Raw genomic sequence first — 120,012 nt, 5'->3', positions numbered from 1 at the left:
TAGGAAGAGTCATGGAAAGCAGTTCCTTCGGAATCCTGTGTTACCTTCTCCCTGCGGATATAGTTCGATATTTCACATAGTTGCATTTCACCGACACGACGACGGTTGAACATCATAATCGACACTAACGTCACCTCCACCAGCTTGATCCACGTTCTTGAAAATTCTCTTTCATCAGCAAAAGATCCGGCATTCAATAACTGGCAATATTCATCGCATTTTCGATTTAAAAATTCTTGGAATTTATTAATTTCATCAGTTGTAGGCATTGTTTCGACTCTCTCTAACGACATTTTCGCTCGCGATTTTGCTGCCAGCTTGTTGATTTTTATTGTAGATCTAGAGGTGAACAAAGCTATGAAGTCTTCTGTCTGCTCTTTCAGTTGTTTGTTTTTATTCGCTATGCATTCATCACGCAGCAGGAGCCCGACCTTTTTTACCAAAGTAACTAAGTTTGTTGCTGGTGATGGTGATTTGAAGTAATTCGTTGTTGAATTGAACCGGCCAATGACACGAATCGCTGCGATGACGGAATCAACGAAGTTTGTTTGAAAAATAGATGCGAAGTCGGTGACTGTTGCTTCATTATTTTTCACTTCAATCAGCAGCCGACTCAGGATTCTTAACTGCTGCCGAACCAATTTCTGCTGGCGAAGAGTGTCAAGCTGCTCACAAAACGAGTTTCCGAACGTAATCATTAGCCAATCGTATTTTGCTAATGTCGCGATATCGTCCTCGTTGAAACCAGACATTGCCGTTTGTAGAGCCTTCGACGCATCTTTGTGCCAACGTCCTTCAACCATTCGACTGAGATTAATTAATGAACGGTCGCCTTTCGCAGCTTTTCTTGTGCAAATATGTTGTCGTGTACTAGTCATTGAGTAAGTACCCAGACAAAATGCGCATATTCTGAAGTCCTTTCCAGTTCGCTTGAATTTACTGTTCGGTCTTCGACTCACTATCATCTTTTTCCCTTTGTTGATTTTAGGATCGGTGTTAAACCGTGTGTTGCCTCGTTTCTTGAGCGCGTCAAGCATCTTTTTCCGTTCCTTTGACCCTACAAAGACAAACGGAAGTATGTAATAAGACCTTACCAAAATACTAACAGAAATGACAATAAAATTAGAGAAGATTGATAGTAGTAAAGCTTCGAATAGGATATAGAAATGAGCTACATCTTCAATTAAAAAGAATTAAATTCTTTTTGTGAGTAATAAGATTGACAGACTTTGCGACTACGAATTTCAATGATAAAAAAGAAACGACTATTCGCTGTGATTCACTTCAGCGTGAACGAGCATTATAGTAATAAAAGCGACGAATGGAGTTAAGAGTTAGAAATATAGAAACTGTGCAAATATGACACATTTCAAGTGACTGGGCTTAAAGTACAAATTTAAAATCGAAGATGTTAAGTTTAAACACAAACTTGATGATTTGTTAAGCAGGGTTGCTTTTTTTCGCTAATGAATTTTTAATTAGTACGTAAATAGCGACTGCTCTTTGCGATCGCTAGTCCTTCGCTAAAGGCTAAAAACCTTACATGGAAAAATATAAAAAAAAAACACACACAAATTCTCATAAGTTTTCAGTCTTAAAACATTAAGCATTAGCATTAGTTGTGATACTTTCCGACAAAATATTTAGCGCCTGAGCTGATTAAGTCAACGTCAACATCGAACTAATAAAATCTTCAGTGAACTATAAGACCGCTATACTATCGTTATACTAGCAAAGTATTTTGCTAATTAAATTTTACCGCGCGCTACTTCTTTTGAATATTAGCTATGCTACCGATTTAGCGGCGCCCATGTAACCCTGGTGTTAAGGATGATATTCGTTACTGATATAATTACCTATATCGAATTTCAGCAGATTCTGAACATCTGCTTCTTCGGTATGTAAATCAACGATATGCCGTGCCAATTTACTCTGAAGTTTAAAGCAATACGGACAGCAATTCTTTTTTATTTTCGGAACCATCAGATGTGTCGACGTGCATCTCAGTTTTGTCGCACGAACCACATTTGAAATTTTGTTGCGGAGGCTCACAAATAGATCCTGTTTCCGATGTTAAAAGTTTGTCTTAAATGCGTTTTCGTCTTTGACCTTTTTTAAAAGCAGCAAAACTTACCACCAGTAACTTCTTCCACTTGTAACGTACCGTCGAATAAAACATTTGCCTCAATTCTTGAACTGTTCAAACCAGTGCTTTTGAAAATACGATCCAGCGCATCATATGTCTGCAAAAATTAACAGTTTTAAGTATAAAAGATGTGTGAGGTAGATCATTGTTACAATCTTCCTAGCATTTCTGGAAATTTTATTATGAAGCTAGGTATTTGATTAATGAATAAAATTACCTCTTCATTTTCATCAATCTGTATTTCATGACCTCCCTGAAAACAGGATACAATAGGAAGGTTTAACAAAGGTGATGAATTTATATAACTATGACCAAACAGATAGGTAATTTTACCTCATCAATTGCCTCATCATCGTCAGAAACCGGGTCATAATCAATTATGTCATCGAATTCGTATGCTTCGGTACTAACCTAAAAGTAAATGCGATTTTATGATTAAAATCATTCAAAAACAGTTGATTGATTTTGTGGCATGCATACAAAAGTAATAGAAAAGTAATTGCTTTGCAATTACCGTCTACTTCGATATCTATCAATTACAAAAGCCATATTAAAGCGAGAAGCCCCTAGTACTTCGCGCGTGTGGCAAATTACGTGTATCCTTGATATCCAGTATACCGGGTATACCTTTGTAAAAATTTGGTTACCGGGAAATCGAGCCACTGCCGAACAGACCCATCGGGAAATGTATGTACCCGGAAGTCACTTTTACGTGTATGGATATATAGAAACATTTTGAGGAACTTAAATCGTAAATACTTAGAAACATTTCTTTTAAATTCACGAGAACGTTACGCGTTGGCACAACATAATAACAGAACATAGATTTTGAAAGTAGAGTTTTTGTAACACTCAAAATTAATCGATTTCCATTCAAAGAATAACCCTTAAACATGAAGGGTCACGAACAAAACTTAAATAAAATAAAAACATTTTATTGTTGATTTGACAAGAGACAAGCCCCGTATTGACAAAAAAAAGTGAAGATGACAGTCTCCTCAAAATCTTTTGTGTAAAAAACCTTTTCGAAATTATAGGCGATGAGTCGTTTGTCTTACTACAATTATAAAACCGTGTCATAATAGTTATTTATACCAAGGTTGAGTATCGCCTCGCCCCGACCATCAATATCTAGTGCGAGGAAATACCATCATATGAACCGATAAGATACAACGTTTTTTCTATTCATGAAATATACCATTTAGTTTATGATATAGTTCCAATTAAAATGCACAACTTTTTAGTAAACGACATCAATAGAAATCACAATCGTAAAACTAATCACACTGAAACTGATGGTTGATTTCCGTCACAGAATTGCAAAAAACTTAAAACAAAAGACTTATTGCAGTTGTAGTAAGTACCGGAACGCAATTCTCTATTTTATCTCTCCCCTGAATTGAGGGCTTGCATTGGTTGAAACGATTGAGGGACCAATTTGAACCGCACGCGGAGAGCTAAACAGAATATGAATGCGTTTCATCAATACTCTCTATAGAGAGTATTGGTTTCATGCTAAAAATGAGAGTACTTTACAATTGATGACAACAGCATTTTAAATGACGAGCAATTAAACCATGAACTTTTGAAACATTGTTTCTAGGTCGCTAGAGAAAAATAAGTGTTCTGTGACAAATCAGATTTCTTAAAATACCGAGAAAGTGAAAATTTAATAAAAATTTGGAATAGAGATAGGCAATCGTATTAACAATTTTAGAAAGTAGTAGGCTTTTGGTAGTTAGAGATTTTTCATAAATTATATTACCTCTTCATCCGCGACTTGTGAGTTATCAATTTTCGACTCGATTGAATCAGTTTTCTGCTTGTCCATGCTCACAAGCTGTAAAAATAATTGAGTAATTGAGTTGACGACTTTATAATTTGAAAGAAGGAATAATCTTACTACTTCACCGGCGACATGTTGATCGGCTAAAACATTAGCATCACTCAAATGTACATCAATATCGGCACTCAAAATTAATCGATTTCCGCTCAAGAAATCACCTTCCTGTAAAGAGATAATGAACAATTTATACTGATCACACTCAGGATTCCAGTTAGAAGTAGTAAGCTGGCAATTAAGGGTATCCCATATTTACGTGCAGTGAAAGAGAAAAGGGAATGACACGGTTGAAAGCGTGGGAGAAATGACCACCCTTTGTACTTTTATTTGAGCGATAACGCTATGTTGAGGCATCAACTTACGCTAAATCTGTCAGCGCACTTAAAAATGCGGTTTTAGCACACAGAACGTATGATGCATTTTTTACAAAAATAAACCAAGTGAAGATGGAATCTTAGTCTCTTTTGCTAGACATCTAAAAACTTAATTAATTTGAGTAACTGAATGTACCTGCTGAACGATTCGATTCCTATCATTAAATTACAAATCAATCCCATAGGGAATAATAATATCAGATATGAATGTTGCAGACATCGGTTAACAAAAGATAGCGTAGATTTGAACTACGTTGAACATTTTATAATGTCAAATGTTATGATAATAAAATTACGATATAAGAGTTTCCGATGTCCTTAATTCTTATTTTATATTGGACTCTCCATTAAATGGCATTGCCAATAACACTCCAAATTACTCGATTTCCGTTCAAGGAATAACCTTGTGCACTGCAGAATATGTAAGGCAAAAAAATAGTTTTTATTTATTGAACACACAATAATAATTAACATTGTCCATAAACGTGACCTATGACACGTTGAGTCCTTGTGTAAGACTCTTAGGGAAATGTGGTTTATTATGATTAGTAATTTTAGAAATAGAATCGTCACATTTCGTGTGCTAAAAACGGATGTATGCAATTTATAGCAACTTTGCCATAAAGAACGTCCGCGCTTTTCTTGGCCAGTGACGTCCGTTTTCAGTAGAAAGTTTCGACTCGAAACGGACGCTAATTCAAAAAGATTGTCTTTGCGCTGAGCCACTTGTTGATCTGAATACATGTTTCAGTGGGATCAAGCAGATGCAGATACACTAGCGAGAATCTACGTTTCACACTAAAAGTCGCAGCTAAGGCTCGGAACAAGTCAGGTTCAGCTCACGTGAAATTGACTCAAACATCTCGTAGAATTTCAAGTGATAATTCGAATGTGATCTGATTTTTAGTAAAGAATGGTGGCTTTCCATTTCACAGATAACTGGCACGATTAGACACTGTATTAAAGACAGACCATATGCTGCAGCCGAAACTGCAATTATCATTCGTTTCCTGTCAGGTCGAAAGTTAAAGTTTCGTGGTTCCATTTGAAATACATTATCTACTGTCGTAAATATAATATGCAATTGAATAGAAGTCCACAATCGTTTACTACTTCTACGAGGTGTCTGAATTTGCCTAAAATTTTATTTAAGCTGGTTTAATTTCAATGTATTTAATCGAAACAAGAAATACAAACGGTTGGGTTTACATTTAATTTACACCGTTGTACTATTTCAATTTTCCAGTTAATGAAAACAAAAAAGATTTTATAAATAAAAGTTAAAAATGAATGTTGACGTCTACTATTAATGTATAGATGCAAGTTGATCCATCCATGGTTTAAAAAAATGGGAATTAAATATATTTTGTTCGAACTAAAGAATAGATTCATGCATAAAATTTTTGGGCATGATACGCACTTAGTCTAAAGAATTATTTAAAACATCCGCACGTGATACGAGACACATATCATGCACCTATATAGATTATATGTGAAATTTGCGGTTTACTTAAAACTAGCCCGCATATTTAACTTGATTTCAAGTTCAGTTGGAAAAACAATCAAAAGGTAGTGACTTTCAAATAATTATAGTAGAAGCTCTCCCTTGCTATATGTACGAAGTTTCTTTATTTTTTGAGACGAAAATATCTCAATTTAAGCAACAATTTAAATAACTAAATCTGAGGTTATCTATAACTGAAAAAATCAGTCTATAGGTGACGATGGATACATGCGGATACATAATATGAGAAAGAAGTATTCGAATCTAAGAGTACACCAAAATATGAGCGTGTTGCATGGATGGAGTTGAGGATTTTAAAGTAATGAATCTTGATCAACATTAGGAATGTAAATCAATATACCGATAAATTTAACATACCTCTTCGTCAAAGACCTCCTGACCACCAGGAAAATGTGCAGTTTCCAATTCGATCAAAGCAGCGTCCTGCTCAAAATTTTTCACAGCTTCGTCATTGATATTATGTTTGTAAGTAAACTGTGAACGACAAGCATCCACAGTGGTGGCCACATTTCGATTTCCATTCAAAAAATAACCCGAAGAATGTGCATCATCGACCAATGATTCAAAATCGGTAGACGAAGATTGATTTCCTTTTTTCTAAGACAATTGTTCTTTAAGAAACGTGATCAAAACTTCAACATTAAAAACAATACCATTTCGTCACCAATCACGGAGTTAATATTAGAAAGCAGTGCCACTAACTTCTCCTTTGTGCCACTACTCCCGTTTTTCAAACACCAATTCATTTTATTCACGTCCATTTCACTATTTTTAAAGAATCGACTACGTTTCTTCGACAACTAATCCGAAAGATAGAACGATTTAATTTGGCGTATAGAAAGTAATATAAAGCAATGACTGCTTTGATTAGTTGAACATCATTTGTAAACAAATGACAAGTGATTTCGGCTGACGATTTTTGAGTTGTATTCAATTTGTAGGTGTTCTCGCGAGTTGGTTATAGTTGACCGCTCGTCGATTATAAGCTATAACCAGGGACTATTTTTGAGAAATTTTAGAGAATTTTTTTTAAAATTTGAGAATTTGAGAAATCTTTGAGAAATTTGAGAAATTAGAATTAATTATATGATGGAGTAAAATATGAAAACAATGTGCATCAAAGTGTAGGCTCTGTAGTACACGTAGGGTAAAGCGAAATCAAAATTTTTTTCTGATTAGAATGTGAATGAAAATATTGTTGAAAAGCGTAGCTGTTGATATGAGAGTTCATTTGGTATATTTGTACTTATTGTTAATGTCTGTGAAACAGGGTTTTAAGGATAAGGGATACTCTAATCATCGTACCAATGAACATCAAGTGTTCAAAAAATACCACTCAGCAGCATGGCACAAAGTCCGGAGTTCCATGCGCAGTATACTTTCAGGTGTAAATGAAAAAATGATAGAACTGTAATATGCAAATTAATACAAAAAACATAACACAGAAAAAACTTACAACGGATACCTGTAAAAAATTCACAATGTTTAGGCTAAGAAAATCAGAGTAAAATTGATGGTTGGCCAGAATTGACCAGTTTTAATAAAAGAGTAAGCCCGATCCCTCCTTAAAAAAAAAACTTAGGACTGACCACAAAGTTCTGAGACTTACAGCCGAATTATTTAAGCTGACAGCCGAACCATTTAAACTGACATCCGAGTCATTAGGACGGACCGCAAAGTTTTTAGACCTACCTAAAAACATTCAAACTAACCGCCAAGTTATTTAAACTGACCGCCAAATTAATTCAACTGACTGTTAAGTTATTTAAACAAGCAATTTTATCATACGGTCATATAAGCTAGCAGCCAAGTCAACCGTCGAGACATTTAAACTGACCGCCAAATTCTTAGGCGTACCGTCAAGCTATTTAAACTGACCGCCAAGTTATTCGATCTGACCGCCAAGTTATTCAAACTGACTGCCAAGTTATTCAGACTGACTGCAAAGTCGCTTAAACTGACCGCCAAGCAATTTTATCTTACCGCTAAGTCTTTAAAACCGGCCGCCAAGCTTTTAGACTAAGCTAAGTTATTTCATTTAATTTGTTTATTTTACAATGTTTAATAGGGATTGAAGTTGTATTTATTGGGGACAACAAGAATTGGGGCGCGGAAACCACTCCACAAGAAGCCCTGGCAGTTTCTTCATTTTTTTTCATATTTTCGGAGTATAATTTGTTGTTTTTTTGTACTAAATTGAGACGCCGGTCAGCGCCGGCTAATGAAAATGGACCAGCCAACCACCGCTAGCTACCGCCAGTAGCCGGCGGTTGGTTTAGAGTAACTGGCGGTTGGTTTGGAGTAACTGGCGGTTGGTTTGGAGTAACTGGCGGTTGGTTTAGAGTGACTGGCGGTTGCTTTAGAGTGCCTGGCGGTTGGTTTTGAGTGACTGGCGGTTGCTTTAGAGTGATTGGCGGTTGGCTTATAGTTACTGGCGGTTCGTAAAAGGATGAATTTCGTTGATTTTTGCCTATATTCTCTTTATAGCATTTTGTAAGAGGGTGAATAATCAGTGCCGGTTGGTTTAGAGTGACTGGCGGTAGCTGGCGGTTCGCTTACCGTGGCTGGCGGTTCGCCAGCTACCGCCAGTCAATCTTGACCTACAGCCAGTCACTCTAAAGCAATCGTCAGTCACTCTAAAGCAACCGCCAGTCACTCTAAACCAACTGCCAGTCACTCTAAAGCAACCGCCACTGATTATTGACCCTCTTACTAAATGCCATAAAGAGAAGCAAAAATCAACGAAATTCATCCCTTTTTGAACCGCCAGTAACTATAAGCCAACCGCCAGCTACCGCCAATCAATCTTAACCTACCGCCAGTCACTCTAAAGCAACCGCCAGTCACTCTAAACCAACCGCCACTGATTATTTACTCTCTTACAAAATGGCATGAAGAGAATATAGGCAAAAATCAACGAAATTCATCCTTTTACGAACCGCCAGTAACTATAAGCCAACCGCCAGCTACCGCCAGTCAATTTTAACCTACCGCCAGTCACTCTAAAGCAACCTCCAGTCACTCTAAAGCAACCGCCAGTCACTCTAAAGCAACCGTCAGTCACTCTAAAGCAACCGTCAGTCACTCTAAAGCAACCGTCAGTCACTCTAAAGCAACCGCCAGTCACTCTAAAGCAACCGCCACTGATTATTCACCCTCTTACTAAATGCCATAAAGAGAATGTAGGCAAAAATCAACGAAATTCATCCTTTTATGAACCGCCAGTAACTATAAGCCAACCGCCAGCTACCGCCAGTCAATCTTAACCTACCGCCAGTCACTCTAAAGCAACCGCCAGTCACTCTAAAGCAACCGCCAGTCACTCTAAAGCAACCGCCAGTCACTCTAAAGCAACCGCCAGTCACTCTAAAGCAACAGCCAGTCACTCTAAAGCAACCGCCAGTCACTCTAAAGCAACCGCCAGTCACTCTAAAGCAACCGCCAGTCCCTCTAAAGCAACCGCCAGCCACTCTAAAGCAACCGCCAGTCACTCTAAAGCAACCGCCAGTCAATCTAAAGCAACAGCCAGTCACTCTAAAGGAACCGCCAGTCACTCTAAAGCAACCGCCAGTCACTCTAAAGCAACCGCCAGTCACTCTAAAGCAACCGCCAGTCACTCTAAAGCAACCGCCAGTCACTCTAAAGCAACCGCCAGTCACTCTAAAGCAACCGCCAGTCACTCTAAAGCAACCGCCAGTCAATCTAAAGCAACCGCCAGTCACTCTAAAGCAACCGCCAGTCACTCTAAAGCAACCGCCAGTCACTCTAAAGCAACCGCCACTGATTATTCACCCTCTTACTAAATGCCATAAAGAGAATGTAGGCAAAAATCAACGAAATTCATCCTTTTATGAACCGCCAGTAACTATAAGCCAACCGCCAGCTACCGCCAGTCACTCTAAAGCAACCGCCAGTCACTCTAAAGCAACCGCCAGTCACTCTAAAGCAACCGCCAGTCACTCTAAAGCAACCGCCAGTCACTCTAAAGCAACCGCCAGTCACTCTAAAGCAACCGACAGTCACTCTAAAGCAACCGCCAGTCACTCTAAAGCAACCGCCAGTCACTCTAAAGCAACCGCCAGTCACTCTAAAGCAACCGCCAGTACCTCTAAAGCAACCGCCAGTCACTCTAAAGCAACCGCCAGTCCCTCTAAAGCAACCGCCAGTCACTCTAAAGCAACTGCCAGTCACTCTAAAGCAACCGCCAGTCACTCAAAAGTAACCGCCAGTCACTCTAAAGCAACCGCTAGTCACTCTAAAGCAACCGTCAGTCACTCTAAAGCAACCGTCAGTCACTCTAAAGCAACCGCCAGTCACTCTAAAGCAACCCCCACTGATTATTCACCCTCTTACTAAATGCCATAAAGAGAATGTAGGCAAAAATCAACGAAATTCATCCTTTTATGAACCGTCAGTAACTATAAGCCAACCGCCAGCTACCGCCAGTCAATCTTAACCTACCGCCAGTCACTCTAAAGCAACCGCCAGTCACTCTAAAGCAACCGCCAGTCACTCCAAAGCAACCGCCAGTCACTCTAAAGCAACCGCCAGTCACTCTAAAGCAACCGCCAGTCACTCTAAAGCAACCGCCAGTCACTCTAAAGCAACCGCCAGTCAATCTAAAGCAACCGCCAGTCACTCTAAAGGAACCGCCAGTCACTCTAAAGCAACCGCCAGTCACTCTAAAGCAACCGCCAGTCACTCTAAAGCAACCGCCAGTCACTCTAAAGCAACCGCCAGTCAATCTAAACCACCAGCCAGTCACTCTAAACCACTCTAGCTGTCGCCTTATTCGTAATAGCTTGTAAAAGGGGAAATTTAACTGACGGTTCAACATAATCAATTATAAAATTCGTTTTGGCAATGAAAATATCGAAAAAATCGTGCATCATTGGTATCCCTAAAATGCTTGTGATCATCGGCCGCTTATTTAATGTAGTGGTCGTCCGTTCTAATGTCCTCAAAAAACTCAATAAATAGCTCTTCTTTCGGGGACGTCCCTGAAAAATTTAGTGTCCCCAAACATCATGTTAAATAAAAAATTTGTCTCCATAATTTCACTTTGATACACACAACGATCCTGATATAAAAAGGGAAATCAAAAGCCTAGCCATGACAATTAAGAATAGTATTGATGAAAGAAACTCCGAAACTCTGATGAATAAGTTGAAACAGATTAGACCAAATACAAAGATGTACAAGAATATAAGCAAGCTCCTAGGTGATGGTAGAAAAGTAGTGCCTGAGCTGAAGGCAAGTGATGGTTCCCTTATCAGTAATCCATTTGATAAGGCAAATGCTATTGCAAAAGTGTACGACGAGATCCACAAACAAAATAGAGTTATGGGAGATCCAGATTTTGATGCGCTTGTGCTGTCTGAAGTAATCTCCTTCTCTCAGAAGTCATCGTCAAATTTGTTTGAGCTACGTTTGACGGATCCTGAGGAAATTAGAATAATTCTTAAAAATTTGAAAAATAAAAAGTCGTATGGACCGGATGCTATCCCAAATATTGTCTTGAAAAAGCTTCCCAGGTCTGCACTCGAATTCCTCGCTAAATTGATTAATTGTATTCTGAGCATAGGATACTACCCTGATTCATGGAAGGAAGCCCATGTTATACCGATACCCAAACCAGGCAAGCCCGCTAACGAGGCAAAAATTTTTAGACCCATTAGTCTATTGAACAGTTTGAGTAAAGTACTCGAAAAAGTCCTGCATGTAAGAATATTACAATACTGCGACACAAATGCCTTATTGCCAAACAGCCAATTCGGCTTTAGGAGCAAGCACTCTACCGTTCATGCTCTCATAAGGTTATTTGAAGAAGCAATAATGGGTTTTAACGATGGGAAGTTTACTATAGCCGCTTTTCTAGACATTGAAAAAGCTTTCGACACTATGTGGGTTGAAGGACTCATATATAAACTGATAAACTTGAAGTTTCCTGATTATCTCATCAGAATTATTTTCTCCTACCTCAAAGGACGTAGTTACAGAGTTAAGTTGGGACACCAGCTCTCCGACCCAATAACAGTGAATGATGGGGTACCGCAAGGATCCATACTAGGACCTTTACTCTTTATCATTTTCATGATTGATTTGCCGACGCATATGAACACTACTCTGACCGTCTTTGCAGATGATACAAGTACTTTTTCTACGAGATTATCCCTGAGCAGAGCTAAGTCAAATGTACAATGCCACCTTCACAAGTTGCACAGATACTATCAGATTTGGAAAATTAGAGTAAATGTGGAAAAATCTGAAGCTCTTTTCATTCAGAGATCCAACCGCGGGCGTCCCAAAAATGAAAAAGCTTGTGGCATTGAAATGAATGGCACAAAAATCCCTTTCAAGGATAGCGTTCGTTTCTTGGGTTACTACGTTCAACCAAACCTTAAACACAACGAACATGTGAACAGGATGCTTCTGAAAGCTAACACCGGTTTACATAAACTGTATCCCATCATGAAAGTCAATAATGGCATTTCGCAAGAAGTTAAAGTTAAAACCTATGTAACCATATTGAGGCCGGTTCTAACTTATGCCGTCGCGGTTTGGCATAGTTTGCCAAAGTACTTGATTAGGAGGTTAAAAGTCTTTGAAAATAGATGCCTACGTATGGCAATCAATTTCAGAAGATCGAGAACAAACTTTAAGTATTTATCTACTGAAGAACTGCACAAAGTTACGAAAGTGCCGAGGCTTAACGTACACCTGTACGATTTGGCTAAGAATATGCTTAGCAAGACGTATTCACATGATAACAACGTTATTAGTGAATTTGGCAGTTTTTCAGCAGAAAGAATTGCTAACTGTACCTATAAACCTCCCCACTCGCTGTTAGGAGGCCATAATTCCAAGCTATTGTCATTATAGACACAACCGCATCCCTATTTGTAATTTCGTATCACCAAAATGACCACTGTATACGAACTGATTATGAGAATTACGATTTCTTTCAAATTTGATTTGATCACAACAGACTTTGTTGTAACCCTAGGTTAAGTATTTACACAAAAAAATTTAGAATATTGATTGTTTTTCGTGCTTTTTTCAATCTACAAGGTGATGAACCTATTGCAATTTCATTTATTCCAATTAAATTTCAATTTTTTTTTAAATTTTTAAGTCTAGTATTACTTAAAATGATGAAATTTCATACATAAATTTGGAAAAGTCTGGCAGACTGTAAATTTATTTTTAACAAGAATTATTTGTAAACAAACTGTATAAACTTGATTTGATTAAACGAACAATTATAAAAAAAAAAAAAAGGCAATCAAACAGAATAATAGACAGCTCATACGAGTGGGCCAGAGCGAAGCGAGTGCCGTAAACTACATGAGTCATATTTTTTTTTACGATTTACGGTTGAATGAAAATCTTGCAAATTGAAAATTTATAAGAAAATTAAGAACTCAAAAAGTGGTCAAAACCACAGCACTGCTACTAGCATGAACACTGAATTGACAAGCGTCAAATTCGGAGGCTTTAGTGATACGAGCTACCGCTTAGTATTGTTAGTATTGTATGTTTTAACTCATACAACGAAAGCAAGTCATCTATCTGTACAACAGAAACGCAGTGCCTACTGTGATTTCATCAGCCTCCGAATATTTTCTATGTTCATGCTAGAAGCAGGGCTGTGTCAAAGCTCATTCCACTTTACGCTCAATGGTTTTCAAAGATTTTTTTTGTCAAAATTTTCCTGTCATTTACGTGGAGTCATTAATATAGTAAATATATATGCATTAAATTTGACAAGTTTTTATGAGTACGTCAAAAATACATTTAGAAAAGTGTCATTCAAGGGACCTGACCTGCCCAAAAGGTGTGACCTAGTCCATAATAGATACAGCTATCTGTAAAAGAGCAAACCCACAATCTTATTCTGATCATCTAGATCATATAGCTCCCCTTCATTTATTTCTGTTGTCCCATACTCTTTGTAATTAATTTTACCGCAACTCAATTGTATCAATCTAAACATCTATGAACATTATAACATAAAACAGTGTCAATGATGACATTTTCTTTTCTATACGAAAAAACCACGTCAATTTACGATCGGCTCTATCATGTTCTTTTTCTCGTTTTGATATTTTGAAGGTACACCTTTTTATGTTAATTTATGCTGACAAGTGTATTAATATTTCAACCTTTTGATCTACTTGAATATATTGAAGTGGATATTTACTGCAAAAAAAAATATTTACGAAAATGCGTAGTCGTTTTAATGTTATTGTTTTCCGTTTCTTTTTTTCTCTCTCTTCGTCCGAAAATTAATTTTAAAGTGTCCAAGCCAAACACTTTTTTCGTTTATGTTTTCCTCCAGAAAACTAATAATTTTTTGTCTTAAATTAATGGGAGGCAATTTATAAATTTGACGAGCGTTTATGATCGGATGTTAATTGTAGATTTGGTAATTTCGTTCTTTTTTGATATTTTTGAACCGAAATTCTTAAATTTAGACACGATCGTTGCTGTTTCTCTTCTTTAATCGGTTCAAGAGTGGAGTGTGTGTAAAATAACATGAACTTAATTAATTCCCTTGAGTGAAAGTCAGGGTCCTACGGAGTAAAATCAATCGAAAATGTTTGTCACAAAATTTTCTCTATGTTTGAAAATGCATGACTGTAATGACCAAAAATCTTAAATACTTGTCACACTTTATCCGTTCCTTGAATTCTCAACGAATTTCCCAAAACTTTTTTCACTCGACGAGGAATGAAATTGCTGAGGTTAAGTTCGAAGATGCTTGAGATCTTAGAGATAGTCGCCTGATAACACGATAGTTCTTGTAACTCTGAATGGATTTTTTATTCGACGAGTATTGAGATTCCTGAGGTTAAGTTCGGAGTAGGGCTATACCGGAGTGGTGATCTTAGAGATATTCATAGATGTAGACTACCGAGATATTTCGAAAAAAAAACTTTTTACGAAGTTGTATGGTGATTTTTGGAATAAAACAAGACCAACGGGTGTGACGAGTTGCATACTTTATTTATGATCACAAATGTCACAACTTTTCAGCTGATAATTTACTTGCTAAAAAAGGCCCATAAAATCGAACATTTTAACAAGTGTCAACTTTGCAGCTAGACGACAGGTCCTATATTTTTCTTCATTTGGCCCAAAATGTACCGTCATCGCATCACGGTGGAGAGTCGATTTAAACAATGTCATGGCAAAAAATACTATTTACGATTCTTTAAGAGCAAGTGATCTTCTGCAAATTTTTAGCCTGCATTTAGGCGGAAGAATATTCGTTTTTTGATAATTTCTCTGAACTAAAATCGTTTTTTTGAAAAAGTAAAACCAATAAAGCAAAGCACGCACCACTCGCTCCACTTGGATAAACCTTTGTTGATTGTGTAAATTTATGTAATCTGCTCAGGTTTCTCCAAGTGGGATAAGTTATCATCCACACACCAATTTTTCCTTCAAAATTAACACAAATTGCTTGCTTCATTGGTTTTACCAAAGCACCCAGCAGGGTAATAGAGGTTTTTACACGTCAAATAGAGTAGTTTTTTGATACCAATAATACCATTAGCAGCCTTAATGGTAATTTTACAATGACATTATGAACAAAAAGGTATGGAAATATTCGCATACTTCGATTAAAGTACTACTTTATTTTTTTCTATTACCCTGCTAGGTGCTTTGGTTTTACTTTTTCAAAAAACGATTTTGGTTCAGAGAAATTATTATTATCAAAAAACGAATATTCTTCCGCCTAAAGCCTACAAATTTGCAAAGGGTTCATTGCTCTTAAGAGGCATCGATACTTGTTTAAAATTGTAGCTTACATTTGCGTGTCTCGTATTTCATTTTTGATGATATATTTTCACCAGAATCCTTTTTTATCCGACCGCAATAGCGACCACGAATGTGTAGTTTAAATAAAAATTAGATTTGGTTGTACCCGTCAGCAGCCTTCCGAAATTTTCATAAACTGTTCAGTTTTCTCAGAGCTGGTCAAACTGCTGCAACCAAATCTATATTCTATTGAAAAAGAACAAATTCGTGGTCGTTATTGCGATTGTACATTTTTGAAAAAGGATTCTGGTGGATAGATAACATCAAAAGTAAACTAAAATCCAGAATTTAAAAAGCACCAGCAAAGCGTCGTTGCCTCTTAAGCCTTGTTAGTCTTTTCGACATACTTCGAGAGAATAGTGGGCAGGAAATGATTTTTTTTAAATCAGGAAAACGTACAGTCAACAATATCTCAAATGTCTCATATCTTATGAATTCCACACATTCCACACAGCTCACACTCTGTATCAGTATGATCCGCTGTGGTTGCCAAGGTTGTATATTAGGAGGTTGCGCCAACAGCCTTTTTTCGTGATGACATTAAATCAAAAATAAATGGTCGCTGGTGTGTTGTGTTTCAAGTAAGTTGAATTCTTCGTTGTGACATTAACGCAAAAAAGAAGTGACAGCTGCGAGGAATTCACCAAATACAAATAATACCACAGTTGCGGTCATTTCTTTTTCTCGTTTACTGTGACAGTGAATCGCGCAACCATCTAATTAAAAATCTAAGTCGATGCGGTAATTTATTTGGTTTCATTAGACGTCACACGACAATCCTATTCCGAGGCCATATGATTGTCGAATTTCATCCATAGAGATACAACCTCATCAATATTTATATGAAACCGATCTCTATGGATGAAATCGTGCTCGTTCGGCCCGAAAAAAATTCGTGTTTACAGTTATTTGGAACAAAGCTATTTTGGCATTATGAATTTATGAATTTTCAAAGAAAGCAGAACGAAATGTAAAAATTGTGTGGTTTCAGAAATTGACAAGACTTATGGATGGTGCAAATGAAATCTTTTAATGACTGTCACTATGAAAATGTTGTGAAATTTTTGTCAGATAAAATAGCTGAGATGCATTTATTTAAACTTGAATTTAACCCTCACCTTTCAATGGACATGCCTTGGTACATGATTTTTTTTTCAATGTGCAACTGTCAGTTAGTTGTGTTGTGATTTCAATGTAGTTTTGCATTTTCTAATTGATTTCTTTAAATTTAATTTTAATGTTTGTGTACAATTTGTGAGTTCAAATTTAATTTAATTCAGCTTAAAGACATAAGTGAAAATGCGTAAGCCAAGACTTTGCACTGATGTGTGGAATTCATTGAAAACGTGGAAATCATAAGATATGAGACATTTGAGATGTTGTGGACTGTAGTTTGAGATTAGACTAATTCCTAATCATTCCCAACGTTTTTCTAAAATTTTGGCCGCACAACCAAGTGATGTTCTAACATGAAAATTCATTCGGATCTTCTGTTCAAAATAGCCTCATTTTATTTCCTCAAATTGAATGACAAAAGTTACACTTAACAAAACAAAGTGATTACACCGTTATCACCTCCAATCAGCAATGTTCTGTTCAACGGTTGAAGTGATATACTAGTCACCACGCCTTTGAAATTTTCAGATCTAAGTTTTGTTATTGAATACGAACTACCTGATTCAATTGCTGGATAGACTCCAATTCGATTATTTGGTGTAGCGAAAACCAGTTCCTTTTCGTTCTTCAGTAAACAATGTACAGGCTCGGCTGGACTTCTGCAAAATAAATTAGTTTTTCGAATGAAGAAAAACGATTTCCCACATCTTCCTTTTGACTTACTTGAGTTGAAACAGCAATTTCCCATCGATTTTCCAAACGCAAATGCTATGATCAAGACTAGTACTGATAAGCGTTTCATTAGTCAAAACTAGCTGCAACAACTCCCCATGGTAACTCCAAGAAGCCAGAATTATTCCAGATAGCCCATCAAAAACACATATTTGACCTGAACTCAGACCAATCGCCACCCATTTACCGTTCGGCGATATACACAAGCACCGAACACTTCCACCGCCACAGTTTCGGTCATTAAAACATTTGTATTCATTTACATACGCGAAGGTTCGAGCATCGATTATCTTGATTGTTGATTCAGCAGTGCCGCATAGTATGAGAGGACTGGGAGCTGGGAACGTTTTCACTACACTTATTGGCGTCAGCTTGTGCGAGTCTAATTGACTGAGTATTGAACCGTCGAACGGATCCCACAGATGTACACCTGAATCGCAAGACACGGCCAGCCGTAAGGATTCTAGAAATGCGAGTGAATGAACTGACTTTCGATGCTTGGTATACGTAAATTGACAGGACGATATTTCTTTGCCATCGCCCTGATTTCGCATCGACCAAAGTTTGACGGTCTTGTCCTTGGATGCCGACATAAAACTGTTTTCATTATCCAAACAGCAAATCGATCTGATTGAATTGGAATGGCCGACGAATGACTGCAGTTTGATCTGCTTCAAATTGAAACTGTAATCCTTCTCGGACAATCCAATTTCATGCTCCCAATATATCGTCCAGTGTCCAGTCAAATGTCGGGCCGTGTTAATTTGCTCGTACTTGTACGCGACCAAGTCCAACATTTCAGTCGGTGCGATTTCCGATTCAATTGCACGTTTCACTTGGATGCGATTTCCGACAACCGTTGTCCCGAAACTATTCGAATACTGATCGTCGACGGAATCGTCATATTCCCGAAATTTGCTTGACGATGACAGATCGAACTCTCTGTACTGATCCAATTTGCAGTCGGGTTGCTCGAATTCGTGGCATAGATTCAAAATCAGCGAAATATTCTTGACGACTTGATTCATTGTGGCCTCGCCGAGAAATTTCAGGAACGGAATAAACGACACGTGCGCTAGATTCGGAGTGAACACTTCGACAATTTCTTCTCTATCACGGGTGACGACTGACGTTGCAAAACTGTTTTCCATGTTCGCTAACGGAGGAGGTGTTATGCTTTCCACTGAACTGTCACCCTTCGCTTTGGCCAGTGAAATTTGAATTGGAGCTCCTTTGGTCATACTCCATTCGCGAGGGGCAACAGTACCTCGACGAATTTCGACAAAATTGGAATCGTCCGATGAGTTTGAACTTGCGTCGTCGTTCTGGAATGAAATTGAATGTTATGCGTTCGATGGTTGTAATTATGGTAGTGGTCTGTATCATACCTTGTTCCGCTGTTCACTTTTACGGAAGTGTTCAGATATCCCATAGGCTTTGTCGAAGATTAGAAAATATCTGAGAAAAATCGGAAAATTTTGTTAATTCACAAACTAGGTAATCAAAGTCTTTTAGAAGTGACAAGTCATCTGTTACTGAAAACGACGACGACAAATAAGCATTGTGCTCTGGCTCGTATCGTCTTATATAATAAAATGGATGGTTAAACTAATGAAGTAGAAGATTTTGCATCAACCACTAAGCGAAAGAAGTAGTAGAATTGATGCTACTATGTAAGGCAGAGCCAGGATTTGTGAAAATTATTTCGTGAATTTTCTCGATCAACTGTCAATTCTCTTCAAGCTTCAGGTCAGATCAAACTGGATCTATTCATAACCTTACAGTTCAGACACTAACCTCTGCAAAGCCGGTACGCATAAATGTTCTCTCGTCATCTCAGGACCAATTCGAACGGCAATGACGTAAAACACATCGATTAATTTCCGTGCCAGTACTCCCCTTGCCAAGAAACCGCTCGGCATCAGACATTTACTAGACCCAAGCAGCCGAATTATCGGATTGATGATGCTCTTCAGAATCACATCCTGCAACAAAATGATCGAAAAATGTTGCCGTCAAGAGACGAGACGTTTTTGGAAAAGGAAATTTCAATTACATGCAGTTGATCCATAATGACGGCATCAGTGAGACATGGAACCAAATATTTCAGCAGCTGCAGAGAGCTGATAAGACCGCCTTCCAGGCTGGATGTTATTCGTTTTTTGCACAAAAGTATCAGTTCGCTGACATGCGGAAAGTACTGAAGCAGCACAAATTGATCGCCGTACAATGCTGACATTGACGTTAAACATTCCAGAACCTTTGCAGCATTAACGTCTCCCACAACGATTCCGTTCGATATTGAAAATGTCAAAAGATTTTCCTTCTTTTCGATGTCTTGATACGGCAGAGGTATCAAATTCTCCTGGCCGACGTAGCACAGTGTCAACATTTTCAGTAAATTTCGGGAAATGTATCTGCCCGTCAAAATCGGTCCCAGCCGGTACGACAGCCAAATTAAACTTTCGGCACTCATTTCAGATATTCGATTTTCGTGGTTGTTCGTGGCGGGTTTGTTGGGAAGTAGTTTTTTCGTCTCTGCTGGCTTCTTCGGTTCAGTTGCCATCAACTCATTCGGATCAATTTTCTTTGAATTGCTGCCGATCTCGCAATCAATTGTGCTGAGTTCGGTACTCCGGCGAAATGTTGGTATTGGGATATCGGGCGATTTTGGGCCAATATTCCTTGGGCCACTTTTAGACTCCTTTTCCGCACTTTCAGCCTTCGGCCCTTCGATTGCTTCTTCTGCTGTTGAATTGTTGAGATGGAGTTCGAGTAGACTACCTGTAAAATGTACCAACCATTAGTGCCTAGTGGTCAGTTTGTTTGAAATACTTGTCTCACCTTCCGATGAAATGTCAAACTGATCCATAATTTTCATGATGTTATCACTGTTGTTGCTTTCGTCTTGATTGGGCACTTTGTTTCTATCCATTTCACCGTCAAACGTAAACATTTCCTCTTGCTCTGCACAGACATCCGGCTGTACGTCCAGATTTTCATCCTCCTTTTCTTCTTTCGATTCGACAAGTTCCATTTGCTTGTCAACTGTTGCAGTGTCTGGTTCCACATCAACCACTTCTTTGTATCCACCAACAGCTTCAATCAACGGCGAGATGAAATTCTCCAAGAACTTCCGAAGACCGAAGCGGATAATCAGCCGCTGTAGAAAGCTGTGATGGTACAGTTTGACAGCCTTCATACTTTTCAGCGATGCTGTGGAGCTGTATTGTATTGAGTAATCGGAATTACTGTTCAGGAAATACAAACGCTCCTCGTTATCGGTTTCGTATAAATGCAAAATGGGACGCAGTAAATGTTCGCAAGTTAATTTCGGACCCAGTGCGGCTGCCAGATCGTCGAATAAGTACCAAGCGACTAAGATGCCCGATTCGCCATTTAACAGCATTTCCGTTATGTGTGGCAGGATTATCTCGATCACATTGAATTGCTCGTAAGCAGTGGGTTCGAGAAGATCTTTTATTTGTGTCACGCATGCCTTCACCTTACAGGCAGCTGTTTTCCGATGAAAAGCCAGTCGAGCTTTTTCTTTGGTGTCCGATGATACGTCACCGTTGCACTCAGCAAATGTTAACAGTTCCAGTAAATTGCTGGTTGCGTCGAATTGGACCATTGATTTTATCAGACTGTAGGCCTTGTTGAAACTTATTGGAAACGGAAAGAGGATGTTGTTGAGCAATGGTTGCAGAAGTTGATGAGCTGATGGTGGCGGTAGACCCCTTTCGGTTATCATTTCGTTTACTTGGCTATTGAGCAACACCGAAGCTGGATATTGCACACATTTAGGAACGAGGTCAAGATTACTCGCCAGCACGTTGGAACACACCTCAACCCTTTTTTCGAATGATTGCAAGCACAGTCCAGATAACGGTCGAATTTTTTGAGCTAAAAAGATCTCGACTATGATGCATCCTAAGACTTGTAGGTCACGCTGACAGTGCTCGGTAATTAATCGTTTGCAGTTCTGTGACATCTTTTTGTTGTTGACGAGATTTTTATCCGTTTTGCTGTCTCCGGAGTCAGTTGAAGCTGATGCATTCGAATGGGTAGTGTTGCTCTTCTGGAACGTGTTGCTAATGAACAGTTCCATATTCTCAATAATATTGAGCGCTGCCACAGGACTGTAATCCTTCGGTAGAATAATTTGATTTTGCGATTTTTGCACATTCATGTGATAACTGGCCGATCGTTCAATGCTAGACGAATATTCGTCTTGGCCAGAATCTCGATTCCAGGTGCTATCCGATTGTGTATTATCGTGGTCAGCATAACGATAGTTGGTTATGTCTTCAGAACTTTTGGTGAGACGGCGGGAGTCGTGGTGTGAATAAATTCGTGGCGGCACATCGGATGTCCATGGCGTGTGATATTTTTTCTGTGGATGCGGATGGTTGAACAGCTGAACGATACCATGGTCGGAGAGATTGGTGTGTTCGTCCACCATTGATAAACAAACGTTTTTCGATTTCACTGCAGCGGACCCGGTCAATTTGTATCTGAACATAAGAACATTTGAACATCAAAATGAATCTCGCTCGACATTCGGAACTTTTGTGGGAAAATTGAGACCAAAAATGGCCAGTGAATGACTCACCCAAAGTTTAAATCAATCCAATGATGCAGACGCTCGGAAACGTGTTGACTTTCCAACGCTTCACGATGTTTTGCAATGAAATCTTCCGGACAAGTTGCCCATGTCGGAACTTCCAGGTCCATCAAATCTTCGTGAATGCTTGACAAAAAATTGGAAATGTTAGAGAACCGCAGTCACACCGACTTTTCTCTCTGTGATACCTTTTAAAGACCAGTGGATCGGAGAAAAATTCCGGTATGCACTCGTCGGGACTCCATTCCTGAAGTCGTTGCACGGAAACGGGATACTCGGCTGGTATCCACTTTGATCGGACATTTTCGCAGAGAATATGTTTCGGTGTCCGGCGTGCCATGTACACGAAATAGGTGATTTCCGATAGTATGTCGGACACATGATGTGGCACTGCATTTTCCAATGATTGCGAGAACATCAAGTCCAATTGAGCATCGCCTTTATTCAGCCTGTATTTAGACTTCTTTAAATCCCGCCAATTGCTGCCATTCCTGGACGCAAAGTCAGTAACCCACGGCATTATGTGATGGAACTGTGGACATCCCAATCGTCGACCCGACAAGTTGTTCAGTATTGTCAGATAATCATAATTGGACAATTTTCCTTGGCTCCACATTTTACAGTGTTCATGCAGACTGAGTGGTGATGTACGCGGCTCATCGTTAGTTTTCTGTTGCTCTTCCATGCGTATAACCTTATCACAATCGAGTACGGAAGCATCAATACGAGGAAAGACGTACAGCCACAGATTCTGTTTCATGTACATGTCGGATAGGTGTATGTTACCCAAGAACATTCCACGCGAATGTAAATGATTTGTTAACTGGAGCAGCTGGTAGATCAGAAACAACGGTTTGTTATAGGACTTCGATAGAACGGCTGGGCTGTATGTTACACAGTCCAGTAAATTGTTGGCAATAAAGGAACTGTGAAAGATAACGAAACTGGAATCGGTTTCTAGCGCCGCAATAGCAGCACATAAATTGGCATGGGCGTCGAATGAGGTGAAATCGTTGAGCGCAGCGGTGTTGTCCACGCTGGTCTCTGATCGAATTTGAATAATCGATACGTTGTACATCCGTGATATGATGTCTCTCAGAACATCATTGAATGAGACTTGTTTGAACGTTGTCTTATCCACATTTTTACCGATATTCGGCTGATGGAATGTCTGCGACGTAACATTTGAGTATTTGTGATGCGCAAATTTCCACAAATTTTGATAGTTGGTTTGTGATATGTAGTGCATGAGTTGAGAATAACATAGAGGCGTATCATTCGACGCACTATCTCGCTGATTAGATGGAGCGAAAACACTTGTACCATTGCCCTTAGCTATCACCTGGTGAACGGAAATAATTTTTTTTTCAAGTTTTTTTCACGTTTCACGCTGCCGTAATTAACTTACAGAAATATTGAGAATCAACCACGTATCCAGTTTATCGCTCTGTTTGCTATTATCCGGCCATCGATCCGAATTATAGATGGGAAAATCCCCAACTTTTTTCTGCTTAATTATACACTTTAGCCATGATCGGTTCGTTAACACAACAAATCGATTGTCGGTTTTGGTGGATTTTATTTGATGTTTAGGTATTCTTAAGTCACAGCACAGTGCATCCATTTCAGGATATTACTTTGAGTATTAAATGACTGAGATTTATCGAAAATGATTAAAAACTAACGAAATTTACGTACATTTTATGTTCTTTTGTTTAGAAACAACTACAAGTCGACCTTTTTGTAAACAAATTTTGACACTTGTGACATTTCGCATCGGCTGGTTCGTAATAGATTTTGTACTTGATTCGCAGAGACACACTGTAAAAATCATCGTAGTATATTATGATATACGTGAATCGAGTTGGTTATCCGGGGTATCAAATACGACATTGGTCATATCAACGTGATTCCTTAGGAAAACGGTAATCTGCAACAAACAATGAATCGTCATTTCAATTTGTTATGGTCGTTTCTGATCAGTTCTATTTCTCGAGTATTATAATCGTAAAGTTGATGAGATGTTCATACCTACGCGTTAGCATAGCGGGAGAGTGACGCAAATCCAGTTACAAAAAAAAAAACATTTCAAATTTTTGTAAAACGATTTTTGCGTACTAAGAATGCGTCACCTACGATTATAACACCGATAACTTCTATCAATAGGTCTGTTCCAAGGTTATTTCAGCTCGAAACTTCATCCAAAGAGACATAACCAACAATATATTGATGACGAAATGTTCGCAAAAGCGTTCTGTGGATGCTGTCGTTCGTTTTCGGCCTGTCAAAAATCGTTTTTGCTGTACGATGGAACAGACCTATAGAGATACCTACATTTGCAACCAAGCAGGAGAACCGATTTTCCAAGAGGAAAAAAATCTGTTCTAGTGCTTGGTCCAGTGCTATGCCGAAAATCAATGAAAATTCCGACTCACACACAAATGTCAAGTTTCCTTTTTTTTAAACATGACAATCGTTGCTTTATGTAACATATATCTAGTGTACATTAGCTGTGTGAAATATTTAATTCAATTTAATGTTTTACAGTCTAATAATAATCCAAAAATGCTGAACTACATTAAATTGAAATGCAAGCATTATCAATTCTATTTAATCAAGCAGTAAAAGCAGCATATAAAGTAAGACATTTCGACCACTGTTTCGATCTGCGATATAATTAAATACTTCTTTCGACGTTTTGCATTAATATGCAGTTCAAAGATACCATTTCTCATCAGGCCATGGCGACAGTGGTACTCGATACAGTGCTCTATGGAACACTATACCGATTTGCACACGAATAAGTCTAGCGAATCATAATTGAAATAAAGTTTCAATTTGTTCCTAACTCAACCACTCGTAGTGGCCAGTGTGTGTGGTTAGCCACCACATAGCTGGATATGCTATATGAAGACATAGCATATAAAGTTCAATTAGGATCGAATGCGGCATGCGAAATTGTTCGAATCGAAAGATGTGGTCTTGGATGATTTCATTGAGCTTTTCATTAAAATGATTTGTCCAGATTTGTCTCGATAGTACAAAATCTTAGAGTCTTGGTTAAAAATATATTTTTATTCGAAAATAATGAATTTAACGACATGAAAATAGAGTCCTATCAGTCAAATACTTAATAAAAAGAGTTCCAGAGTGCCTAATTTTATGAGTCTCAGACGTCATTATAACCTTGCTTGTGCCATTCAGTGAACTCAATAAATGAGTTCTTTAACTGTCACATGCAGCTATTCATCTGTTATCGATAGGGACGACAAAAATAATGACAAGCTATGGATAATATGGTTCTTTAACAGTAAGATGCATGTTAAAATAATTGAAGTACAAGATTTCAAATCAACCGATTAAAAATACTTTGATCAATGGAAGCACGGCAGAGTAAACTAACCCAGGCAAGAGCAGTTGATTTTGACGAGGGATCTGAATTGATAGGCCTTTGATTTTGATGCACAATGCATGAAACGAATAAGTAAACGATTATAACGGGATTTATGTCAATCCTTTGAATGTATTTTTGTCGTCTGCTCCTGCTTGGTTTATTTTACTCTGTCGTGATGGAAGTAGTAGACTCGATAATTATACTGGTCATGCGTCTGCAACAGGCTAAAATCATTTTCCTTCGACGACCTCGTAGGACAAATTTGATTTTGTTAGTGAATGTGTCTTAACTCAACACATTCACTATCAAAAGCATCTAACTAGAATTCAAATTTCTTTAATTTCATTTGTTTCATCATAATTTTGGTATTTAACTATGGAATATGGAAAAATATGCAACAGAAACAATCTTAAGCGGTGGCTCGTACAACTAAAGCCTACAACTTTTCAATTCAGTGTTCATGCTAGGAGCAGTGCTGTGGATAAAGCAGTTCCCAACAGAATAGGATGAAAACAAAAATATCAGAAAGTTCCTAGATAATGGTTGAAACACTTTTTGTTTAAGGATTAAGGGTTAGTAACATAATCAAAAAACCTTAAAAAATAATTGTCCAGTCCTACCCCTAATAATATTAAAAGAAATCAGACGTTTGCTTAGGCACTAACACAGAAAGATATCATCTAAAAAAGTGAGGCTAATATTTATCATAAAATTAAATTTAAGAGGTTCCGAGCCTACGCTGAAATTGTAGCCTACATTTCTGCGTTTCGAAATTTTTGATCGCTGATATCTTTTTACGAGAGCCCTTTTTGAAAAATGTACGACCACATTTTCGAGTAAAAATATGTCAGCTTTGAATAAAAAATAAAATTGTCTGTGAAAGTTTCATGTGCTTTGAGAAAAGTGTACCTTTGATGCAAATTTGGGGCATCGGTACAGTTTTCTCAAAGCACATGAAACTTTCACAGACAACTTCGCACATGCCAATTTTGCTTAACCTGAGACGAAAAGCTCAGGGGCGCAAATTGCAAATCGCAAATTATTCAAAGCTGACATATTTTTACTCGAAAATGTGGTCGTACATTTTTCAAAAAGGGCTCTCGTAAAAAGATATCAGCGATCAAAAATTTCGAAACGCAGAAATGTAGGCTACAATTTCAGCGTAGGCTCGGAACCTCTTAAGTTTTGGTTCGTCACTGACCGCAGTTTTCTTATTAATCTCTTTAAATTCCGACATCTGTTATTGAATGAAAAATTTTTGTTGGGAGAGGGAATAGTTTTTCCTAAGTTTCAAACCGAATTTTAAATCATTTTCTGCACATCATTACATACACTATACACAACGTGACCAGTGTACAACTGCCATCTCTGCAAGCAGTTAAACGTGCACAAAACAGTTCAAACTTATAAATAAACATTTTCAACAGGTTTTTTTTGCGCTATAAATAGCGTCTTGGTATAATTTCATATGATAAAAGAAGACACAAATCGTCGGTTTTTTTTGCTTCATTTTAAAGAAAATAAATGAAAAATTTCAAATGTTACATCGGAAAATTGAAGGCGAAAGTTTAGTAATTTTCCAACATGGCGACGATAGTATGAAAATCGAAATCGGCTCTATCGAAATTGAATTTATTTTGTTATTTAAACGACAATTCTAATTGATTGTGATGGATTTTCATAATCGATAATTTGTGCATACAAGGTTGTGTTGGTCATTTATAGTGTAGGGCATTTGAAATTAAACGAAATGATGAGTGAAAATATTGACGGTCCGGTTGTAGTTCGACGACGAAGAAAAATAATTCGTCAGCACCGTGAAAAGACACCGGAGCCAACGATAAAGAGTGGAGGTGCTAAGACAAAGTATTCGGACGATGAGAGTAGTAGTACGGCTGAACAGAATGGTAGCAATTCCCGGCCCCGAATGAAATCTGTGTCTACCGGACCAGGGATAAGTATCCATCGAAGTAAAATATTGAGCCGACGCGATAAAGGTATTGGTACGTCTGCTTTTCGCAGTCAATCAACGCCCCGTGTAGAAGGAAACCAAGAATACGGAGAAACATTAATTAGCAATCGACCTGTAAAACATCGCAGTTTGTCATCGCCGCGGTATTTACGATTTTATATTTGGAATTGAAATTCAAATCGAATGGTTTTGCTTGTGCTGATGTGTTTCGCGTTGAATATTATGAAAGATTTTTTTTATTATGAAAAGAAAGTTTTATTTTTATGACGAATCCAATTAGGTCATACCGTCAGACCAAAGAATTTCTAAATTTAGTTAATTAAATCCGATCACGAACCACTTTTGATCACATTAATGTTTAGCCATGAGCTCAGCAAAATCACAATTGAATTTTGATTCATCCCCCATGATCGATCGAAAACATCCACGGAACTCATCGATTTCATTTTTAGCCAAAAAGATGAGTCAAGCGAGAGCTCACGATCGTCCCCGCACCACTTCGACAGAGACAACAGTTACTCAAAAAGACAAATGGACCTGAAAGAAACCGAATCGAAAGAACTGAGCAAATTGGAACGGAATTTGCGACGTTTTGAAGAGGAACGCCGTAAATTCGAACTGGAAAAACGAAAATTTGATAAAGAAAAACGAGAAATGGATCGAATACGGTACAGGCGATTAGAAGATTTCGAACGTAAGCGAATGGAACGGAAGAAGGAGGAGGCCAAGCTACCGGACGAGCACATACAACACTACCGAGTTTTTGATACTGGCAACGAAGCACACCATCAACGACACGATCCAGAGACCGATAAAATGCTGGGCAAACTTAGTCCCATATTAAAGAAGCCTAGAGACTTGAAACTTACTGCTCCACAGGATGCTCACCTGAGAACGATGTCTCCATCTAAAGCTACAACTGCTGCTATCGATGTCATTATCCCACTTCCAAATAACGAATCATCACCACCCAATACACCAGTATGTGATGACTACGAATCGTCAACGGCTATGTCCAGCTCATCTAGAGAAGGCGATTTCGACGAAATAGACTTTTCAAAGCTTCCAGTGATCGATGATGTCAAATCCCCCATTGCTGTGCCGTCAAATGATATTCAAACGAAAGAGACTCCTCCAAAATGGGGTTGGATATCAAGGTTCTTCAGGAAGAAGCCACCACAGCAACAGGAAGTGATAGTTAAAAGTGCTCCGGCTCCAATTAAGGAACCACACTGTGACGACAATATGTCGACCGTGTCCTTACTCAAATTCTTTTTCATCGAAAGTAGAGTCGTATGGAGACAACTGTTATCGGATCATGCGGTTGAATGGGAAGAAACGAAATTGATGCGAAACAAGTGCATTGCCGATTTGATTGTATTGACTATATTCGTTGGTATGGGCGGAATGATTTTCCGTTTTGTTGAGGGAGCGTTTGAGAACTTTTACAAATGCGGAGTGCGACGTGTTAAGCGTGATTTTGTTGACTACTTGTGGACGACGAGTCATAATTTGAGGTTTTATTTTTGTTTAAATTTTTGATGTGAATACATTAGGTTGTGCTAACCGGAGACTTGAGACTAATTATATTTATAATTGTTGATATATCAACTTCCAGTAAATTAGTTTTTTGCGCCAGAGTACTATTCCAGACCTGCTGCTCAAATGGATTGATCTAAGTTTTACGGGAACCTAAGAAACACTGGACTTTCTTGCTTTGAATTTAAGCGTAGACTCTCAATTTGCAGAAAAAAAACTGAATTTTTATGCAAACCTCGAGCATCAATTCAACTCCATAATAACTTTACAAATTCAAGAAACGTACTCTTTCGGCTGATCATCTGTTATCGACAACGATGACAAAAATAAATGACGACCCCTGGTTTGTGTTTTCTAGCACAACGTATGCTATATCTTTTCTCATACCGATTGTTAAAAGTATTGAAGTAACAGATTTTCTGTCAAAAATTAGCAGATCCTTTGAACAAATGAATCATTATGAGCCATGAAAATCCTAAATTTGCGCATTTTCGGAATGGCAGGTCTGTAAGCTTAAAGCTACATCAAGTTAGAAATAAAGGATTCATATCTCATGTCAGTCTTGTATGGTAACCACATACGCCACATTCATATTGTTATTGTGAGCTATTCCGGTTCAAGTTCAATCAAGATAAATCTCTGACAACATATTAACTAATTAAAGCTATAAATAAACATGACCACCACTCACTGCAACGATAGGAAAGTTATGTTTACAAACAAGAACGTTACATTTGCTCCAATGACAGAGCATTGCTCAAGCGTTATTTGTATTTAATCAAAACAAAAAGTCCCCAACTGACGATTACTAATTCTTTAAACTTAAATTAAGGGAAGATGAGTGGAAGCAAGCTGCCCGGAATAAATTACGGAAATTTGAGGAAGAATTGCAATCGGCTCTCGAAGCTGGTATGACCTCATACAGCGGTATGAAGGCCTGGACGTTTATCAACGGAATCATATATTGCGTGACTGTTGTGACAACAATAGGTGAGAGCATCCGGTGAATGTATGAAAATTATTCTCGTAAATCGGTTGGTTGGAAAAAGAACATTGAAAAAAGCACGAAGTTTTCAGAAAATCGAATTTTGGTTTCATTGTGAATCGGTTTTTATCGACCTGACTCACCCAACTGCCCTTATCGACCTGAAAATATTTCTAACGACAATAAATCTTTTCCTTGCAAAACCTACCTCCGTACATCTAGAAAATGATTTTTGGTTCATTCAACGGCTTAGAGTATTTTTCATATTGGACGGGTCCTAGGTATGAAATAGTAATTTATACAACCGAGTGATAAATGCTTTTTTAGGCACTAGATGTGTAAATTGTCACTCGAGGCCGTAGGCCGAGTGTGACAATACACATCGTGTGCCTAAAAAATCATTTATCACCGAGTTGTATACAACATTTTTCTCAAAAAAGGCAACGAAAGTTTTACTTTTCGTCACTGAGTTGAGAAAAAGAAATTATTTCTGGCTGCCCTACCAAATCGGTCACAAAATGATAAACCGACCAAATTAAAATGATATTTAAAACTAAAATCTTCTGTTGAATGGTCTTTCGCACCTGACAAGCTTTCCAAAGTTTGACAGGACCGGATAGGACGAACAGATCATACGAGAAACGATAGAAACTGCTATTCATCTGTTTTCGACCACGAAGTTGAAAATAAGGGATAGCTCTCGATAGTGTTCTCTTATAAACCAAAATTTAGGGTGAAACGATCGAAGTAAGAGATTCTTTATCCAACAGTGGTTGGCACTTTGAACGAAGGAAGATTAATGATTTTGTAGAGTGATAGGCCTTGTAAAAGGTCCATCAACTCTTGTTTTGAGTTGTAAGCATTGCGTTTGCAAAACCTTTTCTATCATATCACCAACTTCAATTGACTCTATTGACTGGTTACAATTTGTATTTTAAAATCGCGAATCTTTTATGATTTCAAAAATTTCCATCTTCTAATAGACAGTTTTTCAAATGTTAATTCCAAAGCAGTAATGAGTAACACTTACCCGGTTTGTTTTTCAGGATACGGTCACCTGACTCCAAAAACAAAAGCTGGGAAAATGATCACCATCGTCTACGCCATTATTGGTATTCCAATGTATGCGAATGCCTTTCACTTATCAATTTTATCTGTAAAGTCTAATTCTCGTTGGCCGACAGGTTCCTTATTCTCCTGGCCGATTTTGGTAAGCTGTTCACAAGAGGCATCAAATTTATGTGGGCCTATGTTCGGCGCTTGTATTACACTGGTTCGTGTCGAAAGGTTCGGAAGCAAGCACAAGTGCAGGTATGTATGAGACTCGGCTTGTCTTCTGAATGACTTTTGACGGAATTTACCATGAATTTAGGACGTACTACGTGGCATGAACATGGCTTATGAAATCGCGACATTTAGACGACCCAGCATGATGATGAAAAGTCCTGACGTCGAAGAAGGAAAAGAGGATGAACAGTCACCGTCACACTTAACGCCACCCTTGAACCAAGAGTCTCCGATAACGCCTATGCCACCGGACGTTAATGATATCGATGACGAGTTCAATTTGCCGATTTCGCTTGCCTTCTTTTTACTTTTGACCTACATTTTAGCTGGAGCAGCCGTTTATACGATTTGGGAGGATTGGTCGTTCTTCGAGGCCTGCTACTTTGTGTTTATTTCGATGTAAACTAAATTGATCTGTTGCAAAGAGTCCCTTTGTCTCTCATAACAAAAATACATTTTCAGGTCGACTATTGGTTTTGGAGACTACGTACCAAATCATCCAGCTTTCATGGTATGAAATTTGTGGAATATTTTTCTCCGATTCTCTCTGTAACGACTAACCATTTTCAGATGATGAGCATTTTGTATCTGATTTTTGGATTAGCCTTAACGTCTATGTGCATCAACGTTGTCCAGGTCAAATTGAGTGATAGTTTTCGACATGCAACAGCAAAGATCGGTGCAACAATTGGTCTCTCATTGGCGGAAGAGGAAGTAAATTCGGAGGATGGCACACCGAGCGGAAGTAGAGAGGATATCCCATCCGTACATTCGAGTTCACTTAAACTGAACCCTCCAAAAGTTGTCGTTGACGAACCACCGCCGCTACTTCCGAAGAAATCTGACACATTAGCTCCAGATGATGACAAATCGAAAACGAAATCAAAGAAGTAGGAAGCTTTCAATCAAAGCCAAAGAATGTTTTCAGTTTTTGAACCAAGAGAGCCCGATATGGACTGATAAAACGTTCATTTTGAAATTATGGTCTCTTTGTCTGTTGTTTAGGTTTAGATGAGTGTGTGTACATACAATTGCGTTGTTTTGACTAAATATAAGCTTTACAATTTTCACGTTTGATCTGAATTCTATAGTTGTTAAGTTTACACTCCTATTATTGGAATGGTTTCATTTTGCCAAAGAAAAGAAATGTATTTATTATTGTGAAACGTGCGAAATTCATAAAAAAAAGAAAATTTCTCAAGATTATAATAGGCGAAGAGTGCAATCTATTTATCTAATGATCTACAATAAAAGTTTATATATTTGAAAAAGTGGAAGCTATTAAGAGCGTTTTTCTTTATTGATAACGTCATAGCACTGAACTGCAGATGCTATGATATCGCCTGTTTCGCTTTAATATGACGTAAGTGTTTCTCAGACTGCGAGCAGATTAGATTAGATTAGATTAGATGGGAGGGTGTAAGCCCAGCACCTAAGCCTCAGATGGGCCTGTTGTGCTATTGTACAAGTCTCTTGATCATATGGACTGTGATTTTACATCATATCTCTCCCGACTTAGATTGTTCACAAATCGACCGTGTGTTAACGTCCCATACGTTGTGAATTCTCCAAGCCGTGGGTGGTATGCGAATACCACAACCATCACTAATTGACCTGTACATTTTCCCAAAGATGGCGCTATCAACATTGTCATGTTGTAGCTCTTTCTACTATTGACATTATGTCGATATGGTTTCTTTTATGGAGAAAGCGAATGTTGGGTTTTTTGATATTTCCGACTTTGTTACGGTCACGGCTATTAGTTTTAGGTAATAGCAAGTGTCTAATCACCATAGGCCATGAGTTGCCTCTTCGTATAAATCGCCATGCCACCATGTGACTGAACTCGTTCTGGCGTTGCAGGTTGTAGCGTTTGAATGATTCGTATTTCGTCATATCCCTTGACATCCATACAACGTATCAATCAATAGATCTGTTAAACCTCGCGGTCATTTTGGAGTACAAGATAGTTTCTGTATCTTGGGATTGTACCACAGCAAATTTGTAAAAATTTGCTATGTGGTTTTGGGGTGTCAAATGAGAACCCGAGGCGTTTGTACCTTACCTGCACTAAAATTGACTGCCAGATGCCATACGGCAATGTGTCATTTTCGTACATTAATCGAGCACGTAATTTAGCATTAGCTTCTGGTAGAGTCGATTGTTAATCCGTACACCGACGCCACGAAGCACATGTTAAATAACAAAGGAAATAACACAATTGTTGATATCGCACAATGAGGCGAGAACAACTTTATTGATCAAAGAGAAAATGACCTACGAGAACAACACTTTGACTTCGTTAATAAAACCTTTAAAATAATTTCACCATTTAACCATTACAGCAAAATAAAAACACCAAAGCCGTAAAAGTTGGCACAGAAATTAGACAAAATCGAAAATGAATTCACACACAGCCACACAAAAGAAACACTTTTAGAGAGCAACGCATAAACACGTCCGTTCTCTGTGACTGTGACTGTGCTACGTCCAGACTGCGAGCATATCTAATACATAATTTAAGAATCTAGTACTTCTTTGTTCTTTCCATAAATACAAGATTTTAGCTCCCAACACTGCATTATCTCATTACATATGCGGTAATTTTCATTTCCACTGGGATTTGCGAGTAATAGTTCATTCCGCAGATTTCATAAATCACGACAGAGTAAAGTTAACCATTTTTAAAAATAATAGTACATTACTATACCAGTATACCACTATACTCGGGCTAAGGCCCTCGGATACTTTTACTCATCTGGATACGAGATATCAAATTATTTCACGTGTAAAGTATGGCGTTTTACTTTACGAGCGAGGTAAAGGGTCTTCACTAGTGAGGGAATGGCCACATTACCTCACAAGTAAAGTAAAAGTATTTTATCTGTCTAGAACGATAATCTCGAGCTTATCCCTCTAGGGAGTTTTTGTTTATCTCGATATATCTGTTCTCGACAGATAAAATATGATATGCACCTATTGCCAGACTGTTATTTTGACGTGTAGGCATTATGACCCACGCCTTCGGCTAGGGCAATAATGTCCTACACGTCAAAATACCAATCTTGGCAACAGGTGCATAATATATATATCGCATACGCGGTGTGATTCCCCGAAAAAATTATTCACCTAGGATATATAAACAAACATTACACTTCTGTAAATTGTCAAAGTGTCATTCGCATATCTTGTTGTCTCGTTTTCGCTTATGCGATAATAGTACATTTTCTACCTTGGTGTATATTTCGAGAATAACTTCGTATGTACAATTGTATATAACGAGCGCCAGCGAGTGTATATACAATTGTACATAAGAAGTGATTCGAGAAATATACACCAAGGTAGAACAATGTTTTATCTCCTGCAAGCTGATATTTGATACATTAGCGAAATAACCACAAAAATTTGGATTTAAAATTAATCAATTAAGCATGTTGTTTTAAAACGCATTCTCAACAAAAAAAAAACATCATACAGAGAATCCTTTATTTACTTACTCACACACATATACTATCCACCTCAACATTTCGTTCAAATCACATCATTCCGACTACTCTGATTATTTGATCGATGTAGAAGTGACTAACGAACCACCACCGATACCAATTGCACCGCGTTATGTGATTTGTTGGCGTAGTGGTCAGCATGTTTGGTTGATATGCTGCTGGTCCCGTGTTCGCTTCCGCCGTTCGGCGATTTTTTTTTTTTTTTTCAAATATGTAGATGGAAAGTAAATTTACCCTAGGTGGGTTATGTGTGAATTATCCAATCGTATAGGCTGTGGTTATGTATGTGTTTGTGTTTATATGCAGAAACGCGTAATGTATGAAATATCAGCTTGCAGGAGATAAAAAAGAATATGCACGTATGACAAGCCGTCTCGGCAAGCCTCGACCGCTTTGTCATACGTGCATAATATTTATTACTTGCCACCAGAAGGTGACAAGAACACTCTTTTGAGCATAGAGGTAGACTACCTTTGTCAGTTTGTTCTATTGAGAGGGCCCTTGCTTTTGAGAGACAAAAGATTGAATTTGCGTTCCTGATGCCATAAAACTGAATTTGCTTTCTTGATGCCATTTTCAGTAGATCAGTACGAAATCCCAAGAAAAGATTGCCAAAGTAATTCTGACTGTTCGTGCGGTTAATGCATGTCTAAAATTGAAAATAAACTCGAAACAACAAGGCCAAATCATTCAATATTCCGAATGTACGATGTCTTCAAAAAAATCATTTCCAATTTTTTACTAAAAGTTTTAATCAGGAAAAACTGAAACTTAGTTTATGTTGTAGCTAAGGACGACCTCTGCTTATTCCATTACAAACCGAGAGTCTCTCACACGCCAATTTTTTTAGCTAAGTAAATTTTCTCTAAAAAATTACTTTCTTTGAAGCGTCACCACTCAAACTGTAGTACTTCGACAATTGTGGTTATCGTGTTTTTCACATTCTTTGGAATCTCGTGCATAAATTAGGCCCAGTTAAGAACAACGAAAATTTAAATAAATGTCAAATTTGTACTGATTAGTGAAGTCTTTTTTGGGGACCATCTTCCTTCGCGAGCCTACGCTAATCCAACAAAGGTCCCTTTTCTTCAATTTCTTTATGCCAATCTTCATTTGTCGTCACGAGCTTTAAGAAGATTGGAAACGATATTGGACGGAAAGAATCAACTTTTCGAACAAATCGAAAACCTGAACGAAAAGTTGGGTGGATACGATTTGGAGAGACGGGAATGGAGGATGTTGAACCGATTCCGATGTGGACATGGCTTCTGTAAACAACAACTACATCGGTGGAATTTCGTTGACTCACCGTTCTGTGACTGTGATAATGTGACTGTTCAAACGATGAATCACATCTTAGACGTTTCTCAGTTGATTTGAGCGATTCAAATTTATTGACGGTGGAGGTCGTTGAGTGGTATGAGAACTTGGATTTAGAAATTTAGTGAATTAATTTAATGAAGATGTAAATGAAAATGTAATATCTGCCATACGATTACTAATAAGGAAGCTGAAGGGCGATTCAAAAAACGTTTGTAACAAATTTTGACCACTCTATTATCAAGGTGTAAATTCTAGCTAACGAAGTAAAAAGAACGGAAAGTAATGATATTTTAAACAAGAGATGTAGTAGATTCAATTACGGTGATATCAAACCTGACATGTTTATCGTCTATCTAAGGTTTAATATCTAAAACTATAGGACTTGGATTTACAAAATCTTGTTTGTGCAGAAACATAAAATACAAATGACATAAAAATCACCAAAGCATGAATGGCTGACAGGTGTCCACTTCTAATAAAGTCATCATCAGTCTCGGTAACAATGAAAATCAATTGATTTTTTGTCTATTTTCCAAAAATTTATTCATTCATAACATTTACATAAATTATTTTTTATTTTTATTCATTTTTTTCTTCTTTCAAATGTTTTCATTATGTTCCTTTTGTATCGTTTCTCTTTGCGGATAAGAAAAACGTAAAATATAAAGTTTTGTTATCACAATAATATGTTCTGGGTTAATAATAACTAAATTTGATGTAAGTATTACAATAATGTGTTGGGTTGTCTATCAACTTAATTTTAGAATTTTTAACTTATTCGTTTAACGTAAACGTAAAATTCTTTTTTGCTTTTTTAACGTTCAAATTCATTTATTAATAGAAATATCAAGCTTTTTTTTGTTATCTTTCTATCTAAAAATATCGCGCGATCTTACTTCTTGTTTCCTTTTCTTTTGTTTTTTTAAGTTCAACTTTTGTCCTTAACTAATCAACTTCAGCAGGTAATTTTACGTTTAATATTTTTTTCATTTTTTTTATAGAATTTTATAAATTCCTAACAATTTTTCATTTTACTAACACACAAAATTGTTTTTAATATTTAGTTTATTAGGTGCATCGTTTATGGTTTATTTGGGAAAGTTTCTATTATTAGTTTAGTAATCTATTAAAGGATTAGACATTTTTGTATTTCGTATAATTTTATTGATTCCGAGTGAATAATTTTACATTCCGTAGATTAGAGTAAATATAGTGGTTAATGTCAACCAAATTTGTGTCTATAAGCTTGCTTCAGCTGTTTTTATCAGATGATCCAATCACCCACTCTGCTCATGAGACAGGCGCAGCGAGAAAAAGAGAATAAACTAGCTAATCAAACATTGTCATTTTCCTTATTTGAGGGAGCTTGAACCAATCGGATGGTAGTATCTGTCTTACAGAAGGAAAATTTACTGTTATTTGCACATGATTCATACGTCTTAAAACCACGGGTACTATAGTCGCACTGGTAGTAGTATAACCATATGGACAATGTGATTGAGTACATGAGTATACCACGGCTGGTAAAACCGTTTAATTAGTCATTCGGTTGACATTTATTGCAGTCAAACTTTCTAATCTTCAAACCCTCAAAAAATTTCATTTTACAGTCGTTTCATTTTACACCATTTCAATCCGATTCATGGGATTTTGTACCACCACAAAATAGCATAGAATAGAACTACTTACTTTAGTACTGGCTGGACTCATATTTCTGTCAAGAGTTCTCGATGATTTGGGAAGATTTAAAACATAGAGAAAACGTTTTGAAAAAAAAAAATCAAGTTGCGCCTCACTGTATTTGTATCTTAGAGGAATCGTCAAATCTACGCTGTATTATTGAATCTTACTCATTCTATGTACGTTATGTATACACCTATTCAGATTGGCAACAATCTTTTTTTTTCTATCTCAAGTTCTATGTGAGCAAAAGACTTAACCTTATACAGCGAAATGAATACCAAACGTCCAAACGAATGAAGAAAAAGATTTTGTAACAATCATTAAGCGATATTGTGAACGAAATGAGTAACAGATAATTGCATCACGATCCGTCTACCGTTTCATGAGTAAAATTCTCTGCTCACAGTTTGAGTTGAATTGTTTTTTAACAGGTACACTCTCATTGTATTACAAAATTGCACGTAAAACTGGATAATTTAATATATTTCTAAGAAGTAGTTTTTACAAAGGAAAATTGAACGTTAAAGGAATGAAAATTTCCTCTTGGAAAGCAGCTAATTTGAAAATGTTTCGAGAATTAAGCACTTGAACGAAAATTGACTCCTTGTGTAAAATGAATTCGTTGCTGGGTCATTTGAAGTACTACGTTTTCCACTTGTAAATAAAATTCACTCGGATGTAAAGAGAGTTCCGCTATGACATAGTTTCTGGCTAAGTAAATTTTAGATTTTTTTGTCCACTTTTCTTTTGTTGATTTTAGTTTCATTTTTATAATGTGAATTTGATTGTATATAGTGTTGATATCATGGAATCGATATATTTATGTTGTATAATAATAGGTTTTCACGCAAAAAAGCACTTTTTTCATTACCCTCAACTGATTAACTTTTCATTTTTTGTTTTTTTTTATTACTTGTCAACTAGATATAAAAAATATACATTGATCTATATTCATCATCATCATCATCATCATCATCATAATCATCATCATTTTGTTGTTGTATTAATCCGAATTTATAGCTACAAGAGTTCTACTAAATTTAATCTGTTTGCAATTTTTATACATCGTAAATTGTATGGTTTTAAGTTTCAGTCTTAAAATTAAAATAAGAAAACTAAAGTTTTTAAGAGTAAATGGATAATACATACAACACAAAGCGAATTTTATTTATTTAAAAAGTTTATTTTATGTGTATTTAGGTGTACGTACGTATCTGTTTTGTGTAAAAGAAATTTAGCAACAGAAATTGCCTTTTGCTGTGACGAAAATTCCATCTACTGCAATCATAAGAAAGAGTGCATGAGAGAATGGCAGAGCTGATCGATGTTGATTTTCCGATTTGTTCTTGTAAACTTATGAGCATTTACTAAGTAAATCTTAAAAATACGATGATAGAGTGTGTGTGTTTGTGTAGCAATTCCTTACGATTTAGAGTATTTTTGGGCATCTACTCTACGGTGACTTAAAAACAGAAAAAAGGGATGGCATTTTTGCGAACATTCCATCAATCTATTGTTCCATCACTACAATGTCAATGAAAAGTACAATTGAACATTTAGATTTGACTGGCCTTGGCTCTGTCTAATTTCTGGGATAGACATATAGACCATCGCTTTGACGAAGTACATACCCACTTGTAAATCAGCCTTTCATAAGGTCGAGACTTGAAACCGATTACAAATTTACCCAAGACGAAAAATGTTTGTTCTGGCCATTTTTGTTCTTCGGCCCTAGGAAGTCTTAAATGGCCGTGTGTCAGTAAGAAACCAGATAGTAATCAAAGTGAAGGTATAAGTGCCACGCCACATAAAGAATGAAATTGAAAAAAATTCTAATCCAAGAGTCTGTCGTGACCTTACAATTTCAAGTTCTGACTTTTAAACTTATCAACGCCAACGCCATGAAATTCATCAAAAAATTTTCCAATTTCAAAATTCATTCGGCAACAATACCTTTCTCGACCTTTTCTTATGTCACCACTTTTGCTCCCAAATGTGCCTTAATTGACTGAGATAAGCACTGGTGATAGCCCTCCTAGAAGAAGTGCCCGGACAAACATTTGTCGTCTTATTTAGTGTATGGCACAGGTTTCACAGGCCTTACAGGATAATGATATGCGAGTGAGATCTCGTTAATTCGACAATTAGACAGAAACGCGCCAAGGCGTTCAGCAGAACCGTGTTTAATTGAACTTTAAAGCCTGGGAATCATTTAGACAATTTCCGGCGAGTGGGAATCGTAAAATCAACTACAAAGAGTCTGAAAAATGTTGTCGATAAGAATGTCTATCGTCTTTAAATACTGGAAGTTATTGAACTGATAAGCCAAAATATTTACAAATTATACGATGGATGGCTCAAGTAATCTTGTAGTTTTTTTTAGTTCATCAATGAGAAGACGTCTTTTTTTATTTGAACACTTAACGGCTTTGAAAAACAAAAAATAAAAGTTGGCACGACCGAAATAGAAAATAAGAAAAAATCGACTTCTTCAAAATACACGCTCGTCTGGCCCTATCTTACTTGAATGCCTGAGCCCTTTTCTCCCATTCAGCTCTTCTCTGTAAGATCCCCTTAAATTCACCCTTCTCACTGTTCTCGGCACTTAACTTTTCAGCGACCACGCTAATTGTATGTCGATTGTTGTTAAGACTTCCGCCGTTTTCATTGTTATTTTGTTCTGATGGAGTGTTTACAGTCGCTGCTGATGGTGGAGAAGGAATAGCAGTTTTACGGATCTCCGAGAATGTTGACGTATTCCGATAGTTGTTCACATTTCCGAACCGGCTGGGCATCATAAATGGTTTCGGTGTTATTATATTCGACTTACGGAAATCGGCACCAGATATTCCGGTTTCCTTCTTAGATTTCTCTTCCGGTTTGCTTTGCGCCTCTGCCTTCGGCAGTTTGTCCAATTTCTCTTCGCTAGAGGACTGATTTTCTTTGTCGCTGTCAAGATTCGATCCAGCTTTGTCCGCAATTGGCTTTGTGCTAACTTTTTCGAGTTCATCGTGCACTTGGAAGTCTTCATCTTTGACTTTTAACGATCTTCGAGCGAATACTTTCATCAATTCCGGGGTATCTTCTTTATTGTTGTTCGACTGTGACAACGATTTCTTTCGAAGAACAACCACATTTTCATCGTCCATGGACTTTTGCAGCTGTTCCGATTTACCCTCATCCGAAATCGATCGTTTTCGCTCCGCTTTCAATTCCTCGATTTTCTTTTCGAACTTCAGTTTTTCGTCGGATACCGACTTCCGCCGCTCGATGACAACATTTTCATTAACCGCTGATTTGGCATTTTTCACCGCATCCGACATTGACGATGAGGACGTAGTTCGCTCGAATGTTCTTTTGATTGGTGATAACGGAGCAAAGTTCGAAACACTTTCCGTCGATTTAGTTAACGAACTTTGTTTGTTGAATTGTGGATGTTGTGGGGCAACGGTCGTTGGTGATGTTGCTGGTTTGGTCTCTGCAATCTCGACACTTTCGTTGCTAAATCTTCGTTCCTTAGCTTCAACCGCATCTGCTTCTTTGGCATTCTTTGATAGAACAACATGACTGCTTTTCGGTCGCGCAGCGTCGATTCGATTCAATTGGATTTTCATAAATTCAGGCACCTTGCCTTCGCCACTTGTGTCTGGTGAAAGTTTAGTTTTGCTTGACGGTGAGGAAGGTGTCGATGGTGACGACGTTGAACTGGATGTATCTCTATCTGTCCAGGATTCAGCGATCGAATTTCTAATAACATCATGTGTCGGGCTGGTAGTGATTGCAGTCACTGACACGTTGTTTTTGTTCTTGATCTCAAACAGGTCATTGGTCGATGATTTCTTTAGCACAGTGACGAAGGACGATTTCATTATTTTGTCAATGTTGTCCTCGATTTGGGTAATATTTTGATTTCCTACCGTAGGAATTGTGGTCGGCGATTTTGTCGTCAAAATTATGTTTTTCTTGAACATACCCGGATTCACCTCGTCTTTCGGTCGTATCAAATTGTTGTCATTGATTTCAAACTTGAGGCTACTATTGCTGGAGAATTCTTGGCTGCCTTTTACGAATTCACGACTTGTGGATATAAACGCAGGCTTCACTCCGAGAAATTTGGGCTTCTCGAATTGTCTGGCTAAAGTCAAATCTGGCAGACTCGGCATGGAATTTTGCAGATTGTCCACGGAATCTTCTTTGTAAATCCTGAAGCTTTTGGACTTTTCAACAGCTTTTCGTTTCGGTGATTGAGGATCACATTTTGCGTCAATTTTCGATAAAATGCCCGACACTCTCGAACTGCGAACTTTCAGTTCTTCAGGCCAAACACTTTTGGGTGGAGACGTCGAAACGTCTTCGCTAGAGAATTTCTTGAACCTGATTGCCGTTTGCATTGAACTCTCTTCACTCCGTTGCTGAGATAATTTAATGAATTTACTTTCACGTACAATCACCGTTGGTTCTTCGTCAACTTTTGTTTCGCTTGTTCCACTCGACGCAAATTTATGAGCTGATTTCGGTGAATAACGGAACGATTTAGGATCGTCAATGGATGGTGACTTCTTCGGTGATTTGGGTGGCAATTTTTCACTCGCTGGTTCTTCTGTCTGTGCTTCCACTTTAATGGAAGGTAATGTTGCTTCAGGTGTCGGTGAGACAGAGATTTCTTGTGGAAGTACACGCTGTCTCGCAGCTGGTCCTGATCGCGGTTTATCACTTTTAACAATCGGCTTTATTGGCTTTTCCGGTGGTTCATTGGAAAGGTACGTGTTCAGAACTGAACCAGCTGCGGTAGACGTACTTTCGAATGGTTTTGTTTCAACTAGCAGTTTTGTCTGAGAGATCGTTTCCTCTCTCTTTGTCAGATTTTCTTTTATGTCTGCTTTGAACGACGTTTTATTCGTTGCAGTCAAATCAATCACATGCACTTCGGGACCTTTTTGCGTATAGCCACCCCTGCTATCAATACGCTTTATTTCAGTATCGATGAACGCGGCGCTATCGTCTATCTCGTCGACATTCTTCTTCTTTTTAGTACTACGATTGAGCAAACGTTTGAAGAAGCTGTCCTCATCTTTACGTTCCAGTGTAGAATTTTCGCTAGACGATTCGTGAGCTTCAAAATCGTGACTTTTCGACAAATGTTTGTTAACATAAACGGTAGTCGAAGACGACGTTTGGCTTGTCTTGGTAGTTACTGTTTTTGTAGTACTGGTGGATGTTGTCGAGTGTTTCTCGATCATTTTCGCATTCATTCCAGGTGGAAGAGATTGAGATTTAAGTTTAGCTGGAATATCTGTAAATAGATGAGTGTGTGAGCGCTTCGTTACACTTGACTCACAGTATGGTTTGTCTTACCTGTAACTTCCAACAATGATGATCTTAAAATGTCTTCATTCACTTCTGGAGTTGATGGAAGAATGGTAGCGACATTGCTCTGTAACGTAATGAATCGAATGTCAAATGTATTTTCAGTGAAATCTTATCTAGCAAAAGCTAACCAGCTTACCAAGCTTACCTCATTCGGCTTACGGTGTCGTGTAGGTCCTTTCTTCTTATTAGGCCGAACAGCCATCTTATGTCTAGCTGCCGAATGGCTGAGTCGAGAACCATTCGATGTTATCGACATATCCAAATCTACTTCATCCGAACTGCGTGACGTATTCTGCGACGAAAATCTACTCGACGTGAAACTAATTTGTTGAACACTGGTATCGCCAGCACCGGAATTTCCGAATCCCACAGACGATTCATCGTCCATATCCGAACTGACCATGCTCAGCAGACTCAGAGAGCCTTCACTCTGATTGATAGCATTTTCCTTGCGTTGCGGTGTGATGGGGCTGCGTGGTAGTCCAAGATCTTCGTCGGATGTGTCTGGCCGTGGTCGACGTTTTCGTAATGCGTCGACAAGTTCAGCCTAGTGTTGGAAGGAAGAAAGAAAGAGTTTAGTATGGTTACAGACGATTTTATCTTTAAATGTTTTCTGGTAAACACAAAGCCAGGACTACATGACGAAATACTGGCGACAAAAATCCGGAGTCTCAAATTCCGACCCAAAATGTGAAGGTTGACGAATTGAGAAACGGCATATATCATCTGTTACCGACAGCATGGCAATAATAGATGATTACATCCGGTTATGGTGTCTTATATAGTTAGACTTTTGATGGAACGAATTAAGTACAAGATTTGTTTGCATCAAGTAAATAGACGATACTATGCATTAACAAACGAAGTACCAGATTTAAAGATTTTATCAATATGGTCGTGTCTACAAGAATATTACAATTAAGTGAAATGGACCATCTGACAATCTGTAACTTCTTGTGTTTTGGTAAAAAAAAAGAAGAAAAGACAAAGATGATGACAAAACATTTCGAAACGTTTGAACATTTTAATACACTGGTACGCCTAACGTCTCGTTGTAGCACTACTTCACTACCACTGACAAGTGAAATTATAAAGCCAAAATCTAACAAGTTCTGTTATTGAAAGTTGACTCATTGTGTTGTTTATATTGCAAAAACCATAAACACAAAGCTGTTCAGATTAATTAGATTCACTGAGACCACAATCTTAAACACCATTTTGGTTCGTTACATACTGAACTGATGTCATAATTCCATTTGTATCATATTTATTGCAACTACCAGAAGAAGTATTAAATTACCGAGTCGAGAAAACAAGAAATCACACACACATATGCTGTTCGGAAAGCGAGGAGTTATTAATTTCGGGATATATTATGATCAAAATGACCAAAATGATTACCCAAATCTTCCTAGTTATTGCACACTTATAAAATAAACATCCAATATTCGCGTTGTCGTTGTCATTTTTCATCCGAATCGTCATTTTATCGACTAATTAATTCAGGCACATTCATGTTTAACGCTTAAAACTATCAATCAACTATGCAACACTTGATTTTATTACCTTCTGATCTTTACTGAACATATTCATAACTCGATAATGTATCGTCCAAATAGAATCAAATTTATAATCTCTTGGATTTAACTCGGATTTAATCAATAGACTGGTCGAACAGCGAAAGAATCAACATGATCGATTGGATCAGACTGTTTGGTTGGATAGAATTCTAAACAGAATCAACCTCGGGTTTCTAAAAAACTATTATTGCTTCTACTTAAATATACAACAAATGATTTCATTCAATAAATAATACGTACTCATTCGACGATGTGTGTACATTATAGCGTCACACATGTGGATAAATAAAATATAAAAAAAAATTGTTTTCATAATTTATTTACACTTTGATGGTTTGGTAAAGAATTACAAATATTTTTTTTTTTCATTTAAATAATTTCAATTTTATTTTTAAAATTAAATTTTACTCCACGAACATATCGATGCATCAAAGCATTAAGTTAGATTTTATCAACAATAGATTACATTATGTTCAACGCAGTGGATTGGATTTCCATCAAATGTGGTTGAAGTGCATGGAAGGAAAATGTTCAACAAAAATAATATTTTTTCAAAAGTATAAATGAAATAAATAAATAAGACTGCGGTGAACATGGTATCTATATATCGTTGTCGGTGAACTCAACAAATTAATTTACATTCATTTATACATGGGATCGCACACTCATATTGATCATCATCATTAGTAAGGAATGCTACGAAGAGAGCCCACACGTCTTCTTTTTTTTGACATGTATGCAAATTAAGAGCAAGCTTGTGACTCATTTTTATTTGTTTTGATTTGTTTTTTACTTTTTATTTTACTTTTTAAAATGAATTGCATGTATTCATATCGGTAAGATTTATAATCCCATTTGTAAATGATATCTCATTTAGGAGGAGCTCTATTGAAGAAGATACGAAAATGGAAACTCAATATTGTTCTTTCTATTCGACAATAAAACTTATGTTCATTTTTGAATAAAATTTTGGATACAAATTATTTGTCATACTCATGTAGCAAATTTGTCAAAAAATTGTACTTTAAATGTTCTTTAAAATTAAGCAAAATTAAAGAGTCAACATGTAATGCATGATAGTCATGATAAGCATGATAGTCATCTGCTATTGTCAGACATGATAAAAAAGCAACGACCTTACGCCTTTGCCATCTTTTATAGTAAAATGTATAATAATGAGACTAATGAAGTAAAAGATTTTGCATGTTTTGAAAGTATTTCGTTCAAATCAAGTAATAGATTCGATAATAATTCTGGCGAACTGCGTGACCATCTTTCACGGCTAAAGTTACTTAAAACTAATTTTAGCCCTGAATGAATGCACCTTGTTCACGACAGAGTAAAGTTAACCAGGCAGGAGCGCATATTTGACTAGGGACCTGAATAATCTAGTAGCCCTATATATTTTGCGAATAATTTTTTTTGAAAGGGCATTTATTGCCATTTTAAAGGGCATTTATTGCCAAGTTTTTTAACTAGAACTCACCCACAGCGCAAGGCTAATAGACTCAAACAGAAAAAAAGTTCACAAACAAAGCCAACGCTTTTACCTTTCCTAGGGCTCACGTGAATGAATTGAGAAGAAGAATGCCTCAATGCATGGAAAGAACGATCCGAAGTTTGGTGTGAGTCTAGTTTAGTTGGGTTCGTTTATTTGTTTGTTGATTCTGTTTGAATGAGTTTTTTCTGTTTTTTTGCCACATATGGACCACACTACTCTTGTATGCCACTGTACTCTCGTTACATACCTTGTTCTGTATGAGGATGGGTATGGGTAACACAACATACCTCGTTCTTTTTGAAAAAAGACAGGTAACACAACGCGCTCTGTTCTGAATTAAGTATGAGCAACACTACATACCTTGTTCTAAGTGAAGGATGGGTGACATAACATTCCTTACTCTTTATAAAAAGAACGGGTAACATTGCACATCCGTGAACGACGCGGCATACCTTATTTTGAGGTAACACTGTACCACTTAAAGACTTTACCCAAAATAATGGGTCGCTACACTAACACACTGATAAAAAAATGTCGTCAACATACATCCAGTATGTCTGAAATGGCTGGCAGACAGCTTCATTTCTGCCTTACTTCGTATATGTATATTCCAACGTCTGGCAAGTATATCGTACATGTTCCACGTACAAACATACGAGTGACACGAATAGTCACGAGCAATACGTACGACTATACGTCGGACATGTACGATATACATGTCAGATGTTGGATATACATGTCAGACGTTGGAATATACATATCTGAAGTAAAGCAGAAATGAAGCTGTCTGCCAGCCATTTCATACATACTGGACGTAAATTTTTTTATCAGTGCACCTTCATTACAGATACCTTAGATGCAGGTACAAGTGCGGATGTTGACGAAGTTAAAAGTCGACAATGAAAAGCCGGGAAGAAACAATGGCAAAGATCGATTCAAGAGTCGGGTCAAATTTTCACTTCCTGTTGGTCTGTTAGCTCAAGAAAATTCTGCCAAAGGACAATTTCAAAGTTAGGCGATATTTTCATTTTTCCATTGTTTTTCGATCAATTTTGCTTCAACCGTGCTTGAATCGAGTAAATCAAATGCTATGTTCGTTTGCTGAGAATTCAGTATTCCTGCTTGGTACGAATGAGTTCCAGATTCCCGAAGCATACCATTTTGTACCGAAATTGAAGTCGGACCTAGAGTTCTGGATCAATTTTTTGATTTCTGTGTTCCAATGAACGAACGGATGAACGAGTGAATCGGCTGTCAATGGTTTTCTGTGATGATGAGTGAGTAAGTAGAGTGCTAGTGAATGTTTTGATTCTTGTCTGCCACGCTTCGGGTTTTTTCGAAGTGGCATTACTCTCATGTCCAAACTTTCCATCAGATGATGGCATTTGTCTATGTAAATTTTCAAATATTTATTCAACCGGAAATTTACTGCTGTCTTGTGTAAGAGGCTAGCGGAAACAACTGAAGATAGTCAGTCCACTCTGACTTTTGGACCGCCGCTAGTTCTCGAGGTCGAAACAGCCTTCTTCTTCTCAATTCATTCACTAAACGTGAGCCCTGGGAAAGGGAAAAGCGTTGGTTTTGTTTGTGAACTTATATTCTGTTTTAGTCTAATAGCCTTGCGCTGTGGGTGAGTTCTAGTGTTGCATTTAGTCCGTTGCCAAATCGCAACGTTAAAAACCTTGGCAATAAATGCCCTTTCAAATGATGATGACTAGATCACGCTAGTCGCTGACCGCCAATGAATCCCGAGGTCGAAACAGCATCTTTGCTTCACTATTTTTCACTTCACGTGATCAGATCAAGTTGTGTAAGCGAAGAGCTGTTTGCTCTGTTTGTTTGTTTTTTGACTCGGTTTAGTATTAATAGCCTCGCGCTGTGGGTGAGTTCCAGTGTAGCATTCGGTCCGGTGCCAAATCGCAACGTAAAAAAACTAGGCACGGCCTCTTCTAATAATTTTTCAATTTATGTCAGTGTTCATTTGAGTTCATTTTCATACAGTGTATTAGGTCCCTTATTTGACGTTTCGAAAATGAACCGCTCCTGCCTGGTTGATTTTACTCTGCCGTGACCTGGTTTCAAAAATGTAGGGACTAACGGCTACGTTACTTGTTGTTGACCGCAACGAAAAAAATAAAACGATGAGCTACAACTAATGTTAGCCATTACAACGAAACTAATGTTAGTAAAAGATTTCGCGTCAATCTGCTAAACTAGAAAATTTGATCATTAAATTAGCTTACCGACTGCACAATGATTTGATATACAAATCACAGTGAAGAAGTTACGCGTGAATTATCTGAATCAAATGTATTTTTAAAGGAGTGGAAGTAATATAATAAATTACAGGCACACATTTTCATTAGTCTTCATTTCATCTTCATTAGATGCAAACAAAATAGACTTTAATCCGAACGCATGTTGTTCCGAAATGATAATCAAGTAGTGCAAAACGTAAAAGTCCGTCGTCTGACGATAAAAAATTACGGGAAAGCGACTGCGAAAGCTTACATTCAATGCTATATTTCCCCTCATGTTTACTGTACGGATAGCTTCTTATGGTTATTGTGACATATTTTTCAGTTAAGCTAAAAGTCGCGGGATCGGTATAAGGAAACATTTCTGTCCATGATTAAGCTTTTTCTTCTTGACAGAGTATTGTTTCTGCAGAATTGTAAAAATGAAAAATTATACCTCAAGTAAATACCTCAAGTGTTTGCTGCACGTACGCACATTAAATATTGATTTTTGTTTAAAACCATTTCCCTAACATTTTCAACATCAACATCCACAGCCACATTTTCTTCAATTAAATAAAATGAAAAATTGTCTCCCCGTTCAAAGTTGATTTCACTAGCATCATACAATGTACATACACATACCGCCCACCCGCCCATTTGAAATTGCATTTATATATTTCTCACTTCTCGCTTGATATCACTAAATTGAAAATGTTATCGGAAGTTTTTGTATACATGAAAACATACATCTGAAGCGGAAACAAGGTCCGGAAACAGTTCCAGTGATAAAAAAAATATGTGAACACATTAATATGCCAATCTTATGAATGATACGGTAAATTTTAGCTGCGCACAATTTCATTTATTATGTTTTGGTTTGATTATGACAACAATTTAAGGCATTTAACTCAATTTACAGTGTCTGTTGAATCCGAGATAGGGAGTAGTGTTCAGACAATGTCGGTTCAATGAACTTGACGGGAATGTTAATAGATCCACACCAACGATCGGAGACCTGGCGGTGGTGATGTTAATACGACATTGTTAATGCGTTTAAAAGTTTCGTCTTTCAAATTAAAGTGAAGTGGCTGTGAGGAATTTTCACGTTTACCGATTGCGAGGTGTTTTGAAGAAACCGATAGCTGAAGAGCATATGTGTGCAAACAAATTATGCAAAGAAGATGGTGATTGATTGATGTAAATGTCTGAGTTTAATAAAGAACACTCAACCATCTCGACACATGGTTAGTGTCTGTGAATAATATTATTGTTAAAATTGATGTACAAGGCTGGATGAACTTATCCAACTGTAATTACGTGTACGGTGTACCCCGGCATTTTTTTTTTAATAATTAGTTTTTCCGAATAAGTTGGTCGGTGTATTTGTTTACAGAGAGACATTGAGCCATTGAAACGCAAAATAATTATTTTTCTTTCAAACAATTTTTCTTTATTTTCAAATGAAATATGAGAAGAAATTTTTTTTTTTCTTTCTTTTGAGCTACATTTCCGAGTGTACACACAATTAGCATATAATGCTCATGGAAACAAAAATATTTCGAAAAATTTTCAGGTTGAGAAGAGAATTTAATTATATTTTGAGAATGAGGTTTTCTAATTATAAAATTTTTTGTTTTACGATAACCGACTTTTCACCATAATATGTTCCGCAGAAACAATTTATGAATTTCATTTAAATGAATTCCATAGTCCTTGCAAAAAAAATGCATCAGTGGAAGCATAGGGGGAAGACAAATCGGTTATCGACAATGTAGAAGAAACATGCCAATCTGTCTTAGGGTCGGTCGATTTTTGAATATTTTCCATCCGAGCTTCTGGACCTAGCTGATCCGACTCAGCGAAGTCTGAAGAAAATTTTAAAACCAAAAAAAAATATTTTCAAAATGTTTTATGCTTTGCCTAAGACGATTTTTTGAAAATCTTCTAGTTTTCGAGGTAACAACACTCTAAAGGCTTTCTTGTCTATGCCAAAAAGTGAATTGTTGGTAAAACGGTCTTAGTATAAAATACAGGGTCTACTCAAATAAACAAACCCAAAAGACACATCCTTTTAGTGAGGAAAATACTTTTTCCGGGTAAAAAAGTTTAGCAGGTTTCCGATATTTTTATTTGAGAGAGGTTTCTATTGCAGATTTTTCCACAAAATGAGTTTAAATTTTGTCGCACAATAGCTCATTTTAAAGCTACGTTGATAGGGAATCAAGAAGTAAAAAGATTTGGAGAAAAGTTTTAAATGCGGTCGAATTTTTGGCATAGACAAGAAAGCCTTTAGAGTGTCGATACCTCGAAAAACTAGAAGATTTTCAAAAAATCGTCTTGGGCAAAGCATAGAACATTTTTGAAAATATTTTTTTTGGTCTTAAAATTTTCTTTAGACTTCGCTGAGTCGGATCAGCTAGGTCCAAAAGCTCCGATGGAAAATATTCAAAAATCGACCGACCCTACTGTCTAGTGTTCCTTTGGGTACCGAAATATACGTGGTAACAAATGAAGTAAAAGATTTCGTATCAAGCAAGAAAAAGTAGTCCTAAACTACATAAGAAGCAGAAACAGATTTATTGATTTGACCATGATAAGATTTCCGTTTGTCCATTGGTAACTGGAAAAAAGGTTGTCTTATCAGCGCAATAAGGATCAGCGTCCATCGTAAGACTGAATACTGGTAAATCATTAATTGCTGTTAGGGATAAAAGGGCATCAATTTACAAATTTTTGCCCGCTGAACTTGGACTTTTTAATTTTAAATGTTACTCTAGGGCAAAATATACTAAAAACCTTTACAAGTTGACGACCAAAACGCTTGCAGTTTGAATTGCAGGTGGACTATGCGGCCAAATTTCGAGATTAAGTACATTGAAACTTCATTTCCACATTTTTCTAAAGCGTAGCAACAGGACTTCAATATGTATCAGTCACGTGCGATAATGACTAGGCCCTATGGCGAAATTTTTTCGATCTTCTCACATCTTATTGTCATTATGTACATTGACTGATGACGATGCACAGTTCTTAGCTCGCATAGTTTAAATTACACTTCGTAATAAATTGCTGATGTAAATTATGAATTTTGATGTGAGTTCAAAGTACAACTTGTGTTCTACCCTCTCAATTTTACCACAATTTCAGCAACAAAATTCATTACCTTCAATCACCGTAACCAAGGTTGCAATTTAACCACATCATCTCGTTTCAATTTCATGTATGGCAAAATATGCAACAGCAACTTTACGTTTAAGGAGCTTCTAAAACAAATTAACTTATTCGCATAAAACATCAGCGATAATGTGGTTAAAAGTTACGTTACCCGAGAAGCGAATATATTCGCATCGTTCATTGAATTTATTGACACCGCCAAAAAACTGGCTGAATATAAAAATGTACAAAATATACAAACGTAGATAACATAAATACTTAAGACTACTTCCGTCAAACACTAAAAACCAAGCTCCTCTAAAATTAAACTTTTAAACGTCGTTCTATTCTCACACCTAGTCACAACCGCTTTATGCTTATTAATAAGTCTAATCAGCCGAACGATCGGTTGTTCTGATAAATACACATTCGAAAACCGCGGCTCAACCAGCAATTTCATAGTAGTCTCTCGAAAACCGTAAACACTTTCACTTCGAACAAATCTAGGCGAGATAATATCATCAGTCACGTTTCCTTTATACAAATCAAAAGCAAGCATTGCATCAGCTATTGTTCGACGAGTATCCAAACTTTGTAACTTCAGTTGCTTGCATCGATCCTCGTAAGGAGCCAGCCTGTATGTCGTTGCGTTACTACGGCTTTCTAGCAAATAGATAACGAACTGTTTCTGTATAGATTCAATATCGTCTTTGTAGATTTGCGCCGCAGGATTCCAAATTGTTGATGCAAATTCCAGCCTTGGACGTACATAAGCCAAATAGAGTATACGTTGTGTCTCTTTGGTAAAATTGCCGTTGGAAAAATGTTTAATGCATCCAATCATCTGGCGACACTTCATTCCCATATGCTCAATGTGACTGCCCGGGTGAAACCACCTGTTGACCAAAAATCCCAAATCGTTCATTTCTTCGACTCTCTCTATGACGTGATCACCCATTGTGTAATCGGCTTTGATGAACGATGATTCACTTCGGTAAATGCTGAATATGTAACATTTGTCCTTGTTGAATTGAAGACGATTCTCTGTGTTCCATCTATTAACGTTATCGATATCTCGCTGCATTCGATGTATATCGCTGTGATCGAAGATAATGGACGCCAACTTGATGTCATCCGCAAATAGTAGAGGGCACACAAATTCAAGAACGTCGACTACATCATCGATAAACACTGTGAACATTTGTGGGCCTAGAGAACTTCCGGCCGGTACTCCAGATGTAGATTCGTACAATCCGTAACCAAGGTTGCAATTTAACCACATCATCTCGTTTCAATTTCATGTATGGCAAAATATGCAACAGCAACTTTACGTTTAAGGAGCTTCTAAAACAAATTAACTTATTCGCATAAAACATCAGCGATAATGTGGTTAAAAGTTACGTTACCCGAGAAGCGAATATATTCGCATCGTTCATATAATGGGACTTGGTGTTTACTCGCAAAATATATACCACTTAATGTACACTGTACGCGGAATATGATTGAAATCAAAGCGTTTTCGAGAAGACTTAGTAGTGCAGTGATGCAATTTATTCATTAAATGAAATTAAGTACGATTCTTGTGAAAAACGTCCATTTATCAGGTCGTGAGACACGTTTGCGGTCTCGAGAAATGACATAACATTTTCTTGATGATGGCTTATCATATCGGTTTGTGCTGAGTTGAATAAATAAATGTAAATGTACGCAACACTTTGCCGGACGAATTGAAATGAAATTGAATGTAAGAGAAACTACACTGGTGAGATCTACATGGTAGATGTTGAAATCGAAACTGAACAAAAACACTTAACGGCTGCATTAACTCATCTTTGCAAAACGTTTAACATCTTGTACTAATCACATCCGCATCGTTAAATCTATTACTTCAATTGTTTAACATATCTCCCAATATTTATTGCGAAATCTATTACTTCGACCATTATGACATACGCTTTAGAGACAACATGCCAGACCTATTTGCTTACTCTTGTCATTTATGTCGACAGAATACAGATGAATCATTGATACCGACTACAGTTAATCGGTAATTGGATGTGGAAGTTTGAGCATGGATATTTTACTAAAATTTCTAACGCATGGTCTGCAAGCCATCAATGAAGTAACTATAGTACATATCAGTAGGTAATAATAAGAGAGCTTAATCGATTGGTAGATTAGATTTCCAAAATGAAATTTTCTCGATTCGTAACACAAAAATGGCAATAAATTCCATTGCTTCACATCGAGCAATCATGCACAAAGCCAATCAATTTAACAAGGTTCACTTAGGTTCATGCAAAAATTCACTATTAAAACCAATCCACACAGTTGAAAAATATACACAAAATCGATTGGATACATCTTTTACATAGCATTAGCGTCACACTGATGTAACTGGTGAATTAGTCATAATTTAAAGTAATTTAAAATTGAATGAAACTTATTCAGAAACAACACAATGACTGTAATAATACAAGAATAAAGAGAATTAAATACCGCACACGGTGAGACATTAAACGTAACTGCAATTCGATGTTGAAATCAAACATTTATTGCAGCAAATAAGGTCTTGAACACTTGAACACGAAGTACAGTACGTATAAAACAGACATTTTTGTTCGAGTTTTATTTTATTCCGCTATTTTATGACAAACTTAGAGACGACACACAAATATTACTACTCTCATTGTAGCATGACTTTGTATTCCATTTGTTTATTTACCTTCCTTGTCATCTTGAACGAAGAAATAAATAAATAGAAACTTAAGTGCGGATCGTATAAACGCCAGCAGACAATAACTCACAACTGTTGAAGGTGCAATGTAACACTGTGCTCTCGGGTCTGATGGCGTACAGAAAAAATATTCAACCGAGAGATAAAATGATTTAAATTTCCTACAAAAATTACACAAAAAATGTTTTTATTTCAAATAAATTTTATGTAATGGATCGTCTGATTTAATAATATCTCGTTTAAGAATTCATATGATAATGTGAGGAGATACGAATAATGAATGAATAATAAATATACCTAACTCCGACACAAGATATTATGGATCAGGTAATATTAAATGCCGAATGCAATAATTATAAACACACTCGAAAAAAAAAGTGGAAAAGAACTGAAGATTTCGCATAACAAACGTAACTGAAACTTTATGTAACTTTCATTTTTTTAAACATTATTTTGAAATAATTTTAATCACCGTGGGATGTCTATTCATAATTTGATTTGAATAAATGAATTCCGCAACCGTTTTACAATTACCCAATGGTTTACATTTGAATCTTAACTCTTTGCAGTTCTGCTAATTATCTATCATTAGACCAGGTAACAAAGGTGCGCTTCAATGTTATATGGTATGTTAGATAAAGGCTGATGATATCTGAGCGTTTATCGTTGTCGTAGGGTTGTGAGGTACTGTAAGAAAACATCTCCATTGATCATAAAACGTTAGTTTAGTATCAATGAAATACTAAAATGTTACTATGATGCATTTATCTCCCAAAAATGTTTGAGCTTTTATACTAAACGACGATGGATACAAATGGAAACGTTTTTTAAAGCCCACAATAGTCAGGACCCCATCTTAGTTTTTTTTTGTTTAAGCGGCCACTGTAACCATTGGATAAGGCAATAATTATCGGTGGTACTTTTGCGAAAATATTATTTTTATCGATTTTTTTTAAACTGTCTTGAAATTCTCGAAAAAAAATCCTTAAAAGAAACTGTGTCGGGAATCATAACAAACAAAAAACAAACAAACAAACTTTATCAATCAGTCCTGCTAATGTTCATACAATACTCCCATTAAAGGGAAATCGCCCCAATGGGCCCGATGGTGACCTCCGTGCATGTCCTACTAGTCATGTCAGGACAGCTATTTTTAATTAAAAAAAGGGAGATCCGATATATTTTATGATTTAGAAGTCGATCAGTAGCTATTGGCGATCAAAACAGCATATTTTCCTACTTTTCCTGTTTTTCCGCACATCCATATAGTTTGTAATTTTTACGACAAGAATTTAGTTTAACAAACGAAGATCTAGATTGTTTTAGATGCTCTTTACGCGTGTGGTGTGTTTAGCAGAAAAATCAGAAAATAAAAATCTAGATTGTGATTTGTTAAACGACGTTTATACCGGAACAGCTACGAGCCACAACAGCTCCCAAATCAGAAAATATTATTTATTTAATTTGATTAATTATTTGTCTTTCGTTACCAGTTTTCAAACCCTATGCGCTCACCATCACTATCATTCAAAATGATTGAAGTAAAAGATTATTGGTACACTGTAATGAAAACTTTCAATCAAAAGAAACAGAAGATATAACCCTACTGCTACTGCTCTTACTGTTCGCTAAAGGTTAATTAATAACATTTCTTTTCATTTTACTTTAATTTAAAGAAATTTTCTCCCTACCGCCTCTGAATAATTACTTAATAACCAACTCTCTGTACAGCGACATAAAAAAGCGTTTTCGTTGATTTTCCCTTTTGCCATCTATTTATCACAATTTAGATCAATTGAAAGACCATTTATTCAGTCACTTGTAAGCCGATTTATACATTTTTATTTCATGATGTCAGAAAATTAAAACCTTTTCCATCACAATTTGAAGACGGTTCGGTTAGAACGATGTGACGATTATAATCAAACAATTGAAACGATTCAGTTGACCATCATAATGAAAGTAGGTAATGGAGCATTATTTAAGAATCCGTTATTTGCGATTAAAATCTAATGAAGTCGCTTTTGCTCTGTATTATACTTAATAGTGGAGAAAAAACTAAATGTAATTCACTTCTTCAATGTAAAAATAAAGGTCACATTACACTGTTTTACCAGTGACTCTCATTTATATACAACGTTGTGTACACGTTCGTATACGAACGCGATCAAAAAGAGATGAAGAGACAAGACTTTTTAACTATATACTCCAACAAGACATCGCGTAATTTATGACACAATTATTCATGAGTTGTTTGTTTTAATTCCGCGTTTTATTTTCATGTATGCATTTTACATAAGAGTGCAGACGTTTCGGTTAGAAATCGTTTATCTGTACGTACGGTTCAAAGACTGCTGCATTTTGTTACCTGTGGCCCTTACGTCGACGTTACGTGTTTTTAAATGGTATGGATACACTGGGTATAAATATGATACGTGGATAAGAAGCAAAAGGCAATGGCCTTTCAGCGAAAGAAAACATTACACAGCCGAATGGAAATACATTGAAATAAATTAGTTTTGTGTTCCTTGTTACAGTTCATGGTAACACTCTCGCTCGTAACTCTCTTGCTTTTTTTTATAAATTACCATAATTTAGCATACTTTACGGAATTCGGTAGCCCTTGCTGTCGCGCAACTTTAAATCAAATTAACTCAAAAATTTTACAATATAAATCACGTGAGTTATGTAGGGTCAAGTAAGTTGTGCTTATGCCTTGTCGTCTGATTGTTTTATATTTTTAAATGCAGTAATTTGTTGTCATTTTGTTGTTTTAAAAGTACAATTATATTGTCGTTTGTGATTGTTAATTTTCGTTCATAAATGTTGCCGGACTTTTATTACGATTAAGTATTTCCCTTTCATCGTTAAGAGGTCACGTCAGACGTCATTGTGTTCTTTACTTGAATGGAATACGTACAGAAATTTAAATGCACCAGCGTTTATAAAATGCATCATAGCTGCTAGTTAACGACCCAGCACAAGTATAAATTTATGTTCTGTTCATTGATTCGTGAATATTTGATGACTATTGACTGTGTATAATACCTTAGCTCGGATAGTGTTTTGGTAACATTGAGAACAGAAAATAAATAATGGAAATGGAAATGTTAACAGATAAATCGGGAAAACGAACATTCATAGCTACGAACATTCAAATAAAATAGAAAAAAGTCGGTTGATTAAAGAAACGAAGATTTTTTTTAGTAGAAAAAAAAAATATTTTCAAGAAGAATCGTCAAGAACATGCCTATCAACATAAACACATTCTCTAACATTCAATTCCTCCATAAAAATGCTTGTTCACGCTCACGATTCATGGTCAATAATGCGGTTAACATTAAATGTATTTTGCTATTCGATTTTTTTTTTTTGATTCTCTTGTTCTTGTTCACAAAAGGTACAAAGGCAATAAATTCATCGGATTACACAGTTTTATTTTTTATTTTTATTAAAAGTGAAAGGATGTTATTCGTCTAAGGTTAGTCAACGAACAGAAATATAATTCTTCATCTGTAGACGGAGCATTAATTGAATAAAACAGATAAATTTCCAACAATTCGAAATGATTTTGTAATAAAAATGGAAGAAAACAATAAAAAAAGAAGTTACAGTCAAATGAATTTTCAGTAAAATAAAAATATCCAGAGCAACAAACGAGTTTTGTTTTTATTTCATTTTATCGTTTACACCGATAAAGTGTAAATTCGGGCTGATGTCTGCTTTTAAATCAGACAAAATCTTCACATAAATCATTCACAATAAGAATGAAATAAATAAGCAAAGGTGTGCCACAGGCTCTCTGTGGTGAATAAGTTTTGCGAAGGCAGTGTGGATTTACCATTTTTGAGCTTCAGTACGACTTTATGTAAAGCACACATTTTCGTGGCTGTGCAAATAGGTAAGAATTAATGAAGAAAATCGTAAGTGCAGACTAAAATTCGAGGTTGAAGTGCTTAATTAGCGAAAAATTAATTGAGTTTAAAACGCAATTAAATGAAACGTTAGACAGGATCCACTATGGACAGAAGTACACAAAAATTGTTATAGAAACGGCAAGGTCATTTGCTAACAACAAAACAACAAGAAGAATAAGCGATGGGTTCTGGTTAGTGTTCTCTTATAGCAAAATGTATGATACGAATATTGAAGTAATAGATTTTGTATCAAAGACTAGAATGAAGTACTAGATTCAATGATAGTGTGATAAACTTTTATGCGTCTGAACGATTACTGTGATAGTCTAGGGACCACTGAAAGGCATGTATCCACATTGAGGTCCGGATCATGTTATATTCGGCAATATTGTTCAGAATTTAAAACTTCACATTTTTGCGGAAAAAAATGAATTTGTATGGAGCGGAGGAAAGGTGAGTTTTTTATATGAAATCGCTATTTCCTCCGGTTTGTATAGACATACCATATCTGGTTTGAACTTTCATTGCAAGACTTCACTTTGGATACATCTCTTTCAGTGCATTATGAGACCTAATTTTAATCGAATAAGATTAGAGATTTATGGAGGCTTATGAGCACTATAACAGTTATAGTATAACTTCAACAGTAACCCAGATTATGTCCCATCCACTCTACCCTCTTGAAATGTTTTTCATCTATCGTCAAATTTTCCAGTTGCTAAGTTACTTTGTAACAAGCGGGGCTTGCTGGTTACTTTAATAATGAGTTTAAAAAAAGGCAACGGTCTTCAAGCTAATTACCTACACAAAATTATGCAAATTGTATTGTTCCGGACTCAGTGGAGACTATCTAAAACGATAAATCCATCAAAATGGTATTGGTAAATGGGTGTCACTGTCTTCTCTTCACCACATTTCATTTTCCCTTTTCTTTTGCCGTACTTTTCTTTTGTAAATATTTTTTTTTTCATCTCAACCAAACCATCGTTTCTACCTCGCAGCAGATAGAAATCAACCATCTTATGCATCCCACAATCTTTTAACTACAATTTCCGCATGTTACACATTTTTTCTTTCTCGATGTTATTATCGGCCTGACGCTATAATCAATCAATCAATTGTAGTTCGTTTTAATAAATTGAGAAAATTACTTTCACTGCATAATGTGTTTGTGTGTGCTTGGGTACTTTGAAGGAGATTTTTAATGAAACCGAAACGAAAAAAACAAAATTGTAATGCAAATTAATCTAATTACATGAATTCAAAGCCGAAAGATAAATAGAAATTTTAACGAAATTAAAATAAAAAATTTTGTTTAACAAGTTTTCAAGTTCTTTATTTCTGGTAGACAAGACAGGCATACACAACATGTCGTTACTTAATATGTTATTCAAACGCGTGACTTCGTAACGTTGGATATTCAAGTCATATTACAACCATGTAGCCATGTGGAAATATTTAAATGAGAGTAGAGAAGATTTTATAAGCAAGAGGTGAGTCTTGCTGATAACTTGTTTTGCTTTTCGAATTTATAGCACCACACGACTGATATACCCAGAAGTTTATGTAAATCAAAATTGTGCAATTTCTGGATATTTTTCGTTGTAAACAGACAATTACGCGTCGGAGAAAGAGAGAAAATGTTGTAGGAAGTTATTGGATATGTGTCTTGGCGCCGCAGGTTTTGATGTTCGAGTGCTAATTATAATTGTAAAGCATTTATGCATTCACGCGGAACAAACGACGCGAACGAAATTCGTTTCACACTTGTTCACTAATCGCACGTCACACCATAAGTCCATTCTATATGACTATTCAGTCAATAACGATTAACGCGTCGTAATTTTCTAGCGGCAGGGAATGGACAGACTTGACGGTAAAAATCAACAAAGAAACTTACCTTTAAAACTATTGACAGACTGCTAGCTGTTGCTGATTCTGAGAACACGCTGTCATGACTCTGTGATAATCCATCTCTGCTGAATTCGCTACAATAGAATTTTTTTCGAAATTTAGAAGATTCAATGACTTCACCGTTGACCGCATCGTGACAACGAAAAAAAGAAATTCATTTCACACTCACCTATCCAGCAGTCGTCCCTCACTCAAACTTCTCTGATAGTCAGTCATATCTTTATCCAATTCATCAGCCACTTCCTTAGCTCGAGCACTATCGGCACTTCGTTCACGTTTTTCCTTTTTCGCATAAAATCCGCCACCTACAGAAACACTACTGGTAATTTGGTGACTGTGGTGATGATGATGATGCTGTGATTTGTGCTTTCCATCGGGAGACGTTTCACTCGCTGCACCCAATCGGCCAACGGTAGTATCGTCTAAACTAGACGTCGGTGATATGGTGTCTGCTTGTGCAACCGATCGTCGGCGAAATATTTTGCGTAAATTTCGAAGCGGATGGAAGCGTCGACGCTTTTGTGTTTCTGAAATAGGAATGGTTCATACGTTATTGGGTGGAAGATACTTTTGTTCCTAATGAGCATTGTTGATGTTTATAGATAACGCGATGTATTTGATCGCGAACAAGCTTGGCTTATCGATATTTTATCAGTTTTTTTTTTGGTTTATTCGGTTAAAGAACCAACAAGCAATACGGCTTCTTTGTATACATACAATTACGCTGTTTCATAATGCATTGTAATCCAGAGACGGTTCAATGTTTATTGTTAGAAAGACAAGACAAATTGCAATAAGAGATAACCGCAACAAAGGTACTATACGAAAAGCGTTTATTTTCTGTTGTCTAATCTACACCGCAACTCTATCACGTGTACAACATACATATATAGTCAGTCTATTGTCGTTATCGTCTAATTAATTTCGTAGTGATACTTAGAGACTTATCGTCAAGTCAAGTTAGATAGAGATAATGTTAGACTAAGGTAAGGATGAAAAGAATTATTGATTTAACTTCAAATTTAGACCGTTATCTCAGCCTTGACAAAAATTAACCTACATTAGGTGCACCCAACACTCAGTTGAAAAAAGCTGCAGAACCAGATTCTTCTTTTAATTATCTCAAACAACAGTGTGTAACCGCCACTAAAATCCATTTCTCGCACTTTCATTTTTCTACACCTTAAACCTCACTCACAATGCTCACTGTTAATGAAATGGTAAGTAGCAAAATTATACAAAATCTGTGTTTAATTCGTGTAAACATAATCAAAGTGGAATATTCATCTCCGTAAAGACCTGTTGTATATAAACACATTTTTCCAGCGAATGTTAGACAAACAAATTTTATTCAAGGCCAATTAAACATTCAAATGATGATGATGATGAGACATAGGCAAATAATTTCTTCTTTTATACCTTCGAAACGATGTAACTGGTTTTGTCGTTCCTATTTGTAGTGCAGTAGTATCATTTTAGCGAAAAGCTTGCTAAGGACTTTTAGTCGTCTGTTATCCACAGCGATAACAAAATTAAGTGATGAGCTCTGGCTGGCTATCTCTCATTACAGTAAAATGTATGTCAAAACAAATGAAGTAAAAGATTTAGCCTCAGACATTAAACATAAAAAGAAACAGATTTGATGAATATGGGAATAGGAAGTGTCTTTTTCAAAAGGTCATTGAAGTACTTCAGTACTATGCAGGTATTGGTTTTGGTATTGGTAATAGGTATACTGGAACAACGTAAATGTCGATGAATTTTAAACACAATAAGTCCCTATTCGGCTCAATAGTACGTGTGATTACCTTTCTAATGACACCCCACACGACCCTGTACAGCTCTTGTAACTGGAGAAATTTTTGTAAGAAAAGTGCAAAAGTGGTTTCGGCTTCTAGGGTCGAATACCTTTCTGGACACATATAAAAAAGTCCACTGGAAAATCCGTCCGATATCGGTAGGCTGTTTTTCAAAAGAATCCTCACTACTTAAAGGCTTAAAGCTCGTAAAAGCTATATAGCTAACATAGTGAGCCATATTCTCTTTGCTTCCATCGATCAAGAACTAATGGTCTGGTCGTATCATTATTTCTGATTCTGATGCTACTGCACTATTAATTCTTTCCTCATTGAAAAGTCAAAGATTCGAAATTTATTTCGAAAAAGTGTACCGCCATTTATCCGAAGAAATTTCGCGCTTTACAGACATCAAAAAGAAAATAAAGTCAATAAGTAGTCTCACTCACTATATGAAGATATAATTTCAAATTGTCTGATTAATGAGAACGTTATGGCTAATTACATTTCAATTGAATAAAAGCCAAACTTTTGCCTGTTAATTATATTCATTTCGATTCAATTAGCACTGCTTTTGTTTTTATTTTTCTATATATCTACGTTATGCTAGGCTGCGAGCGGCAACAATAATATTTGGGTTTCTCAACGAGGCCTTAAATTTAATGTGCTGATTTTGCATGATGATGATCGTTCATGTTCATTATTATAGATTCATTCGTCAATTAATTAAACTTGCCCGATATGTTGCTCAATCGAATTGCGGGCTGTAATCTTTTCAATCACAACATCCAAACAAGAAAAGTCTTCGGTTTCACTCAAATGCACCGTAATGGCCGGATTAATTAATTTAATTTCACGGCCGTTTATCAATAATAAATTAAAAGTTTTTCTCTTTCACAAAGCTCAGTCTTTTGAATCTGACAAAATTACACTTTTTTTTCTCGTTTTGTTTCCGAAAGAAAAATGAGAAAAGCACGCGCGTAGCGAAGTATATATTGAACGTTTTGTGTGTATAAAAACTAAAAAAAAACCTGAACACGTGAAATCTTTTCGAATTGAACGTGAAGGAGAAAATGTTTATGTCTTTCGTGTACCTTCAACAAAGTTCAACTGAAGATGAACAATTTGAAATTATGAAGAAGAAAAAACTCTCTTCACCGTTACACTAATTCTTCTTTAAATTTTTTTATTTATTTATTTATTTACACTACACACTCATTTGTTTGATTTTACTTTTCCACCAATGAATTCAACCAAACAATGTTTTCTTTTTCACATCTTTGAATGCGTGCAGAAGAAGAATAACAACACAAATTGACACAACGATTCGCTGGTAATATTTTATCAGCGCTTAAATATGAATATTTAAATTTAAGAAAAAAAACTTTTCTCTATGAAGCTAAGTCAATAAGTTTCGACTTGGCTGCTTTCGATGCGACTCGGTAATAATATGAAAACCGTTTATTTGCTTGTCTATTGGTCTATTGATTAGATTACATTCGGTACATATAATACGGGAAAGTGTCATCGATATGATAAGAATTTTTTATTCTGTTTTATTAATTATTGTACAAATGTTTGTTCATTGATGACATCGTATTGCTTTTAAAGAGCGGCACAATTTTTTTTTTTCGCAGTGCAAAGTTAATTAGGAGAACATTGTGTTAATTCGGATAGAAATCTTGAGAAAATATTATTTTTTTATTGATTCGGCAATTCATGGTATTTCTTTTCATCAAGTAAACAATTGATAGTAATTTATCTCGTGTGTATGGGTGGGAAAATTGGAATTACTTTTATATTGTTAAAAGTTACTCGTAAGCACATAACACACGGAAAGAGAACATGAGGTAGCCAACCTGAGATCAGATTTTACATGACCGGAACAAAAGAAGATAATGGACGACCTCGATCAAGCGAATGGTGGGGACAATGTGGCAGCAATGGATCGTTCAGAATGGAAGACAAAAGGAGAGGCTACATCCAGCAGTGGATATTAACGGGCTGATTAAGAAAAAAAAGAAGAACCAAAGATTGGACTATCAAATGCAGCCAAATAAAAGCTAGTAACTCTGGACGACTAATCAAAGAGGAAAGCATACGAAACTCATGTATATTTATATATGGTTTTACAGACACGAAATCACATTTCACAAGTCATATGTTATTGACGACGAAGCAAATGGCAAATTCCAATTAATATGGTCCAGAACAACTCATGGACTCAGGGCCTATTTTTATAAAAAAATTGATTTGCTATTCTTTTGTAGTCACGTATCTTTGTTGCCAAATCTATGACTTCACTAGTGTTATCGTGGATTTCGCTATATATAGGACCCGTGTCTCCATTTTACAAAATTCGCTAATATTTTGCAAAATTCGCTAAGATTCTCCAAAATTCGCTAAGATTGTCTAAAATTCGCTTAGATTTTAGCAGATTTTGGACAATTTTAACTAATTTAGCAAATCAATTTTCCAAAAAAAACTCTTGAACCACTGGTAACCACTACATAGCGAAAAATATGATATCATAGATTTGGTAACAGAAAGTATGTTACAACAGAAGATATAAGACATTTACATTTTTCGTTTGTAAAATTCCGTACGAATCGAGTTGCAATAAATACTCTTCACCAGTAGCTGTTGCCGCATATACATAAAATCAAAAAAAAAAATTATTTGATACGCATCCACACTCCACTCAACAAGCAACGAGCTAACCTAATCTAAGTTTTATCTCACCTCTTATTTAATATGGACAATATAACGTGAATATTGTTTGCTAATGTTTACATATATAAAATTTCTTGTGAAAAAGAAAACGTAATAAACAAACAATAAATGTGTGAAAATTCATTTGTGTTCTTATCAGCTCCACTTCAAATAATATTCAACGAAACGAACCATTTATGGCAATAATCGCAAGAATTCTCTGCACATTATTTTAGTACACATAAATATTGTGATAAATATTTATTATTTCTTCTACGTATTGGGTAGACTTGAAGGTGAGTGTGTAAACGTGCATTTATATATATACGTAGCTGTGGTGTATACAGTTTAAGATCATGTGGAAACCAACGACATTGTAAGTATCTAGACTAACAGTATGAAACACGAACTCGTTCATACAGTGGAGCCAAAGTAAAGTGCAAAATGTAGATAGTGTGTGTGGGGGAGTACCATGATTTAGGGTACCATTCACCACATTGGATGACGGTGTGGAACGGCTACAGCTAATCATCTGTTATCTTCAACGACGGCAAAAATAAGGGCTGCGCTCTGGGTATGCCACAAAAATGTGTGAAAGGAAATGAAGTACAAGATTTTGTACAGTGGGTTGTTTTCAGTTCTGAACATATTTGAGATTTTTTTGAGTTTTAAAAGTCATCGACGTTCCCAGTGTTTCCCTTTTATGATATTTTGGCGGTAAACTTGAGAACACCTTAGCAAATTCAAATTTTGCGCCAAAATATCATGAACTAAAGAATCACTTAAATTGCCTGAAAAATTCCATCGATAACTTTTAAGACTGATGAATCTAAAATTGTGTTTTCTTAAGGTGAACAAACTAGAAATTTTGCCTCTGTTTTTAAAAAACGGAAAGAAGTTTAAACAAACGAAGTTACAGATCTTATGATTCTACTGTGTTCCGATTTGTAAAATGATGAGTGGAACGAAGGAAGTAGGAATTTTGTAGATATTTAAAACAACATACTATAATGGTGTACATTAACTAGTCGTCCTTTAGTCAGTACAGTTTTTTTTAATCTTTCAGCTGCCCTTTATTGCATTAATTTATGCCTAGCTATTGTATTGCATAAATTTCATTGTTTAAAATTGCATACTTCTGCGTGTAACGATGATTAATAATACAATGTCTCACACATTCTTCAGCATAATTGTAATTGAGAGCGGAAGTTTGAATCGCCTGCGCTTACATGTTGACTCACGTTTTACAGACATTAAGTGCGTGATTGAATCGAACTGATAAATGTTAACTGGCAAGTAAACAAACAACAAAACGTCGAATTAAGGTTTGTCTTTTTAAGAGCTCTTTTCGTTCTACATAGGTCCACTAATGGTGTGGTTTGTTTAATGAGAAACATGTTTCATATATGTACGACTAGGGGCTAAGAGGGGTCTAACAAGAATATGATAAATGGTCTCTTGAATATCTAAGATGTTTTACATCGAACAAAATCCAAATTGGTTGGTGTCAAAATGAAGATCTTAATGGTATAAGATCTTGTTTTTATAAGTGTAAGTCGAATGTATGATATACTGTCTATTTGTGGTGATGATGGTGCGTTGGGCCAAGACATTCTTTAAATCATTTTTTTAAACAATTAAGGCTCATTTTTGCCCATTTGCACAAAAATAAGCAATCATTGCCTGTAAGCTACAAATTATCATCTGGCTGTCATCTGGTATCGACGACGACACCAATAATAAACGACAAGTGCTGACTAATAAGCATGTTCAAAACAAATGAAGTAAAAGATTTCTAAAATAAATCTATGAAAATCTTCGATCAAATGAAGTAATAAATTGAATAGTAAGACGGTTAATAAGCTTGCCGTCTGTGACGGGTTAAATTTGCGGTGATCTCGTTAAACCTACTAGTGGTGAAAACGAAAGACGTAGACATTATGATTATCATCTGATGAAGTGTGTCAGTATCACAATGATTTCGATCCGTCGGCTGATGAAGAAGTAAAAAAAAAACGGTGGACTCTCGTGCTAATAATAATAATTCCTGATGATAGCAAAGAATTCACTGACCTATTCGAAACGTCTACCAACTTTTGATAAATAATTACCAAAATCTCATGATTATCACACAGTCGTCGTCAGTTTGCAAAGAAAATTTGTCATAAAAATTAATTGTTGGAACGCAGACTTCAACATATTTTCCTGAATCGATATCGGATGGATATAAAAATTCACAGCGCCTGAAAACACAAATGGAAGTGAACCGTAAAATGTTAATCGACAATTTTCAGTTGAGAAATTTCTTCTCTTTTTTTTCAAAGAAAAACAAATAACAATAACAATTCATTGCATAAGCAACAGGCGTTAGATGGCGCATAATGTCGGCGTGTATTATACGTTGAAGAGAGAGGAAATCTCATATTTTCCGGATATTTTTTTTTTGCTTCTTTTGCTATAGGTTTTAATGCGATGCAATAAACGGAAATGAACGAAAGAAATAAAATAAATTCCTCAAAAATGAATTGAAAAAAAAAATGTTCGGGAATTAAAAACCAATACGAAATGCTTCGAAAATATGCAATAAAAACTTTCCGTAGCACTAACTGAACATAATAATGCACTTCAAGTGAATTGTTCATTGCAGCCAATAAATAATTGTATGTAATTAAACGAACAAAGTGCCACTAATTGACGTTCCATTTGAAGTGAAGTGAATCATGGAATAAAATCAGTGAACGGCGCAAAAGTCTGTGCTACAAACCTGATAAAAAAAAGAGTTTTGAATTTGGTTTTATTAATGCAGGTTCGAATCACAGCAAAACAAAAAAAACAATTTCTTCTTGCTTATTGTATATTGTGTTGAATGTTGATTAATGGTTACGTACAGAGAGCTAATATATAACCAAATATTGTATTATGTGTGGAAAAAAAGCACACAGAATGAAGGAACATAATAAACAATTTGGACCTATATTTTTATGTGCTTCTTTTAGCGCACGTATCCAACAGCTGTTGTCGAATTCATCGTGAATAATCATTTGCATACCAAATATAATTTCTTTGTGGTTCGTTAATTTTTGGTTGAATTGAAAATTTGCTGTAAATTTTACACGATAAAACATTAAAAGTGTGTTGAACAATAAACCGGCATATCATATCGTATATAATACACATCCATCCATAAGTAGCAAAAGTAGAAGTATAATTTTGAATCTCTTTTTTTTCGTTATTTTATGCAAATCATGTACCTTATAATAACATCAAAACGAATAATTTATTCGGAACAGCGTTCTCCTACTCCAAATTTTCTGTTTTACCTGCTCTGTAAGACTGTAACTGAGCGTTGAATGTGTGCTGCATATATTTTTGTTGTTAATGTTCTTTTCACAAGCTGAGTGCTAAGATGCCTCATTAGAGGCAGTAAAAATTTCACAAGTGAGAATTTTATGGACAAACGTATATATGGCACTCATAATCGAGTGATTATTTTCGGATGAATACTTAGGCAGATGATGGTAAAAGGTTAATAACGATGTCAGAGACATTTATGTTCATGTTCCAGTTCCTATAACATTTTTTTTAAATATCCACACTACCATGTCTCAACGTTTACGTTTCTTTATCATAAAACTTTAAACAAGTTGCTCGGAATTTATTCTAGAAAACTGCACTGTTACGATAAATTTATTACTTCAACAGCAGTAATTGATTGAAACGGAAGTGCATAAAATGCAACCATATCACATTGTAGATGACTCGAATAGTATGAACCTCCATTCTGTAACTCAATCAACCTTTCAATATAATAAATAAAATAGGACCCAAAATAGGCCACTTAGGCACGACGTAGTAACGTTCAGTAAACACCAATTCTCTAAAATATTTTTCATTTCCATATTTTTGCAACATGTGAGTGGAATTTTTATTTTCCTTACGGAGTCAAAATTTGGCCTTAGCAAATGTGGATACGTGAAGTGTTTGTGTAGAAATCTCAATTGTGTTTTTTTCTTGGTGGTAAGACTCTTAGTGAAAAGAGTGGTTGGTATAATAAAAATATAGAAACTCAATTACGTGGAAAGAGGGTAAAAGAAACAATAAGAAAACTCGAGTTTATTGAAAAAAAAATTTTTTGTGCAGATAAATTACAGAATTATCGAGAAATGTGTGGTATCATCAGTCTATACGATAGGTCGGTCATATCGTGACGCAGGTGATAAAACTCGGGATAGACGGACTGAAAGTGCACCCACAGATACCTCGATTCCCGAGGAAAGGTTAATTTAATAGATTTATTCAACCAAAGAACATGTACGTACATTTAACCCAAAGACTAGTAAGTAGTAAGGCGTCATTCAAAAATGACGTCCAGTTTTCAAAATCGTACCCGAACTATACTGTGAAATAGGACGATTCACGAAGGGTCCTTAAGAATTTTGTATAAATTTTTATAATTTCTGGACTTTCTATAAATTTGTGGTATGGTATGTAGCTCCCGAAGGGCTTTGTCGAGCCAGACCGGCCCTGCAGATTTTATAGAAAAAAAGTTACTTCAATGGTATTGGGTATAAGTCAAACAAGGACCTCGGAAGAATGAGAACCAAATGAACGAACGTCTTCCATAAATGGAAGTAAATTAAGTGTTTCCAGTCAATGATGTTTTGGCGCAAAATTTGTACATTACCTAGCGAATGTAAATTTTCCGTCCAAATTATCATAGACTCGGAAGTTTTTAATTGCATGATAACTTGTGTTTTCTAGAAATGAACACACTGTATTTCTGAGAATTAAATTCCTTAAAATTCAATAAAATTCTTAAAAATTCATGAAATGAAATTTTGAATTTTGTAAGAATTTTGATGAATTTAATTATCAAAAATGGACGCAGGGCATAACTATTCTGTACTGACCTGTTATTACCTAAAATACTTCCTTACATAGCAAAGAAAGAACGACAGACGAAATACAAAGATGTTACGACTGAGTATTCAATGAAAAGAAATGAACACAGAAAATATAATAAAAATCTTTGAAATATCTCAAAAACATCCAGATGAAGATGGAAACGAATAATTTTATAAATTCCCATGACAAAAGACGTTAAAAACGTTTCAAAAAGCTACTACTTGCGAAAAATATATCGTCAACGTTTTTCCCATTTCTTGTACATTTCCGCTCGCACAAGGCGTATTTCATGATGAGGCTTTTACCATGTTACATTCAAATTCATGAATCATGAATCCAGTATCTTCACATTATACAAAATATGTGCAAGCTTCAATATAATGCAAATTTGTTGAAGAAAAAAAAATATGGAAAAGAACGGAGGCAGATTTACTCCATTGTTAGAAATTTCATTGTTTTGTCATAAATTTTTAATGTTTCCCGGAAGATGTTATGCAACTACAGTTGTTGATTGAGGCTTTGTGGATGTAGATGCGTCATAAAAAGGATTTCTTTTCATTTATTGCGATGGCGAGTAATGTGTTCACTCTAAATCAAGACCCATTTGAATTCGAAATGTTACAATGTAGGTAGCTACGTATAAGGTGTACCGATTGTGTAAAAAAAAGACTGAACACTGTATAGACTCAGGCATTCTTATAAAGTCTCTCACATCAGAACATTGCAGTCGCTTCCTGTTGGCCTCGTTTTGTGAAAAGCTTTGGTCTGTTAAGACTATTTGACAATTAAGATGTTGATTCAATCATTCTTATAGTGGAACGATAGATTCCTGTGTCACTTCTTCGAGTTCATTGAACACCGCAATCTGATGTGAATCATGCGATTAGATCAAACTGCCAATATTTGTTTGAATTAGAAGAGAAGAGAAAAGCAGAATGACAAATACAAATTTTGTTTTCTTAACTAATTGCAACCAATATGTCGCCGTTTGGTTGACCTTTATATGACTCAAAGCAGTTTGTATTCTTCGTCTAAGTCATAAAAGCAAAACAGGTGTATTGAGGGTTTTACCAATCAAATTTCAAGTAGAACTAAGAATGAACCGTTAACGAAACAAATCAAATATGAGTGTCGAGACTCTGGTGGAAAACACTTCGGAAATTTTGTCGTTATTTTGCTGGGGGAAAGAAAGTCGATTTTCCCACCATCGACTCGAGGTGAAATTGTTGAGTTTTAAAGTTCCTTGTTGGGTCATTTTCATAGAGTAATGAATCGAAAACTTTCATCCAATTGACGTCATTGACAAAATAATTTTGCTCTTTTTTAATACAAAGAAATTCTGCTACACAGCAGCAATTTATGGACAAGCACAACGCAATACACGACACGCATTAAAACATCAAATAAATTCGAATCAACTGTAATATGTTGTCGCATTTTCCACTCTGAATGGGGCACCATATGTGCTCTGCATAAAAAAAAACGAAAGAAAAGAAACATGAACGAAAACCTTAAGTAATTTTGAACGCTCCATTTTGTTAAACGTTTGAAATTCACGGAAGGTTTCCCTACAAAAAAATATTAAATATTTATCCAGATAGGCTCGGAGGAATGAATGATTTTGGCTAAAAAAAACCGTTAGTTCCCTCGAAATATAAAAACAGAAAAAAAATGTTTTTATCGCAAGTAAGGAATTGCCTTCCTTTTGATTTATTTGGAAATATATAGAGAACGAAGAAAAAAGTGATAATCATATATATAAGCTCACCTGGTGTGTCTGGCGGTGGTGATGCTATAGCAACTGGTTCCCCCATTTCCAAGGGTGGTGAATTTTCTCGTACACAAGACATCAGACCAGCTGACATCTGGAAAAATTCAAAAGAAAAACCAAAAATTACTTTCCTGATTACTTTTTCTCTGCTCGGAATATATTTTCTAATTTCTTTTTTATCACTAAAAAATCTTTATTAACACATCCTGTTGAATCGTTACTTTTTTCTTCTTTCGCATATACCACTCCATGCTATTTTCCTTCTACTTTGATGCTGCAATCACATACAATTCTCGTTTCTTAGATGTTTATTATTTTCTGTTTGGATAATCACTATATGGGTTTTTTGTTGTCATCTTTCAAAACATTATTATTCATCTGCAAGTCTCAATGTTAAAATACTTGCTTATGTTGCATTCTCGAGTTGCTGTTCTTTCGTTTTTTTTTCTCCTCTCCTTCAGATTTTTACAATATCTCAAGTTATGTGGCGAGACAGTGTCTTATGCATTAACTTAAGTATTACCTCCATTTGCAACGTCATTTAAAGAAAGAAAAATAAAATGAAAAAAATCCATAAAAAACTATGAAGACATATGTTCAAGTTCATTGTAATTTTGTTGTTGTTGTTTTTTCATAAGGAATTCATTTTTAAAAAAATCTTCTAGTGAATGTCTATTCATTAGGAATCATATATTCAATTGGCTCATAATGAGAGTGTCATTGCATGCAACGTACGATGAATTTTATGATAAAGTTGATAAATAACAGAAGTGTCGTCGGTCGTAGACACTGGTTTTACTTATTGCCTTGATGTATGATATATATAGTCATATTAAGCAAGACATTTTCATTGTTTCGGTTCGAAGAAGTATTACTGTTATACCGTGTCGAGTTTCGTTGAATCATGAACGAAAATCTTTTCTAAATTTTCTGAAATTAGTTTTGAGGGTCGATATGTTACAGACACTAGCCAATCGAACAAAGGTGTTTTAACGAAGGATTTTGTGAACGATACCTCTGATTTACTGATCGTTGTCATATGTGAATTTATAACGAAAATCATTTAAGAATTACATTGACGTTACCGGAAAGACAGAGTTGTATTGAACGTCGTCCAGGGCACAGATGCAAATCGATTCATATAGATTAAAATTTGTTAGATTCCGTCTTATCCTAAAAAATTACAATAACTCGCAATTCGTTTTGTGGCAATAGCCTAGTTTATGTGTGGTCAATTTATATTAAGCACGTTATGCACATTGCACAGTATCCACAGTAAACTAAGGAAATTATTGTAATTTTTCAATGTGTTAGAATTTTAAAGTTCTCAGTTGACTTGAGAATTAATACACGAATTTTAAAACTGAATTGTTTTAATTGAATTGCTGTTAGAAGCTTAGTTTGAATGCCTGGTCGCAATACGATACGATATGTATTTAGTGATGAAAATCTATTACTTTAAAAATTAATTTTTCAATATGAAGTGGTCGAGGTACATCATCTCTTTAAACTTTTACAAACAGAAACCCTATCGTCATGTAACGATCTGTTACTTCATTTGTTTTAAATGAATACCACATCTTGTACTTCTTTAGTTTCACTATACGTCTAACTATATATTTATTTTTGTCGTTGTCGTCAATGTCGATAACTTATGACTAACCGTTTCAATGTATTTATAAAAAAGAAAAAAAAAAAGAAATTTGAGAAATTTGCAAAATTTAACGTACCTATTGAAACGAAATAGAAATTTTTCAAAAAATTATCGATATTTCAGAACTTTAACGAAATTTCGAGAACTTTGTGAAATTTAACTGAATTTGTGAAATTCTACGAAATCCCGCTAAATACTAATTTCATAACCTTCGAAGATTTCGCAAATAATAGGCCCTGAACCATTTTCAAGACGATCATGAATTTTCCTAAAAAATGTTAAGATTGATTAAGGTGATGACAAGAAGAAGAAGAAGAAAATTATAACTAAATTTAGTGCGTCTTTCTACGCCTTAATTAATATATCGTACCACTATACCCATAGTTTAATTGAAATATGCATGTGTGTTGAATGAAGTACAAGGTCAAGAAAACATCGCACACACATAATTGTTTATTCAATACGCATAACTCGATCAACGTAATGTTTCAACGTCCGAGTGTATTAAATTCATCATATTACACCAATCTGTTTAATGTTATTTCTTTTTTCAAATTAAATTCAAACATCAAACAAATTAAATTTGCTATTCGAGCAACGAACACTCTAACACACACACACATAAAAGTAACTTATAATCTGATGTAAATTCCACCACAGGAAATTGAAAGATCGATCAATCGAAGCGAAAATCAATTTTGCATTTTTCCATCAGTCGATTGAAATAGGTCAAGTGTATTTCGATAATTTCGTAACCATGTTACATATGAGCAGTGGGCTATGATGTTGATATTAACGTATCGATTATTGGATCGAGGATTATAGTGCTGTATGTGTACATTCTGTAGCAGTTGTACGACTTCTTTGTTTTGTACGATGTTGGGTTTTCTTTAATATAAATTTTTGGGTATAAAGGTTTAGTCAAATTGAACTTTTTATATGAAAAAATTGTCGGCAAAGTCGGTGCCCCACCTTCAAGAAATTCAAGAACTTCGTTTAAAGAAACCACAAGTCGTTGATTAGACTCGTACAAAATATATCAGTACTTGTGCTCTCACGCTAACGTGTGTAACATATCAATATTCTAGATGAAACTGATTGGAAACGCTTATGGTCACAAAATTTTATTACTTTATCTACTTCCAAAAATATCTCAAACAGAAAAGTTTCTTGTATTCCACGCAGAGGTGAAATCTTTTACTTCATTTGTTTAAACTTATGATTTTCCTATATAAGACGGTAATGGGCAGAGTTCATCCACTTATTTTTGTGTTCGCCGACGATAACAGATGAATAGCCATTTCTGAATCTTATTGCCTGCAGCAGGCTATCCTAAGCCTAAGCAGACATGTAGCCTGTGCGTTCGAGTCGCATGCAAATCGTAACGTTGTTAAATTCGTGCTCTTAATTTATTTGCTTATTTTATGTTAAATTGCTACAAATTGAATTTTTTGTTGAATATTTTACATGAACTGGGTGTGATTTGCTATTCATAAATTTATCGAACGAAAGCAAGTTAATAAACGGTAAATAATTTTTAAAAGGTGGGTGTGATTTTGCATTAAGTTTTTGCAATTTTCAGCGGATTTTTTTCTTCGTTGATGTAGATAAGGAATGTCTGAAAATTGAATATGAAAATGTCTGACGAATTATTTTCGCGTGGCGTGTGTATCCATTGTTGGTCTTCATTAGTACAGTTCCACTTTAAATGAAATGTATTCGAGAATGTCAATGTCAAGTAGATAACAAGCTCCCATCGCAATTCATTTGTCCCTATCCCAATCAAAAAAGTCTTTGCTTCCGCATTATTCTGCAAATATAATTTTATCAAGCCAGAATTAAACCGTCATCTTTTTCCATGAACAAACCAATCCTTAGCAGCTTAGCTTAGCTGTGAGTATATTTTTGTGTAATTTAGTTTGAACAATTTGCGAGACATCATAAATCCCAGCTTATTTTTGGCAAGACCTAATATGTATCACAATAACAAGAAACCGAGAAACTCTCATTAACTTTTCTTTCGATTAACTTTAAATGTCCCATAAATATAAACAAAATATATACCGCACGTTGAGTCATATTATACGGATCCACATTAATCAATTTGTAACATTTTATCATAGTACATGTAATGGAAACGAAACAGACAGACAAAACATTTAAAAAGCATAAAATGTGAAAATGTCGGATTTTCATTTCAAACGAAAGAGTGTGTTGTTTGATCTACAGAAGAGTGGTGATTTCATGGCAACCAAACACTCTTTTCGAATCATTTACAGTTTACAAATGGAATTTTGAACCACTTTCAAAAGCAAATATCAAATTCCACAAATCTTTTTTTTTCTTGTGTAATAAAAGTCAAAGTTAACAAACTAATTCGAAAACAATTCACAGATGGTACCCCGGCATCTATGTGTAATGTTTGGCGAATGTCCAACAGCTCGGAATGACTATGTCTATCAACTAAGAATATATCATTTTTAATGGCTAAATAAAATTAAGTATGCGCAGGATACACATTTGGGTTTATTGCCGTTCCTAATATAAATTCTGACAAATTAAATTCGTTTTGAATCAAAGTTCAAAGCGTAGAAATGACAGGAATTTGTGGAGAAATTTTCATATGTTCGTCACTTGATTGGAATACTTCTGTTACACACGAAAGGAAAAGAAAATAATACTGAGAAACGATAAAACCGAATGGTAACATAAAGGAGTTGAACTTCTAGGAGTGACAAGCATATCACGGTATAAAATCTAACTCTACTACTTCTCATGTCTTGTATTCGATAGAAAACCTTCTACTTCAATAGTATTAACGTGCATTTTGCTAGATTAACACCCTAGAGTCACGGTTCATCTCTTTTTCATCTATTATTATCGTCCTTGTTGTCAATAACAGATTTGTAGTGAATGTTTGTCTTATTAAAAGTTTTCAAAATTGTAGAAATTGTAGAAGATGAGAAACTTATCGATTATCACCTATATGTATGTTGTAAGGTCGTCCATAAATTAAATGTCGTTTGCTCTTTTTATAGGTTTTACACCCTTTACCCCATAGAAATATAGTCTATGCTTCACCCACCTAAAATACTTTTTTAAGCAACTTCATTATGGCGTGAGAAAAACCCGTTAAAACCAGACATAGTCTATGGATGAACCTATGTAATTTTTGAAAACACTGAAAAGCAATCAAAACCACTGAACGTGTATGTATAGTATAGTCTAGTTTAGCGAACATTAATATTAATCCTAATATACATCTTGCTGAACTTCAAGTGCCATTTACTCGACTCGATTTTTCTTACTAAAAATGCGCTTAAATAAACGCACAATCATTTTCGATTTTATCATTTGTCAAACCGAAACCCGTCAAACATGTAAGTAGATTTTCAGGTTCAAATACTCATACAGAGGGACAAGTTGTTAGTTGTTATCACTGAAAAAAATGAGAACAGTTAATTGTAACATATGTACAAGAGATTCTGTAATGTGTTGGTAAATATAATCATTCTACAATTACATCTAATCGGAAAGGCACTTCACTGATGTGTGTATCTCTTGATAAAGAGAACAAAAACATTAACAAAGAAAACCAGTCAATGAAGTTCAATTTTGTATTTAAGCTAGTCATGTTACTGAAGTGATAACAGAGAAGTAAACTGTTTCGTAAACTACTGGTCTGTGTGTAGTGAGAGATTTTACTTACTGCATCCCCGCAAAGTGAGTCATTAGTAAGTACTCATGTAACCGCTTATGTAACTGTCTTGTGTGATTGTAGCGGCTCAGACTGCCCTCACACTTGGCAAAATAGGAAGTTCCAAACAAGTCGGCATAAAGTGTACTTATGGGCCTCGCTTCGCTCGAGCCCGCACACAGTGCGCTTACTATAATCGGACATTTACATGGTCTCTGCTGTAATCTACTATTGAATAGGACACTAAGCAGTGTACAACAAACGAAGTAAGAGATTGTCTTTGATATTACGTCGTCTGTAAATTGTATATGAGTGATTTGAAGGACTAGATTTTATTTTAAATTTAATTGACGGAGTGAATTAAAACTTAAAATTTCAATATTACAATAAGCTGACCAGAAGACCTGTTGCATCAGTTCGTACCTTTCACATTAAAATAAATTTTCGTTCGTATGACAATACTCGCAAACATCTTAGATGGAGAATACATTGACCACCATACATTTATGTGAATATGGTTAGACACTTTGTTATCACGATGAACCACATCAGTATAACAAGGCATATCGGCATCATCAGCAAATATTAAATTGAATTTGCTCTTCTCTATTTCTAAAAAAAAGAGTGGAAAACAGAAATTTACGACAGAACTATTTCAATTAATCCAACTTTTTTTCTGATTATAATGTCGTTGGTGAGTGTAAGTGATTACGAGCAGAAGGCAATAGATATATTGCCCAGAAATGCATTGGATTACTATCGAAGCGGTTCCGATAATCAAGTCACATTACAACTGAACAAAACGGCCTTTCAAAGGTACAGCGAGCGACTATGATAAATAAAAACTTTGCCTCCGGTCGAATGACGATCTTTTTTTAGACTGAGAATTCGTCCCAGACACCTCCGAGATGTATCGAACCGTTCGACGTCGACAAAAGTGTTTGAATTTAACAGCTCAATGCCCATTGGTATAGCACCAACAGCCATGCATAAAATGGCCCACGATGATGGCGAAATAGCCACTGCTAAAGGTATACAATCACTTTATTGTCATTATTTACACTCAATAAATTTTATCGATGAAAATTAGCCGCTGGAAAACTCGGTACAATATTTATACTTAGTACATTATCTACAACGTCCATTGAAGATGTGGCTAGACATGCTCCCGACACCCACAAATGGTTTCAGCTGTACATAAGCAAAGATAGAGAGCTAACCAAATCAATGGTTCGCCGAGCTGAGACAAACAATTTTAAAGCACTCGTTTTAACAGTCGATGCACCCATGTTTGGCATACGACGGGCTGATGTTCGAAATAAATTTCAGCTTCCATCCCATCTACAGTAAGTAACAGATGAAGTGATTCATTATGGTTTTTGCTTCGTCTTTTTTTAATAAAACGAAATTACAAAAATGTTTTTTCTTCTGCGAAAAAAGACTGGAAAATTTTATGGGAAACGGCATTGTGAACAGTGATGGAGGATCTGGAATAAATGAGTATGTGAAAAAGCAATTTGATTCGTCAATCACATGGAAGGATGTGAAATGGTTGGTTGGGTATGTTTGGAATTTTTTTTTTTTTTTTTCATTCGTTTATCATATAGAAATAGGAAAATCAAGAAAAAGTATAATTTCGACACGTCAACTTAACAACATGTAACATTGAAATATATTTTCGTGTTCATTTTCTTTAATGGTTCCCAGGAGATGTTGTGCATATTAGATGTTTTGGGTATCCATGTGTAAACATACGATGTGGTATTCAAGTGTACGCACCTGATCCTTACGCAATTTTAACCTTTCATTGTTTCCTTTTGCTATGTACACATTGTATCCATTTAGGATGAAACTTAATTTCATACACACACGACCCACACAACAGAAAGTTTCGCAACTCATTAACCACAACGTTTCTGTTTGGTTTGAATGTTTTTTTTTCATCTAATTATCACATTACACCATTTAGTAGTAAGAAGAAAGTGGTTGTGCTGTTTGTGTCTACATTCTCTTCTCTTCGCATTAAAGATTCACCAAACTTCCTGTCATCTTAAAAGGAATATTAACGAAAGAAGACGCATTGTTGGCTGTGGAAACTGGATGCAAAGGAATCATCGTTTCGAATCACGGTGCTAGGCAACTGGATACCGTTGCTGCTTCGGTAAGGGGCCATTCACAAATTGCGCACTCTCAAAATTCGGAATTTTTGACCCCCCCCTCCCCCCTTGCACGCTTTCGCACGCTTTTGGCACACCCCCAACGACATTTGAAAGACAATGTTACTTGTAAAAAAAACATAAAGATCGTTAAGCCTGTGAAAATTCTCGGAACACGAGGGAATGAGTCGTTAGTTGTAGTCCGCTATAATGTTGAAGAAGATGTCGAGTGGCTTCCGAGTGTGGAGGTAGACGGTGAATTTTTAGATAAAGACGAACAACCTTCGAGTAGTATAATTTATGACAATGAAACAAGATTAAAACCAATTTGGAAAACTGTTTAATAAAGTTTTTGTACATAAAAACAGTGCGCACGCTTTTGTTTCTCCCCCCTCCCCCCGCGCACGTTTTCGCACGCTTTTCGCTAACCCCCCCTCCCCCCTAAGGTGAGTGCGCAATTTGTGAATGGCCCCTAAGATATATTTCAATCTTGACAACGAACGTTGTGAACAATGCCTCTTCATTGTAATTTTCTCCAAGATTGAAGCATTACCCGAAGTCGTAAGAGCTGCCGGCGATAAACTTGTTGTGATGTTGGACGGTGGAGTTACGCAAGGAACGGACGTATTCAAAGCAATTGCTTTGGGAGCGAAAATGGTGTTCTTGGGACGACCGATTCTGTGGGGACTAGCGAATGGTGGCCAGGAGGGAGTGGAAAATGTTCTGAAAATCGTCCATAATGAATTCGATACGGCGTTGGCCCTGTCCGGTACAACGACGGTTAATGATATTACTAAGGAGTATGTCATTCACGAAAGGGAATTGAGTAAATTGTAATCAATTATGCTGAATTATATTGTCGCAACATTTTTCCGATTAGAATAAAAGCCAAAAATATTTAATTGAGAGAAAATGTACACTTTCATTCCATTAAGTCGGCAATATGAACCACCTGCTATTTATACATGTATCCAGTACCGTGCAAACAAATTGTATTTAATTACCAGAGCCATTCGTTCTGCCGGAAAAAAGTGAGAACTTCCACACTTGACACGAAAACCACTCAAAAACACATTAGCCAAAATATTATTTCAGTTCATAAATCTTTCTACTTTACAAGACGAAGGGTATATAAGTGCTTAGGTAAACAGATTCTTTCGCTCTACTTCACATTCATCCGTAAATTAATCGTACATCAACGATGGCTATTTGTATAACTTTGATTGCAAGCGCCATGTGGGACTTGAAAAATTTACATTCCTAATATAGAATTCATATTCATAAAATACATTCGGACTGACTACTTCCGAAACATCGTCAGACATATCGTGCAACACTGCAACAGGGCCCAGTTTATTGTGAATTTTATCTTTCGCAGATTTTGACAGGAATTCGGGATATCTAATTACGTGCTTTATGGAGTCCTAGAAAAGGCGACATATTGCATGAAATGTTTTAACACAAAAGTGCGTTGTTTTCATTCAGTATGTAAAGTTCTGCGTCATTATATCCGTTCTCAAAGCCCGTTTTTCGCATCATCTGAAAAGCATATTGTACTGACTTGATGACACAGCCTGTTATCGCGAATTTGCGCGAATTTTATCAGTCTTATCGAATTTTCACGAATTTTTGCAATTTTCGTCATTTCTGAGTAATAAAATTAATGAAAATTGGTGAAAATTAAGGAAAATTTGCGGAAAAATTTTAACGTTTACAGGCTGATGAGAAATTTGTTGTTTCGACCAATGAAAATGTAAAACAGCTTTGGTCAACTGTCCGTTCAGATGACATAAAAATTTGATTTGCGTACGCAAACGCACCAATTTTCATATTATTTTGACATAAATTCTGAGTACGTTTAATATGACTTTGGCCGATCGGCCATACCTGTTCTGTACTTCCATATTGATTTCGAAAAGTAGGAAATATTCCAGCAAGACAGTAATGTGCTATTTCGAACTAGGGTCAATAAACTCACCCTCGTGACATAAATAAATATTCCCCAAAATGGCAGATGGTTATAAACTTTTACTTTGAAGGTAAAGAAACCTCCGATAGCTCTACAAAATTGCAATAAAAATTTCTTTGGTTATGTAGCGGCTTGTACTTCAATACAAATTACAATGTGAACACATAATATCCCTTCGCAAAATTGGTTCATCACGATTTTCGTTATAAAAATACAATAAATGAATCAACGCACCACTTAAATAATGAAAATTGTAATATAAACGTATAATGAGTAGTTTGTTTTCATTCCGTGGCAGGCATGAGTTCTCGAATATGATTTTTATTTTCCTTTTTTTTCATATATTATGTATAAATATCACATGAGAGTTTCGTGTATATCTACTACATATTTCGGTGCTTCAATCACGCAACTTATGATACTTATTATATTGAAGACACACACACCGTTTTTATAGAATTTTATGATCACAAACGTTTCATTGCATTGTTTGTGAGATTACTATCTTGATCGTTCGGCGCGTTTTTTTTTTCCTTCAACATTTCTTTTGACAATTATTCTAAATTTTGATTTAATATATGGTCATTTAAACGAAATTCTTTTTGATGAATAGTGTTCTCATGGTGTGATGCCTCAATAAGAAATGTTTTTTTTGTTGTTTTAAATAAAATAACTTTCAGCCCACTAAATCATCTGATGATATCATTGATATGATAATTCGTTGTCTAAAAAGACGTATAAATGGAGGATGTCCATAAATGACGTCCGGTTAGAAGGTATTGGAGCTCTTAATTTTTTTTTACCATTCTGCCACTTGAGCAGATTTCAATACACTCTCTTTTACGACGTCAAAAATACATGTCTTCCTCGTTAAGAAGAGAAATAAATATGCAAAATCTAGCAATGCAGTAAATGCAGTTAGTTCACCTTTAAAAACACAACTTTAGATTTATCCGAGTTTTAAAAAAAAATGACTTCGAAAGGATTTTCAAATTTGGTGCCAAGATATGATGACCTAGAAACAGTGTATTAACCTGTCACTTATAAAAATAATGACAAACTCTGAGTAACATAGTTCTTTCTACAGTAACGTGCATGTTAAAAAAATTGAAGTACAAGATTTGAAATCAGCCGATTAAAAATACTTTCATCGATGGAAGTAATAGACCCAATAATAATACCGGTCATATGCTTGCTAACAAACCCACGTGATATAATAAAATAGCTGTTTGGGTACCTCACAGTGTGTATACCGGATAGTACGTTTATTTACCGATAAATGGTGAGTTAATTGGAAATTCGTCCAATAGCTTTTTGATCTATCTCTCTTCCCCCTTTGCCCGAACTTCATTTAAGAACAGTTAAAAACGCACTTTTTATGTAAATATTTAAAATGTTGATGAATAAGTACTTAAAACATCAATTCTTTTTAATGAAACAAAACGTGGGTACAATTAGGTCTGTAATATAAAAAGTGTATGATGTGCACTGAATAACAATAGAACCAATTCATAAACACAAAAAAAATGAGTTGCCTATGCCGAGCTGAAAAACCCTCTTCGAAATATTGTAATAAATTACGACAGTCACTGTCGTCACGTGTCACAATATAATCAGTGATTAAACGACGGACAGAAATAGGAACTGTTGAGTAATCCCGACGCTTAGTGAATGACCATAAATCATTTGCTCTTCTCTCATTTATATGAGTTAATAATCGTCCTTTGTTTGTGTTTTTGGTTTAAATGGGCACTTCAAAAGACACACAATTAGTAGACGGAATATTATTCAAAAGATTTCGACAACAAATTCCAATGGCTCTTCACTCTATTCATAAAAATTCTCTTCGCGGGTATATAAAGTAATTTACAACTAAAAAGAGCAACAGTTAATTAAAACTTTTACATAAATAAACCATTGCACGGCGGGTGTTGGTTTTTATGCTATAGCCGTACACACAGAGTGTATTACACATAGATGCACTCATATAAACGAGAGAAGAAAAAAATATTAATCGAAATGAGCTTTAATATTTTGATTTTATTAAATGCTGTTATATCCATAATGGAACCTATTTTCAAATCGCATAGGGTGCACTTTATAATACACAGCTCTCTCAGCTGGAAACTGAAAATATTTTCCAATTGATTTAATGGTTTGAATGTTGTTGTGAATGGAGTTCACGTGTAATTATTTCAAAGAATAATTATTATACATAAGGTAGGCACTTATCAATTTGAAACCGATGACAGAGATGAATTTAACGAGTTTTCGAGGCATGTGATCCCGTTATTTTCTCCTCGCAGCCATGCGTCGATAGTCTGAAGTGCGTAAGTGATTTATTATTTAAGGAAAATTATTGGAAATTTATTCAGAAACAATTTTTTCTTGCACATTTTCACAGTGTGCTTGAAAAATGAAAAAGAAGCAGTGTTCGTTACAATTTTTTTTTAATAATACGTGCTTACGTAGTGAATAATCTTATTTTCTCCACTCAAATGCGGTCAGAAAATGGCGTTTCTTGACGCTCTCTATGACGACAGTTCCGATAAGGTTTTTTTTATTTTCTCAACTCTTGTTTATCCCAAGCTGTCATTTTGTTTTGGTTTTGAAAAATGGTGTAACAAATTGATTAATAGTTATTTGCATCACTTGGATTGAAACCACAAAATTACAGTATACGTGTGAATTCGTATACCGAGAGAATAATGCATAAGTATATATGTTTCGTCGAAACGAAGTCTCCTGTGATGCACACAATTTTACACTCGTCACACCATGAAATACACAAACAACAAAACCAAATATAATACTCACCGTTCAAGGTTGATCTTGAATGTATAGAAGAAGAATGAGAATAAAAACGAAACCGAAAATACGCGATATAAAGCCGAATGAGTTGATCGTTCGATGTGCATCACGCTACTCGTAGATACGAAGAGTAAGCTCCGCCTTCGTATCAAATTTCTCTCTTTGACGAATAATATAAACAAACTCCACCATTAAGTAAAACATCGCCTGGATCCCTAGACCTGTTTGCAAGGTCTGCTGAGAAAAAACTAAAAAAGTGTGGTTTCCGATAACTTTTGACGCGTTATATTCAGTGTTTTCATGGTTTGGCGAGTGTATAACGGTTATTCACGCCACTAATGTATAAAATGGTTATTTTTTTACCAAGAGGAGAAAATAGAAAATTCGCTTGAATTGGAATTTCCTATTTTCTTCCCGAGATGAACACATAATTCATCTGTGCAACAAATCAATTTGTTTCACTATTTTTAATCCAAATAAAGTGACAGTGAAGAGAAAAAACTCCAGTTCTTCTATTGCAAAAAAAGAGTTGAGAAAATATTAATTTTCTCACCTGAACTCTCATCAGATATAAAATCAACAGAACGCCATTTTCTCACAGTCGAACGAAGGAAAAATTATGTGTTCGCTTCGGGGAGAAGAAAATTCAAACTCGAGTGAATTGCGGCCAGAGTGACGCTATCGATCCAATTTTCCCCCCTTGGTGAACAAATAACTATTTCCTAGATGAGCATTTTCAGAGTTTAACGTGTTAAGCCACAATATTGGACGTTAAAAAGTATATAATGCGCCGAGTAAATGCAATTAATTTAAACAGCAAGTAATTAGAGTGAAATTTTCGTATCCGTAGTCAATGGCTTTACTCTCCACTCACATCGATAAAATTTAATTGATTTCGTTTATAAATTTTAACGACATTTTCATTAATTTATTAATTGAATAAAAACATCTCCCATTTTACCGTATTACCGTTAGTTGAATGTTCACGTTTTTATTCAATTTTTTTTATATTAAAGCTATAAGCTAACTATGCACCATAATACGATCAAAGGTCTGGTCGTAATCCTACGTTAATTTATTCACAAATTAATAATGCGAAACTTTTAACCATGTAATTTGGGTTTTTGTTTGGTTATATTTTAATGACATGATGTAAGGCTGGTTGGTTTTTTTTTCTTTATGTTTATATTTCAAAACAAATAAATTAAGATTCAGATTTAGATTGTAATATACGGATTTTCGTCGATTAATATAGCATCTAAAGAGTCGTCTTTTAACCCAAAGAAGGTATACAATTGAATCCTACTAAATAGAAAGTTCACGTTTAGTTTTTTTTTGTTTTACCCAAAATGGACATTAAATGATCATGTTTTGCCATATAGTTGAAGAAACATTGTATAATGAATTTTGACATAGCATTCGGTTTTTGGGTTAACCAAAATTTTATGTTTGATAAAAGAAATAAATTCGATAACGACGAAAAAACTCTGGTAATTCGTTTTATCGAATCAGCAAAGAGCAAAACGAACAATAGCCTAAATTTCGTAGAAATAAAAAAGTTAAAACGACTCTTTCGAAGTCAATATTTGTTTTAGATTCGAAATAAAAAAAACAAACTTTTTCAATGAAACATCAACAAAACCCCCGACAAAGGCACATTCCCAAAAGATAAATAAAAAATATCGCAAATCCAGAAATGAATTCTAATGGTTAACACATAATACATTTTACTTTTGGATTTTAAAGGGATCCAAAAAATTGTTGTTATATGAAACTCTTGGGGAAGTGTGGTGTTTTATTAAAGACAGATAACTGTTGTAATTTAAAAACCGACAATCTATTCAGAGACAGGACTTGTCATCTGTCATTGAGATAAACGGCAAAAATGAGTGATGTCCTCAGGCAGGATAGTGTTTTCTTATAGATATAGTAAAAAGCATGTTAAAATTAAAACGAAAGAAGTAGTAGATTTGGTATCAAACACTTGAGACGACAGGTAAAAAAGTTCATTCTCATTGCGAGATGTATCAGATCAGAGCATTGTTTTAACTGTATTTCTATATATACAGATGTGGTATTGGGTTCAGGAATGAATGTGTTAAGAGGTAGAAAAGACGAGAAGACCGCTGCAGACATAGTAGGAAAAAATGGTTCATATGTGACGTCACAGGTCACAAGCATATTGCATATGACATTACTGCGTACTCACACGCGTGTTCAAGCCATTCAAGAAAAATGGTTCGAACAAAATAGACAACATCATCGCTATGTTTGTTAGACCTGTTAATCATGTTATCCTCCAGACAAGAAACATCGAACATATCGGCAAAAGATGTGAAAATGTAAGCCATACGATTAAGAACAGTTACTGACAACGATGACAAAAGCTAAGTAATGAACTCAAACTGACGCCGTTTTGCGTAGAATGTGAAAGCAAATGAAGTAAAAGATTTTTTAGTACATCGAAAATACTTGAATCAAATCAAGTAATAGATTCTGTATCCGATATGCTTGCCGTCTGTGAAAGGTTCGACGACGTTCTTTAGAGTCAGAATGTTGAACTTTTTTATAAAAAGTTTAAAAAATCAAGAATCCGACAAAACATAATCTTAGACTTTCCCACTTCTACCAACAAAAATGGACATCTACACAGACTTGAAACTTTTGAAATCCTTTTAATATAACCCTGTGTATATTCATCGACACATACACATCATATAATATACAATGCGTTAAGGACATAACGTGCAAAAAGTTATTTCGTTCTCTCATTTTTCTAAAATAATAAAAATGTCAAAGCTCCAAATGGAAAATTCTTTTGATAACCCTAACCCCGTTTTGCCGGCAACAATAAACATTCTTTTTTGCCACTTGCCTCAAACGAAACCTTTTTTTTTTGCTATAGTTCCATCAATAAAACCTCTAAAAATATAAAATAAATTTAGGTCTCCTTTAAAGCCTCAAAAGCATATTATACCTTGTGTAGTTGAGTGATTGTGATGTATTCAATGCAACATATATTTCTCTCTGTGCACAGTATACACATGAGTCTCATGAGTGTATATATAAATAAAAATAATCTTCACCTTACGTTTAGCCCATAGTATCGATTATTTTATATCATTACCATGTTACGTTCAAAAAGGCTTTGATGGTGTCTTCATTTACTATGAGAGATATAATGCAATTCTCCATAACAACACGTATACGGTAATTTATGTATACGATTTTCATATAATCGTATAAATATGTTGGTCCGATGTCGACGAGCTATGAATGTAGCATATTTATATAGGTATGTATACACACATGTCGTAACCATCCGCACCAAATGCTTTTACCAGCAGAAACAAGAGAAAAACATACATATATCGTGACCTTGACTCTTATTATGTTTTTTTTCTCTTTTTCTTCTTTATGTATACATAAGTTACATAGATGGGTTCGGTTGTATTAAAGTGGTCTTTCCAAATAAAATTTTCTTATTTTTTGCGATAACCGAGAATGAGAGTATGACTACAACATTACAAACGGGCATGATACATTTTTTTTTGTGCTGATGTTTCACAGTAAGCACAACTTGGAAGCAAAATATTCAATAAAATTACACGACATGGAATATTTTATGTATATAAGTGGAGCTTATGAAGTAGAAGGGTCCCCGAATAAACCACTCTATATATCTATGCATGTTGATCCCAACGCCAAGATCTCTCGAAAAGGTTAAGTTTTTATAGACATGCTCGACTCGAATGAGAATATAAATATTTAGAGTGTGATGGAAGTGAAAAAGTGCTCCGAATCTTTTAGGATTTAAATATGCAATATGTATGCACGGTTCCAAGGCCATTGTTCAAATAGAGAAGTTTTGGAGGAAGTGAATTCATATAAATTCTGAACTTACCGAAAGCATCGTCATTTTGCCAGTTAAGGTAAATACGTAATGTTGTGACAAATTTTATGACGAATCGTCAGGTGAATCAGATGAAACAGACGGTACTTTATGACTGTGGCAGATGTCATCAAAAATATTATAAATTTTTGAAAATTATTATCGATCGTTAGGTTTCCGTGTACGTGTACAGTCGTAGGTGTAACAAATGAATATCTCCAAAGAAAATCAGGTTAATGGAACACTACGGAAAATCCCGTTATTACTTCAATTAATCTTGTTCCGTCCTTCAACTGAATTCTCTTACTAGATATTTGTCTCTGTCACTTTTGTCCAATTTTCACAATCAATCTCCGCGACCGGTTGCACGTTAGTATTTATCGGAAATAGTTCCATTCGGAATGGCCAAAGAATAAAATGCTTAGTCACACAGACATAAAAATAGGTAAGGCAAACAATAAATATTTTCCTGTTTCTCAACAGGTTTCCAAAACAAAATATTTACATTCGTCTATTGTCATCGTTTTCATTTCATTTCTATTGTATACCTGAGCTATTGATTTAAATATGGGTCTGGTTGATAAGAATCTCCAATACATCAACACGAAAACGAAAAGTTATTTTTAGAGAAAGGATGAGAACAGGGACGATCGAATAGAGAATCATTATGAACGATATAACCAACGTATACGAGAAGTCATGTCTGTTTCAATTAAAATGTAGATTTATTCATTCGTACTATCCACGACGACTACGTATGTTGTGCTATGCAGAGATTAAAAACGGAATACGATATTTTCGTTTCAATTAACTGAAATTATTATTGGCGAATACACCAGTCAATGTTTGAATTGATATTAGGTGCAACTCGTGTTACGAAAACCTTATAAGTTGACTGTAAAAATAACGGGGGGAAGAGGTTGTTCAACCCTTTTTTTCTATAATTATAACACTATTGTTTACCCATTGCGCACAGAATTGAAACGAGGGTATATTTAGTTAGGAAGACTTTGTTTTAATTAGCTTAAAATATCACGTTATTTGTTAAGCACTTAAATATCTCCGGATTCTATTTCGATAAATGTGTTTACTTTACCGAAAAGGGTAAACAAAAAAGATTTTCCATTGGATTTTGTTGAGTAGTCAGGAAATTATTAAATCATCATAATAGAATCGCTATCATAGCGTTTCTTCAATTTAAATAACATTGTTCTTATGATTTGAGTTGAGTGGAGCACCGTTGTGCTAGTGGAGTTTTTAATTGACTTTTCTTCAAGTTGTGTGTAATCGAATTGGTAAACTTTCGATTGGCAATCAAAGAATCGACAACCTTTCACAGACGATAAGTGCATCATCAATAATCCAGTCTAGTACTTCTTTTGAATTGGGAGTTTTGAATGGGATCGAAACATCATTTAATTTACTAGTTTTAACATTAATTTTACTTATATTTAACTATTCAAATGCAGGACATGTCACATTAGCGAGTTATTAAAAAAATGAGTTTTCATTCATTTAGCGATGTTTCATACAGGCTGACGATGTTAATAGAAGTTTTTTATTGTTTAAATCATTAAACATCATTAAACATTCGAAACTGAACTAAATGAAAGAAACTCAATTTTTCTTATAATTTGCTAATATGTGACATGTTCCGTTTATATAAGGGATTGACCAAAGCACATTGCTTAATTTATCGTCGTTGTCGATAAAAGATGGCATAGCTTGTCGATGCTATGTAGAACAGACTAGTTTCTATCTCTGCGGTAGAAGTAGCCAGGTAGACGTTAGAAGCGTGGCTCGAAAGGATGTTGTAGTTGTGTTATGTATACTCAGTGTTATATGAAGCAGAATAGAGAGCTTTAGGATAATATGATTAGTTCAGAGAAGATAATTTCCAATGAAAGAATGAAAGTCTAGAACAGAAATGGTCGATCGGCGAATTCGTCTTAAACGAACTCACATTTTATGTCAAAATAATATGAAAATGAGTGCGTTTAAGTACGAAAATCAAATTTTTATGTCCTCCGGGCGGACATAAGACCATATCTGTTTTACACTTTCATTGATAATTTCGGGATAACGCGTGGATAGTCGTCAGATACCTTACAGTATCTATTGATAGACACAGACTTATGTTGAAGAAGGGAACAGAACGCTATTGCCGGTCTGTTATTTCAAGTACACGTCAGTACAATCTAAAGTGTTTATTCTATCAGAGCCCAACAACATTTTAATTGTAATTATAGTGTCAAGCTTATCATTAATATGACGAAGGTGTGATAAATTTAAGCGATACACCGACATTACATAAACCCAAACATGTCTTGAAACCACCATAAATTCCATGATTGTACACCAGTGTTGACGATGAAATAATAAATCGATGACTGATGGTGATTCATAAGAAAACAAATCGATATAAATGTAAACTGGTTTCTGTCGTGCTTCGAACGAAAAAAAGTTAACGGATAAAACTATGCGATGATGATAGATGATATCGAAAATAAATTTTCTTAAATAAACAAATCCAATTTTAACTTAACCATTTCATGTCTTTTTCTTTCGATCGTTACATGCAGGAACTCCCCATGCAGGGCTATTATAGAGACATGTTACTGGTGAGAATAATATAACTGACACAGTAAAACTCGAACGTCGAAAATAAAACTTGTCTGTGGCTCCAAATTGGAAACAACTTTTGTAAACATTTTCAGGCAACGTGATTATTAGATAAATTTAGAGTCAGTCGAGCGTATCACAGCTTAATAATTTTAAGCCATTTCGATTGGGATATACATAAATATTAAATCACTTATGGTGCGGTGCTCGCAGTGTATACGCTATACCAACATTTTGCAATGTTCATTTTCAATCTGCATTTGAAAAATTTAATTTAAAAGGTCAAATTCATAATGGACGTGTATTCGTTACTTTAGAACTCTCGATACAATCAATTTATAAATAAATGGAAACCAATTTAAAATCCTACAGCGAACGTTTATGCATATACGACTAGTTATACGACAAAACAACTAAATAGAACAACAGTCACGACCAATAAAAACCGCCGTGACAATAAATAAATGTGTGCGACACATATATAACAGTCTATGGCAGACACACCTTAAATAAAATGAAATGAACGTTCGGAAAAAAATATAATCCAGAATTTATTGAGATTAATCAGAAGCAACACAGCTCTAAGTAGAGAGAACTTATTTACTGTCACACCGATTTTAGAGCTATAAGACGCTAAGAAGTAATCTAAAGAAGTTTGGTCGTCATGTAGAGAGGGATTAATGGAATTACGTTAAATTTGTTTTTGTTCGCACGCTTTTTTTTTTACTACGAGCCCCTTGGATGGTGTGGAAAGAGAACATTAAGACATACTGTATTAACAAGATTTTTTTTCCCGTGACATTTTGAATATTTTTTTTTATCTCTCCTACCAATTCCGCTTTTTCCGCATCTAATATTTGAAAACACATATCGACTTAACACATATCAAATTTGAAACTTATCGGATCATTAGACATACACAGTGTGGTCTCGTTTCTGTTAATTTGTATTTTCGGTCGAAAATTTTAGATATGCCTGGCGAATACAGATCTATAATGGTATGTACACAGGCCCATTGTGTATCACGCCAATTAATAATTTTACGTAACGAAAAGACGAAAGGAAATAACGAAAAATGAAAAATCTAATTTCACAGCAATGTTGTATGGTTTCTCAAGAATATTAATTTGTAACGAACCAGCGGTATTGAATATAGCCCAGACACCGTCGACGAAATGTTTTATTACAAAACATGACTTTAGAGGCAATTTAAGACTTTTCCTGGGTTTTGTAAATATTTTGTTTGAAATTTTCATTGTCTGTCTTTACAAATAGCGTAGCTAATAAAATATGCAATTTTGTGGTGTGCTGATATCTTGGCGTATAAAAAGCTTTGTGAAATAAGTCTGTTGAAAGTAATGTTTTCGTAGACGGTAATTTCACGAGGTGCTATTTTGCATAATAGGATTGGTATGATTTCATGTTTATATCTTCTTTCCTCCCCTGTCTTCATATCCAATATTTTGCGTTCTGATTTTGTTGATTATTTGCATTTGTTGGAAATGCTCTAACTGAACATGATTCCTTTGTAGGGGAGCCAGACAACTTTTTCCAACTTTTTAGAAAGTTATTTTTATCTGTTTTCAACCACAAAAGGAACTACGACGGTTAGTGTTCTCTTATATAGCAACAAGTACCTATATAGCAACAAAACTGACGAACTGAAAGAATTTGTATCAAACACTGGGAATGTGATGTCATGTTTAACAAACGAAGTAATAGATTTAACGATAATAAGATGATACGTCGTCGGAAATTTATTTTACAACAAAACTACAAGTTATTCTTGCGGGGTGACTGGTTAACGTGGTCTAACTAAATTGTGTATTAAAACGAATGAAGTAAAAAGTCTTCAATCAAGGGCTACACTATGATTTGAACTTTGAACAAGGAAAGTAACAGATTTAGCGTGATTCGCTTTCAGTTTCGAACAGGTTAAAGATCTGAAAGAATGAGAAGAATGACAGTAATACAGAGTAATGTCACCTGAATTTGTGTCTGAGTTTGCTTCAGCTGTTTTACCAGCTGGTCCACTAATACAATCACTCTGCTTATACGTATTTATGACTGGCACGTTTGACATGGACATTGTATACGAAAAGAACAATTAATAAAACAGTTAATGCGAACTTGGTCACAAATTTGGTTGAAAATAACTGTATATGACGAACCCTAATAATTTGGGAAAATTCCAGGAATTCTTATTCTTGACTTCCCATGTGAAAAAGTAGAAAATTGTAGAAATACCGAAGGATCCAATTCAGTTCGCTACTTATATTGACGCATTGAACTGATACAAAAAAAAAATCTAAAATTGATTTGATTGTCCACGTCCGTTATAGAAACAAAAATGCAACATTGTGAGAGAGAAGACCTAAATTATTTACTCTAGACCGTCTTTTGAAAGGAGTGCTTTATATCTCAAGCCATCCACACATTTGTCTACGTTTTATTTTTATTAAAGTTTCAAAGCATGACCTGAATTCCTGACGAAAAAATGTGCAGTACATGCTTACTATCAACGTACAGTGAATCGTTTCTCCAGCAGATACTTTATTGAATTTCAATACAAAATATTATTTTTCACTGGTACACATCTGACGGAACAATCATTACCACTTGAGTTAATGAATGAGTTTGGTTCGTTCGGTGCTTACCAATAACACTCGATAGAATATTCGTAAAATGTATGAACGATTTATTTGGTCTTCCTATTGAAAACTGGTTCTCTTTCACATAGATAAAGAGCCATAGTACTTTGACTACGAAAATAGGTCTGTAACAATCGAATAGAAGGTAGGCATTGCACGAATAAGATATACTCTTGAAAGAAACGAAAATAAATTACCATTCTAAGTGTATAAAGGTAAAGGTATACGGTTTACATTAGCATCAGCGTTCAGCGAAAACATTAAGAAATTTATAAAATATACTGCTGCGGTTTATACACAATATATACACACGACATCGATCGACTCAAAAGTAAAGAACTTACATGTCTGCAACAGAAGTTTTACTATAACGTCTCAGCGCCAATACTCCGAAGAAAAAATCCATATACAAACCTTCGGTGAAGCGCACATTTTCTTCAATGTGAAGTGATACTATACTATTGCCGAGACTATTGCGATATATTGTGAGAATTTACGTACAAGGTGCACGGAGAATTGATTTCATGATGTTTTTAAGACAACGTTTACTCGAGTACCCTGTCGACTTGAGGTAAGCATTTCACGGTAAAAGATATTTTGTTTTATAGAATGTATAATATAGTCATGATCGTGGGCATGCACACACAAAAAGTCATTTCTTACGAGCCTGGATATTTACCGTACATTTTAGATAAAGTTTCGTTCCTTTCATAACGAGCGAATATATGAGAAATCATTTACGTTTTAGTGGGAGGACAGCATTTTCTTTTAACAATATTTGTGCTTGTCATTTTAAATTTTAAATTATTCAAGTTCTGCTCCATTGATATACTTTTATGCTTGCCGTTTGTTGTTGTTGTTGAATGCAAATTCTTTTCTCAAGACATCAGATGAAATATGCAAAAGCTTGATGAAGAGAATAAACGACAAACAATAAAACTAGCAACGAAACAAGTTATAATGTGTGCAATATAGGTACAATTTTACATTTAAATATTTCCATATTACGTGTAAACAATGACATATTGCAAATGCAGTTTATGCCTTGGAATCGACGGGAATTTCATTTGTTTTTTTTTTTCTGAATATAAAAAAGACTTTCAAATATTCTACAGTGACTGTGAAGAAAAATGCGAACTAACTGCAGGCAACTCTATTAATATTCCTCTCGATTAATGCATCAGTTTCAATTTTAATATTTTCCTTTTTGAGTTGATACAGCCGCAACGATAATGGCTAACTTTATGTGCCTTCGTTAAAATTGTTATAAATATCAGTACTTTCGTTTCGCTTCTCTTTTATTGTTTTTTTCGTAATTAACGTAACGATGCCTCTGTCTATCCATACGTAAGTAATTGCTTATTACAAATGTTCAGACTGCAGGTGACGACAGCTATAATATAAAATATGAAAGTTCGCATTTTATACAAATTATTTAAAAGTTTTTTTTTATTGGCTCACAGTCGTTTAATTTTGAGATGTGCAGTGTTTACCTCCACACTATTCGCTCTTCGTACAGTAACCAATTCAAGGCAAGTTAAACAATGACATTCCTTAACTTGCGTCATGATTGTCTGCAAGGAGTATATGTATTTGAGGTGCAACTGGTGAGTTCAGATGCAGCAAAACACTGTCCATCTCAAATCATCTACCATTTGTACGTAAAAAGCCTAAAGGCCTAAAAATATCTTGTGACTCATAATCCCTCCATTTCATCCACCTACGAAGATTGTCATTCATTTTGATAAATCGCGGTAATCTTTCATCAGAAAATGTACGAATTTTGTATGAATAAGAGATGGGTGTAATCGAGTTATTAAAATTGCTCTCGAATATGCTATCAATTAGAAGCATTTTCATTCATATTTCTTTTTACTTCTTAATGGCAAATACGATACGTATTTCTGATAGGAAATGGATATTGCCTTGATAATTCAATTCGATGAGAATCTTCATTGATTCGACGAGAGAGAAGATTCCGTATATCAGGTGTGTACCGAAATGAAATCAAAATTGAAAAGCAATCTATTGGTTGATGGGGGAAGGTAATTTTATTTGCTTTTGAACTTTCAAACACTTCTCTTTGGTCAACGACGGAACTGAGAACGACAAATCATTGTCTATTAAGAGCGGATATAGACGCAAAAAAAGAAAATTCCCTATGTATGTGTGTGTATTCCCAATGAGAGTGTAAAACAGGTATGGTCTTATGTCCGCCCGGAGGACATAAAAATTTGATTTTCGTACTTAAACGCACTCATTTTCATATTATTTTGACATAAAATGTGAGTGCGTTTAAGACGAATTCGCCAATCGACCATCCCTGTTCTAGACTTTCATTGGTCGTAGCCATTATACGTGTGAAACAAACATTTTGCTTCTGATGCGTACCCTGTATACATCTAACACGGTAGAATTTTACGTATTACATGTACAATTTACGGATGAGTAATCTATATTCACTTCATCAACAACGATAAGATGACTTACATCCGCAAATTGCACATGTTGCACGTAAATTCTGCGTGTTAGATGTATACAAACTACGTATCAGAAGCAAAATGTTTGTTTGACACGTACAATGCATACGTCTACAATGTACATCCAATAATTCACTTTTTTGGGTATATGTCACTTTCATGACCTTGTACACGATCCCAACTGTCAGACAATAACAACTTAACGAAAACTAAAGTAAGGTTACGTTGATGACGAGTACCGTGTAATGAAAATGATGTGTAGATGGACTAACTAGCATTTGAGTCCTTTGAGCTATCTACATCAACGATAAAAACAAGCGATAAGACACGGCTTATCCGAATTTATATACTAAAATCTATGTTGATGTACTAGATTTTCCATCAATCTGCTGAATATAAAAAATCAAATAATGAAGTAATAGATTCGAGAATTAACTGATTCATATATGATTGTTGTTCTGTGAATGGTTCATTACAATCTGAACTACAATCTAGTAAATGGTAATAGGAACAACAATTGTTATGTTTTTTCTTCAAAACTTTACATAAAAAAAGTTAAGTCAACAAAAAACAGTTTTACAACAGCCGCCTCCCACACCAGCTTGCTTTCAATTTAACATTAGCTTTCTCAGGTCACAGAGAACACAATTTTATAATTAAAATAACGGGAGTCTCAAATTTAAATTCAACGACGAATCACATTAACATGCGAAAAATGTGTTGATTTAACAATTAAAACAATAAATTTGTTGTTAAATAAATGTGGGCATGATGGAAGAAGAAGAAAAAATATCTAGCGCTCTCGTAACGTTGTAACAGTACATAGTGTTCTGTATGATACAACAACCATGTAATTTGGGAGACTCTTTTTTTACCATCATAACAGTGTTGTTCAAGAATGAAACAAATTTACCATTGTAATATTGATGACTGCGGAAATGGCAGAAGAAAGAAATAATGAAAATCATTTCGTTGCATGTGCGGAATGATTAAAATTAAGTGTTCCATTTTCAGTAATGAACGGACGGACACCTAGATACATCAGGCAATTTGTTTGCATTTCGTCGGAAAGCCACGACCAACAAGACAATGTGAAGATGGTAATCAAGTTCGAAAAAAAAGATGAAAAATGTCTGATTATGATATTTATCTTCGTAAATCTTGGTCGTTATATACCGTCACAGTAAATGAAATTAATTTTGAAAATCTTTATCACTCGAATGCTCTGAATTGAGCCACTGTCAGATGGGGCAATTTTTGAGTGTTAAGTGAAATGTAAAAATGCATAAAATGTACAATCGTAATTTGGAAATGTATATACGAAGCCTTCACGGTCAACGAAATATTTTTTTTACCTTAATTATTGCGAAGGAAAAGTTTTGAAAGAAATTTCCAGGTAAAAATATTTTTTTATTTAATTTCGTTTAATTATAGCAACACTAAATAAAAACAATAAAAATAAGTCTGCTACGAAACGTTAACACGTTTTCTCAACAGTGCACTCAAATTTAATAATGCAATTGCATTAAGGAAAAGCAGAGCAGAACAATAAGCGGAGCCGAGAGTTTATTATTGAAAATTTTTTACGCAAACAACAAACATTATTACCAGAGAGTTGAGATAAAAATTGAGTGAAGTTGCATATTTAGATCGACATAATTTATGAAACCAAATCAGCTAACACTTCAATTAACGTTTTTATTTCTAATTTATATTGAACAAGAAAAGTCGTCGAAATTTTTAAAATTTATAAAATAAAGTGACAAGTCAAACAACGATTCCAGCAATCAACAAATTGGACAGCCAACATGAATGCAACAAGCTATAACGGTTGGAAATTCTATCCAACGACATTACTTTTTTTTTATATTTTTTAAAACTTTCTACACTTGCAAGTTCCAAGACTCTATGGGTTGACATGGAAAAATAACAGAAAAACATTCCTGATTTATCTGAAATGAAGGAAATGCATTTTCATTCACACTGTCACACTTTATCACTTTCAGTTTCTTGTTGGATTTTTTTTTATTATTATTTTTCGCTTGTACATTTCCATACGATAAAGATCACCGTCGATGCATTCCGTCACCAGTGGAATTTATTATTTAGAGTAGCGAGGTTTTTGCTGTTGCATGTCTGTTTCGTTCTGTTTTGCTAAACATTTTTCCATATCGAAACTGGCGCAAATTGCTTATAGAAAATGGAAGTCTTTTGTGGAATTGAAGCAAATTGAAAATAGTTACTTTGAAATCATGTCTTTTGGAATATTAAATAACGTAGAGAAACTTGAACAAGAATTCAGTTTCGTAAAGTTGTGCACATGCTAAAATCATGTTGTTGTCAACCCGATGTCTGTTTTCAATGTACAAATATTGCAGCCAAGTAAACCTCAAAACATATATTATCGATAACGACTAAATAAGACTACGCCACGAACCCTGGCCTGTTTTACTTCATATAGCAAAATGTATGTTTAAACAAATGAAGGACAAGATTTTGTACTAAACAGCAGAAAGCAAAGCAGATAGATTCAATGATTTATAGTGATTTGCCGCTTGAAGTGAAATACAGTCAGATGTAATGAAATTTCAGCATGAATTTGCTTCAGCTGTTTTTCAGCAGATCTTCACATAAAATCAAAACTATTTACGCTTGTTTAAACGGTTCAAGCTATACACGCTGAAGCAAATTCATGATGAGATTTCACTGCCTCTAACTGTAAAACTGACATTAGTCATGAATCAACTTTTACGTACACGGAAAATCCTGATATGCGTGTGAGAGCTATAAGTGGACTTAGCACCCCCATTTTTTTGGCATATAGCTGTGTAATGTATATTGCAAAGATTGTAGTTAAAATAGCTGTGTAATTTATATTATGGCTGTGAGCCACATTTCAAAACTATCACGAGAAATAAAATTTTTTCCCAAACTTTTATGAATTTTGCGGTCACCCATCTAAGTACTAACCGCGCCGATTGATGCTTAACCTGAGAATCCGACCGTCACCTACGCTGCTGATGTGCTAATTTTGCTTGTGCTTTAACATGTTCTTATTTCGAAGCGTTGCTACGGCAATATAAATCCTGCACCTATATTATGCGGCACACAGCCTAATTCAAGTGTGTAGTTTTTATATTTCACTTTTGTGAGTTGTCACTACAAGGATTGTTCTAGGTTCTGAAAGAAAGTGAATTGAAACCGCGCGAAGAATCACGAATTCAATTGCAGTGAAATTTCTGATATTCTCATTCGTCTGTGTTTCTACGGATTCTGACTGTATTGGAAAGGTATTACTATAACCTGATCATCAAGCTTCATTACAATCAGCCAAGATATTTTAGAACAGTTTTTGTTTGTATATTAACATTGAGTCCGACCAGCACGAATCATGACTTGAATGCATGGTCCCATACATTTTCTCATATGCAGCACACAGCTATATTTTTCATACGTCAAATATGTGTTACACAGCTATGATATAGAGTACACAGCCACAACATGCAGATCCTAGCTATAAAATGTTTCCACGGTGCATAATGTAGCTCTGTAATCCATAATATAGTTGTGTAGCTCATATTGCATGAAAATAACCAACAATAACAGAATATGCGATTAGTAGCTATATTTTTATAAGTCTTGCAGCTATGTTATAAAAACTACAGCTATATTATAAGTTACACAGCCTTTATCGAAATTCACGGATTTTCCGTGTGCGTCTACGACACCTGTTATCGGCATTAACAAGACAAATAAGGAATATACACCGTGTCATTTGATCTTATAATTAAAATGTAAGTTAGAACTAATGAAGTAGGAGATGGTGTATCAGGAAAGGAAGTAGTAGAATCAATATTTATACTGAAAATACGTTTACTCTGTGTGATTGCTTAACATTTATACTTCGATCGACAATAAATATCTCAAACAGTTCTACAATCTCCACTATGTACTTGAATGTCGAATGTTGCAAGCTCTTTGTGTTTATTTTCTGTATTTCGACTGTTAAATTGTTATAGCGTTCCTCTCTCTGTTCATATTGATCTTAATCAAAATGTTAAACAATACAAATGAAAGTTGATTTCAACAAAACAAATTTCAATTATCGGCCACTTATTCGAATTCATGTCATTTATTTATCGTTTTGTGGTACTTATAATACATGAAAGCATAATTCACATCCGTAGGTTTTTCATTTTTAATTTCAAATCGAATGCGCTATGCACAGACCAGCTAATGGCGAACGAAATCAATTTGTATCTTCAATTAAATTCGCATTTGTTTCGAAACTCGATGGTTACGAAATGGATTCGTTTATTCACTACGCGAGAGAAGTGAATTTTATACAATATTTAAATGGAATAGACTGAAGGTCCGACTATAAAAACAAAAGAGATGCAATGTACACATGGTTCGATGCAAGGCAAAGAATTTATTCAATTTCTCAAATTTCGAATAAAATGAGCCAATGCAATGCGAATTTAAATCTTGTTTACTATAAGCTTTGAAGCTGCTCTCTGTTATAGTTAAGTGAATAATGACATACATTAGTCAGATTAAACGTAATTCAATTCAACACGAGTGCAATAAAACTTATAATTCTCTATGTTACAAAGAGATTTCATTTATATTTTGATTAGATTAGATAAATCGTTTTGAATTTACACGTTCTGCGAACAACGTAATCGTTAAATTGAAGTCCATTTAGTAAATAAAAATTTAATTTAACGTAAAAAAACGACAACAACCAAAGTTACTCACCTTAATACTCATATCCAAAGTAAGGTTGAATGTAGGGTTCTACTGAAACGAATGCCATATAATTGTAAATCCTCATCCGCATCGGTTATTATTTGAACAAACGTGAATAACAAACAATATCACAATATCAATGATCAAAAAAAAATCGCTAATAAATCTGACCTCTCTATGCTTTGAACACAACACTCTTTTTCATTTACGGTGTGGAAGTGCATTCAGTGTTTTAGTCTGAACCATGAACTGACCGCACGTATGAAAAAAGCAAATTTATTTCAATGTTAAGAACATTTATGTTCACTCGTTGGGTTTTTTTCCTCTTTTTTTACTTTTCAAATTTTTTAATGTTTGCATAACATTCCTGGTTGTTTGAACACAAATTTTTCCTCATTCACTCACTCTGTGTATCGGTATGATTTCACTTTTGCGGTCACTTTTTTCCACCTATAGACACTTAAAAGAAAAATAATCACTTTAATACTCTTGATCTAAGACCTTTTTCTTCTCAAACTGGACGGAATAGTTAGATGGTGTAATTATGTGTTTACGCTAATTTCATAAACATTAAATTACAGAAGAAGAAGAAAAAAAAATCGAAATAACTTTTATGTTACAATTTAATGAGAGATGATTAGACGTGTGTGAGAGATAGTGTTATAATACGATTTTTGTTCGTGTGTTATGTTACATTCCAACCTTCCGACGAATTAACTTTAATGACGCTACGAAGTGCAAGTGTATATGCTACAATATCCGTGTTTTCATTACTTGCTGTAAATCTCAAGGTGATAGTTATAAGACGATTGAACTTTATGAACGATATCGATGGTATTTAATCCGCTTACATAGGAAGTTACAGGTCTTCATGTTGTGTGCGTGTGAAGCTATTTTCAATAATTTAATCGAATTTTTCTGTACGCATGCGCAATTGTATCCTTTGTGCTGTGTCATCTGCTATCGACAATGACTGTGAAAATAAGCGATCACTCAGGAGAATATCGCCTTATATACCAAAATCGATGATAAAACTAATGAAGTAGTAGAAGATTTTGTATTTTATCTTGTTGACAGTACTTCGATCAAAAGAAGTAATAGATTCGAAGATGTGTTTGTCGTCTGTAAAGTGAATGGTCAGCTTCTAGTCAGTTAATAATGTTGTTTACTCAATAGTTCAATCGGCAAAATTGCAGTTTATAGTACAAACCCCGATTGGGGCGAAAGTGGGTAGGATCGATAGGTAGAGGACCACTGATGACAAAACAACAAGAATTGGGGCGCGGAAGCCGATCTCCGAAACGCCAGGGCCCTCCAAAGTTTTCAAATTTTTTACAATTTTTGTTTTTTTTTTTTGACGAAATTAATAGAGACCTCCCCTGACGACAAAGCAATAAGAATCGAGACGCAGAAACGAATTCCGGATCAGGACTCACAAAAGTAAAGTTAATTGTTTGTGTAGGTGCTATGTAGTCGTCGGCATTTCGTACAAGGAACATGAAGTTATGTTGAAGCGCGCAGTGTATTCGTCGGCATTTCGTTCAAGGAAAATGAAGTTATGTTGAAATGCGCAGTGTAGTCGTCGGCATTTCGTACAAGGAACATAAAGTTGTGCTGTTGTGTGAGAGGGTCATCTAGTATTGATTTCGTCTAAAAAGCGCGAAAATTTTAAAAAATATGAAAACTTTGTAGTGCCTTGGCGCTTCGAGAGGGGTTTCTGCGTCCCACTCCTTGTTGTTTTATCATCAGGGGATCTGTCTATTAATTTAGTCCAAAAAAAGCGCGAAAATTTGAAAAAAATGTGAGAACTTTGGAGGATCCTGGCGTCTAGGGGAGGGGCTTCCGCGCCCCAATTCTTGTTGTTTTGTCATCAGGGTACCTCCCTCTATCGATCCCACCAACTTTTGCCCAAATCGAGGTTTGTTAATAGAGGCTGCCTGATCATGATTTCTGACTTTACAGTGTTAGCAGAATCGAACAAGTCATGTTAAAGGTATTATAGCTAAGAGTAATTATACCTAAAGAGGAAATTTATACGACGAAATGTGGTTCCAACATCAGTTTGTATAAGATACACATTTCGTAAAATTTTACATCAATACATGTATGCGTTGACGCTGTTGATAGTTCAATTTTCCCACGTAATTAAGAGGGCAAACTCATACCAATCGACGGATTCTTTTGAATTTCGACTGACCGAAATCGGCGCTGTTTTTTCGAGGACTTTTTTATAAATGCCTAGTTAGGCCTTGGTGCCTAGGCCCCAAAACCAGTCTCAAATATTTTTGTTCTTCTATACCTGGCTGGTTGTAAATGGCCAAAAGTCGAAAAATGGGGTTGCGTAGTTCGGATTTAATTTCCGTAGCGTGGCGAGGACACGGACGTGTGTGGGTTCGTTGGAAAGCTGAGGTCGAGTACTCCCGGGTCAAATATAACCTTCAAAAAATTTGATGATAAACGGCCGAAAATATAGCATCCGGAAAATTTCTAAGAATCGATGGAACCTCGATGTAATTTGACGAGGGCTGCGGCCTCACTAACGAAATTATTTGATTATTATTTATTATGAATGGGGAGGACCTCAGATTTACAGCGATACCAACCAATATGTAGTAGTTTAGCACGTGACTACTTGACATATAAAAACTGTGTGTTCCACCCCGCCAAACTACTACATATGAGTATCGCTGTAAATCTGAGGTCCTCTACATTCATAATAAATAATAATAAATAATTAAATAATAATTTTATTAAATAATAATTTAATCAAATAATTGCATTAGTGAGGCCACATCCCTCGTCAAAGTTGACCGAGGTTCCATCGATTTTGAGAAATTTTCCGGAGTTCATATTTTCGGCCGTTTATCATCAAATTTTTTAAAGGTAATATTTGCCCGGGAGTGCTCGACTTCAGCTTTCCAACGAACCCACACACGCCAGTGTCCTCGCCACGTTACGGAAATTAAATCCGGACTACGAAACCCCATTTTCGAAGAGTTTTAGGAATTGAAAAAAATGTTGGAATTAGTTCTTGAAAATTCCTAAATTTTTGAGAATTTAAATTCCGAACAAATAAGCCTTGGTGAAAAGTCAAGTCCTACATATTAACAACAATGTGTCTCGGGTGAATGAAGAGAAATTCATCAATTTGTGAGCTTGTTACATGAATTTTTTACTGCGTCATGATAATAGCTTTTCCTAATTATTCTTTGCCATAGAAGGCGAACCTTTTCCCGTTTATTTGACGACGAAGAAAAAAAGATTGAAATAATTAACATTGCCATAGAAAATGACGTGAAAACAAACTTCTTAATTAGAATTTCTATAAGCAGAAGCCTCTCTCGCATATAATGTTGTACAGAACTTATTTTCTATGCCACAACAAAACATTGTGTTGTGTAACCATGGTATCGCTTTCGTGTGGCATTGTTTCGCGCCGAACATTGCCAAAGGTTCTGTACATATTTATATATTAACCTTTTGTGCCGTGCACAATATTCCTATGCCACATTTTGATGTAAATAAAATTATATCGCCATGTACACACATAGAACCGAATGTTGTGAAAGAAATACCAGGAGATATAATTCATTAAACAGAAAACTTAAATACAGCACAATCAGCGCACAGATATATAGATGTTTTATGTACGAGTCACATAATAATATAATAAATTGATTATATGGAAAAGCATTGCGTCATCAAAATATGGTTGCTCGTCTTATCGTCTTGGGCGAATATTATACGTACACCAATTTTGTATGCGAACATTCACATTTGCAGACAATGGCATTCCCTCCGTATATATTATTTAAGTCCAATACAATTGAAGGAAAACTTCAAAAGGAATTTCGATTATAACGAAAGTTTACCTATTCATGCGATTGTGCGTTTTCCGCCAGAGACTACATCTTATACACTTAATTTCTCTGGGGGAATAGAGAGACATTGTGTGTACGGATCAGGTTTTATTTTTCCTTATTTTATTATGTCCAATTGAAGCTTTGTGGCATTTTTTTGCGTTCGGCATATATTGTTAAGGGACAGAGGCGACAGAGGAGATACACAAAATCGTCAGGGTTTTTCTTGGATTGGTTTTGAATTAATAAATAAAAATCCATAAATTCGAAGCTAAGTGAGGAAACTTTTGGGTAATATTGATTTCGCATAAGATATTGACGCTGAGGTAGAAGAAATCATTAAAAATTTGTTGAAGTGGGTACGGAAAGGCCTAACATAGACCAACATAGAAAATCAAATTGCTCTCGATCTCAATCGTGAATCTTCTAAACAGAAAGTGACAATCAACCAAAATAAACAAAAAGGAAATCGAAAACATTGTTAATGACAGTCCATTTTATCCACATCCTTCTCCGTAAAAACTGTTAATGATTCCCAACAAAACAACGTTCTGATTGATTGAACCGTTCAATGAGTCTTTACTATATACATTATTGCCGCGTCTCTATTGTTGTTATTTAAATTATATTTTATTTACATAATATCACTTTTGTATGTGAACGAATGACGATGACTGATCGCCTCGAATGTTGTTTGGCGAATTTTAACAATTCAATTCAATTGAAGCCGATCCCAGATAAATATATCTGATTTTTCGTTTGTTTCAATTTGGAAACTCAATGGGAATTGAAGATTACGCGTCTGTTGTGTGCTCGTTGAAATACTCTTTTCAACAATTTGCGCTAAAAATTTGAATTAAGCAAAAAATTGTATGTAATCAACACAAAAATAATCAAGTTTGAAAAGAAGGTTAAAGCAATTTTTTATTAATTTACAAATTTGAATGAAGCGCCAAATTTATGACTTTCATTTGTATATCATTGCGATGATGTGTGCATTAAATAAATTGAAAAGGTTTTCTCGTCGGATAGAGTGTGTACACGGTCAATGTAATCTCTGATTTACATTTGAATTAATGAATTAGTTTCCTTCTCTTGCGTAATCCATTAAAATTGGACTTTTCCCGAGGAAAATATGGAAAGTACGGTATGTCTCTCACCAGTAAATGCCTATTTCATACAGACTCTTAACACAAGCTTTTGCATCTGTTAACAACAGCAAGCACAAAAGTAAGCGATGATCACTGATCACTCCGTCTTATGTGGAATTAGAAATGTTAAAATGGATGAAGTACTAGATTTTTGTATGTAATTGCTGAAAATTCTTTGAACAAAGATGTTATAGATTTGTGAAAGGTTAAACATTCATGAACTCATTACTACAATCATTTCACTGTAGTAAGCTTTAGTAAAATAATTGCGAAGTTTCAACCTTATTTCATTAATTTGACACTAAAGCTGACACTATCGTCTTCTACGAGTTTCGCTTTCGACACAGAATTAAACAAGTTATCTCCCCTACAAATTTCAGATCGCAGGACTCGATTTTCTAAGAGCTTCAGCCATTTAAAGTTAGTTTAAAGTTAGCCAATGATTGCGATTGCCTTATAACATAATAATTGAAATTCCACATTCCGAAATGGCAGAGAGAGATACATATGATCTATATGTTGAATCGATGCCAGTGATGCAAGATTGATTAAACGAAGTCAATTATTATGTTCTTGTTTTGTTGTGTATTGGTTCGGTAATATAAAACATGACTGCATTTAGGTGAATGAGTTTGTCTGAAGTTAGTAGTCAAAACCGTTCAATGTAAACTCTTCATTAATTTAACGACATTGAAATGAAATGGAACATTAAACCAAGAAGATTGATTCAATGAAAACAAAACGCGAAGTGTATCAAACGTTTCGTTAATTATTGAAGATAGTTTCAATTGTGTGAAGAAACTTTGTGTAGATAACATGTAACCAGCAATCAGATATCATCAACAGTTTATTGCTTGATGGCATCAATTCAATTTTAATCATGAAGAATTGGGGTAAACGGGCCTTCGGGGATTACGAAAATGTTAATTAATTTATAATGATCGTAAATGTGTCGCAACCTAGTCAATTGTTCAGTCATTAAGCGAAGAACATTTATCACATAAGACCGAAAAGTGTGTTACCGCTATCTGTCGTTGTGATGCATACACACGACTACTGTAAAACCTGGAATTTTACAAAAATCTTATTTCGCAGATAACATTACCGAGTACTTAAAACGTGAATAATAAAATTCATTATGGACCATCACACAACACAATTAATAAAATGCTTTGTGTAATGTGAGACTTCGATCCAGTTTAAGAATTTACGACCGAATACAAAGTACTTTGATTGTACAGCTTTTTTTTCTGTTGTTGAACTAAAAATAATAATCATGTCATCGAATACGTGTGGTTCTTTGTAGATTTCTTTTGTTGGTGTAGTGAGTGGATTTGGATTTCAGATGTAGCTATGAATGGAACATTAAGTATAATATACATTCACGACTGTGGAATGTGTAAGAAACACGTTTTCACTCTAGTTACTTGACTATTATTCAATATTTTAAGTTTTGTTGCGATAAAAAATAGGAATTTGGTCACAGCTGAAGTCAGACGTAGAGAATTCGATTTCTACATAGAATTCTAGCTCCAATGTTGAAATTAACTAAACTATTTACTCTCTCTACTCTACATTCTGTGTTGAGATTTAGCTACTGTGTATTAGAGCTAAATCATGAATATACTTTAGTTCTTTATTAAAACTCTTAATAACCTGTCGTTTAATTACTCACTGCTAACAAGTTATGGGCCCAGAACGCTTCAACTGCGCATAAATAATGATAATTCTGCATAAACACTTTTGAGATGCCAAATTGCCTACTTTACCTCTACAAAGTTGCATGAAATGTCTGTTTTGACTCACACAAATAAAACATTCCCTTTGCTGTACGAAACACATTCAAAGAGGCCTTAGTCTACATACAGTAGACTCAAAAAATTTCTAACCTAGAAAGCGATTGGAAGACTGCTCCGGGAAGTCTTGGTACAGGGCCCAGAAAAATCACTTTACAAATACTCACTTTACAAATACCCGTAAAGTTAAAGTCATTAGCTCAGCCTGACTCTCAGCTTCTTACAAAGTTATAGTACAGCATTTTTCGAAGCAGTTTCTCCCTCGCTAGAAAGCCATGATCACAGCCAACATCTAAAAACAACATGTTGATCTCTCTATTCCATCATGTCCTGCAGTCAACAGTCAACGTTAAGCCTATACTAAAGTTGATTTCTCTATTCTATCATATCTCTTGTTAAGTCCTGCTGGTGTATTTAACAGTCAACGTTGAAGCTAGAAACGCTATGTTGAATTCTCTGTCCCATCATATCCCTCAAGACCTGTTGGTTTATAGGGCAAACATGCATTTAATTGTCTCAATTTATCGACCGTTATTGCAAATTTAATTTGAAAACAATTGCATCACCAACATTTAACCATATTGTGAGTTCGTTTTCTAAAAATAGTTCTGCTTTCACCTGGAAAAATGCAGTGACTTCGTACTGAAAGGAGCTATATCAACCACCACGTTGCACCCAGTAATTCTCTCCCATTCGATGACAATAATAATAGTACTTATACCAGCATGTATACCTCAACATAACATATTGTACTCCCATTGCTTTCCTCTATATCAAATTTTTGCGAGAAAAATCAATAAAATTCTGTTCTGCGATTTAATATACGTACGAGCCGAGATACCGATTTCTCTCTCGAAAAGAGTTTAGTTCAAGGCCAACAATATATTCATCCGAATATAAATTCAACACAGAACACTGCGACCTTCAATAATGTGGTGCACGCAGCATCCGAAAAGGTTTGAATTTTGGGGGAGAAATGTGTCATGTGTTCATGGGAGTTTTTGTTTGAATTCATCCGATTTTCCTTGAAACGTTTATTGTATTGTTAAATGTTTAACAGAACTGAAATATCAATTGAGTTCGGCAACAAAGCATCGGTGATGAATTTCAATTGGGAAAAGTATTACCACCCCATTTTCAGTAGTGTTATATCTGTGTTCAACACTTTGATGTACATTGTGCATTGTGACTCACCAGTATGGTATGGTATGGTATGGTATTATTATTCAACGTTATCAATGGTCATGGTTGTTTTCTTATATTATATAGAGCACATCCGTTTGTTACAAAAAAAGCAAAACTGAAGAGCATTGGATATATTCTCACTTAACTATGAATGTAGGTCATATTCCTACACACAAAATATATCCAATTTCAATCCACTTTTCTTCTTAATTTTTTTTTTTTTTATTTATTTATTTATTTTATGCAACTCAAGTATAGAGAGGTATACGAGACATGCAAGAAAAGAAAACACATTTTTCATAGCAATTACACCGAGCATATTGTGGCGAGAAGTATATAGTTAATGGTAATGGTATGGTTTCTTCTTCTACTTGTTCTGTGGTAAATAAAGTGTGAATTCACACACCATCCATCTCATCATCTCATTGATAAATGGTAACCTTGGTTTACAAGAATTTGTTCACACTTGAATTAAAAATGAATTTAATGTGGGATAAACGAACACACAACAAATTTCAACATTCTTTCTGCATGAAAATTCAAAACAAAAAAAGAATTAATTTCCTGTGTCATCAATACACAAACACATCTAACACAATAAACAATTTTGTTTTTTTTTTCGCAAAGTAATAATTAAACTGAAGAAATAATTAATTTTAATTATTTTAATTCGTACACTTTAATTAACACGTCGGATGTGAACACATAACATTCAAAATTCATCTGTGTAATCGTCGAATCAAGCTCGAAGATTTTATTCACAATCACACGGATAATTTTAATTTACCTTCTTAACCGATTACACTATTCCCATTTAACGTAAAATCTTTGATGTCTTTTCCCGTAATTACACTTCTTTAAAGCACACAATGAAACACAAGAATTAATAATAAAAAAAATAAGAAAACTCCGAAAAGCAAAATTAAAATCAAATCATAAAATCATAACAACAATTTATGCCGAACCGAAGGACGCAGATGTGATTCATGCGAGAGTCAACTTGTATTTGTCGTTGTTTAACTGGTTGTGGAGTGTGGCAGAGTAGAAACAGAAAATATTCGAGTTGTGAGCACAAGTATAATACAACCGAGATGAGTGTTCGTCAGAGGAATTCGAGCATATTGCATCGTGTATCAATTCATCGGGCTTCGTCTCGTCAACACGAAACATCGAACGTGTACGCGCGGCTGGCAATATAATATGCAACTCGGTTTCGGAGACGATTAAATGCAAGTGTTTTGATTGTGTTTGTTTTCGTTTAGTATGATAGTGTGGCGTGTAGGGTGTTGTATCTTTCAAGTTGATGTGGAATATGGAATGGAATATGGAAATCGAGAGAAGGAAATAATTTGTAATGAAGGGATTGGAGAGACTTCTAGATCTGACTTTCTAAAGAAATTTTCTTTTGAGAATGTAGTGAGGGATTCTTTTGAATTTCGACTGACCAAAATCGGCGCTATTTATTCCAGGACTTTTTTATATAAATGCCTAGTTAGGCCTTGGTGCCTAGGCCCCAAACCAGTCTCAGATATTTTTGATCTTCCATACCTGGCTGGTTGTAAGTGAATAAAAGTCGAAAAATGGGGTTTCGTAGTCCGTATTTCATTTCCGTAAGGTGGTGAGGACACGGGCGTGTATGGGTTCGTTGGAAAGCCGATGTCGAGTACTCCCGGGGCAAATATTAAATTTGATGACAAACAGCCGAAAATATGACTTCCGGGTAAATTTCTCAATGTCTATGTAACCTCGGTGAACTTTGATGAGTGCTGTGTCCCCACTAATGCATTTATTTGATTAAATTATTACTTATTATGAATGTGGAGGACCTCAGCTTTACAGTGATACGCATATTTAGTAGTTTGGCGAAGTGAAACACACAGTTTTCATCTGTTAGGTAGTCATGTGCCAAACTACTGAATATAGGTATAGGTGTAAAGCTTAGGTCGTCCACATTCATAATAAGTAATAATTTAACCAAATAATTGCATTAGTGAGGTCACAGCACTCATCAAAGGTCACATGGATTTTGAGAAATTTTCCGGAAGTCATATTTTCGGCCGTTTGTCATCAAATTTTTAGAAGTTAATATTTACCCCGGTAGTACTCGACATCAGCTTTCCAACTAACCCATACACGCCCGTGTCATCGCCACCTTACGGAAACGAAATCCGGACTGCAAAACCCCATTTTTCGACTTTTGGCCACTTACAACCAGTCACGTATAGAAGATCAAAAATATCTGAGACTGGTTTCGGTCAGTCGAAATTCAAAAGAATCCCTCAGTGTAAAAATAGGTCTAATATTGAAAAAATTGCATTACAAACTCAAAGATTCTTTTATTTCTTTCTTCAGATTTTAAGTGATAGGACACGCGTAATATATATTATGCACCTGTTGCCAAGATTGGTATTTTGACGTGTAGGACATTATTGCCCTAGCCGAAGGCGTGGGCCATAATGCCTACTCGTCAAAATAACAGTCTGGCAATAGGTGCATATCATATTTTATCTGTCGAGAACAGATATATCGAGATAAACAAAAACTCCCTAGAGTGATAAGCTCGAGATTATCGTTCTAGACAGATAAATATAGTATATTTCAACATACCCCAATACACACAAGATGTGTGTGCACGCGCGGGCGAAGCCCAAGCGAAAACACACATCGAGTGTGTATTGGGGTATTTTGAAAGATGTTTTTCTGTAATAGTGAGAGTGTGTTGGTGCATTCCTTCCCAACCGTTACTTTCCTTCTCGACCGTTTGCTTTCCCTACCGACCGATTCATATCATAGCTCACCAATACACTCTCACGTATACAGAAAAACATATTATTGACAAATGAATAAATGAAGAAAATGTGAAATTTTTACATTAAAACATTACACTGAAAAAAAATGGGCCAGTTTCAATTTTGATAGTAGAATTTGCAATTTTAAAAAGTTGGTTTGATAACTTAAATAGTTGAATCTGCAACCCCGAAAGTTGAATTAAAAATTCAAATTACTGATTCTACTAGCTCAAAAGTTGAAATAGCGATTGTGATAGTTGAATCTGCAATTTGTTTAGTTGAGCCAAAGATTTCGATAGTAAAATTGGCGATCCTAAAAGTCAAAATAGTAATAGAAATAGTTGAATTGACCATTTCAATCAAATAAATCAGTATTTTTAGTAGCTGAGTCTGCTAAGGAAAAAGTTGAACTGGCTATGCGGTTAATTTAGTCTGTCAATTTGTTTGTTGAGGCAGAAATTTCGATAGTAACCTTAGCAATATTTAAAGTTAAAATAAGATCTGAAATTGTTGAATCGACTATTCTGTTAAATAAATTCGCAATTTTATCAGCTAGTTTTTCTAATTAAAAAGTTGAGTTTCCGCAGTCGTTAGTTAAGTTTTTTAATCAATAATATTGAGCTTTATAGTCTAACATATAGCTGCACCTGAAAACACTCTTCATCTGACGTGTATAATAATTTACTTGCTGCATATTTTCGTTGTATTAAATCAACCAGCCAAGATAGTCTGTTAAAATGCATTGGAAGTGAAATGATACGTGGTGCTTTATTATTCAAATAGCAAATTGTTTTATTTACAATTTGGATAAGCAAACAATTTTATTTTAGGTCATTAATTAGCTGACATATTCTGGAAGTTAAGAGAGACTCCACTTTTACATTCAAAAAGAGTCGATTTACCAACAACCAAACAGCTTTTGACTCTGGTGGGTACGGAATGTCCAGCAATATAAACAAATATAAGCAATACTGCAGTGCAGTCAAAAAGTCTTCGCATGGAATTTGTGTGTCGTGAATGACAACAATGAAAGTTTTAATTTTTCTGGCGGATCGTCCCTGTCCTATTATATACGGATGCCACTTGATTCCTCGATTCATGCAAGTCTCGTTCCGCGCATTGATTACTGCTTCCATTGACTCATTTTTAATAAATTTTAGGAATGTGTCCTGAGAGTCCTTGTATGTGGGTTTCCACTGACCAACAGCAAACGCTGGTGGCAGTAAATAATGCAGCACGAGCGACAATGCTGCATCTTTCGCTGATGATTCTGTAAATAGTAAAAATGCAGTAGATTCGAGTTGTCAAATTATTTGATAATTTCAGATATGAAATTTGGACAAATAAACAGTGCACATCAAGCTTAGATCGGTTAAGGATGGAAAGACTATAGATTCACCGTTTGTGAGGCTTAAAAATGTGTTCAAGTTAGTGTTCCATAATATAGCGTATCGAATTTTGCAAATTTTAAGGTCCTCGATAGCCTATGTGCAGAAAACGTAGATCATCGAAAACTGTATCCGGGCATGTGGTTGATGGATCCGAGGGAGCCTGGGAAGAAGTCCTTCCGGACGACTTTAGGTTTCCCATGGTCATAGCTCGGAAAGTTGAGAGTATTTACGCCCTATTCCATATTTTGAGCAAAACAAATTTCATCCCAGTACGATTCAATAGATTTTGTCATGAGTACATCAGATATAACACGAAGGATACACACTTACCTTTGAGCTTATGTACTTTGTTCGCAAAACACTGCCCTTTGGCGTTTATACTGCTTACGATATATTTCCAATTATTGGAAAAAAATAAATTCCAATTGTTGGATGGCACTGCTCTGTTTCCGTGGATTTTTATAAAGTCCAAATTGATCTGTTCAAGAAATAATCAAATAAATTAGTGTGATTGAAAAATTTTCTTAATTTTTCTAGTCACTAAAACTTTACGATTTACGATTATCGTTTGTTTGATTTTACTTGAAAAAAAAAAAAAACAAAACAAAAACAAACAGAACTCGACGATGAATAAAATGTGCCCACAAGAAACGATCAAATATTCAAAGTATGCGAATAGACCTGCGACATTAAATTTAAGGTCTCTGACCGTGATTTGTGGTATTGACAATTTTTAACTTTCTGCGTCATTTTCTTGGAATCATGTTATATCCAGGAGTAGTGGCTAACTTTATCGTGAAGATTGAACATTTGGCTTCGGAATTAATCAAAAATCAATCAATATTTAAAGAATTTCTTTAATTAAGTTTAATATTTTAATTGGATCGAGATTTGTGTTATGGTGTCCGTGATTTGCGGTATTTCATATGAAATTCAATAGAGACCGATATTTGGAGGTATCTAAAGCGTCATACAAATTATACCGCAAATCAAGGTCTAATAGAATCGTGATTTGCGGTATAATTTGTTTTACATGTAAATTTACATAAGCAAATCATGGTCAGATTTTCGCATTTGCAAATCACGGTCAGGGACCTTATTTGTAAGAAATGTAACTTGCCTACACACTTGTCAATTGACGATTTCATTTGTGTTGTTATTCCTTTGACTGAACGTCAGGTTAGGGACTGTTCACATATTACGTCACGATATTTTAAGGAATTTTTGACACCCCCTGCCACTCGTTACGCAAAAAGGATTAAATTTTACCCAAGTTTGTTGGAACCGTCATGTTTTGCTGTACAGTCCCCCCATTCGAATGTAATATGTGAACAGTCCATTAGACTGCACCAATTCAAGTTTCAATGTCAGGAAAAATTATCACAAAAACGATTTACTATTTCGCTCATATCGGCACTTAAGTATGGTTTCCATTCAACAAAAAGTACTCCGTGAGAGAGCAAGCTGTCAAATAATCAAAAATTGAAAAAAATCGATCTTTTCGCTCACTCGGAGCACTTTTTTGGTAATTGGAAATCAAGTATTAGAGACACAATTGTAAAAACATTTTGTGTTGAGAATATAGTCAAAATCGATCCACTCTACTTGCGGATCATCCGTAAATACCGTCAGCTGTTTTTTCACAAGTAGAGATTATGCAATACGCTGATACTACTGATACTGTCGCAACAAGCATCGTTCACCATTTTTCATGACACACATTATCAAATGAGGATATTGTACAGTCAAACTGCTCAAACAATAACATTGGTGGAACGTACGAATGTGGTAAATGGGATCGACTGAAGCATTTAGTTCAAAAGATTCATGATTAAAATATCAATGTCCGGTCAATAACGCTGAAGATGTGCAGGAAGGTCGAGACCGTAGCGAGTTAAAATTTGGAAGTTTTAAAGTTACTTAAATTGTGTTTGTTTAAATGGCTTTGGGTAAACTTTCATTTACGTTTTACGAAACAAATGAAATAATTCTTACCAACGACATTCCTATCTCTTTTTTTATTATAGGCCACTCATGTATAAAGTCGTCGAATGAGTCGTATTCAGACATTTTCTTTTGACGGTAATCGAAGCTCATCTTCCAGTTGTCGATGTAAACATCGTCGTCATGACCATCACATTTTAACATGTTGATTGACTCTAAGAAGAGCAAGGATTATTTAAAGCATATTTTACTAATGAATCAATGAACCTACCGGTGGGCTCAAGTACATCAAAATCAGCTTCGACCAATTCGTCTCGAAGTAGTTCTTTTTTCTCCTTAATATCGTTGCTTCGTTTACGGTGATACAGATTATATAGCGATCCCGAATATCCTTTGCCGTTGTGCATAATGTAATTGGTCTGCGAACATGAATATTATCTTAAAATATAATTTCAGTAGTTTCACGTCAAAAATACCGTCGCCTCCGTTGGAAAAAGTTTGCAGATTTGATAGGATACACTTTCCATTACAGATATATCCATGTATATATCCTTTACTCGAGCAAACTGAACGATAGCTTCATTTACTGATTTTCGATTTTTTTTGCTCAATGATCCGTACAGTTCGTATTTCGAAATGATCTCTTCCCACACTGGGTTTCCACCCTTCACGAGAGCTTCGATATTAATCGCCTGAAATCGTTTGCAAATCAGTCATCAGAGCCGTAAATTGAAAAATGTTTGAAATGGTTGAAGATAGTCCGTTTGGCAATTCTCTATTTCTAACATTATTCCGGACCTACCTAAAATACGAAACAGAATACTCACTTCTACTAAACCATCACTTTCCTTCGGTAGACATGTAAGACTGCTTGTGTCCTCATTTGAATCAACGTCTGTAAATGTACGGTACGATCGATTGGGACTGAGTGCTTCTATTCTGAGTATTGTAATTTTTCTTCCTAAAATATATGATTGAACATGCGGGGAAATTGTGAGATACAAAATATGATGATCTTGAGTTACAATGAGCTTTTTTTCTCGAAATTACCAATTTAAATGAATTGGTTTAAAGGTTTAAAATTTAGGAATTTTAAACTTGAGAAATCTCGAAATATCAACTTTAACTCACCATCTTGATCATCGACTCGTTCTTCTCCATCAGTCACGCTTGTGTCTCCATTCACTTGTGATCGTGAACTCTAAAAGTGAAAACATATCTAATACGTTACAAATTTCAAAACAGCCAGTAATGTCAGGGCTGTGTCGTAAAATTGAATTTAATTGAGACAAAAAATTGGTTCTTAACTTGAGTCATGATTTCAAACAATTTTAAACAAAATTAAAGAATCCGCAGTGAGAAAACGTTTCGTTAAGTCTCATGAGTTAAGGCAGCGCGTAAAATCTTAATTTTAAAGGAAGCTTAGCTATGCTTACCGATGCGGACTGCTCGATTTCGAGATTTTCAGACAACTTGTCGGAAATCGTTCGTTTTTTCCCATCAGTTTGGACGTCTTCCGTTTCACAAGGCGCCCCATGTTCATAACCACAATTTTCAGTGAACCGCGCAGAAGTGCGCTTGTGCGGACCATCCAAATCAGTATCGCCTGATAAATCGTCATCTTTCTCAGCTTCAACACATTCAACAGAATACGTCAATTTCGACGATTGAACATTTCCGGCAGTCTTATGCCCATTCTCATTTTCACAATGCTGACCAGCGTTAACACTTGTTACTGGCTCACACAACTTAAATTTTTTAGCAGCACACTCCTCAGGTAGATCGTTTAGATCAGCGTCCTCTAAAAAATCGTTTCCGTTTTGTTGAGCACCGATGCTACCAACGAGCACTGGATTTTCCGACGAATGATTGCAATTGTCGTCGACTTTTGGGTTAAATTGGTGAGGTGGTGTTTCGAGATCAATGCCGAAATCAATTGGTTTTTTCGGAGCAATTTTTGGCAATGTCTTTGACACAATCTTCTTTTTCCTCGGTTTGAGAACAACCTTGTGGCCTTTAACGAACAAGCGGTAAATTAAAATTAAAATGATGTTGCACAGCACATTTTTATTGATCAAAAAAAGCACTAAATCGTTCAGTGTAAAAACTTAGGTAATTCTCAATTTAAACCATAAATTACACACCTTTGCGGGTTGTTATTTTCTTTTTCGTGGGTTGGCTTTGTCTCGGCATCGTTATTTCGATATTTCGTTGTTCTAGACGTAATAATATAATCAAATCACAAAATTATGTGCAAAAGCTGCTTATACGAATCGGAATATTTAAGACTGATCCTTTAACTCAGTCTACTAGATCAATGCAGCGATTTATTTTACACAGAGTTGTCATGACAACACTTAAAAACTACATGTGGTGATTCTCATAAGTTTCTTTCTTGAAGTAAATGTGGCTTTCTTTAAACTTTAAACAAATATTGCAAATAATTTGATCATTTCTATAAATACATCAAGCTTCGCAATCTGCATAATTTTCTCATTACGAATTGAAAGGTACATTTTGGTTTTAGTGAACCCTTTCACGTTCGCTTACAATGTTTTCTTTTTTCCTAGCTGAAAATGTTACCTTGTCATCAGTGTTCTAAAATTACATCTAATCCAACCGAGTTAATGATTCATTTGAAAACTGCGCATCAGATACGCAGCCACTTGTACACCTGTTCTTTGTGCAATTCGACCTTCGACCAATTGTACAAATTCAGGCAGCATACGGAGAAATGTTTTACAAAAAAAGCCAGAAACGATTCAGTCCAAAAGAGTTTTGTTCAAAAAATAAACCACGACTATCAAATATATGAGAAGCTGGCAAATAACGCCGCTGTTGATTTGGGATGTAAGCTGGCTAGTAACATGAGCGTGCCGAGGAATTCAGTTTTCGAAGTGATCGATGACACACAACGATTTTTAAATTGTGTTGTGGAAGGAATGGAAAGCACTGTACTTTCTTGGATAAAGCCCGAGAATTTGAATGATTTTAAAAACATTTCTTTTTTCCTAGCTGAAAATGTTACCTTGTCATCAGTGTTCTAAAATTACATCTAATCCAACCGAGTTAATGATTCATTTGAAAACTGCGCATCAGATACGCAGCCACTTGTACACCTGTTCTTTGTGCAATTCGACCTTCGACCAATTGTACAAATTCAGGCAGCATACGGAGAAATGTTTTACAAAAAAAGCCAGAAACGATTCAGTCCAAAAGAGTTTTGTTCAAAAAATAAACCACGACTATCAAATATATGAGAAGCTGGCAAATAACGCCGCTGTTGATTTGGGATGTAAGCTGGCTAGTAACATGAGCGTGCCGAGGAATTCAGTTTTCGAAGTGATCGATGACACACAACGATTTTTAAATTGTGTTGTGGAAGGAATGGAAAGCACTGTACTTTCTTGGATAAAGCCCGAGAATTTGAATGATTTTAAAAACATCATTTCCATACTAAATGATTCTTTGGAATGTGTAAACAGTGAAAGCAAACTGAACCAACGATTGCTGGACAAGAAAATAATCAGTTTAGTGCGGAAGGTTAAGGTTGGCGACCGTGTGGTCGATCCATTGCAAGACTGCAACTCTAGCGACAACGATAGCGAATTTAGTAAGGTCGAGACAGTTTCACTGATGCCGGTTCGATTCCAAATACAATCGTTCTTCGAATTGCCAAACGTGTATAAAAAGTGCCAGTTGAATACTGAAAAGATTAATGGTGTCGGCGCCGGCAGTCATTTTATCAACGGAAAATTATGGAAATCAAAGTTGGAGCACTTTCAAAAAGACGACGTCGTCATTCCGTATCATCTTTACATTGATGATACACAAACGAATAACCCACTTGGATGTCATACAACAAACGGTGACCAGACCTGCGTATATTATTCATTTCCAACTTTACCGGATGAGTACAATTCAAGGCTAGAAAACATATTCACAGCACAAGTATTCGAATCACGACTGAGCCGCGATTTCGGCAACGATGCATGTTACGATGAGTTGATAAAACAACTGAATACGTTGGCCGACGATGGAATCGTTTTGAATATCAATGGCAACGAGCAAAGAGTTTATTTCGTTATGGGTCTTTTGCTAGGAGACAACAAAGGTGTTAATGATTGTCTTGGTTATACAACAGGATTCAGAGCAAATTATTGCTGCCGGTTTTGTCGAATGCACCAACATCAAATGCAATTTAGCTATGTTGAAGATTCTAATTACGTTCGTACTATTGAAAACTATAACCAAGATCTTGCAAATGGAAAGCTGAGTGAAACTGGTATATGGGAAAATTCAGTTTTCAACAAAGTTCGTTACTATCACGCTATTCAAGCCTGTGCCGATGTTATGCATGATGTGAACGAGGGTGTGTTGCATTACAATCTTTGCGAGATTATTCTAAGTTTCATTAAAAATGGCTACTTCACACTCGAAATGCTGAACAAAGCAAAGAAAGATTTAAAGTATGATGAGCATGAGGAAAATAATAGAAGCAAAAGTATCACTCTCGATAATTTAACTGCAAAGAAACTGAAAATGACTGCAAGTGAAGTGTATTCGTTCGCTCACCATCTTCCATTTATTTTACTTAATATAACACATGACCTAGTTCGCAATAACCTCGAAAGTAGTGAAACCTGGCGCTTTCTTTTAACAACCCTCAGATTTTTGGATATGACATATTTGCCTTGCTACGATGCAAAAACAATTCACAGTCTTCGCAATGTAATTGCAACGATGAATGAAATGTATGTGAGGCTTTTTAACCAAACACTAAAAGCCAAACATCATTTTACGACGCACTATCCTTCATTAATTGAAAAATTTGGACCTTTGAGATACGCGAGTTCAATGCGATACGAAGCCAACCATCGATTCGTCAAAAATTATACTAAGAACACCACAAGTCGAAGAAATATTGCATATTCGCTTGGAATAAAATTACAATATAATTTTGCTTACCTTCTGATGAAAGGTAATGTGTGTAACGATATTCTAGAGATATCACGACCTAGACTGACGAGAATTTTCGATGAGGATTTTTACAAACTCACTGTGCCATCTAGCGAATTGGAATCACTTGCTCAATGCAATATGCATGTTTCAGACAGAATTAAATTCAATGGATTGACTCTTTCATCGAAATTGTACTTACCGTTCATCGATAACAACTGCATTTATTTGCTTAAGATTTTAAAATTGATCATGTTTTCAACGGACGACCCTTCCTCTATAAGGATTGTTTTCAAAAAATTTGTGAACGTGACATATGAGAGCAATCATGCATGTTATAATGCGTCGAATCTACAACCGCAAACAGATATCATTACATTATCAGATGTACTAAAGAACAGAATATTTCCTGTTGCTTTACATAAAGTAAACGGTTCAAATCTCTTCAGATACAAAACTTTTTGAAAAATATCCATTAAGAAAGGTAATAAAAATGTAAAAATGTTAGATTTTTGTTTTAAAATAGTTACCAACTACAATGTTTTCAACGAGCTCTTAGTCATCGAAAATTGGAAAATCTAAGTCTTGGATCGATAGAAAATGGCGAAATCCCATTACTCAGTATACGCCCCGTTTGTATAGCTTACCCACAGAGTCAAAAAAAAATTCTGGTATGTACCGCAGATAGTTGATCGAGACCAATGGAGCTGTCCCAATACCTTACCACACCTACTGCCGACCGTATCGTATCGGCACACTTTCACCTTCTTTTATTCT

At 35.5% G+C, this 120,012-nt stretch overlaps 6 protein-coding genes across 11 annotated transcripts; 2 read left to right on the top strand and 4 right to left on the bottom strand.

Annotated features, from left to right (window-relative positions):
- Positions 1–1,939: 1,939 nt before the first annotated feature.
- On the bottom strand, positions 1,940–6,634 carry LOC119072134. Its single transcript, XM_037177276.1, has 7 exons — positions 6,542–6,634; positions 6,246–6,362; positions 3,912–4,154; positions 2,480–2,557; positions 2,364–2,399; positions 2,135–2,243; positions 1,940–2,061 (listed from the first exon to the last, which is right to left on the bottom strand). The coding sequence occupies exons 1-7, from the start codon at positions 6,632–6,634 to the stop codon at positions 1,940–1,942; spliced, it is 798 nt and encodes a 265-aa protein (XP_037033171.1).
- A 10,571-nt stretch (positions 6,635–17,205) lies between these two features.
- On the bottom strand, positions 17,206–23,949 carry LOC119072393 (WD repeat-containing protein 81). The gene is made up of 9 exons (XM_037177606.1): positions 23,600–23,949; positions 22,380–23,533; positions 22,180–22,317; positions 20,409–22,081; positions 19,621–20,348; positions 19,362–19,549; positions 18,953–19,022; positions 17,556–18,889; positions 17,206–17,491 (listed from the first exon to the last, which is right to left on the bottom strand). Exons 1-9 carry the CDS (start codon positions 23,813–23,815, stop codon positions 17,260–17,262), a joined length of 5,733 nt encoding a protein of 1,910 aa, XP_037033501.1. The 5' UTR covers positions 23,816–23,949; the 3' UTR covers positions 17,206–17,259.
- Positions 23,950–27,126: 3,177 nt separating this feature from the next.
- LOC119072394 lies at positions 27,127–32,646 on the top strand. The gene is made up of 8 exons (XM_037177607.1): positions 27,127–27,700; positions 28,010–29,074; positions 29,929–30,086; positions 31,128–31,203; positions 31,266–31,392; positions 31,454–31,767; positions 31,831–31,879; positions 31,939–32,646. The coding sequence occupies exons 1-8, from the start codon at positions 27,336–27,338 to the stop codon at positions 32,260–32,262; spliced, it is 2,478 nt and encodes an 825-aa protein (XP_037033502.1). The 5' UTR covers positions 27,127–27,335; the 3' UTR covers positions 32,263–32,646.
- A 4,349-nt stretch (positions 32,647–36,995) lies between these two features.
- LOC119072386 (serine-rich adhesin for platelets-like) lies at positions 36,996–109,189 on the bottom strand. 6 transcript variants are annotated; one of them, XM_037177590.1, is made up of 8 exons: positions 108,829–109,189; positions 100,170–100,619; positions 71,474–71,570; positions 60,462–60,819; positions 60,279–60,366; positions 43,396–43,797; positions 43,236–43,314; positions 36,996–43,173 (listed from the first exon to the last, which is right to left on the bottom strand). In XM_037177590.1, exons 2-8 carry the CDS (start codon positions 100,179–100,181, stop codon positions 40,400–40,402), a joined length of 3,810 nt encoding a protein of 1,269 aa, XP_037033485.1. In that variant the 5' UTR covers positions 100,182–100,619; positions 108,829–109,189; the 3' UTR covers positions 36,996–40,399. The 6 variants fall into 6 exon arrangements, with proteins under 6 accessions (XP_037033485.1, XP_037033484.1, XP_037033487.1 ...); XM_037177589.1 differs by having other exon boundaries at positions 108,940–109,189; XM_037177592.1 differs by having other exon boundaries at positions 100,170–100,610; positions 108,940–109,189.
- Positions 77,371–79,885, top strand: LOC119072390 (peroxisomal (S)-2-hydroxy-acid oxidase GLO3-like). The gene is made up of 6 exons (XM_037177599.1): positions 77,371–77,643; positions 77,707–77,858; positions 77,918–78,173; positions 78,268–78,387; positions 78,856–78,988; positions 79,524–79,885. The coding sequence occupies exons 1-6, from the start codon at positions 77,513–77,515 to the stop codon at positions 79,818–79,820; spliced, it is 1,089 nt and encodes a 362-aa protein (XP_037033494.1). The 5' UTR covers positions 77,371–77,512; the 3' UTR covers positions 79,821–79,885.
- Positions 109,190–111,695: 2,506 nt separating the features above from the next.
- Positions 111,696–119,459, bottom strand: LOC119072133. The gene is made up of 9 exons (XM_037177275.1): positions 119,438–119,459; positions 115,713–116,383; positions 115,408–115,477; positions 115,104–115,237; positions 114,753–114,968; positions 114,548–114,695; positions 114,328–114,491; positions 112,663–112,810; positions 111,696–112,211 (listed from the first exon to the last, which is right to left on the bottom strand). Exons 1-9 carry the CDS (start codon positions 119,457–119,459, stop codon positions 111,763–111,765), a joined length of 2,022 nt encoding a protein of 673 aa, XP_037033170.1. The 3' UTR covers positions 111,696–111,762.
- Between the last annotated feature and the right edge of the window lie 553 nt (positions 119,460–120,012).

Source organism: Bradysia coprophila (assembly GCF_014529535.1).
Source record: "Bradysia coprophila strain Holo2 chromosome IV unlocalized genomic scaffold, BU_Bcop_v1 contig_81, whole genome shotgun sequence".
Classification (NCBI taxonomy): domain Eukaryota; kingdom Metazoa; phylum Arthropoda; class Insecta; order Diptera; family Sciaridae; genus Bradysia; species Bradysia coprophila.
The sequence above is the reverse complement of the archived record's forward strand: the minus strand, read 5'-3'. Positions and strand labels throughout refer to the sequence as shown.

Bases quoted from the DNA above. Each gene is read 5' to 3' on its own strand.
- LOC119072393 (XM_037177606.1), bottom strand. From the start codon at position 23,815: ATGGATGCACTGTGCTGTGACTTAAGAATACCTAAACATCAAATAAAA. The intron at 22,082-22,179 runs GTGAGTCATTCA...TCTTATGTTCAG, and splicing joins TGGATTGATTTAAACTTTGG to ATACAAATTGACCGGGTCCG. The intron at 17,492-17,555 runs GTAAGTCAAAAG...TTTATTTTGCAG, and splicing joins AAATTGCTGTTTCAACTCAA to AAGTCCAGCCGAGCCTGTAC.
- LOC119072390 (XM_037177599.1), top strand. From the start codon at position 77,513: ATGTCGTTGGTGAGTGTAAGTGATTACGAGCAGAAGGCAATAGATATA. The intron at 77,644-77,706 runs GTACAGCGAGCG...ATCTTTTTTTAG, and splicing joins AACAAAACGGCCTTTCAAAG to ACTGAGAATTCGTCCCAGAC. The intron at 78,989-79,523 runs GTAAGGGGCCAT...ATTTTCTCCAAG, and splicing joins TGGATACCGTTGCTGCTTCG to ATTGAAGCATTACCCGAAGT.
- LOC119072386 (XM_037177590.1), bottom strand. The intron at 60,367-60,461 runs GTGAGTGTGAAA...ATTCTATTGTAG, and splicing joins GAGGGACGACTGCTGGATAG to CGAATTCAGCAGAGATGGAT. The intron at 43,315-43,395 runs GTAAGCTTGGTA...ATTACGTTACAG, and splicing joins GACACCGTAAGCCGAATGAG to AGCAATGTCGCTACCATTCT.
- LOC119072134 (XM_037177276.1), bottom strand. From the start codon at position 6,634: ATGAATTGGTGTTTGAAAAACGGGAGTAGTGGCACAAAGGAGAAGTTA. The intron at 2,400-2,479 runs GTAAAATTACCT...TCCTGTTTTCAG, and splicing joins ATGATGAGGCAATTGATGAG to GGAGGTCATGAAATACAGAT. The intron at 2,244-2,363 runs GTAATTTTATTC...TAATTTTTGCAG, and splicing joins AGATTGATGAAAATGAAGAG to ACATATGATGCGCTGGATCG.
- LOC119072133 (XM_037177275.1), bottom strand. From the start codon at position 119,459: ATGCAGTTGTTATCGATGAACG. The intron at 115,238-115,407 runs GTGAGTTAAAGT...CATATATTTTAG, and splicing joins ACGAGTCGATGATCAAGATG to GAAGAAAAATTACAATACTC. The intron at 114,696-114,752 runs GTATTTTTGACG...TCATGTTCGCAG, and splicing joins TTTTTCCAACGGAGGCGACG to ACCAATTACATTATGCACAA.
- LOC119072394 (XM_037177607.1), top strand. From the start codon at position 27,336: ATGATGAGTGAAAATATTGACGGTCCGGTTGTAGTTCGACGACGAAGA. The intron at 29,075-29,928 runs GTTTTATTTTTG...ACTTAAATTAAG, and splicing joins ACGACGAGTCATAATTTGAG to GGAAGATGAGTGGAAGCAAG. The intron at 31,204-31,265 runs GTATGCGAATGC...GTTGGCCGACAG, and splicing joins GCCATTATTGGTATTCCAAT to GTTCCTTATTCTCCTGGCCG.